General features: G+C 39.3%; 5 protein-coding genes across 6 annotated transcripts; 2 read left to right on the top strand and 3 right to left on the bottom strand.

The window, feature by feature from the left end:
• Nucleotides 1–8,119: 8,119 nt before the first annotated feature.
• Nucleotides 8,120–16,480, bottom strand: LOC105043544 (uncharacterized). Its single transcript, XM_019849682.3, is given in 8 exon segments — nucleotides 8,120–8,590; nucleotides 8,678–8,743; nucleotides 9,120–9,194; nucleotides 9,530–10,189; nucleotides 10,501–10,615; nucleotides 11,830–12,296; nucleotides 16,036–16,142; nucleotides 16,145–16,480. Coding segments are annotated over 8 exon segments (2,028 nt in total). The 5' UTR covers nucleotides 16,362–16,480; the 3' UTR covers nucleotides 8,120–8,269.
• A 16,472-nt stretch (nucleotides 16,481–32,952) lies between these two features.
• On the bottom strand, nucleotides 32,953–35,162 carry LOC105043359 (growth-regulating factor 12). The gene is made up of 3 exons (XM_010920878.4): nucleotides 34,773–35,162; nucleotides 34,406–34,639; nucleotides 32,953–33,800 (listed from the first exon to the last, which is right to left on the bottom strand). Exons 1-3 carry the CDS (start codon nucleotides 34,885–34,887, stop codon nucleotides 33,322–33,324), a joined length of 828 nt encoding a protein of 275 aa, XP_010919180.1. The 5' UTR covers nucleotides 34,888–35,162; the 3' UTR covers nucleotides 32,953–33,321.
• A 13,879-nt stretch (nucleotides 35,163–49,041) lies between these two features.
• Nucleotides 49,042–70,749, bottom strand: LOC105043360 (K(+) efflux antiporter 5). Of its 2 annotated transcripts, XM_010920880.4 has the most exons (19): nucleotides 70,321–70,749; nucleotides 68,681–68,724; nucleotides 64,429–64,533; nucleotides 64,228–64,289; nucleotides 63,984–64,059; nucleotides 63,768–63,842; nucleotides 57,107–57,178; nucleotides 56,895–56,978; nucleotides 56,706–56,774; nucleotides 56,525–56,602; nucleotides 55,761–55,849; nucleotides 55,380–55,476; nucleotides 54,219–54,272; nucleotides 52,322–52,417; nucleotides 50,883–51,071; nucleotides 50,697–50,774; nucleotides 50,138–50,182; nucleotides 49,953–50,048; nucleotides 49,042–49,453 (listed from the first exon to the last, which is right to left on the bottom strand). In XM_010920880.4, exons 1-19 carry the CDS (start codon nucleotides 70,556–70,558, stop codon nucleotides 49,412–49,414), a joined length of 1,689 nt encoding a protein of 562 aa, XP_010919182.1. In that variant the 5' UTR covers nucleotides 70,559–70,749; the 3' UTR covers nucleotides 49,042–49,411. The 2 variants fall into 2 exon arrangements, with proteins under 2 accessions (XP_010919182.1, XP_010919184.1); XM_010920882.4 differs by lacking the exon at nucleotides 70,321–70,749 and having other exon boundaries at nucleotides 49,140–49,453; nucleotides 68,677–68,723.
• Nucleotides 70,750–80,661: 9,912 nt separating this feature from the next.
• Nucleotides 80,662–89,035, top strand: LOC140857271 (uncharacterized). Its single transcript, XM_073256044.1, is given in 4 exon segments — nucleotides 80,662–81,226; nucleotides 82,262–82,972; nucleotides 82,975–83,052; nucleotides 88,845–89,035. Coding segments are annotated over 4 exon segments (1,545 nt in total).
• Nucleotides 89,036–92,092: 3,057 nt separating this feature from the next.
• LOC105043361 (fasciclin-like arabinogalactan protein 10) lies at nucleotides 92,093–94,493 on the top strand. Its single transcript, XM_010920883.4, is given in 4 exon segments — nucleotides 92,093–92,674; nucleotides 92,677–93,063; nucleotides 93,066–93,424; nucleotides 93,427–94,493. Coding segments are annotated over 4 exon segments (1,281 nt in total). The 5' UTR covers nucleotides 92,093–92,379; the 3' UTR covers nucleotides 93,667–94,493.
• The last annotated feature ends 17,631 nt before the right edge of the window (nucleotides 94,494–112,124 follow it).

Here is a 112,124-nt window from a genome sequence, read left to right as displayed (position 1 = left end):
ACAATCTGTTACTATTATCTATATTTGGTTGAAAATTTTGAATGAAAAAAAGTTCACTATTATTAATATGGTTAGCAAGTTGACAACTTTTGTTATTTTGAAAAAAAAAGGTCCATTTTTTTTATAATGTGATGATTTTTAATTAGATGATCCAAAGTCATGTAGTAGAATGATTCTAATCAATAATTTCTCATCACTAAGTCAGACAAGGTTAAAGTAGTGTACATGTGGTAGAGCCTTGAAAAGACTGCTCGACGCTGCATCACTGTGGGGCCACATGGCATAGGGGTGTTGGATGTGTGCCCTAGAAGTCAATTGTTGGCTAACATATTTTATAATTCTAAGATATTAATTTATACTTATAAAATATTTATTATTAATAAAAGATAATTTTTTATTTTCAATCATATTTTATGTGTTCATAATTTATCTAAAAATTAATAGATGCTTTGTATATTCTTAAGATATTAAAAATTTGAGACCTATATTATTAGTGATTAATTTTTAAATACTTTCGATTGTAGAATCATCATGAAAGATCGTGATCAAACTGATTAGATCGGTGCACGGATCACCTTTCTTTCAAACAGATGAGTCTCGAGTCTACAGTGTGGAGACACTGGAGTGAGAGTGCAGATGGTTATTAGAGAACAACTTATACTGAGTGTGACCAACATAAAAAATAATTTGGATGACGACTCACTAGTCAGTGATTTGCTCGATGCTGCAGTTGTGTGAGTGGTCCTTTGATTTACGGTGCATTGGTTATTTACAGTGAGGCTACTGATTTGATTGCACCTAAACTTGAACTCTTAGCCATTTGGATCTTTGTAGTGTATATTGGTTTTAGTGGATTCAGGTTCACTGTTAAGAGTAGGATGTACCTACATAAAATCTATCGATCTTGATAGAAAAAAAAAGTCCTATGCGATTTGCAAGACTGAGTTCAGAAAGTCTTCGATCGAAATAAGTATGAATATTGAAAAGACGTTTTCACAGAATTTACAAGTGAACTCGAGTTGAGCCAATCTGAGATATGACTGATGTTGGATTTGATGAGTTCTCCATGATCTTCGTCGAGTCGGGACTCACGATAAAAGATTGAATCATATGATAACTACACCTATAGATTTACTACTTCTATTCTGCTGGGTTGCAACTACATACTGCTATGCATCACTGGTAGATTGTGGACTTATCAAGTATCATCTTGATGATCGGTGATCCTCGAAGGACAGTTGAAATTATTTCAATCTATCGAAAGAAGTTTCGATGATATTTTGATGGAGATTACAGTATATCTCACTAACAGACAGAATAAAATCTATGAAATCACATATGAAAGATATTTTTATCTGATCAGATAGTTGATTAACGATTATGAATCATTGATGGATATAATTATCAATATGATTGATGATTAATCTTATACAAAAGTTATAATAAAATAATTCATTAAGAGTTAGTGAATTGTAAAAAGATTAGTTAGCAATTGGATTATTAATTGACTTAATTTGATTGAGCAATGAGATTTGAATCCAGTCTAATTGAATAGGATTCAGTTTGATTTGAATTGGATTTATCCCGATTGCAAAGAAGATTAGTTTCTGATTTGATCAGAACTTGGGCTCAATTAATTTCTAATTGGATTCAGATTTTATTAAGAAGATTAGTTTCTATTAGATTATATTTTCTATTCTTCCTAGGTGCAACCAAATCAGATTTGGTTAAGTTTAATTAAAGCATCAAGAGGAGTCCCAATTGATTGGGACTCTCTCCCTAGCGCCATATGAAACCCTAATGCCCCACCTTGCGCACGCCCATAAAAGCCATGCCGTTCCTTCACACAGTTTTATTTTTTGCGTGAGACTTCTTCATGCAAAAGCAGATGTCGTCCCCCTTCTTCTCAATGCCCCTTATGGATAATGAAGATAAGGAAGGTTTGATTTTGAATTGAAACTTTATTCCTTATCTTGAAGAGAGTTGATCTCATCCAAATCTTTTGGATGCCTACCATAAAAAGGAAAGCATTTTGGTGTTGAAATATTATTCCTTTCACCTTGAGAAACTTCTCTACCGAGTAGCCTAGCATGGAAATTTGGGGGGCGTGGGTTTTTTTAAGAGGGCACTTCCTTATTTGGTGTGTAGAAAGCCCTAGGGTTTTTAGGGCTTAAGTTTTAGGTTTGGGAAGAGAAAAAATAGAGAAAAGTGTTTCTCTTATTCATCTTCTTCCTTCACCTCTTCTTCCTCCTTAAAAGCCTTCTTCTTCTCTGGAGATCAATCAGCCATTAGAAGTAGATCTCTGCAAGGGAGTTAGCACCTTGGAGAGATCATCAGACCTCTGATCAGATCAGAGCTTCGTGTGGATACCTGTGGAGGCTGGACATCTATGTGGCTAGAAAAATCTTCAAATCCACGATCATCAGCTGCGGTGTAGATCGACCCACGCTCAGGTGTTGAGATCTGATCTCAGTTTCATCGAAGATGTGATCTACAGCATAGATATGACTATGATTTTAAATTTCAAATTATACATGTTTTGTTATGTCATATAATCCGTACTTAGGTAGTTTTCAGATCCGATCTAATGCATGTTAGATTAAAAAATTTAATCTAGATTTGTTCCACTGCATGTTTGATTGAAAAGTTTTTGAATTACATGCATGAAACTATGATTTCTATCAAAGGGACCTGACTTATTTGGTCTTTCTACCATTGAGGACTCACTAGAAAAAAAATTCTTGGATAGACTTAGTCTACCATCAATGCCATAGACAAAGTCAATGAAAAAATAAGAAAAAAATTATAAAAATATTTTTTTAATTTTAGCTCAATTTTACTTACACCCCAAATTAGTCCTCTAGTTATTGATATACTCCAATATGATCTAATTGTTCATTTATCAATAAATGATGTTATCTTGTTCTCTTAATGGATAGAAATGTCCTTGCTTATGGGTGGGTTTAGAAGAGGAAGAAGAAGATGAGGAGGCGGAAGCCACCATGGAGAGGGATAGCTTATGGGCGGCTTGGAAAAGGAGGAAGGGAGGAGGTGATTATTAGATAGGAGGAGGAGGGAGGAAGAGGATGAGAAGGAAGAGGATGGAGGAAGAGGATGAGAAGGAGAGGAGGAGGAGGAAGGGAGGAGAAGGGGATCAATCAGAGGCGAGGAAAGAGGAAGAAGGGAGGAGGATGAGGAGGAGGAGGGAGGGGAGGCGGTGGAAGAATGGATAAAAATAAAGAAGCTCCCATGGAGGAGGAGAATGAGTGAGGGCAAAAAGGAGGAAGAGAAAAGAGTGATGTCATGAGGAGGAGAATAGGAGAATGAGGGAAGAAGGAGGAGAGAGAGGAGGAGGAAAAGGGGAGGCAATGGAGGAATGAGTCGAGGTGAAGGGAGCTACAATGGCAGAAGAAAAATAGATGAGAAGGAAGAGGAGAAGGAAGGAGGAGGGAGAAAAGGGACGATGGTAAAGGAGGAGGAGGTCAATCGAAGAAGAGAGAGGAGAAGAAGGGGAGGCAGTGGAGGAATGGGCGAAGGTGAAAGAGCCACTATGGAGGAGAAGAAATGGATGAAGATGAAGGAGAGGAGAAAGAAGAAAGGAGGGGAGATGGAAATAAAGATATTTTTATCATTTTATAAAATAATGATATTATATGATACCCATATGATAACATTTCATTAACGGAGATAGACGGCTAGACCACATTAAAATATTTCGATAATTAGAAGGATTAATTTGATACTTTTTAAAGTATAGGGATATAAGTGAAATAGATTAAAATTGAGATGATATTTTTGTAATTTTTTTAAAAAATAATACAAAATATTTTGAGATATGGTTAAGATGGTTGCAGTTGATATCGCATTAGACATGGGCACCAGACCAGGCCGCCCATGACACGGCCTGATTTAGCATGATGCACTTATTACAATAATGGATCGTGCCAGGCACAACACATATAAGAGGGTCAGACTGGGTTGGGAGTTTTGCGGCCCATGGCCCAGGCCCGGCACAGCCCATAAGGGCCTGGGTTGGCATAGCCCGCGGGCCAGGCACAACTCGGCCCACATGCCAATCGGGCCCCCTTAAGATGGGTCGTGCCTTGGCATAGCCCGTAATGATTTTTTTTGAATTTAAAAAATAATTTTTTTATAAATTAAAAAAGATTAGTAAGTAAATATAAAAAAAATGAGGGGATGTTGAATTTTTTTGTAAAAACAAAAAGCCACCTTGTAATGGTGAGGGGTTTAGCATGGACCTTTATCAGTTTATTAATAAAAATCAAAATGATACAAAGGAGGGAGGAGGGCTAGGTCTGACCTCCAGAATGCAATGGAAAAGGAGAAGAAATAGCGGTGACTCACCTCCAAAAAAAAAAAAAGAAATATAAGAATTAAAAATAAATGATAAAAATCTTATCGATCGTCGGCAGCATTTGTATCGTCATCATCGGATGTTGTGTCATATCCACCTTTATCTTAAAATTTTTCTTGGTATCCAACCAATCTTTGAAGCAAAGGAGTATCTCAATTGTGTCACCGATCATCCTACTTCTCTTTTCATCAAGAATACATCGATCCATACTAAAAATAGATTTCGATGCTACTATGAACATCGACACACCTAAGATATCGCGTGCAATGATAAATATAATAGGATATTGATTTTTAACACTCTTCCCCCAAGCTAACACATCAAGACTCTCTATTTGGTTTTCTTCATACGCATATCGAAGATCATTTTGTAAATAAAATTCAAGTCCATTGCTTAAAGATGAAGATGTAGAAAAACTGAAATTATGTGCATATTTTCTACGTGCAATGAATAAAAAAATAGATGATGAATGAGAAGTATTAGAAGAAGAGGAGGAGCTTTATGAAGCTAATGTTGGTAATTTAGTTCACGAATCTTTTCATCATATAAAGCATAAATATCATAAAGAAGTTGGATTACCACAGCTTTAACGGGTGTGGAATCTTTAAGCATATTTTCATTATATGCATCAAGTAAAATTAGCACATCATCCAATTTAATATGTGGATCAAATACAACAGCTAAATTATGCATTAAAATATCATCATATTTATGTTGTGCAAATTGTTGGCTAATGATATATGTTTATTGTAAATATAAATAAAAAATAGATAATAAATACTAGAAAGAACATTAGTGGCATTATAAAAATTAACTAAAAAATCTTTCAAAATTTTGCCTTTGTTCCAATCATTTTTAATCAATATAAGGCCTAATCTATGCTCATTAATATACACACTTAATAAGTTTTTATATGGATATACATCATGTATCATAGTATATATTGAGTTCCAACGAGTAACCACATCAAGTTTAAATTTTTTAAAGTGTTTACCATGATCCACATACAGTTATTTAAATTCTTGAATTCTTGCTCCTGAAATCTGAATAAAAAAAATTATATTTTTAATTTTTATAATAACATCTTGAATTATACCTATGCCAACTTGAATAGAGAGATTTAATATGCAGTAAATTTTCATTTAGAATGGGATGCAATGAGTCCTTGAATAATACGACAACATAATTATTATTAGATATATTGTCAAAACTAATAGACATAATTGTCATTAATGCCATATGAGTATGAATTTGGTAAATAGCATTAGAGATTTGTTGTCCAGAATGTAGAAAATTAAAAGCACAAAAAGCAAGAATATATTTAATTACCAATCATTATTAGTGTAATAACCAGTAATAGCAATAAAATAATTACCATCTATAGATGTTGATCAAACATCAGAAGTTAATGATACTTTTGCATTTAGGACAATGAGAGTTTTTATCAAATTATGTTTCATTGCTAAATAATTAGTAATAGCCACTTTTCTAAATATATGTCTACTAGTTCTTCTATAAGCAGATTGTAGAATCAATTGAACATATTTTTAAAATTTAGAAACTCACATACACTAAAAGACAGTTCATCCTTAATTATTCATTTTAAGGGTGCTTTTCTTTGATTTTGATGGTTATATGCAAAATTACCTACAAGATTATCCTCTTGTGTATTAAGGGTGCTTTGAAGATGAGAATCACTCATCCTATGACTTTTGATGTCTATTCAAATAGTCAGTTCCTCCACTACTAGTACAACTATATAATTTGATATATTTTTTATATTTTATTTTTAAGACTTCATCAACCATAATTTTATAAAAATTAGTCCATACAGCACTAGTCCTCTTATCGAAAGAGGTTTAACCTTCGCTATTAGTTTCAAAGGAATTAGGAACATTAGTTTTTTCCTCCTCAGAAACAGAAGGAATGCTCAAATGATTCTCATCAAAAGATACCATATCTAAATATGATGAATGTAAATATTAAAAACTAACCACAAGGAGAAATTGAGTAAAGATAAAGCAGAGATTTGTGAGCTTGCTCTTGTGCTCCTCAATAAGGATCTCTAATAGATGGACTAATTCTCCTCTTATGTAGCATTTGAATATATAATCAAACTAAAAATTAAATTGCTAATTAAATATTGCTGGAAGAGAGAAGAAGAAATAGTAATAGAGAGAGAGAGGAGAATTAGTTTGGTGTAGTGAAAATGGAAGAGGAGGAGGGTATTTATAAAAATCTAAATTTTTTATTTTTTCAAATTATTCTTAAAACGAGCTGCTGTTGGGGATTAAAAATTGACTATTAGGGGAAGTAGTCGTTACGGGCCGTGTCAGATATTTTTTTAAAAAAAAATTAAAAAAATAAGCCCATGGGCCTAACAGGCCATGCCGGGCATGGCCTACCACCTTAGGACTTTGGGCCGTGTCAGGGCAGAGTTTTGTTTAAACGGATCATACCTCGCACGACAGGCACGGATAATTCCCATGTCGTATTTTTCATTCACCATGAGGCCCATCGCTGTGCCGTGCCAAGCGCGGCCCATTGCCCACATCGCATTTTTTTCATTGACCACGAGGCCCATCGCCTTCTAGCGCATTGCCCATGTCGCATTTTTTCATTCACCGCGAGGCCGATCGCTAGTCAGCCTTGCATTTGCCACCCGCCGTCCCAGTAGCCCACGACAAAAGGTCTCGTGCCCGAGGGATGCATCCCTCATGAAGGTGGTTGGGTGCCTTCTACTATCATAAATAAATCCACCTCGTTAAACGAAAAATGTTCTTGAAATATGTCTTCTAGTGTTTATCTTGCCATCAAAACTTATCATGTATTCTTTTACTGGCTGAAACGAAGACCTACAAGCCTGTGGTGAGAAATTAAACCAGATCGATTAAATTGCTATGATAGGTTTCATGATGAGGGGAAAAATATCCACCTCTCTTATATAATAAAAATTATACCATAGTTGGACTGATCACTTTTGTATTCTCTTCTTCCTGATTATAAACGCATATTCTGCTAAGCATGCTTTTAGATGGTAATTGTTTTAATGGATACTTATATTAGTTGCATTAATAATATGTTATCCAATAAATATATATGATGGCTATTACATAAAAGTCTATGCCCATAATAACAACGATATTTAACCATCATAACAAGCGGTATGTAAATGGACCGGGTTTACTGAATATGATATTATTTTAGATTCATATCTCCAATAGCTAGAAGATATTAGTTCAGATAGTTTATATTCATTAAAATAGTGAATGGTGTAACAATGCCGTTGATTATTGCTAACAATTTTTTTGTAATTGTAATCATCAACAATGATTATTATAACAAAAGAAGAAAACAATTCAAAAATGGGTTTTGCAATCTTATAAATATCATTAGTAGCACCTCCAAGCAATGAAGTTACTATAGTAGGTTAAGCAGTAGGTTCACACATTTTACTTTTGATAAAAGAGAACAAAAACAAAGATTAGGCCATCAAACGTAAAGCAAAAGAGAGACCCCCCTGGACACGGTGTTGTTAGAGAAATAAAAATAAAAATGGCGACTTGTTAAAGCAATAAAAATAAAAATAGCAGCATTATCACACAGGCCCATGTTTATCGAGACTGCCATTATTGCTGCATAAGAAAGCTACGGGAAGTTTTCTTACATAAAAAGCTATGGGTCCTTAAATCCCCTCACCTCTCTTTCATTTTCGCAAACAAAGCATCCAGTTGTTACGAGGTCTCAAAGAAAAGACGCAAACAGCATCCAAATTATTCCATTGATTGATTGATTACATAAACATGGCTAGATGAATAACAGTGAAAACTAGATGTTAATCGACAAGGCGAAACTAGACAGCCATACCAACAAACTATCTAAAATAAAAAAGGTTTAGGTCTGTCCACTCTCCAGCATCTCTCTGTGAACATGCATACATGAGGTGCTGCAATATTTGTAATGATACCTGTGGAATGGAACTTTCCCAGCCAAGGAGGCATTGCAACACGAGCAAGTAATATCGCTCACTCCACTTTTCTTCTCCGAGTGAAGCGGCGGTGCTGCTGTAATGCTGGCTCCGCTTTTGGGATCCGCGCTACTTGGTGCTGCTGCTGCTGTTGTGTTGGCTAGACAAGCATTTAGAGCTGCTATTCTTTTCTCTGCTGCAGCTGCTCTTTTCTCTCTCTCTGCTGCTAGTGCCCTTCTCTGTTCCTCCTGAAAATAACATATTCAAAGCTTAGATTGGTAATTTAGTTGCACACCAAGAAGAGCAGATTCATTATAATTTTATCATGTTACGACCTCCTTAGAAATCATCATGGCCTCATTGGATTGTGGCGGCCGATTAAGGGCTTCCTGTGCCTGCAGCTGCAGTTGCAAAGACAAGAAGCAAACAATCAAACAAGAAATACTAGCAATCACTCACCATGTCATTTTCATTGGCTATAATGAACCATTTTGTTATTGATTATTTATCTCCCTCCAGCGTCGCATCACTTGGGAGTTCAGTCGTGGATGTCTATATGGCATACATCTGTTTGAATTAGCAATCCAAGCCAAAAGGGCACTAAATGGATGTCCATAAGGCATATGCTATAATGAATAAGCAATCCAAGCCCAAAGGACACAACACGAAAATTCTCTTGAAAAATGAGGATATACAAAACATGAAGCAAGATCACCAATAACCACTAAAATGTATCTCCGATTTAGAATGAATTATCTCTATGGAAGTAAAATACACCTTCACTTTTTCTTTTGCCTTCCGCACTTTCTTCAACTCTTTTGCTTTGGCCTTCCTCTTGGCATCCTTCTCTGCCTACATATCCATTGAACTGGATTTAGATTTCTTCATATGGAAATAACAAAAAAAAGGCCTCTCCCAAAATATTTAAGCAATGGTAATATCATCATACATGATACATGATTTGAAGATCATCAAAATAACAGTTGAACATCCTTGCTTAGGAAAGATATGTTAATTATCAGAATGCTATGCAAATTTTAGGAAAATTAAGACGCATCGACCATTTTATTCATTATTCTGCATAGGTTATATGTGAGTATAGGGATGTTGCTGTAGAGAAGATAATTTATTAAGAAAATAGTAGTGTGCAGACTATTTGGTCTACAACAGGGAACCATGAAAAATACTTGTTTTGCTGCCTGAGATTCTTCCATTTCCTTTGTCAATGGACTGGGCACATTTGCAGCTTGCCAGTCCCACTTATCAAGGTTTAAAGCCATGAATCTTCTAAAAGTATTTCTGACTTCCTTCTCTGTTGCCAACATATATGGAGTCCGACCTCTTGCATCTTTATTGCAAGGATCCAAACCTTGTTCAAGAAGCTCCAGGGTTCGTTGAGCATCACCAGATTTTGCTGCCTCATGTAGGGGTGTTGACTCATCTCTATTAGATGGAGGATTCACAATGTCACCTTTAGCTGGCAAATATTCAGCAACCGAACTTGATCCGGAAAAGGTTTCCTTGATTTCCAACTGCTTTCCTGACTGCATTTCATTTGATTGTTGCATGCTGCTGCTATGATCACCCATATATGAAGGTAAGTCTTCCTCTCGACTGGTGTTCTCATTTACCTCATAGGCCATGCATGTCAAATGGTAATATACTCGCTTAGCTTCTTTCAAGGTGGGCCTATGGACTGTCAAAGGGACATGTCGACAGCTCTGAACTCGAAGTTGAGGCTTCTCAACATCAAAAAGCATCTGACGGCTTTTTGATGGAGCATGAACAAAAATGCATTGAGAGGAATCAATGTATGGTTTCCAAGTCACAAGCAATTCTTGAATTTCCTGCAGAACAAAGTTTGCTGTTTAACTCATGGAGCATGTAAAAAGGGGACAAGCACTGTATCAAGACTGTGTTGAAGTTTCTATTATGGTTACAACTTGAATAATAGCAGATACTAAGAATCATGAAGCATTAAATAACTGGATTTTCATTGAGCACAGAAGAATGAACATTAACTAGCAGAAGTAAACTAGTCAGTCACGATTCTGATAAATCATTCCTAATAACTGCATTTTATCAATAGTGCATGATAGATAAAATCGGGATATGGTAAACAAGGATGAGACCTAGAAAATTGATTATGTTATAGCACCTTCTTAAGTGCAGCTTCATTATACCGGCGAAGAGACGAACCAGCTGAATTTGCAGCTTTTCCAGTTGCATCTTTAGCAGATTGCTTCTTGCCAGCTTTTGCCCTAACAACATACCTGCAGATCGATAGCAGAAGCTGAAGGGCAACTCAAAAAACACCAAGTAAATGTGCAGCTTCAAAACAAAAAGAAATCAAAGTGCTAACAACTGCTCAAATAAAGGTTCCAAATTTCAACACTGATCCATATCTGCAAGTATATGCAAGGAGGAATAATTGGTGGACTTCAATAATTGAGTTCGAAAATATAAACAATAAGAACTGTATTTTTGGCAGTTTTGGGACATCCAATCCCATTAATGTATAACCAGACCTGAAGCTTAAATCTAATGTGTCACATATGAAATGATAATAAATGACAGACAACCTAAGAGCATCTAAACAATTTCACCAACATAAAGGCTTTACATTATGAAGATGAAAGCCCAAAAATGTATCAACCAATTCAATTAAAGTTGAACCACCTCTCAAGCTTGGAACAACCGGAAGGGGCAGAAGTCAACAAAGATAACATGATTGGAACTACGTGTTCATCATGCTCTAATTCTGGGTTCATGTTTTCACACAAGGTGAGAACTAAAATGTGATGATGATCACAAAAGAAGTATAGCACCCAACCTTTCAAAGGGAAGCTTCATTAATTAATTTGGATATCTGAAGACAACGATAAGCCCTTCATAGATACCTGTACACGTTGCTTTACTGAAAAAGATCAAAAGTCCTTGACTGACATGTTTTAGTACTAACACTTCTGTTATAGAGTCATGATTTAAACGGTTCGTGTTGATCCAATCTGGTCCATAGAGTTCGATTTCTCATAACAGGCCAACCAGCAAATATCAAGGGCATAACTCTTTTAATTAACAATCTACCGACCAGGATGGTCCACATAATAAAGTAATTGTACAAGATGATATAAATTATATAAGAAAATAACCACACCATATGAATAATTTAAAATCACTTAGATTCATTAGATCTTACTTTAGATAATCTATATCAGACATTGCAGCATAAGAAATATATTATATATCATATATGTAGCAACCTAAGGGCTGGCCCTGGCACAACAGCAAGGTTGCCCCAGTGACCTAGGGTTCCTAACATGGAAATAGTCTTTCCACATAGGGGTAAGGCTGCATGCATCTGACCCTGCCCAAACTCCGCAATGGTGGGAGCCTTTGCACAACAGGGGCACCCTTATTAATTTTCTAAGTAAGCTATACAACAAATCATTTATTTAATTGTGATATCAAGAAGTTTTCCACCAACCTGTGAAATGTTTTATGGGCGATGATAAAGTTCCCATCAAAAACACAACCAGCAAAGTGTCCCCCACTTATTAGCAAAACAATCCTTAAGTGTGTTTTATCTCGAGGTTCACAGACCAAACCTTTCAATTTATCTATTAACTTGTCTTCCTCTATATTTGATGTATATCCAGCACTTCCTGTATGGACTGACTGATTACCCCTGAATTGAAGATCTTCAGATTCATCCAAAAGCAAACATCTCCAAACAGAAACTGTATCTCCTGAATGGAGATGGAAATACAATTTTTGTGCAACTCCTTCTCTTCCTTTTGCTAGCATGCCAGTGTTTGAAATAGACCCCTCTTCAAACTCATCTTCTGATCCCGATATACTAGATACATCAAGGTCTTCAAATAAAGAATCACCATCCAACTCACTAAAGTCCTCTTCCTTGACAGTATTTTTACCAGCTATGCTCAGCTTAACCTACAACAGACAAAAAGAGAAGAAAATAAGTAGACTGTACCAAGAATAAATTAGTTTCTGAAATTTGCCAAAAAGAGAAGAAAAGACAATATATTAAACTGCCAACAAAAATGTATGTATCCATCAATTATATGCTATAGTTTCAAAAAGAAAACAAGCAGAAATGTAGAATAAAGAAACAAAGTTGTCATGTACACATTATTATTCAAAGTAATTCCAAGAAAATAAGAACAATCACCATATAAAGCTTACTGAAAATTTCCAAATGAAAGCATTAATTGATAAATATGCTAGAAGGTCTCCAGCTTTAAAAGAAGAATGCATGTGTTGGACATTCATGAAGAAAACTAGTCAAGAAGTCAAAAGAGCTCCATTATAGTCTCAAAAGAATTACATGGGAGGAATCAGAATCAGACTAGATTGTCTCAAGCAGAGCAAGTTCATATTCAAAGACTTTTATTTAATCTCAGCACCATTGCAGAATAATCAATATGCCCTGCAGGTAAACTAAAAGCACTTGATGATAAAGGCGGCAAAAAATCATAGGCATTGTTGTACATACATAACCACGTTTATCAGAATTAAGAAAACTAGTTCCTGCAAATTTGAAACTAGGATTATCATCAGAAGAAAAATAAGGTTCCTTAGAGGAATGAAGAAAAGAACAAGTCTAACCTGAGACCAAAAGAAAATTCTCAAACAAGATTGTTCACGAAAGAGAAAATAAACAAATAAAGAAGAGGAAATTGATGGATTTCATTAGCTCAGCTAATGACCTAACTTCTTTCATGTTTCTGATTCGACTTTGAGACCATCCTACCATATCTTAGGTCACATAGAGCAAGATTTTAGGAACCGGTACCGAGGTCCGTACCGATTCTTGGTCGGTACGGTATAGTATTGTACCATACCGTACCGACAATAAAAAATTCAAAAAAAATCCCATCCAACGGTTGAAAAAAAAATCCATCCAATAAAAAAAAAAAAAGAAAATCAAGCCGAACCAGTACCCTACTGCACCGCACCAGACCAAACCGTCTGGTGTTGGATGGTTCGGGCCGATACCGTATCGAACCAACTTGTTCGGTCCGATTTAAACCATTTTTTGAAAAACTGACCTGAACTGAACTGATTTTCGGCCGATACAGTATGATATAGGATATATGGCCGGTTTGGACCGATACGGAATAGTATTCATAGAGATTTATCACTTATCCTCTCTTTACTATATAAAGAATTCCACTAAGTGATGGGAAGTTCATCAATCATGCACATAATGAAGATTCGTGCAATACATATCCTATGATCTTATTACTAAGAGTCTAGCGCTAATACCCTCATCCGAACTTGAGCAAACTTTAAACCACAACAACACAGTCAAGTGAAGCCTACAAAGTTAGCTTGGAATCAAATAATAAATATGTCAAATAGAAGATTGTACATTTCTTTATGCCTTAGAAAAGGCACCTGACTCATTTTAACAGAAGAATTGAATGTTATATCATATCTAACATTCTTAAAAAACTTCTAATTTTAGGGGAATTGGGAACCGTGGGGGAAGACTTAAAGAATTAACTATACAGCTACACCAATGCTGAATTAGGTAATTTTGTGTCATTCAACAGCAATCATGGGCTACCACGGCGTGCACATGATACCATCTCATGGCGCTTCTTGAAAATGAACCAACACAGCAAGCACAATAACAAGTGTGAAAAAGATGTAAGATCCATACACTGAGATATGCTAGGACTTCTCAATTTATCCACACTGAAACTTTTTAATCCTGAATGTAGACATGACTTAAACATTAAAATCAAGCATTCCAACAATTCTAAAGAAACATGCTGATTGCCTGTTAAGGCCCAAAAGTGCATCCAATTTCATCAAGAAGCTGACACAATTCTTTGAAGATCAGATGAATATACCTGGAGGCAAGTGAAATGCATAATAGATGTATACAGGCATGTGTAATATCAAGCTTACCTAAATTATATAGTTACCTTATGAATTAGGCCAATATCGGTCATATGATATCAAGCCAACTAATGCCAAAATTAACACTTGTATCATGGCACTGCCTGTGGAACAGTACATACCATATGATCCATTCCAAGTTAGACCAACACTTCCTATCACGTTTAGAAGGTGTTTGCTTGGGAGGAGTTGGGGCTATGAATGGAAATGGGAATGGGTGACTCCCATTCCAACTATTCAGTTGGAGGGAGTCCCACTCCGATTCCAATGCCAGGGTGGAATGGGAATGGCCTAATCCCCCTAAGACCCAATCCTACCTCTGCCTTAAGGATTCAAATCTCCATTCCGATTCCAATTCCAGTCGTGAACTAAACATTTCGAGGGATATGGCCATTCCAATTCCCATTCCAATCCGTTCCGATTTCGATTCCAATTTCAGTCGCAAACTAAACACCCCCCCTACTTCTGGTAAACTGATATCAACATGAGAACCATTCAATTTTAGCCTTCAAATTCTATCAGTGTATCTCAAAATCTAAAAAAAATTGTTGTACTGTTCTCACGCAATAGGCTATTCTCTAACAACACTAGCTTCCCATTAAGGGGCACATCCAAAGACTTGCAGGCTTAAGAGAATCATTTGCCTTCTCCAAAAGATCTTCAGGTGGTTCTGGTTCTTTCCAAAAACCAACAAAACAATCTCATGTACTTGTAACTATTGCCTTCCCTTTTGCAGACACGGGCACCGCTGAGCAAGACTGCAATAACACAGAGGTGAAGCCTAGACAAAACACAGATCGGCGAGAATGCTGATCTGACAGGGTTCCAGCAGAGGAACATAAGAAATGACACACACATAGTCCTTGATCACAGATCAGACACAATTTTGCTGTAGTGTTAGGATTAGAGCTTGGGCAGCATGGCAGCTCGCAGCTGTTCTTAGATACAAACATAGACACGAATATTTCAAGTCTCCTCTGTCTACTTGCGGCAAGAAGCAAGAGGGACAAGTTTATATCAATTTATGCTGCTTTTATACACACACAGATAAATTTGTTTCTGTATACAAGAAACATATATATTCAATTATTTTTATTCATCTTATAATCATTCTTTAACAGAAATGATTTCTAAGCTCTAGGTGCAGTTCTTTTTTCTAGGAACATCTAATAAAGGAAATTGAACAGTTTGTTTCAATGTTATGGTTAACATGAAACTTTAATGTAATGAATATTTTGGACTAAACTATACGCCATGCCGCTATAATCCCATCTAATGACTCCAAGGAACATTCGTCAATATGAATAACCTCAATGCAGCATACGCTTAGTTTTCTTAGTATGTTACAACACAGATATATAACTCCAAGAAACGAACTTCTTCCTAGCAAAACATGTCCATCATCGTAGTAAGCTTTTTATTGTTTCTGTTCTTCAGGAGAATGATCGAAGCCTGCATTACATGTCAATTTCAAGACAAGAGATCAAAATTTCAATAATTATCTCACAATATATGATAAAAAAAAAAATTCGTCATTGATTACACGATCATTCTACCTCCATTTTTTCAATAAAATAGCAAACAGGCTCCACCTAATCTAATCTTTCAACTGCTCATGGTTCCCTCCGTCCTTATCCTTAGTCTTCTTGGGATTTTACGAAAGGAAGGAATCAGGAACAATCAGTCCCCCACTCTCTACCCTATAATTTGAATCGGGGAGGAGGGAGGGACGGGGGGCGAGAGAGAAAGAGAGAGAGCTTACATTGAGGCGGTGGAGGTCGGACTTGAAGTGGGATCGCTGGTCCTGGAGGGAATCGAACTCGGCCTTGCAGGTGTTGCACGTCCACCTCGGCGCCACCTCCTTCCCCCTCTCCCCGCCCCCTTCGAATCGACCTTTTCCTCCCCTTCCTTACCCGCGCTTCTTTCGGTCGGGGAGGCGTCGCCGGGCTCCGGCGGCGGCGACGGTGCGCAAGGTGGGAGGCGAGGAAGGCCGGAGCGGAAGAGACGGCAGAAGTCGAAGAAATCCGGGGCAAGGTCGAAGACGGAGTGGGATTTGGGCTCCGCCCGGTTCCGCTCGGTCGCCGCCATCGAATCCAGGAGCCACGGATTCGGGGACTCTCTTCCGCTTATCAACGGGCGTTCAAAAGACCTTTATATAGTTCCCTGCCGTTGATGGAGAGATGACGGGATACACGGCTAAGAAGAGGAAACGATCGCCGCCCTTGCAAGCAAGCATATAAGCAACGCGATAAAATTAATAGTTGTTTTAAGACATTAATATTAATATTTGATAATTAACAGAAATTATTAAAACTATAACACAGGATTAAAGATCTCGACTGATTTCTGTCTGTTGCCTTGACGTATACGAAAATGTTAGTTACAACAATTTTTATACTTGTTCTTGAGGTTTCTAATTACACAGTGATTTACATATAAAATGTTTGTAGATAATAGCCTTAGTCGACATCTTGGTACAACCACATCTTAATCTTAATCTTATTAATTTAATATTTTAAATTTTAGATTTTAGTTTATACATAATAAAATGAGAACGATGGCATCTTTATGGTTCATGTGCTTATTTTATTTATAATTTTATAATAAATAATAAAATATGCTATTATATAGCTATCATTTTTTTTTAGAGACGAAAGTAATATGAATAATATTCATCTAATCTATTTTTATATTCGAATCAATATAAATATAGATAAAAATTTAAAGATTTGATTAATATTCATAAAAAAATAATGATATAGGTATAGTTAAACAACTATCAGATTTGTATCCAAATATCTGAATCTACTAATAACTTTATATAATTTTTAAGTACTTATTAATTTTTAAAAAATATATATAATCATATAAATATATTATTAATTTGATTTATAATCTATTTAGTAATATATTTGATTTCATAATTGTAAAATTTAATTATCTAACTTATATATATAATCATATCTATATTTTAGTATCCAAATTGTATCCGTATTTGTTTAAAACAGATAGAGATAAAAATTTTATATTTAAATAATATCCATATCATATTTATATTCATCAAATTAAAATAAATATACATATGAATATGTCGGTACCTGATCCGCGGTATCCCATGCGGTTTCAGTCTTATTTTTTTCAAAGATCAACCCAAGACTCAAAGCCAAAGTTATAGTTCTATTGCGGCCAATCTCTTATTGTGTCCGTCACCGGAGAAGAGTACCTGTAAAAGAATTCTCATTGATCGAAATTATGTCCAACGGAGACCCTTCGATGCTTAAATCAGTGGAGAGTAGTGAACAGCAGATGAAAATTTTGAAATAGCAGAATCTCAGTCCAGAATTATTTTATCAATATTATTTATTTATCTCTTTTTTATAGATGATTCAAATATAACCGTCGAGTACGTGGTCCCATTTTTATGGCACTAAATTATCGGACCATAATCATGGAGTTAATAGACTGTTTATGCCCACTAATGACCGTGACATGTAGTTGATAACCATTTATAACGGTTAGATGTGTAGGTTCTGCACATTCTGACCTTATGTGATCGTGAAAAGATAAGCTGACTATATGTCGGTAACCATAATAGGTCGGTAGTCATGGAGATCCGAATGAGCATCGGTTGATAATCTAATATGTCGATGGTCTTCAGTTAGAGATTAACCAAGTTGTTCATTGTTGGTTGATAATAGCCGACTGTCGGTCAGTCAAATGATTGTTAGTCAGAGTATCATGTTCATAAAGCCGATGTGGAGTCGGAGTCAGGGGTTAGTTAAATTGTCTCAATAGTTGCCCCCTACTCCCAAGTCCAAGATAGTTTGACGTGTATATTGTCAAGCGATCTATCACGTTGGATGAAGAAAGTTATCACGTGCTGCCTCGAGCCCCAACTCGACTGCTGGTATTAATGACTTTTTGAAATACGAGAGATTTTCAGCTATTTTATTGTTTCGATAGTTGTAAAATAATCATTGGGCTGTCATTTTGAAAAGATAATTCGGCACTCAAAAAATCTGAACGATTTGATTTTGACTAGTAGATTTTGGCTACGTATCCAAACATCATTGACTTTGAGCTGTTCACCTGGATAACAGTGAGGTAGCATGATCTGGGAGCAGGTGCGTCAAACAGTCCGACCAATAGTCGGTCTTGATGTCGTCACGTGTTGACATCAGGAGGAATCTTGATTTGATTGATTTCACTCGAACCATTGAGGGGTCCTATATATGAAGTCGTTTTCATCCGGACTTTACTTTTGCATTTGTCGCTTCTCTGCAACAGAAGGTTCTGTCGAAAGATTGTCTCAATACTAGGAGTTCCTGGGTCTTGTTTCTCGCACCATCCTTGGCTTCAGGTCGAGTCCTTCTTCCTTCTCTTAGGGTTTTCTCTCCTCTTTTCTAGTTTTTCATTTTTCATGGCTAGTTAAAAAGCTTCTTCTTCTCGAGATAGTCGGTCGGGAAACGACTCTCCTTCAATCCAGAAACGGGAGCTTCTTTCTTATCCAAGCCTAACGTTGAATGGTTTCAAAAATAATACCGTATCCCAGAACAGTATCAACTTTTCGCTCTTGATCTGGACGGTTGGGTGAATTCCCCCCTCTGGGCCAGGTTGCATTTTATGTCAAAGACCTTCGGACCAGTCTTCGATTCTCGATTCTAGAGTTTGTCTGAAATCTTCTTAATTACTATAGCCTGTGTCCTGCTCAGTTGGCTCCAAACTCCGTTTGGTTGATCATCAATTTTGCCTTGTTGTGTCGGCTTATCATGACTGAACCTCGTCCTTCGCTCTTTCGATCTTTCTTCATCATTCGTCCTCATCCGAAGGCCAAGGGTTGGTGGTTCTTCAATCCGAGAAAGGTTTTTCTTTTATCATCGATCTTCCATCGTCCATTCATAGATGAAAGAATCAATTTTTCTGTCTCTTCTTATTTTTTCTAGGGCTTTCCTTCGTGCTGGGGTAATCCAAGAACTGGCCCCAACGAGAATAGTCGGATGGAGATCGATGATCGAAAAGACTTCCTCCGACTGAAAGACATGGCAGTTCCACTGCAACGAGAGCTGATGACCGAACAAGCTCTCTACGATGCCGGGCTTAGTTCGGTCACTTCTTTAGATATAACATAGTCGGTCACTTTTTTTTCTTGTCTATTTCTGAACTTTATACTGATCTCTTTATTCTGGTTGTAGCATGCAGTCAAAGATACGAGTATCGACTGTCGATACCCGCTCGCATGCTATCGAAAAGAAGGTAGCAGCTGAAGCTGGACCCTCTCGACCGTCGAAGAAAAGTCGGGTTGTCACTCCGTCAGTACTGATGAGAAAATCTGACATTCCATCAGAAACAGTTCCTGGGCCAGTCTTAGCATTGTCGGCCCTGACAACGCTACCTGAGGCACCGTCTGCTGAAGATGGGACGATAGGAGATAACGGAGCTGTAGCAGTACCATCGACGGCTCCATCAATAGAGGTTCATATCAGGGCTGGAGCCACGACCAAACCCGAGCAGTCTGCAACTGCGCTAGTCATTCCTCCAGCGGAACATTCTCAGGCGCAGTCAAGCACTGACTTTTCGATGATCTCGAGTGCTTGACCCCCGATTGGGGATCGGGGGAAGGCATTGGTGACTTCGACCGATGACGGATCATCTGCAAGCCTTCCAACACCTTTCGACATCAGGATCTCCGAGGGTGAGTCGACCTTGGCCAATCTGGCATTGGTCAAGTGGCTCATCGAAACTGTCCTTCTCCCGACTAATCGGAAAAAAAGAAAAATCGGACTATTGTCGAAATATTTTCTTCTTTCTACCCGATAATACTCGGGATAAGTTTTTCGACATCTCTTCTATTTTTTTTAAATTTGATCTGATCTGATTTATCTTCTGCTTTCAGTGGACGCACATATGCATGCTCTAGAGAGCGACTATCGAAAGATCGCCGACTTCCATAGGTCTTGAATGGATAAGATGGTGGCTGTCACCATCGAAAAGAATACTGCCATCGAACAACTCTAGGCGACAACCGAACGGGAGAAGAAACTTCAACAGCAGATCTCCCGAATGATGGCCGACCTACAGTCCTCCAAAGTCGAACTTGAGTCGGCTTGCCAAAATATCTCATCCCTTGAGTCACGGATCAAGAGCAAGAAGCACTCCATCCATCGACTTCAGAGAGAGAGGGATGGATGTATTGAAGAATTGGAAGCAGAGCGTGGAAAGCATCGGGCCACCCTGGAAAGGCTAGCACTGCCGATGCTGAGTCAGCCTCCACGAGAGCTGAAGTAGAGTTGGCGAGGGAAGCTCTGAGTCTGACTGTCGAGAACTTCAAAAATTTTAAAGAATTTAAGAAAAAAATTTTCGAAGGTGGATATGCTTCCTACTGCATCGGATACGAGGACGGTCGAGATGTGATTGGAAAATTATATTCAGATTTAGACTTGAGCAGCATCATTCTTTCTGATTCGGAAGATGAAGCTGCTGAAGAGGGCACTGCGCCGACCAAAGATGATGCACCGATTGTATCAGAACCTGCTCCAACTGCCGAAGCTGCGTCAGAGCAAGATGAAGACAATGACTGATGATCGATGTAGCATTTTCTTTTTTTTGTAATCAGATAAATTTTGTAATTAGACCTTGGATCCAATTTTGTAACTTTTCCTTCAATGAATGAAAAAAAAATTTTAAGTACCAACTCTTTCTTTTTGTATACTTTCAATGTCATAGAATTAAGTCGGACAATCGAATACCGATCGGTGAGTCGAGCGTTCAGCAATAACTATAGAATTTGTCCGTTAGTCGAATGTCGATCGACATACCTTACCTTTTAGGTATTTGGATGGACGGTGATAAGCCAAACATCTTTTAACTGATCATAGTCAAGTCGGTATGTCTAGTTATTTTGATAAACGGTAGTAAGTCGAATATCCTTCGACTGACTGTAGTCAAGTTGGTGTATTTTCAATTCGATCGGAGTCATATTGGCATAGTATTCTGCTTAGTTAAAATTAAGTCAACATAAGTAATTATTCGATAAGAATCAATTTTTACAGTAGAAAATCGAGATATAGTCGGTACCAAGATACAGTCGGTGTATCGATTTTTACAGTGAAAATCGAGATTTGTCAATAAAAATCAATCATTCATTCATCGATCTGCTATCATTTTGTAGTTGATCGAAGCTTTCATGAACCTGAAATTTAATGTTTCATTCTAAACATTGTACATATAAACAACTTTATTGATAATACATCTTCAAGTTGTCGGTATTTCAAGTCCATAGAATAATTATTCCATCAAGAGTTTTTGACCGATATGCATCCGATCGAAGTGTCTCGATTATTCTGTAGGATCCTTCCCAATTTGAAGATAATTTTTCTTGATCCAGAGGTCTTGAAACTTCTGCTTTCCTTAAAATCAGATCTCCTGGATGGAAGACCTTCAGCTTAACTTTTATATTATAATATTGGGCTACTTTTTGCCCATATACTACGATCCGAACTTGAACTTGCTGTCAGACTTCTGAAAATAAATCTAGATCGGCTCTCCGACATTCTGAATTGCTCGGCTCATTGTATTGTTCCACCCTTATCGATGGTAATCCGATCTCAAGTGGGATCATCGCTTCTACTCCATAAGCTAAATTGAATGGCGATTCTCCCGTTGGTATATGAGGAATTATTCGGTATGCCCATAGGATCGGATACAGTTCTTCTACTCAGAGGTCTTTAGCTTCATTCAGCTTGGTTTTGAGACCATATAGGATTGTTCAGTTTATTACATCCACCTCATCGTTGGATTGTGAATGGCTGACTGATGTGAGTTTGTGCGTAATATAAAATTTTGTACAAAACTCTTTTAAGTTTTCATTGTCGAATTATCGATAATTGTCAATGATGATGGTGTGTGGTAGACCGAATCTATATATGATTGATTTCTGAATGAAGTCTTCCATCTTACTTTCAGTGATTTATGTCAGAGGTTCAGCTTCCACTCATTTGGTGAAGTAATTAATTGCAACCACTATGAACTTTTTTTGATCAGATGTCGGAGGGAAAAGATCAAGTATGTCAATTTTTCATTGTGCGAAGGGCCATAGTGCAACAATTGACGTCAGTTGACTGGCGGATTGATATTGTATATTTGTATACTTCTGACATAGTTCACATCTTCGGATAAGTTCAGCTGCATCTTTCTTCATGGTGGGTCAATAATATCTTTATCGTAAGACTTTGTAAGCTAGAGATTTGCCTCCGAAGTGATTTTCACAAATCCCTTCGTGAACTTCTCTGAGTGCATAGTCGGCATCTGTTGGTCTCAAACACTTCAGTAAGAGAAGAGAGAACGGCCTTTTATAAAATTGGCCATTCATCAAAATATATTGCGAGGCCATCCATCTGAGTCGTTTGGCTTCTGAAGGGTCTATTGGTAGAGTTCCATCAGTCAAGTACTGGATGATTGGATCCATCCAGCTTGGCTCATCATTAAGTTGCAGCACTTCTTCGACTTTATCAATACTCGGTTGTTTAAGATATTCGATGAATGTTCGACCCAGTGAGTTGAATGAAGTGGTCGCATGTCAGAAAAGTATGTTGACTCGAGCATTTTCTGTTCTTGAGATGTGAGAGATCTTAAAATATTTTAAAGTCGATGCAAGATCTTTCACCTTCTGAAGATACTTCATCATAACGGAGTCTCGAGCTTCAAACTTGCCCTTGACTTGCTCGGTAATCAGCTGTGAGTCGGTGAAGACCTTCAGATTGTCAATGTCAAGCTCCTTGGCAATCTTTAAGCCGGCTAGGAGTGCTTCATACTTGGCTTGATTATTTGAAGCTTTGAAATTGAATCGAAGAGCATATTCTGTTACAATTTTTTTGGAATTGATGAGGATGAGACCAGTTTTACTGCTCTGCGTATTAGATACTCCATCAATATGTAGCACCCATATCGATGTAAAGTCGGGCTCGAGAGCTGCAGCTTGCTTTATTTTGTCGTTGGACTTATCCTCAGGATTATTGTCTGGTATAATACACTCAGCGACAAAGTCGGCCAAAACATATTTCTTCATCGATGGATATGAGCGATATTGGATATCAAACTCACTGAGTTTTATTGCCCACTTTGTCATTCGACTTGAAGTATCAGATCGGTGTAGAATTATTTTCAAAGGCTGATCTGTCAAGACGATAATAGGATGTGCTTGAAAGTATGAGCGAAGCCGTTGTGATGATATGATTAGAGCGTAGATCATTTTTTTCACTCTTTAATATCTTACTTCGGCATTATGAAGCACCTTGCTAGTATAGTAGATTGATCGTTGAATTCAGTTTTCATTCTCTTGGACGAATATCGAACTAGCTGCCTCCGTTGAAGTTGCCAAATAGAGATACAAAATTTTTCCCACCTTCGATTTTGTAAGAAGCGACGGAGATGCAAAATATCTTTTTAGATTTTCGAAAGACTACCAACATTCGTCTGACCATGAGAAATCTTTTGCTTGCCTCAGGGTCTTGAAGAAAGGTAAACATCTTTCTGCAAACCTCGAGATGAATCGATTGAGTGCAGCGATCCTTCCATTAAGTTGTTGTATCTCTTTCTTGGAGCTTGGATGCTTCATATTGATGATAGTCTTTATTTTCTTGAGATTGGTCTCGATTCCTCTTTGTGACATAAGAAATCTAAGGAACTTTTCAGAAGTTACTCCGAATGCACACTTGATCGGATTCAATTTCATCTAATATCGTCGAAGTGTGTCGAAGGCTTCTTCTAAATCCGAAACATGATCAGCAGTTTGAGAACTTTTTACCAGCATATCATTCACGTAGACTTTCATATTTCATTCGATTTGTGTCTTAAATATTTTGTTGACTAGCCGTTGGTAAGTGGCTCTGGTATTTTTTAAACCGAAAGATATTACTTTATAATAGTAGATACCTTTGTCGGTTATGAAGGCTGTGTGTTCCTCATCTTCAGATACCATCTAAATCTAATTATAGCCTGCAAATGCATCCATGAAGCTTAAGAGTCGGTGCTCTGAAGTCGCGTCAACTAGTTGATCAATTTTTTATAAATAAAAATCATCTTTCGGACACACTTCATTTAGATTTGTATAGTCGATGCAGATTCTCTATTTTTCATTGACTTTTCTCACCATCATTATATTGACGAGCTAATTGGGATAATTAGCTTCTCTGATGAAGCCAGCTACGAGGAGCTTGTCGACTTTTTCGTCGATGACCTTCTGCCTTTCAGGAGCAAAAGATATTTTTTTCATCTCACCAACCTAACCTTTGGATCAATATTTAGTCAGTGGATTATTATCTCCAGAGGAATGCTTGACATGTTAGTTGCCGATCAAGTAAAAATATTAGCGTTTGCTCTGAGTAGATTTATTAGTTATTGCCGCTCCAGATCAGGCAACTGCGATCCAATTTGGACCGTCTTCTCAGGATCTTCTTCTTTTAGTGGGATGAAAATTAGTTGCTCGACTGATTCACCCTTTTCTTCATTCTCCTTTTGGTCTAATTTATCAATAGACAAAGAGTCTTCTGGTTGTTTATTCTGTGTGGAGACTAAGAAGCAAAGTCAGATGAGTTGTTGGTTTCCACGCATCTCTCCGACTCTATTTTTTATTGAAAATCAGATCAATAGATAATATGTTGAGACTACTACTCTCAAAGTGTTAAGTTTATATCGTTCGAGTATGGTATTATAAGCCGAGAAAACTCGGACAACCATGAATGTCAATAAAACAATACTCTGTTGTGGATCCGTTCCTGCAGTTAATGGGAGAGTGATTTCTCCTTCCACAATAATTGCATCTCCAGTGAAATCGACTAATGATGTTGAGATTTTTCTCAGTCGATCAGTCGGTAGTCACATTCAGAAGAAAATCGAGCAAAAAAGAACATCTGTTGAGCTTCCATTATCAACTAGATTTTTTTTTACATCATAATTTGCTATCGTCATTGAGACAACGATAGCATCATCATGGAGAGTTTGTATCTTCCGAACACCATCTTTCAAAAAAGTGATTACATTATTGAGTCGTCATTTCTTCACCGATGCTTCTTCAGAAGTTACCCTCCAGTTCTTCGGTCGTCTGGAGATCATGTTGATTACTCCCGTCGTTGGTCGATTGTTAATTATCTCCTCAGCTTGTGGCTGAGGTTGTTGGTCGATGGAAGGTTAAGTCGGATGATCTCGTCAGAACTTTTTGAGGTAGCCTCATCGAATCAGGATCTTGATCTCGTCCCTGAGCTGGATGCACTATTCGATGTTACGACCGTGATCATAATAGAACCGACAATACTTTTTTCTGTCATGGCTCTTTGGTGGCTCTTTCATTGGTAAGGGGTGTCGTAGATACTCCTCTCCTTCGATCTTCATCAGAATTTACGTACGGAGAGTAGAAAGAGGAGTATAGGAGTCATACCTACTATAGCTGTTCGGCTTCGGACTCCGTCATCGAGGTGAAGCTCTTTTATTGATAATTAACCGACTTGATTCGATCGGAGCTTCACTTTTCTTTTATTTTTTCTTCTGACATTTTTCTTTTATCTGGCGTCGGTCAGAAGCAGCTTCATCTGCGCAAATATACTTGTATGTGTGCTCTAAAAGTTCAGCATAGATCCGAGAGAGAGTTTTGTCTAGAGAATATGTGAATCTGGATCTCCTCAGATCCCTCTTCAGGGCCGATATGACCATATCTTCATTGAGGTCCCGGACCTCAAGTGTGACCGCGTTAAATCAAGCCACAAAATCTCTCAACATCTTTGTCTCACCTTGCTTAATAGAGAAGAGACTGTCTGATGTCCGTGGCGACCTTCGGTTAGTACTGAAGTGGGTCATGAAAGAATGCTCGAGCTACTCGAAGGAGTTAATACTCTCCGACTGAAGTCTGAAATACCAGACTCGAGCAGTCTTTCGAATAGTTGTTGCGAAATCGATGCATAAGAGAACATTGGTTGCCCCCTGAATCATCATGGTCGATTGGGTTGGTGGAGCCATCATATGACTTCATCTATGGTATCTTGAACCGAGAGAAAATCGATTCATCCAGGATACGTTGAGAGAGAGGCTGGACAGTGTGGAAGTCGTAGTCGTTGGAGGACTTTCGACCTTTCATCTGAAGTCAGACAAGCTGGCAGTCAATCTCTTTGAACTTGCGTTCGTAGTCGTCAAGTCACCATTGCTGAAAAACTCTAGGAGTAGAACCCCTTGAAGAGCTTGAAGATGGAGAAGCAGAAGGCGCCTGTGGCCTTTTTCCCTTCCTAATACTATGTACATGAGAAGGAGAGGAAGAACACCATGAATGATGGGTGGCACGATGGGAGTGTCGAGAATGCGGTTGTCCATCTCGATGAGAGTGTCAAGACGATCGCTGCTCTGGAGATGAAAGAATGAATGCCGTGGTGGACGGCAGCTGTACCTAGATGGCACTGACTGAGCTACCGATTTCTCCACCGATGGCGGCTGCTGCTGCTGCTGAGTTTGCTGTGGTTGGAGGCTTTGGACCGCCTCCGTTCATACGTTCATTTGCCGCATAAGTGCAGTAATTTATACATCCGTAGTGACTACAGGACGTGAAGAACTGGACTCTGCCACTAGAGATGGAAAAGAAAAATCTTTTCGATGGAAAGATTGCCTCACCGATCCTGTCGAGTGTTGTGCTCTGATTTTTGGCATGATTGCTTGTATCCTTCCCCCTACTTGAAGCGCCAATCTGTTGCGGGCAATCTCCTGTTGCGTCCGTCATGGATAAGAGCATCTACAAAAAAAGTCCTTACTGATCGAAATTGTGTCCGACGAGATCCTCCGATGCTTAAGTCAGTAGAGAGTGATGAACAACATGTGAGAATTTTGAAATGGTAGAGTCTCAGTCCAGAATTATCTTACCAATGCTGTTCATTTACCTCCTTTTTATAGGTGATTCAGATGTAACCGTCGAGCAAATGGTTCGCTTTTTATGGTACTAAATTATCAGACCATAATCATAGAGTTAATGGGCTGTTTATGCCCACTAATGATCATGACATGTAGTTGATAACCGTTTATAACGGTTAGATGTGTAGATTCCGTACATTCCGATCTTATGTGATCGTGGGAAGATAAACTGACTATATATCGATAATAGTAGTAGGTCGGTAGTTGTGGAGATCCGAATGAGTATCGATCGATAACTCTGATATGCCGATGATCTTCGATCGGAGATTAATCAAGTTATTCATTGTTGGTTGATAATAGTCGATTGTCGATCGGTCAACTGATTGTTAGTCAGAGTATTGTGTTCATAAGGCCAATGTAGAGTCGGAGTTGGAGGTTGGTTGAATTATCCCAACAAGTTTTATTATAGTTACAAAGAAACCAAACTACACCTAGAATCTTTGGCTTTTTTTATTTAAGTAGAAGAAGAAAACAAAAAGAAATAGGAAAGATCATCAATCTAATCCTGATGCCGCTTGAAACTCTCTTTCCAACTCTGCGGACACCTAAAAAAATTCAACGCTTGGAGGCCTGCTAGATTCCGACATTAAGATGAAATTGCTTCTTTTAGTTGATCTCATGGAGCATTCATACAAATTTGATATAAATATAATAAGAAAATAAAAAAAATAATTTGAAAAAAAATGTTGGAGCTGCATTCACCCTGGTCCACAATTTCTCTAGAAATAATTAGCGACATAAAAAGCAATTCGATCTATGGTACTATTCGCCTTGTGTTTAATATCCAAAGAGACATATCTAGTTTGCTTCGCAAATATTTTTCAGGTTGCATTTGGTAGCGAACAATATGTCCAGTTTACTGGCAATTTAAAGTAAGCCTACTGGATTACTGCATTTGATATACTTTTTGAATATCAATCCAAATTATCTTGAAAATCTACATCGACTTCCATAAGGTAATCTCAATCGTCTTGGAGAGAGGTCGCTATTCAGATTATCATTTTTTTGACAATGTTGTACTAAAAATGTTAGATAAAATTATCTTTTAAAAAAATCACACAAGATCCATTCCCCTCACCCCCCATCCCCTCCCCCAGCACCACCTGCGGCCACTCCATCTCCCTCCATCTATCCGCGGCTCCTCCGCCCCCCCTCCATCTGCTCATAGCTCTTCCATCTCCTCTTCCTGCGAACTGTGGCTCCTCCGCCCCTGCCTACCTGCAACTCTTCCGCACTCATCCCCCACCACTTCCCCACAGCTCCTTCATGCTCATCCCCACCACCCCCACAGGTCCTCTATGCATGCGCACCCTCTTCCTCCTCTCTCTGTGCCTGCAGTTCCCCACACACTTTGGCCTGCACCCCCACGGCTCCTTTGTGCTTGTCTCCACGGCTCCTCTGTGTATGTCTGCCACCCTCATCGTCCGCGTGGTTTTCTATATCCCCTAGCCCGCAGCTTCTCCGCGCCACCACCATACCCACACCACTTCCATTGCTTTTTATTAGGGAGAAAGAAGAGCACTAAGGTAGAATTATTAGAAGTATTTTGAGAAATTGATTTCACATTATCGGTAATCTAATTGTCATACCAAACACATCAATCAAGATTTTCAGTAATTTTACTGCAATATTATCTACGTGTATAAAATACAGTAATTAACATTACTGACAATATAATAATGATAATATATCTTACATGCAATCTATATTATCTTTTAATACTAATTTTGAGCCTACGTATTGCGTGCAGGTCCTATGTCATATAATGGATTATATTTTAAAATATATATATATATAAATAGTAAAATAATGTTCATCCAAATTTTTGATGTCTATTCATATTCTCAACTACATATATGAATGGATTTTTATTGCAAGAGGATAATAATATTAAATTTTAAAAATATCATTTAAATCATATAAGTGAGTTTTAATAACATCATACTTTAATTTAATGTTTGAAGAATTTAGAATTATTTGATATGAGAGTCTAAAAATGTTGTTGATTTTGATGTAAATGATATTTATAGATGATAATATATTGCTTATATGAATAACCTAAATAGTTAATACATCTTCTTTTTATATATATATATATATATATATATATATATATATATATATATATATATATTAGATAGAGTCCAAGAGATTTAAACTTTGAGTTCTGCTCCCATACAACATGGCAACACGGCAGCCTAGGTGGAAATTACGAGCTCGACGAAGGTCAGCCAAGTGCCTGTGCTATGGCTATCAATACAGTGAATGAACTCCAAGGCATGCTATAGCACCAAAGGGGTCCTTGACCCCGTTAGTGAGCCGTCATCCTCATCGTTTTATCTTCCTCGGCATCATCACACATGCCACATCATACCAAACGAGATCATTTCACGTGCCATGTCATCGGGTTATGTATTGCACGTGTAGCTTGCTAAGAGAGTCACTTTGTCTTCGGCAAGGGCAAAACCCATCTGGCATCCTACATCATATTATTCACGATTAATATTCTTTCGAGTGGGAGAGTGTATACCCTCCATATTTCATTAGGTAGATCAAATCGTCGCAAATTCACAAGAGATTTGGAGGCTCATGTATTTGAGACTCTGAGTGGACCTCAATTATGTCTATGATCCACTGGTGTTCTCGTAGCAGGGCATTTTGTGGATCTTACGCGGCCCATATATGCGTAGGATTGGTGTTGCGTTGCGTTCGTGCGTTGCACGGCTGGTCGTAGCCTCATAGGCCGAGATATCTTTGTAATTAGAGTTGACCATTCCCGGCCCAGCCCGAGACTTGGCAGGCTTCAATAAAAATGGGTCCGTCGGGGTAGGCCTGGGCAAAGAAACAGGCCCAATCTGAAAATTAACCCATTCCTGCCGGAGATAATTATAGACATTAATTATATTAACTAATTACATATTATAATAGTACAATCTTATGCTATTTGTTAATGAATATATCAATATTGGCTTTATTGGATGGGAAGGATATTGACCTTTTAGAATTGGACAGGGCCTGGCCGAAAAATAAAGGCCCCATGTCTGAACTGGAAATGGGCCTGGACATATACATCGGGCTTGATTTTTACTGTAAAGTCCGGCCCGAGCACGATCAGTCTCGATGTTTGATTAGCCGGTAATGAAGTAACAGGACTGGTAGTTTGGACATCCTAATAAGCTCTTAATAATCTGGTGAGGATCCGCTGTTTCCACTCAGACAGGAAAAAGACGGAGCCGCACAGATGGAATCCGTTCGTCGATTGAGCGTTGCGGATCCCACCGCCCAGCATCGAAACGATACACAAAGAGAAACGGGAGCTTAACGACGTTTTGAAGAAAAATAAAATAATAAAGAAAAGGCGGAGCAGAGGGGAGTCTCTTCTTCTCATTCTCCGAATCCGGCCACGAGACCACTGTCGTCGCCGTGACGGGAGGCAGCCACCGTGAAGCCTGAATCTGCTTACCTCTGCATCCCAAAACCTTGATCCTTGCCTCTCCAACACACACTTCGACTTCCACTCCCCTCCCCGAACAACCGGTTCCCCTGCGCCTTTATCGACGCCCTCCGCCGTCCCCATCGTCCAAATCTCTGACCCCTCTCCCGTGCTCCCACCTCTTCCGCCCGACTGTATCTTCCCCCGCATCTCCGACTCTGGCCCATCTGTCGCTCTAGTCCCGCCCTTGCTGCCGTCGACAACCGCTGGCCTGCCGGCCCCGGGTGTTCGGCTGGTACGTTTCTTTGGGAACAACGATCGATGTTCGGACTGCGCTCTGTGAAATCCAAAGCAAGTCAGCAGTTGGCGTCTGCGGTGGCGGGGTCACGACGGTGGCTAGTGGTGGCATCGCCGCCGGGTTTGGTTGGAAAAGAGCTGAGGAGGAGGAGATGGACACCCTCGCCTTTTTTTTAATTTTTTCATTTGTTCTTTGAAGCGGCGTTAAACTTCCGTTTCTTTTCACGTCTCAGCGCTCAACCATCGGCCTCCATCAATTGTATCAGACATGCTCAACCAATTAACCACGGTCTGTTTCCTGTTTGAAGGGAGACCGCTGAGCCGCACCCGAATGAATAGCTTTTTTTTTTTGTGGGGGCGGGGGGGGGGGGTTTGTGTGTACATGGACGGAGGAAAAGCCCAAAAACAAGTTAAACCTCATTAGAAATCTACGCCGAACGCATCATCTGCCAATATAGTCGAACGGTGTCCCCTCTGCAATCAAAGACACATTCCTCTCTGGAGCTTGAGCGGCAGCCCAATCATCTGCTTGGTCGCCCTCTCGAAAAGTATGGTTTGCTTTGAGGAGAACATAGTTTTCTTCCATTGTAATATGGCCATCAACAGAGAACTGCATTGCAAATTGAGAGAGTCGATCCAATTTATAACCTTTGTAAAATCTCTTTCCATCCAAACCTTTTGTGCTTTGAATTGAAGAACCATATCATGAAGACCACCCCAAGCTCCGACGAGCTCCACAAATAGGACTGTACCAGAGATGAATTGCAGCCTAACAGCCCACGCTTGCTGGTCCCTTGCAACATGTACAGCAGCTACTTTCTCATCAGAAACAGATCCATTGAAATCGAGCCTCAAAGCACGAAGAGAGAAAACCATCGAACTAATATCAAAGCCGAATGTGAGGATGGGATTGTGAAAGCTTCCCCAGATCCTTGACGGTGCTGTGAGCTCTACTGAAGATGCAGATATGATGATATCATTATAGTAACAAAGAGTTTTCGTTAAGATAACGGTGCATGCAACTATAGACCATGTCCTCTTCTCCACCAAGGCAATAGCCATTATATCGCCTAACGCCAAAGTCAATCATCCCCATCGAGAGCTGACAACATTGTTGAATCCGTATTGTCTCCAATGCGTGTAACGTGTCTTTGGCAAGCTCAGGCCAGCTTTCCCTCTGGGTCGCATTAGACGCATCCTGCATGCTATGTGACAGCTAATGCAAGTGGAACCGACTCTATATCACATACATCTAAATAGTTGATAATGACTCGTAGCCTCCCAATATATACCAGCAGGCTAAAACTATTACGGGGATCTTTAACTGCTTTACCTGGATCTCAATCTACGTACAATTCGTGGAGAGGACCATAATGGAAAACATCAAACCAGAACAATTACGGACATGTTACCACCATGTTCAAATACCAAATAACTGAATATCGAAATATTTTCAAATGAGGATTACCCTGACAATATGTTTTATTCAATGAACGGAATCTAAGAGGATCAAACGCGATACCTCCAAGGTAGCTAGGCGTAGGTACTCATGCACTAGTGTTTCACGGTTGGCACGCGTCATCTTCCTTCCTCCGTATATTAATTGTACGATCCATCCTTCTAAATCGGTGGATTCCAGTGATCGAATGCCCTAAGGCACACGTCTACCAGATGCCTCCAAATTCCCAGCTAGCTTCTAGACCAGGAAGGCCATGGGAATTGCGAGGCTCGAAGCTTTCAAGGACAGCCCCATTCCTGTCCACCGTCTACAAGGCATCCAGCACGGCAAACTGCATGCTTTGCCCTCACTCCATCCCACCACAAGCCAACAACAACTCGGTAAAAAAGGAACTACTTTTAATCTCCCCCGACATGGAATCTCTCAAACAACAAGAGCATCTTTACCACGCAATATCATACTAATCCTTCAAATTAAACTCATAAACGACAACGATGCCCCAATAATCATTCCACCTGTTTGTTTACTCTGCCATTCACCACACCACATTGGTATCATATACGTATTCACGCCTATTACCAGACATACGTATTCAGGCCGCGATGAAAAAGCTGCACCACATTTGCCTGCTAGCTAATTGAGTTCAATGAGTTGAGGCAAGATAAGAGAGAGATTGGAAGCTTCAAAATAAACCCACCACCTCATTTTGAACTCACTTCACACCACTCTTTGGCATAGTAAAGAAAGAACAAAAGATGAAGAGGCTCATGGGAGGTGGGTAGGGTTCTCTCCCAAAAGACACCAGCATACCTTGATGTTCTCCAACACTCACATCTAGACAAAATACAAAAAAGATAAAGATACAAAAAAAAAAAAAGAAAAAAAAGACAAACGAGGGACAGAGAGAGTCTAAACTCTCAAGAAGGTCCGGTTTTACAAGCGGTGCCGCACTGTAGGACGCTGGTGGGCGAGAAGCCAAGCCTTGGAGGCGACACATTGGTGCTGCCGCCGCCGCTGCTGCTGCTGGAGTTGGTGGTGGGCATCAGCTGGAGACCACCGCCAGATGGGATGGCAATAGAGAGATGGGTTGCGGTGTTACGATTAATATTATTGTTGGCTTCGACTTGGAGGGTGGCGGCGGCAGCCGTGGTGATGGCGGTGACCGTGGCCGTGGCCGTGGAGGTGGCGGAGGCGGGGGCGCTTGTTGCACCAGATCCTGCTTCCACAGGCTTTCTTGAACGGTTGCGGCCACGGTGCATGTGGCGCTCGCAGTACTTCTGGTCGGGGACGACGTCCCGGGAGCACCGCCACTTCTTACCGTCGGTTCTCCGGCAACGCCCGGGCTCCGGTTCCATGCTATTCCTGTAGTCCAAGCACAAGCTACCGTACCCCATGACTGTTGTTCAACCAACCCAAAAAAAAAATATATTTTAGATCACACACTGCGCCAGAAAAATTACAGTATTCTTATCCAACCCTTACAGAAAGGAAGTACAAACGAAGTAGATCATGAACATGGTAACTCCATAACCCATCCAAAGCCCCAAGGAGTTGATGAAAACAGTTCGATGTTCAAGGTATAGATCGGATCCTCTGTGGCGCATCTTTTGTACCGCATGCACGGATCGCCGTCGAGTCATCCATCTCATAAACGAACTTATCAAACCAGCTTTAATGATGAATCATTTGCAAAGCATCGGAATAATGAATATAATACTCCCCTTTGTTTTGGTATGGAGAAGATTGTTACCCCATCGGCACTTAATTAAGACCAAGAAAAGGGCTGCAACTGAAGGAAATTAAATGACGAAGATGAATGAACACTAATACGAGTCCTATGCCCTTTTTTTTTTCCCCACGAACGATGTTCCAAAACAAGGTCGAACACAGAATCAAATGCGCACCAAATGAAGCGAAGCAAACCAAAGAAGCCAACAATGAAAGAAAAGACAAAAAAAAATGGGGGTGAGAGAGAGAGAAGAGGGATGGAAGAGTTCTTACAAGAAGGGTAGTGGTGGGGGCCGTAGGAGGCGGCGGCGACGCTCTTCCAGATGGGGAGGACGAGGTGGAGAGGGACAGGGACGCCCGCCACCATGTACTTGTAGATGAGCGCCTGGTGCTCCAGCTCTTGCAGCTGCAGAAACGTGAAGGCCGGCCTGCTGTAACCACCCCCAACCCCCAACCCCAATCCCAGCCCCAGCACCAGCGGCGACGGAGCCGCCATCGTTACCAACTCTACATCCATCACAAAACCCAACCCATAATCTCACCATCAACTCAAACCAGCAATACCATAAAGAGAAGAGACGGAGATAGCGGTAAAGAAAGAGAGTGGAATGTAATGATTAAAAAGGGTGCAAAGTAGTACCTGAGGCATCTGATGAAAGGCGAGGGACTTTGGAGGACGGTGGGAGTGGGCTCTGCTGCTGTTGGTGGTGTTGTTGCTGTTCTTGGGTTGGTGGTGGGTTCTGCTCCTCGGCCATTCTCTGAACATCTACACGCGCTAAAAGGGATGGTTTTAAGATGACAAGGCAGACCCAGCTGAGACGCTCAGATCGGAGAGCAGAGAGAAAGAGAGAATCTCAGGAGCGCGTCACTCAGAGAGGAAGTATCCGATCCGCTGCTTCCTCTCTTCCCTACTCTTCTCTACTCCGAAAATCCAAAGCCAAAAATACTTCTTCTCGGCCCAAAACCAGAATCGCTTTTGGTGACAAGACCCGAGAGGGGCTCGTCTGAGATTTGTGGGGATGGATGGTTGTCAGATATGGCGTGGAGACTCCAGGGAGGGGTTTATATAACGCCGTTATAAGTGGAACGTTTTGCTCGCCCCGGGACCGTTAAGATTCTGTTACGGCAGTCAGAAAAGTTTGTTACAAATATTATTTTTTCTGAAAACATTACTGAGGAACGAGGTTTACCCTTTACCTCACAGATCACGAGACAAGGGGTGCGATACATGTGTGCTCTTGTACGTATCAGGTAAACCACACCGTTTACAAGGTCCACAGTCTACATCCAAGTGAAGACCCCTGTTATATGGATGGCAAAATTTGAGATGTTTTCGATCTTTTTTATATCCAAGATGTTTTAAATGGCAAGCCACAATGGGGTACATAAACGAACTAGACCATGCCCAATTAAAACATATCTACACTAAAATGGTATATAGACATGTATAATAGGTGCACAGCTTTTCATTTGCTGCCCACCTTAATTTATGTCTAGGATAATTATAATGAGATTTGTTATTGTAGTAATTTACATCACATGTCAGTTTAGAACCCAAATTCCCTCCCGCTTTTTTCACAAATTAAGAAACAAGTTTAAGGTTATTAAGATCTTTACGTATTTGCAAGATTGAGCAGACTAGACCCTTTCTACAAAAAGGGGTGTGGAAGTGTGAATAATTCTTTTACTAGCCGTTATATATGACGGCAAGAATATGCGTCTTTAGACGAAATCAACGACCGTTATAACGTCTGTAGCGATTCAAATGAGAGGAGGAGGGTGGAGGGAGAGGGAAGGCGGTAGAGTGGCATGTGGGTACGGTGTGAGCAGCCAAAGTCGTCTGACAAGTGTCAGCCTTTCTGTCTCTGTCCTCGCTGCTACTGCTGTTGCCTGAAAGAAATTCGTATTCTATTACGATTACACGTCAGGCGCTCCCCCCCTTGAGTTGGGAGCCCAAAACTGAGCCGTCCCCCCAGCCCATCCGTTGCCGCCCACCTTTCCACACCCCGTGTCTCTCTGCATCACTTTAACTATCCAGGTCCACCACGAATCATACCCGTCCCCGTTAGTGCATTTACTCAATTCGCGTTCAGTCTTCCACAGGAATTGGTTAATAAAATAGCTCACCAAGGCATTTTTTTTTTTATAAAAAAAAAAAAAGGAAGCACACAAAATCCACCTTCTATTCCGATTTTCCTCGCAGCACGCCCCGAGAAAGATACACGGACGGTACCATCGGCGATGTGTGAAGCCTCCGCCGTAGGTGGGCCCGGGTTGGTGGGGTCCAGCTATAAGGACGATGGGTCACGTGAAAGGACCCAACGGTAGCCCACAGCTGGAGGAATGGTGGGGGGGATTGCGAAGACAAAAGAAAACCGTGGGCCCCGTTTACCTCTCTCTCTCTGTCTCTCTCTCTCTGACACCTGCCAGCTGCTACCCATGGTAATAATAGTACTCAAAGTAAAAGCATAAAGCCACCGGCCACGCACCCACCAGACCAGGACTGTTGCTCTCGGCTATCCTCGCAGCAGTGTGCCCAAAAGACTTCCATGCCAAGAAAGATGTATGGTCTGCGATGCATCAGGCACACAACTAACGGCAGCTTATTGGAATGCGTATAGCTTTTTCTTACCCACGAGATGAGGTAAACCCGACGATAAACTATGTACGCTATAAGTAAATGAAGCACACCAAGCCTACCGTATATTTTTTGATTCTTTTAGTTGCTGATCGATCGAGGAGTTACCTGGCGCCGGGTCCTCTTTCAGATTGTTTTGTTTTTACTTTTTTTTTAATGGTTTTTAAGAGTTTCCTATTTGATCGCGGGAAACACAAGGTCTAATTAGAACGGTCGCTGGCTCAAACCTTTATCGGTTTTAGTATTATATATTATTTTTTTCACTTTTATTCAACTATTATTTTAATATATATATATATATATATATATATATATATATATATATATATATATATTATATGATAAGATCTTATTTGGTAAAGTTTTTAGAGCATTAGAAAATATTTTTTAACCTTTTAAAAATATTTTTAGATGATACAATATTGTTTGACAAAAAAATATGGAACCTCTTTTGATTTTGCCAAAAAAGTTGAAAAAATTTATTCAAGATCTATTTTAAAGTTTCTTCCAAATGTTGAAAAAATTTTTTAGTATTAATGAAATTTTTATAATGACTAAAATACCCATAAATAAATTTCATAATTACATCATATATAAATCATATCATATTATTATTTTAAAAATATATTATATTATATTGTACCACATCATACTTATCATATTATGTTGTCATACTATACTATATAACATTATATTGCATTATATTTACAATAATTCCTTTATAGTGTAATATCATATTCATTATATTGCAAAATTATATTACACTATATTATAATAATATTATATTTCAATAAATATTATGTCACAATATATTATACTATAATAATATTAAACTATATGACAATAATATATAAATATTTTTAATATTATAGTATATTACATTCTATTATATAATACCATACAGTAGTACTCTTTAGTGTCATTTTATTATATTAAAAGTATTTTTTATTTTGATTATAAATCATATATTAAAGTTCTATGGTACTTTATAAATATAATTAGTAAATAATAAATAATTTTTTATAAAACCTCTACTTTTTAGAAGCTTTATTTTTTAAAATTCTACTACCAACAACAATCTAGCTAGCACGTAAATCCAAAATAAAAACACATACTAAATAAAATTTTATTTATTATTTAAAATAATTAATTATATTATATAGGAGCCCTATTTATTATCTAAAATAAAAAATATATTAATAATATCATCAATATAGACGTCCACATGACAAGTGGAGATCTTAGCATAAGTTGAGCCTTAATTTTAGCTATGTATGATAGATAATAGTTAGGGATCCTAATTTACTAGAATTTTAAATTTAGACTAACCATCCTTTATAATCATATAATGGTGTTAGAATGGACTTGGTCTTAGTACTGCATCAATACATCTATTATTATTGTTGGTGCAAAAATCCGCTTGCATCGGAGAAGCTGGAGTCGAGGGAGTCGCAGTCGCCGTCGGGACCTGCAAAAGAAGTCTAAACCGGAGGTAGGGTTGCTCCGGCAAGACCCTCCGACGCTCAAGTCAGTTCTCTACCTCAACACGAATGGAGTGCTCGAACGAAAATTTTAGCAGAGTTTTGGGATAGAATTTTGAGCTTATAGAATAACGTATCTGGGGTCCCTTTTTATAGGCAGGGGGAGCAACGGATTGATAGCGATTGTTCGTAACCGCCTCGTCGTGGGCCGCACGGGGCCAGGAGGAATTTATCATGAGGAGTAATGGGATGGAGTCGTGGCTGTCACCATGGCTCGCCACGTGGAATCAGTTGCGGGGAGTGGAGCGGCGTTCGTTGTCGCGACTTGCCAGGGAGTAGTGGAGCCGTGCAGCATCCACCGCAGGGAGTGGAGCAGATTCGCGGCCATTACTACGGCTTGCCGCATGGAGTCTGTCGTGGGGAGTGGTGGAGCCGCGCAGAATCCGTCGCAGAAAGTGGAGCAGAGTCACGGCCGTTGCTGTGGCCTGCTAGAGGGTCCAGGCCTGTCGGCCGAAGTCCGACTGGAGTGTCTGGCGGAGAGAGGTGGCTAGTTACCCGTCTGAAAGGAGCTCGGAGTTCGGCTCTCGTAGGAGTCCGGACGAAGTCTTCCTTCAGTTGAAGTCGGGGACGAGGTCCGGCTCCCGCGGGAGTCCGGACGGAGTCTTCCCGCAACTGGAGTCGAAGACGAGATCTGGCTCCTGTAGGAGCCCGGGCGAAATCTACCTGCAATCAAAGTCAGGGGCGAAATCCGGCTCCCTTAGGATTCCGGACGAAGTTTACCAGCAGTCGAGGTCGAGGATGGAGCCCGGCTCCTGTAGGAGTTCGGACGAAGTTTACCTGCAGTAGGAGTCGGGGATGAAGTCCGGGTCCCGCGGGAGTCCGGACGGAGTCTTCCCGCAGCTGGGGTCGGAGACGAGATCTGGCTCCCGTAGGAGCCCGAGCGAAGTCTACCTGCAATCAAAGTCAGGGGCGAAGTCCGGCTCCCTTAGGATTCCGGATGAAGTTTACCAGCAGTCGAGGTCGAGGACGGAGACCGGCTCCTGTAGGAGTCCGGACGAAGTTCACCCGCAGTAGGAGTCGGGGATGAAGTCCGGCTCCCGTAGGAGTCCGAACGAAGTTCACCTGCAGTGGAAGTCGGGGACGAAGTCCGGCTCCCGTGGGAGCCCGGATGAAATCTGATAGTTATAGGAATCTGCCGTTGATGAAGTCCGGGGTAGTTCGGATTGGAGTTGAACCTGATTGGAAGAAGTCTGGAAGGGATTCAGGGAACAGCTGATAGTCGTAGAAGGTCGGCTGACGGGGGAGCTCAGTGAGCACTTGGGGCGGCTTGATAGATGACTGGGGGAACTCATGTCGAAGGAGCTCGGGTGGTGCAGTGGGAGTTCGTCCGTCGGAGGAATTCAGTCAGTACTGTGAAAATCCTGCTGTTTGGAGAAGTCCGGAGAGGTACCATCTGCAGTCGAAAGCCGGAGGAGTCCTGGGAGGGTCAATCATGTCAAGAACTTCGGTTGAGGGTATTTTATACCCAACACCAGTCCTCCTACTTTCGAGTTCGAATTTCGAATGAAGGAAGTACAGAGAGATTTTCACAACCGAAGTTGCTCCCTTGATGTCCGCGCGCAATCGTCCTCAGATATTTTGGCATTCAATGCGCGTGCGCTGAAGTCTTTTCAAATCGAGACGATCCGAAGATGCTCGTTTGGAACCTGCAGCGGAACGGTGCTCAAGGCGTGGTGCAATAAAGGCTCTGTCAGCCGTCTGCCACTTTTTAACCGCCCGCTGTGGTGAGTGGGACACGCGGCGAAAAGAGACCGATCAGAGGAGATTCGCAATTATCATTATGCCGGATCTCGGGGTCTATTTAAACCCGCACTCCTCCTCCAAGAGTCCCACTCTATCCGACAGTCTCGTTCTGGTGCCCTTCTTCTCTCTGAGAACTCCGATTTTTCTCAGCGCCCTTTCCAGCCTTAGGCATTCCTCGAGCCGTCCTCATTTTCGCACCTTCGCACCTCCCGAATCGCTTAGGTTAGTCTTGGAACTCCTTCCTCTTTTTGTTCTTCCTTTTGCCGTTCGATCTTTCTTCCTCTTGCTCTGCACGTCAGTCCCCCGAGACCTTGTCTGCGATTTTTCCCAATTTTTAGGGATTTCTCCTCTGTAAGTGGTCTCCGTGTGATTCTAGATGTCTTCCAGGGCTTCTTCTTCTAGCGGCTCTAGGAGTTCGTCCGTTTCGGTCTCCCAGAGTCCTCAGGAGGTAGATGAACCGATAGCTAGAGCTGAACCTCGTCCGGTTTTTGCACCGAACGTCATTCCTTATTCTCTGACTTCGGACGAACTCCAATTGATAAGAGTTCAGTATGGGGTTTCTCCGGAGTACGAACTGAAACTTCCTGACCCGTCCGACCGGGCTAGTGCCCCTCCCTCCGGCTGTTTCTGCCTGTATCAGGAGGCCTTCCGTGCTGGACTTCGGCTTCCTTTCCCGCCTTTTGTCATTGCTCTTTTTCAGTTTCTGGACATTTCTTTAGCTTCGGTTGCACCGAACTCCTTTAGGTTTTTGATAGGGTTCCTCTCTCTTTGTCATATAGTCGAAGTCCAGCCCACCCTTTCCTTGTTTAGATACTTCTACACCTTCAAGCATCATCCCACGGCAAAGGACTGGTGGTACTTCTCCCCACAGTTCGGTAGAAAGGGGTTGCTGAAAGGTGCCCCATCTTCTATCCATAACTGGAAGGGAAAGTTTCTTTATGTTCGATGCCCGACCTTGAGGCTAGGGTTGCCCCCTTGGGGCTCCCCGAGGGACTCCGTCCGTCGGGCCCCCAACCTGGGGGAGGACGATCTTCAAGCCTCCCAGAAACTCCTCCAATATCCAACTCCTTCTCTTCCCAACCTCCTGAAGGAGCAGTTTCTGTTCAACATCGGCTTGAGCCCCCTGGATCCCATCAGTATTTCATCTCCCCTTTTCTTTTCTTCTTTTCCTTTCCTTCCCTCTCTCTCCCCTACTTCTCTTCTTTTCTCCTTTTTCACCCCCTCTTTCTCTTTTTCTCTTTTTTTTTTTGTAGGCATGGACGCCGAAGAAGCACATATGCTTGCCAGGGGCCTGAAGGCTCTCAAAAGAAAGGACGCCGCGGCCTCCGGGCTGGCGAAGAAGACCAGAGTGGAGGAGATGGGTTCGACCGTGCCCGCCCAAGCGACCTCAGCCGCCGACGTCCTTGCAGACACGGAGCTTCCAGCCACCCGGGCTTCCTCGAGGGGTTTGAGTTCTCCTACCGAGGTCTCCGCTTCGGAGCCCCGCCCTGAGGAGGTGCCAGGGGGTGAGAGGAGGAAGAGGAGGAAGACCTTGGCCCGCAGGGTCGGCAGTCGCTAGGCTGCCACCGAAGAATCTCTCGGCTCTGAAGAGGAGCAGGGGGATAATCCCTTTAGTGACAAGGACCTAATAAAAAAGCTGGTTGACGGGTGCTCACTGTCCGAAGTCATCCAGAGGATCGTCCGCGTCGATCCTGCACAACGAGTCTGGGACTCACTGGGGGCCTTCCTCGAGGTAAGCAGATTCATCTTCCTTTCTTCCTTTCGCTTCTTCATTTAATTAACTTCTCAGCTTCCATTCTGACCCTCCGATCATCCTTGCAGCTCGAACACCAACTCCTCGCCAACATCGAGACGACAAATAAGGCAGTGGAGGGTCAGCAGGCCGAGGCTGCCCGCCTTAAGGAAATGGCCCTCGAGGCGGCCGGTCTCCGAGAAGCGCTTGAGAGAGAGAGACAGACCTCGGTGGAACAGAAGGCCGCCCTGGAGGAGATGGTGAGGAGGGCGGAGGCCGAGGTTGCCAATATGGCGGAGCAGATCCCGACCCTGGTCTCGGAGGCCAGGGGTCAAGCGGTGGAGGAGTTCAAGGCTTCCATCGAAATGAAGAAGTTGAAGGTTAAGTTCGGTCAAGCCGCATTCAACAAAGGATTCGAGCTCTGCCAGGAGAAGATGGTCAAAAAATTTCCCGAGCTCGACCTCAGCTTCTTGGACGAGGCGTCCGAGGATGAAGCCGGACCCTCCACCACTGTCGCAGCCACTACGGACCACCTCCCAGAGGTGCCGAGTCCCCCCATTGGTCCAGAGGTCCGAGACCTCTAACCTTGTATTCTTCCTTTATTACAATTTTTCTTCTTTCTTTTGTCTTCAAGAAACGTTTAGTCAATAAAATTGGTCGCCTCCTTATGGGGGACTTTTCTTCTCTTCTTTTTCTTTCTTTCTTTCTTCTTCTTTGTAATGAGCTGCGTCTTAACGCGTTGACCTCCCGATGGCAGTACCCTGCCGATGCACTCCCCTTGCCACAGGGAATTCCACTGAGGTCCACAATCCGATATCTGAGAAAGAAAGTTCGTCATTTGACAGGAAGGTCGAAGGAGACGGAGGACGAACTTTCTAGACTGAGGGAAAGTCACTCAGAGGCTACTGCGGAGGCCGCGCACTTCCAGAACCTCCATGTGAGAGGAATCATGGATTACAGTCGGAGGAAGGCGAACTTTGAGAAGGACCTCGAGGAACACCGGAAGCACGCCAGCGACCGATCCTGAGTTCAGGCCTCCAAGATCAGCTCTCTCGAAGCGGAGTTGGCGGCTGCACGGGAGAAGATCGGCCAGCTGGAGGGGGGCTCGTCTTGGCTCGCAACCAGGCCGAACGCGAACAAGACTGGTCGAAGAAATTCTCCGACCTTCAGCAACAGCTTCAAGATGCCGAGTCGAACTATAATGCATACCGGGCCGGCTGGTGCAAGCAGGTGGATGACTACAGGAGGAAGCTCCAAGCGTCGATCGACGAAGTTGCCCGCCTTCGAAGGCAGTTATCTGAAGGAGCCCAGCTCGTTTCAGCTCGGGACTCTGATGAACTTCGATCCCTGAGGGAAACCACGGGAGAGCTATCCGTCGCCCTCGGGAGGGGAAGGCCGAGCTGCAGCGGTTGAAGATCCAGCTGGCATATGAGCAGCAGGCGGTCAAGGATGCGGAGGCGGAGTCCGAAGTCCTGAGGAAGAGACTTCGGGAGTCGGAGGGCGAAAGTCGGCGATTCCACCGGATATTCCAGGACATGCTGCTGAAAAAGAGAGAGCTAGAAGAACAAGTTGAAAATTTGAAGCAGTCCCTGATAAGGAGTGAAGTAAATAATTCGAGGTCGGAAGGAGCAGAGCTTCCCTAGGGCTCTTTTTGCCTTCCGTCTTCTCATGTATATATTTTTTCTTTTGTTGTTTTGTCTTGTTCTTGTTGTTTTGCTTTTCTTCCTTTAGCCTGCTGGACTTTGTAGTGTATATTTTGTGAATGAAATGAAAAGAAGATTTTGTGTTACCTCATCCACGTGTTGCATTAAATTATCGTCCGTCGAACTTCTTTTGTCTCTTGACTTGTTCGACGTCGACGTAGTTTGAAGATTCCCAGCCGTTATCGTGTTGTTTTACTTTTTTTGTCGCCTTTCTTTCTCTTCCCCCCCTTCTTTTTTTTTTTTGCCTTCAGGTTTTTGTTATGCGTGGTTAGCTAATGAAATAACAAGAAAATTTTGCATTACCTTGTTCAATCTTGTATTAGGCCGTCGTTCACCGAACTTCTTTTGTCTTTCGACTTGTTCGGTGTCGGTGTCGTTTGGAGGTGCCCAGTTGTCGCCTTGATTTGCTTTTCTTGTCGTCCATGGCCGTAGGCTCGAGCTCATGGTCTGAACTTTGCATTACCTTGAAGGAGTCATTATTTTCTTGACCCGTGTCGAGAGCCTTCTTAGAGACCGGGGATGTTCGGTAGGAACTCCCGTCTTTGTTGAGACGAAGTTCCCTATGTCTTTGGTGTAGTTTATTTTTCATCTATTGCTGATGTAGTTTATCGCTTTCTTTTTTAATTTTTCTCCTCTTTTCTGAGTGAGGATCCTCCCCTTGCTTTTCGCGGGGTCGCGTAGAGATGTAGAGGTGCCATTGAGGGGACTTTTCCCTTTATCCGATCATGTTGGGCGACCGAATTTTTGTCATCGTCAGGATGAGGTTCTCCTTCTGTTCTTGACGTAGTCGATCTCAGCTCAGGTTAGGACGAGGTTTTCCTCCTGTTCCTAACGGGGCTGTGGGGGCACATAAGGGTCGTTGCAACGGCCTCTCCCTCCATCCGGTCTAAAAGAATCGGGCCTTCGACTTTGCTCATGTCAGGACGAGATTCTCCTCCTGTTCCCAACATGGCTGTGGGGGCACATAAGGACGCTGTAAGACCTCTCCCCCCATCCAGTCTAAAAGAATCGGGCCTTTGACTTTGCTCATGTTAGGACGAGGTTCTCCTCCTGTTCCTAACATGGCTGTGGGGGCACATTAGGGCTTATAGGGCCTCTCCCTCCATCCGATCTAAAAGAATCGGACCTTTGACTTTGCTCATGTTAGGACGAGGTTCTCCTCCTGTTCCTAACATGGCTGTGGGGGCACATAAGGACGTTGTAGGGCCTCTCCCCCCATCCGGTCTAAAAGAATCGGACCTTTGACTTGGCTCATGTTAGGACGAGGTTCTCCTCCCGTTCCTAACATGGCCATGGGGGCACCTAAGGGCCGTTGTATGGGCCTCTCCCCCAATCCGATCTTAGATTAATCGGGCTTTCATTTTGCTCATGTTAGGACGAGGTTCTCCTCCTGTTCCTAACATGACCTTGTTTTGATTGTTTGAAGGGGTTATCCCCTGTCGTAATAAGTCCATGCCAAAAGAAAAAGACATGCAAAGTCGAAAGAAATTTTGATTCAAAGCAAAGTCGTTAGTAGTACATTTACAGATTTTTCGAGTCCCATGGTCGTGGAAGGTCTGCTCCTCCTTGAGGCCCTCCGGTGATGGAGTTGATGATCCCGATCGGAGGCCGATCTCCGGCCTGCTCTTCCCTCCTCGGCGGTTCAGGTTGCGGCAGGGCCCTTGGCCGATCCTCTCTGCCTTCAGGTCGGCATCGAATGAACCTGTCGAGCCGACCTCATCTGATGAGCTCCTCAATTTCGTCCCGGAGCTGAATGCACTCCTCTATATCGTGGCCATGGTCACGATGGTAGAGGCAGAACTTGTTAGGATTGCGCTTCCCAGGATGTGTGCGCATCCTTTCCGATCTTGGCAGCTGCTCCCTGATCTCCATCAGCACTTGGGTTTTCGATGCATTGAGAGGGGCATAGTTGCGGAACCTTCCTAGTGGAGAACCCCGCCGAACTCTGCGGTTCGGACTTCTCTGTTTGCATACCCGGGGAGGAGTATGGACAAGCTTGTGCCCGGGAGGAGTTCGAGAACGTGGCCGAGCTTCTCTCGGCCCTTTTTCGACTGCGGGCTTACTCGAGTCTCCCGCCTGCCGCTCTCTCGCGATCTCCTCATCCTTCATTTTAAAGGCTTCTTCCGCTCGAGCGTACCCTTCGGCCCGAGCCAATAGGTCAGCAAAATCCCTGAGGTACTTCTTCTCCAGGGAGAACAAAAGGTCATTCTTCTGAAGGCCGCCCTTCAGAGCGGCCATCGCTACCGACTGGTCCAAGTTCCGGACCTCCAGCGCGGCGACATTGAAACGGTTGATGTAGGCCCGAATGGACTCCCCCTCCCTCTGCTTGATGTTGATGAGGGACTTCGAACCCTTCCAGGAGCGCCGGCTGTTGACAAAATGGACCATAAATTGGTGGCTCATCTGATCGAAGAAAAAGATGGTACCCGACTTCAGCACCGAGTACCAGTTTCTCGTCGCTTCCTTCAAGGTGGATGGGAAGGATCGGCATAGAATGGCGTCGGGTGTGCCATGAAGCAGCATCATCGTCTGAAAGACCTCCAGGTGGTCAACCGGGTCCGAAGTCCCGTCGTAGCTTTCAAATTGAGAGAGTTTGAAGTTTGGCGGGATCGGTTCCTGCATGATCATTTGAGAAAAGAGAGGGTCAGTACAAATATCCTCACCATAAGCGGGGAGAGCGTGGCGGAGTTCTTCGATCCGCCAGTTCATCTCCTGGAGCCTCCGATCCAAGAAATCCTCTCGACTACGGATCTCGAGGGTCCTCTGGCAGAATGAGGGTAGAGATCTTTCAGGGATGGAATCGTGATCCGACTGAGGGCTCTCCACCCTCGGATTCATCTTTCCGGGAAAGACGGGGCGGCTGGCCCAAGTGGCCCGCCCTACCGCCGGATTCTGGTGTTCCGGCGACACTCCTTCCAGGCGCACTGATGCCTGCGGCTGCTGCTGCTGCTGTATGGCCTGCACAGCTTCAGTGAGGTCTCTGATCTGCTGCGTCAGCAGGTCGAATTGCTCCGCACCAACCGCCGTCGCCGGAGGAGGAGGAGGCTGGAAAACTGGAGGTGAGGTCGGAGCCTGAGATCTGGCTACGGAGGCCGTGGATCGTCGTGTGGACGCTTTGCGGGGAGGCATCGGGCAAAGACCTAGTGGAGGAAGGAGGAGAAAATGCCAGAAAAGATGATCGGAGGCGGTCCCGTTGAGCGCTCCTTTAAGAACAAGGGTACTGCGAAGACACAACCCCTTCCTCTAGCGCCAATCCTGTTGGTGCAAAAATCCGCTTGCACCGGAGAAGCTGGAGTCGAGGGAGTCGCGGTCGCCACCGGGACCTGCAAAAGAAGTCTAAACCGGAGGTGGGGTTGCTCCGGCAAGACCCTCCGACGCTCAAGTCAATTCTCTGCCTCAACACGAATGGAGTGCTCGAACGAAAATTTTAGCAGAGTTTTGGGATAGAATTTTGAGCTTATAGAATAACGTATCTGGGGTCCCTTTTTATAGGCAGGGGGAGCAACGGATTGATAGCGATTGTTCGTAACCGCCTCGTCATGGGCCGCACGGGGCCAGGAGGAACTTATCATGAGTAATGGGATGGAGTCGTGGCTGTCACCATGGCTCGCCACGTGGAATCAGTTGCGGGGAGTGGAGCGGCGTTCGTTGTCACGACTTGCCAGGGAGTAGTGGAGCCGTGCAGCATCTGCCGCAGAGAGTGGAGCAGATTCGTGGCCATTACTGCGGCCTGCCGCGTGGAGTCTGTCGTGAGGGGTGGTGGAGCCGCGCGGAATCCGTCGCAGGAAGTGGAGCAGAGTCGCGGCCGTTGCTGTGGCCTGCTAGAGGGTCCAGGCCTATCGGCCGAAGTCCGACTGGAGTGTCTGACGGAGAGAGGTGGCTAGTTACCCGTCTGAGAGGAGCTCGGAGTTCGGCTCTCATAGGAGTCCGGACGAAGTCTTCCTTCAGTTGAAGTCGGGGATGAGGTCTGGCTCCCGCAGGAGTCCGGACGGAGTCTTCCCGCAACTGGAGTCGGAGACGAGATCTGGCTCCCGTAGGAGTCCGGACGAAGTCTACCTGCAATCAAAGTCAGGGGCGAAGTCCGGCTCCCTTAGGATTCCGGACGAAATTTACCAGCAGTCGAGGTCGAGGACGGAGCTCGGCTCCCGTAGGAGTTCGGACGAAGTTCACCCGCAGTAGGAGTCGGAGACAAAGTCCGGCTTCCGCGGGAGTCCGGACGGAGTCTTCCCGCAGCTGGGGTCGGAGATGAGATCTGGCTCCCGTAGGAGCCCGGGCGAAGTCTACCTGCAATCAAAGTCAGGGACGAAGTCCGGCTCCCTTAGGATTCCGGACGAAGTTTACCAGCAGTCGAGGTCGAAGACGGAACCCGGCTCCCGTAGGAGTCCGGACGAAGTTCACCCGCAGTAGGAGTCGGGGACGAAGTCCGGCTCCCGTAGGAGTCCGGACGAAGTTCACCTGCAATGGAAGTCGAGGATGAAGTCCGGCTCTCGTGGGAGCCCGGATGAAATCTGGTAGTTGTAGGAATCTGCTGTTGACGAAGTCCGGTGTAGTTCGGATTGGAGTTGAATCTAGCTGGAAGAAGTCTGGAAGGGATTCGGGGAACAGCTGATAGTCGTAGAAGGTCGGCTGACGGCGGAGCTCAGTGAGCACTTGGGACGGCTTAATAGATGACTGGAGAAACTCATGTCGAAGGAGCTCGGGTGGTGCAGTGGGAGTTCGTCCGTCGAAAAAATTCAGTCAGTACTGTGAAAATCCGGCTGTTTGGAGAAGTCCGGAAAGATACCATCTGCAGTCGAAAGCCGGGGGAGTCCTGGGAGGGTCAATCCTGTCAAGAACTTCGGCTGAGAGTATTTTATTCCTAACAATTATTATTCTAATTAAACTGACTGAAGCATACTAACAAGCACAACATGACTGGGATATAGTACATCTAACAACAAGTCATTTTATTTTTAATAAAAAATTTATATAAATAATAATAATAGTATATATTCGGAAAAGGATTCAAATTTTTGAACTTGTGGTTGATAGCCGCATGGAGAAACTAACGTGGAGCAAGGAAAGGTAGGCTGAGAAAATATGCTTGATACCAGATTATTGAGGGCAGAAATGCGGATGATTGAACATGTCTCAGGCATAAACACAGTAAAGAAGTTGGCGATATCTAGTAGAAATGATGACGACTGATACTTTAAAATACATTATTAACATTTTTTAGGTCTATACCTGCAGAAGCAATGATTTGCATAATACAAATAAAAAAGGAGTTAGATTTTGTATTTTACACCAAATATTTGATAAATTAATTTATAGATTTCAAAGTAAATTGCGGATCATGCAAACTACTGATCCATAACATCAAAGGTGAGATTTATTAAATACCTCACAAACGAATGAAGGTGAGATTTATTAAATTGTTGTCTGAATACGACATTCAAGATTAACAGGAAGAAGACTCATAAAACGAGCTTCCACTACTACATCAACTGAGGCTTCGCTCTTTTATTAAATTGTTGTCTGAAAATGACATTCAAGATCATCACTCGTTCATCTCATGCCAAGAACACCATGAGTTTGATGGCTTGATATACCATGTTCCCTCACAATGGACAAAAACCCATATTTCCCTTGTAAATGCCTCCCGAACCAATTTAAACAAAATTTCAAACTATTACTTTACTACAAGAGTTTTATATTGTCAAATCCATTTGGCATATTTACAATTCAAACATGTCGCAGCTAATTCTAGTTTACAATTGCCATGCTTAGATTCATCAGGCGCTTGGACCTTCAATACCTATCACTTGAAAGAATTTCCTAGAATCCACGAGGAAGTCAATATTCCTGGTGTGTGAAATTGCTGCTTGGAGAATCAGATATTCATAAGGGCTTCAATTGAATCAGAGATGCATGAAGCTGATATCAGACTGCTCTGTCGTACGCTTCAAGCATGGTGGCTTTATCCTGAAAATACAAGGAAGAAAAAAAAGGCAACTTTAGAAACGAATGGCTGTTAGGCAAATACATAAGTTGTTTCAGCATCTCAGCCACAACAAAGCGTTTTAAAACAGGCTCCTAAAAGAAGAAAACCGGTAGTATTCTACGAAAACATGATACTACATAGTTCAATATTTCAATGCTTTCAGGAGTTCAATTCCAAACACATAACATACTAGATAGCATCAAATTTAAAAGCAGCATGAAAAAACAAATATATGGACAATGATAAAATTCATGGTCATTGTCATTGTGCACTTCCTACTAGACCATCTAGAAAACCAGGAAATATTGTGGAATTATCAAATCTTGAACTTCTCGAGTTTCCCAAGAAGGTAATGTAAACAGCCTAGTTTTGGTTTTAGAACAGCAACTTAAGTTTATTGGCCACAAAATAACACAGACAAGCATGTGAATACATCCACACCTTAATAATCAAAGTATAACAGAAAGCAAGCAAACACACCTCATTCTGCATGTTGCTCTCTGCAGGAAACCAGTGCATGAGAATGCCGAGATGCATTATAGCAGGTATCAGTTTGAACATTAGAGGAGTGGTTACCTAGAGCAAATGGAAAACAGAAAATAAACATAAACCTTCAGAACAAACGATGCTGGTCAAATAGGGGTGTTGATGTGCAAAAAACATACCAAACTAAGAGCTGTCGTTCCCAGAAGCAAAAGATACATTTTCCCCTGTATAACAGAAATTACAGTAGAATACGAGTCTTAGAGACCTAACAAGGACCAGCTAGAAAACATGCATAAGAGGAAAATGGTAAAAGCTTAAATAAACGAGGAATTAACATATCAAATCAAGGCTAATATCAAAGTGCCATGGGAAGAGATGTGTGCATAAATGTTGTAAAGATCACATATAACCCTGTATAAACAGATAATTACAGCAGCCCAAACATACTGCCACATATAATGTATATCATGTATTGCAGTGTGAAGATAATAAAATTTGAAGGAACAAAACCAGACCAGGATTAAGGCTGTATTTGGAGGTCTATAATTTCACAATCATGATTTTATTATATTTCATGTTTAAAATATTAAATTCTAAATCTTGATATATGTCAAAAGGTGACCAGTTTTAAAAAAAATATCAAGTTGAAAAGGAGAAAAATCAGATGATAGCACAACTCAATAAGTAAAACATAGTATCTTGTAGATTCAGTAATCATTTGAAGGTGAGAAAAGTTACCTCGACAAGATGAAGATTTGAGGCACGACTCAAGAGAACAAATGCAAATTCACCAATTTGAGCTAACGACAAACCCACCTTTGAGATCGAACAAAGTGAAAGTGAAGGGCCAAAACAGAATGCTCAATCATTATAGGATCAGCAATTATTCAGTTCAATCAAAAAGGTGCTGTCAGTGATACTCACAAGAAATGATGTTCTGGTGTTGTATCCAAAGGCTTTGATCACCATAGTTACCACAACTGTTTTAATTACCACAACCAAGATGACAGATGCAAGCAATATATCAACATGGTTCCACAGAAAGTGTACATGTATGAGCATGCCAATGCTAGCAAGGAAGAGCGCTGCAAAGAGGTTACGGATTGCTTCCACCTTCAATGCAGAAAAGCAGTAAAAATTAAATCAATGATAATGTATTGTGCACCTAGAATGGATATAATAAAATGTTCAACTTTAAAGCATACAGTCCACTTACCCCCCACCCCAAAAAAAACAGAAAAAAAAAAAGGAATATAGGTGGAAATATGAACTGCTGCTGCCAATCAGCCCTAAATATGACCTAATCAATTCACTTTAACTAAGCTCGAAAATTCATCTCTAATAATATGTTTATGACCAGCATGCCAATTATACTTGTCTGAGTTGAATAAAGAAAATTGAGCAATGCCAGAGTTGACTCCTACTACTTTTCAAGAACAAAGGTCAAAAAATACTGCATACTAAACAATTCAAATTAGACAGGAGCTGACAAATTTCTTAACAAAGACAAATAGTCTAGGCCAGTATTATAACCAATATCATATTGTAGACACTGAATTTCATTATAAAGATTTCTTTAACAACCCCATGGAAAAGCCCTCTTCTTCTCTCATGAGTATGATCAAGGAGCATGTGTAAATTATTGATGAAATAGAAACCCTAGTTGGGCTATATTACCATGTGAATTAATGATGTCAAGACTGCGACATCCTCTTGTCATGAGGTTGAGGTTGTTTTACTCTTAGGGGAGCTCAACAAGTGGTATTTCTACATTTCTTTTAGTATTCCTAGTCCTTTAGTTTATTTGAAGAAGATTATCTGGATTTAACAATAAGGTGCATAATGAGAATACAAAGCAATTATTTCTTAGTGTTGATTCCTCAGGTGGGCTGGGTGTTGCTTAAAGAAGGTGCTTTTGTAACCTTTAAAGCAAAAAAAGTACTTTCTTACCAAAAAAAAAAAGCTTGTAATATTATCCCATAAGTGCTTCGACAAGAAAGTCAAAAACGTGCTTTTAGTCAAAGCTAGAAAACCTAGCTTTTTGCTTACTTGTAAGAACCTTTTAATAAGCAGAAACAAAAACCAACAGACCCTTACAGTTCCATTTCTTGGTCCTTGACAAGTAAACAAAAGAAAAGATAAGAATGAGGAATTATTTAATTATGGCCCCAACTGTGGATGTGCTCCCATACAACTAATAAATATAAGTAAATTAAAGATGTGTAGAATGAAAGAAAGAAATTTCAAGTCAAGGGAAATCTTAAAAAAGATGAATAACAAATATCAAATGGTAATAAATAAGTAAAAGAATCTTAAAGTAAGATCAAATCTGAATGGTATGGTTTTACAAACGAGAAGCTCACCTGTTCCAAAGTATGCTGTGCAAAGTCAGTGGTGGATACCATGACTCCGGCAACAAATGAACCCAACTCAAGACTGAGGCCTAACTTATCACTGCACTGAGGAGAATTTACCATGCAGAATACATTAGCAGGTAATAATCATAACAACTATTAGGCATTAAAAAAACAATTAGGACATGTAAAATCGATTATGTTGACAGATGATAAATCAACTAGCTCTGCATTACAAAAGGTAGGAAAGGAAGGTATATTATCTTGCTCTCTGGAAATCCTTCAGCTTAATAGGACTCTTTGACAAGACAAAGTAATGACTATATTGATCAAAGAGCTGATGTTGACTTTTTTATGTTCAGGAGATTACTATTCTCTAGGTTCATTTTGGGTTATGCTCGTAGCAAGAAAGCTTGGAGCAAATATTGGCTAGTATTTAAAGCATAAACAGGATATACAACTAGTGTATGTTCAGTTTGGAGGACATAAACTAGCATGAAGATTAACAAATCATTATCTTCTTGCTATACGTTGTGGATTTCATGTTCCTGAAGTCTTTGTAAAGATTTTGCATGATGGTGCCTCAGGTTTAAGGTCTAAGCGTACCAAGATTTGATGGATGATATCAGTTAACGACTATCAGGTTTATATTCTAAAACTGAAAAAATAAAATGTGTAGTTTGTTAAACAGGAGAACAAAAGGACGAAGTGTGAGATTTGGGGGGAAAAATAGATACTTGAGACTAAAAGCACAATAATGTGGTGGAAGGAACAGGTGTAAATACAAGACTATTTGTTAGGAATAGTAAGGTTCCAGCAAAATCTAAAACAAGAAAAAAAAAATATTTGGAGTAACATATAAAAATTGACAAACCATTCACCATCAAAAAATGTAGGATCATCACCATGGGCCTGAAGCAGTCTATAACCTCAAAAGGAAATAGTACGGGCAGCATGAGATGAGAGATAAGCACATATCTCTTCACAGCAATGCAACCAATGGCAAAAAGGCAAGCCACTATACTAAATCAATACTCCACAGTCTTTTTGTCACCCTCTTCTCAAGCATCATGCATCTGCCTTCTCTCTCCTCTCTCCACTCTCATGAATCTGAATCAACTGATCTCATCTAACACATCTCACATGAAATGATTGGTTTGACAACCGAACCATTGAGCCACTGACATGAAATTTAATTTACATGTCAAATATTAGAATCGGCAATGACTTCATTGGTGTTTTCTGTTTCAATTGCCCTCTAGTGCTAACTGCTGAAGATGCAAGCAGGTTTAATAAAACCATATGTGATCTGAAGCACAAACCAAACCTTAGTGTTGGTTTAAGTCCCATTCACAGACGTTGTTTTCTAAAAAGCAGACTACAGCATATGGTACATAATTTTTTGTTCATCTCTACAAATTTGTTAGAGATAAAGCATTATAGAAAATTGATGTTGCTTAGCATGAAAATGTTTAGTATCAAATTTTGAAACTTGTCCATGTCAGTACAGTAAATATAATCTGTTTATCATGTTGCATCATGGAAAATAAATAGATTTAACAACAACACAATTTAATTCTATTCAAGCACTCAGTCAGTGTGCTTCTGACAAGTGGAATCATGTTAAGATGAAGCTTGAATCAGGAAGCTTTGGCGAATTACTTTAGCCACGGGGGCGGGGGCGGGGGTGGTTGGTTGGAGGTTGGCTTTTTTTTTTTTTTTTCAAGGGACTGAACAGTCCCAACCGCCTTTAGAAGGCTACTTTTACCAGCAATCATCTACAGATCTGGCTTAATGCTAGACAAAAACTAGTAACAGAAGCATACAATTTGCAGCATGATATCCAATGATGATTATATACTAATATTTGCAGCCTGATGATAAGAAACATTTAGTGCTTACTTACCCAAGCTAGTAATAAGCAAAAAGCGACTGAGGCTAACTGATAGAGCTCATTTGTCTGCAAAATTAGCAGAATATTAACTGAACAGATATAATTGTAAAGCTGAATTTAAAAAGCTCAAAAAGCATGGAAGAATGCCCGTGTTATATTTAAAGAATTCAATTAAGAAAGAATTTTTACACAGAACTCTGTCAGAAGTGTTGCATTGATAAACAATAAAACACAAAAATGAAGATAATATAAAAACCAGGAATGCTTGAAAGTCAATCTGGTTGGTGAGCCATCTAAACAGCTCACAGAAGTTGCATGGGGATCAAAGAAGCTTTACTGAACCATACTGTGTTTCTTTCTTAGATTTACCAGGATGGGAACCAAAGAATCCAATACGTTGCTAAACAAGCCAAACAATTGACTGCAGTTGAATAGATAGCATAGAATCTCCATTGCACCATCCATCCTATGTTCATTATTAGAGCTCACAGATCCTCATGTACAGAATATACTTTGGTCAACTTCAATTTGATCCTAAGTAGCCTTCCACTAGTTTTGATGCTTCCAAGTTGTACTATAAGGCCCAATTCCTAAACAGCCCAGTTAATCTTTGAGCAGAAATACACACAAGGAAAGATCCTGCAAACAATGCATGGACAAGTTGTTCTAACAAATTTCCAGTATGCTTGCCAACAAATATCATGCAGACTTGTTGAGGCAATATATGTCTCCAAATTACAAGAAATATTTTACAACGGGGATCTTCCAGCAATGTAAAAAAAAAAAAAAAAAAAAAAAAAAAAAAAAAAAAAAAACAATGTACAGGCCTAATAAGCACTGCAGCACCATGATGTGCAGAAGCTTACCAGAAAACCACAACATACTGATAAATTAAAATACAGGGGGTAAATACAATGATATATTATGTAGCATGGTATTCTTCAGGTTCTATTCAGGACCAAAACAGTTCTGTCTAGACTATTCACCTATACTCGCATGAAATAGCATGTAGTTTCTCAAAGAAGAAACAGAAATGCAATATTAGCATTTTGCTAAAATAAGTAACATAGACATGCATGAGTTCCATCAACTTTTTCACTTACACATCTTAAGCAGGTATTCTACTTCCAAACCCACCAAACAATTTGAATTCATGAATAGGTAATCACTCACTTGAGATGACAACTGAATCATAAGCTTCAAGAAGCGAGGAACAAAAGACCAAGACAATATGGAGGCAGCAGTCATGAATATGGACAACACCAGCAACCTGCATGTGAATGAAGTCTTCAGTACTTCATCATAGAGTGTAATTAATTGATTACCACTAACATCAGCTAAAATGAGAATGTTCACAAATCCCACGTCTGAAGTATTATCACTGCAGAAATTAATCTTAGATATGGAATGATTTATTCGATGAAATATCTAGAGAGTTTTTCTTAACATTAATTGCCAAATTACGGAAGATAATTACATATTGCAATCATTTTTTTCTAGGAACCATTAGGATCAAAGTAGAATATATCAGGTCACCAGAATGAATCCTCTTACATCTTTGACACTGACATTATTCCTCTGAAAAGGCCACTGTTACCACCCAAAACTGGAAGAAGCGCAAAGAGTAAACCCACTGCACAGTCCTGAAAATAAACCATAAGCATGGAGATGTGCATTAGAATCAAGGTTTCAGGTATCCATGCTGGTGATAGTGCTGGTCATAGAGCACAACATGTGCCAGTTCCGTGCCAATACATGTAGCGAGCAGTTTTACAACAATTTTTTTCTTAAAAAAAGACTTGCTTATAACTAAGAATTTTCGAAAAAGTGATTTAATGGCTTGTCACCCCCGTGCAAGTGCTATTATTGACTGGCGTGGATCAGCATGGGCCAGCACTTAAAACCTTGCTTACAATTAAGCTTTTGAGCTTTCAATTCATGATGTGATTCTTTATATTTTGAGAACCATTATTTTTGTTATCTAACAGCTTTGAGAGTACCACCAAGATTCATCAGTGCAGGGCATTTGGTGGTAGCTCATGTCTACCCAGCTAATAACTTAAAAAAAAAACACAGTCAAATAATTGCAAGCATATAAAGAATCCACTAATCATATGATCAAATGATTGGAACCATATGACTGACAAACTTCTTCAGAGACCCATTATCAAAGTTATTGATCAAAATTTTTGCTTAGATTTCGGGAACAGATGGAAATAATTGTAGTAGATAGCTAGGGAAAACAGCATTGATGTAAATGAAGGGTGAAATTCCATTAGTAATATTGTTTGGCAGCAAGATGGCTGGCAAAACCAAACCTGAAGAATAAGAGTCGCAATTGTAACTTGACCATGAAGAGCATTTGTGCTATTTTTTTCCACTAAAAACTTTGAAACCTGGTCATATAAAACAAGTGCAGTGTATTAGAACTAACAGGCATAGGTCAGACTATAGTAAACTGTACTATGAAATTATTTAGGGTAGACTTGAAATTATCACCACTGCAGTAGATGACATTGATAGGAAGGAACCAACAAAAATGCCCTCAGATAATTTTGCTCCACATATCTGAAGGCAGAAAACAATTTAAAGCTTTTAGGGAAAACAGGTATCTATCAAATGAACATAATGGTAATCTTGAACGTTAGTCAGCAATTGGATTCATAGAAACTATTCATCATGTCATACCATCGCAGTTAGGCCACATAGGAACATAAAAATAATTATTTGAAGTAGCCCTCCCAGAACGGCAACAGTCCCAACAACTTTTAACTGACAGTGAGTAAAACTAGAATAAGTGTTCTGGTGAAATGCAATTGAATGCATTAACTTCCAGCTTAGAAAAGATTCACTGCCAATCATGTTCAAATTACAGAGGGTTTCAGTTCAATATGAATTACTTTTGTCAAGGAAAACTCGAGGCCCAATGCGAAAAGGAGAAAGACCACACCAAACTGTGCAACAGTTTCAACCTGAAATGCAAAGAGCTATTATCAAAAGATGACACTAAATACAATGATGGTAGACGTTACTTCAGTGCAAAATTGCTGGATAGAAGTACATATAGAAAAGTTAAGAAAGTTCATTTCACAATATTTTAGTAGTAAAGCAGATGTCACTGGCATGAAACAGACAACATTCAAACATGCCAAAAGAATGGAGAGAACTACATTTTCAAGATAATATAAGTATTATTCAGGTTTTGGAGCTGTCATCTTTCACTTCAGCAACATTAACCCATAGCAGTAAGATAATCAATTTTCTTATACATATAAAATACTGGTACAAACAACTACAATTCAAATTTTATTCATTTTGACTGTTTCTATTCAGTTTTTCGCAAAAGAAGTGGTCACCCCAATAGAGCTTACCTTTACTTAATTCATCTCTCCTACAAGCTTTATCTCAAAGCCACAATGAAAATGATGGCACATAAACACCAAACACATTATATTATAGAACAATTTTCATCCTCAAAGGGGTTCTCATATGCTGATTTCTGCATGTAAGCAACATGTGGTGGACGAATATCAGACAAATATCTACCTTGGGATCTCAGTTTACAATCCATTATCACTGCTTCATGACTCGCCATGGTAACAGATCACCTGTAAAGCGATTTGCAATCATTTGTGACCTTTCTTGAGATTCTTTTGTCCCTTAATGAAATACAAATGATTTATTGCAGATATACAGTCTTTCCACTTTTCTTCTCTTTCGTTGTGTGTGATCAGCATCATCACATCTTAGCAAGTTCAAGAACTCTTCAAATTAGGTCAATAAACAAGAAGAGAAGGGGTTAACAACCCATAAATGGGTCAGATAGTGGAAGCTTGTAAAGACTGAAAATTTTCCCCTTTGGCCTCGAGAGTGAAGTCATAATATGCTCTCTATAAGTAACATTACTTATTAAGCTTCGTGCAAGCAGATTATGAACTGCGATATTTCAGCAGGCAGGAAAGTGGTTATAGCAGCTATTCTCCACAAGATTTCTGCATGAATGGAGTCAAAGCTGATGCCAGATCAGATTGCCTATGAAATCTGTCTAAAAGAATGACAAAAAATATAATTGCAACAGTTAGGAGTTGTCCTTTAGGCCTAGAGGACAGCAGAAAAATGAATTTTAAACCCTTTTTTTTTTAATACACAATTTTCTACCCTCTTTAGATTACTATTATATGCAGGAATAACACAAATAAGCTCCAATAATCAGTTCTCACAGCATTAAAGAAGACATAGGGTTCACTTGCATGATGTATTAAACTGACACAGATAAGAGCAGAGCCTGTGTATCTTAATTTCAAAGATTTTTCAAATTTGACAAGGAAGATATGCCTATTACTGAACATTACTCATCTCTGGTAAGGTTTCCTGAGGACTTGTAAAAATCTGCCACTTATGAGTGAAACTTGGACAAATAGGAAGCAAAGAGAAGAATTTATGGTTGCTAAGGTTTTTCTCATGTCTTAAACCTGAATACGGAGTGTTCAAGCCTATTTTTGACTAGCAACGAGGTGACTTCTCTATATGAGATATACTCCAGAGTTCAAAGGGTTCCACCTGCTGGACTTACACAAATTTATATGAATAAGAGGACAGCCCTTGATACTACAAAGAAGTAGGAATGGTAGAGGTTTCTAGTCGTGGTCCTACTGAGGGTGGACATGGATAAGAAGAATCGAAAGACAAATGCATTATCAACGAGTCAATTATGCAATTGAAATTTTTTCAGAGTTTGGGCCTTCACAGGAACAAACATACACTAAACAAACATATTCACTAGATCACAGAATTGGCAAACAGTACACCACCTGTCTCCCACACTCCAGCTCATTCATCAACATAGGATACAATTAACTAGCCAAGAAATGAGTATATCATGCTCAAAGCAATCCTGAAAAGACTAACTTCTGACTACATCATCTTCATGAGCCACAATTGCATTCTGAGAAACCCACTGTCTGTTCTCTAGATACTCAATCCCAGGATCTAGATAATCCATATCATCAGCAGATGGTTCAACTTCAAAGTTGCAGGTGTTGGAGGAACTCACCTTCATTCCAATTAGCCTATTCTTCATTTCTATATATTTCTAAGTTTCATAAGAGTTTTTCCATTAGATAAATTAACTTCTTATATACTACTTATCTAGCATTCCATGAAGAAAGCACAACGTTGTTGGTATCATTACCTCATGGAGACATTGTCAATTTACTTTTCTTTCACTAAACGACAATTGAATAAGATATATTCCCACATTTATCATGCAAGATCTTAACATATGATCCATTTATAATTAAGACAATGAAAATTGATACATCAGACATGTTTAATTTCTAAATACTGCAACAGAGTATAAAAAAACGAAAAAAAATGTTCAATTCTCAATGTTACATAGGTAGCTCCATTAATTTTCGCTTGTTACCATTGTAGTAACCAACAATTTATTCCATGAATTCAAGCTAGGGTACACTGATCAAGTGATTTCATGTTCTGAGGGACAATACACGCCAAGTTTTTTTTTTTTTGATACTTCATGGCTACATCCATCTTTTCACAAGGCTCTCTCATTACATGAGTATCACTCACTTATGTTGAAAGTGATTATAAATGCCCTGATAGGAATGTACAAAAAAGAATAAAAGACAAAAATCATGAAATAGAACACTTGATAAAGATAATTGGCACCTCAGTTGCCAAAATCAGGAGCAGGTGTGCGTAAATAAGGAATTAGGTGCATTTTTCTATGGAGTTTCCAAAGTGGATACATATGCCTAGATAGAAGTTTCCTGCAACTAAAATTGACACTAAAGGAGATTCAGATAGCATAAATATATCAGCTAACAGATACAATCTTTTGCAACTTGGATCACAAATTAGTCTTTTCACAAATTTCCATAAGTGGAATCTTGACACAATTCCATACATACACAACGATGAGGTTAGAAAACAAACTCTTATACCTTTCCAACACTAAGAAATTTAGGTATTTAACCATAACTCCAAAAAGTTGGTGCTGACCAATTCTCTGGTCCAGTGTTAGCCAAACCATGTTGAATCGGCCAATTCGGGGCATATTGAATTGGACCAATTGGCTGCCAGCATGATTCAATATAACAGTTTGGAAACTTCAGTTAACCAAAACCTCGCCCTTACCCCAACGGCCCAGCCCCAGCGTTCAGTTCGTTGCTTCATCACTCCCTCACCCTTGAAACCCTAAGGGCATCCATCCCCGCCCGCCTCACCAACACCACCGAGGTCTCCTAGGTAAGTCCCTCTCTCCCCCTCGATGACGACGACGGCCTCATCCTCTCCCTCCCTCTCCTCCCTCCTCTCTCTCTCTCCCTCCCTCCACCCCCCTTCAATGAAAACAGTCTCTCCCTCTCTCTCGACCTCTATCTCTCCCCCTTCCTCTCCCTCCATCTCTTTTTCTCTCTCCCTTCTCCCTCTCCCCCTCCCTCTCTAGCTCTTCCTATTTTGGTATGTCTTGGAACGGTACTATACAGCCCCATACCTGCCGAACTGGTCATCCACCAATATGACCTCCAATACTAGTTCAGCAAACCTTACTTTGAACATCCGCAGAGAAACAAGGAAATGAAAGGTGTAACAATTTGAATGCAAAGGATGCATTTGAGGTGGTAACATAAAAACAAGAATAGTTCATGATGGGCGTGAAAGAAGTTATTGTTACTAGAGAATGCCTATGGGTTTACAAAACTTCTTCATTAATGGGAAAAGAGAGAAGATTCCCCACTTTACCATATTTGTAATTCTAAAGTAGCCTATAGATTGAGGAGCTCCAATTAGAAAACGGCAAAGATCCCACTTTTCAAACTGCTGTTAGGCTATTTAAAGATAATAGCCGATTGATGTTCCCACCATCAATGCCACATAGATGTTTGTTTGTCCTGGGGTCTATTTCATAGGAAACTCTAACCAATATCTGTCCAGAAAATGAATGCCTAATTGGCTTATCAACTACATTCACCATTGCTAGTTCACAAAAGTGACTTTAGAGTGCTTCTGGATTAGTTTACATGTGTAGTGATAATTCTCTTTAGATGCCTTTTGAAAACACTGAAATAAGTAAAAAAAGAGATAATCAATGGCATCTGCTCAGATTTATCTATAATAAGGCCTCTCTCATCAACCTTTATCTCACACTTAAGTCCTCAATTCCTTAATAATTGATCACAGAATACCTCCTTTATAGCATCTTATAATCATTGCATGACTTAGGTTGCTTTTCATAACTTGATTTAATTATTTAACATGAACACAAGCATCCAAAAATAGTTATGACCTGAAATTGAACTTTGCTATTTGTGTAACGAGACCTTTTCACTTTGCAACAGTTCTATTAAAATCAGCCTCCAAACCAAGACTAAAAATCAGTTGGCAACCAGCATATTACCTTAACATTTGATGACTGCAAAGGAATATGAAATACAAAAAGTAATATGGCTCTTGCTTCCATATTTTCATTTTTCACTTTTTTTAAAAGTTCTTTGAATGCTTTAATCTGACTGTTGATTTAACAATGCATAAGAGACTTATTTTTGAGTTTCACAGGTCTATAGCCGATTAGCAAATGCTTATCTAATACCACAAGTCTATGGCACCTTTCTTTTTTTACATCTTTTGCTTTGTTCATTTTTCCTACTTTTCCAAGGAAAAAAGAAAAGGACAAGCTGTTATTGGCTGAGCACCAACTTTTCTGCCCATTGTATCTTCCCAAACCCACAAGGAACACCATCACATCTTTCAATCACTTCTTTAGTCCCCTACCCCAACACTCTCCATAAAGCTATATCAAGAAAAGGTAAACAGATCAAAATATCAGATTCTCTTTTTGACCAAAATGCAGCTTACAGAACCCATAAGAATCCAAGAGAAATGACTAGGAAATAGAGCATAGTGGAATTTGTTTCTTGGGTGCGCATCCAATTTGTTGAAGATCCTAATCAAGTAACGGGTAAGAACCAAGAATTATAACAGCACAAAACAGGCCCACATAAGGGCCTAGTCTAGCTCCCACAATTTTCACCCCCTCATGCCTTGTTATGTTCAAGAGAACATTATGATCATGGCTCTGCAAAAACCTCAGCTAGCAAAGGTTACAGAGAAGTGGAACAGCATCTCCCCTCTGCCCCAGGGTATGGGAGGGAGGGAGGGAGGGTGAGAGAGAGAGAGAGAGAGAGAGAGAGAGAGAGAGAGAGAGGTGTAACAGTGACAGTCGCAGGAGCATGGTGGCGGTAGCAGTGGCCAGGAAAACAACTAAAACAATTTAAGATGGATAACAATTCCATGAATCCACAGAGGAAGCAATGCTGAAGTATTTAAGATAGAACCCAAGATCGAGAAGGATTTCTTTCCTTCTTTTGCTTCATCAAGTTAACTAAGAAAAGTCCTGAAATTCAGATAAACTCTAAGAGCCTTTCTTTAAACCAGTACCACCAGTAACCTGCCCAAATCTGGACCAACTATTTTAAATGCATGGGTACCAAAGCAAACCAAAACAATATATGAAGCGATAGGTACAAACTGGGGATTAATAAATAGAGATGGTTCAGTGTTGTTTCTGATTTACATAACAATGGTCCACTTCAATGGCTCAAAGCCCTGAAGCAGGGACTAGACAAGATGATCCACATCAGCAATATTAGTTACAAGGATGTTCTGAATCATTTTTAGAATCCCGAATATGTTTTTGATTCTGGAAACAAGTGTTTTCAGAGAAAAAATATATTCTTCCACGCCCCCACCACCCCCCCCCCCCCAAAAAAAAAAAAGAAAAAATGAAGGCTGACATTAAGCTGCTTGCGTTATACTCACTCTGATCAGTTTCATCAATCAGGCAGCAGCAAAATAATTTCTTGAATGCATCAACCATGCAAACTTCTGGATGTCATATCAATTGCATAACATGTGTATACATATGCAATGGTGTGTGAGGAAATTTTGAAAAACCAGCCTCACAATGTTGGATAGGCATGAGTACATTGGGATTGGTTATTGTTTTGAATGTGTTTTGGTAGGGGAGAGGAGGAGGAAGAGCGGTGTGGGTGTTGGCAGCCAGGGCAGTGCAGGGCAGAAAACAGGATAAAGTACCTTGCAAATATTTTTAGATATGCAATATAAATAGCTCATATAACAAAGCTGCACAAAATTAAAAAGATTGAGACACGTTTTTATATAATTGATATGTAAAGATAAGCATGTAAGCACACCAACCACAGGAGCATATGAACATCTAACCATAAAATAAATGTAAAAGATTGTGCCCTTTATGTATCTGTAAAGATAGACTCAATTACCATGCTGCTTTTTTTTAATTATTTTCAATGTTTTACAACATCCAGAGGATGATTTAAACAGATTTATGACTAGAAAATTTGGAACGATTGCTACATTAGACCTGGTTAAGGCACAGAGTAGTGAAGATGAGGAACACAGTATTTGTGCAAGGATGAAAGCTTAAAAGCATGCAGTTGAAGCAGCAACAGAAAAAACAAACTTCATCAAAAAGAACTAAGAGTTAAATGGTTAAAATATTACCTGCACCATTTCACTAATGAAGTTCAGGCCACCTGGACCAATTAGAGATCCCGCAAGAAGATAACCAACAATGACCTTGCAATCATAATTATAAAGTTCATACTAAACCTTTAAAGAAGCACTATGAAAATAGCAGAATCATTATTGAAATAAGTTCCCAGCATAAGTCAGCAATGAGATATAATCATGATTCAAGGATATCATATGAGTACTTACTGGCTGTCCCAAGCAGGAAAAGGTAATGCCACCAATGGTAGCTGAAACAATCACAACCACTAGATCTGAAATCAACCTGCAAGTATGCATTGTCACAAAACAGGGCTTAAATCACTGGTAGAAATGTTCAATAACATCACCCAAGAAAGCATCATCACCAATATCTTATTAGGAAAACACAGTAAGATATATGCTAGATATATAAATCAGATTGAGGCCATGCTATAAAATTAATCATATCGACCTTAAATCTACTTGAAGCACTGGATATTTTGATTTTCGATTCGACATCACAAATACATTGTCCTGCCACAAAATGAAAAAGCAAACTAAGGCAAAAATTCTTCAGAAAATTCAGAAGTAACTCTGAAGCAAGACATCTTGAGAATAAAATTATCAATGAAATGTGTTTAGCTACAGTCAGCTAAATAAGAAATCAACAGACCTTTCTGTCTATCAAGGTTGTCATGTCATCAGAACCCTCATTTTCCAGAGTATCATTTTTCTTTGCCTTGTCATGAGTGATAATAGCTACAGTCTCCAAAACAGCCTGAAAAGCACAAAATGTTAATGCATGGCCCAATCGGTAATATCAGAAATCAAGCCACAGCCTGGTCCGAAAATTGAACATAGTGAGAAGATAGTGGTATACAAGGTTCATAGTGCAACCAACATAACATTGCAGATACACGAGGTAGTTGGCTAGGCCACGATTTGTGCAAACATGTAATATATTTTCTTAAAATAATTTGCAGATGACCGAAAATTGAGAAATTACAAGTGTTGTTTATGGAGGGAGAAGATTAAATGAAAAGGAGATCTTTTGCCTACACCCCGCCACCCTAATGCATATTTGCAAGTAAAGCCAGAGGGTGTTGAAGAGAATAGAGCACAAGCTTATTTGGCTTAAGTTGAGAATATGCGTAATGGGGTTCAATATTTATAGAGGCATAAGATAGGGTGTACCATGCAAAAAGAGAAAAAAAAAATCAGGAAAGTAGTAGAAAAAATCGAGGCCATTGAGAGCTAAGGTTAGGTATAAGTGAACTAAATGCATGGAAAATCCCTTTATTTGAAACTAGTTGATATCTTCTTCAAGAAAATTATTTGTATAGGATGATGTTCATGAAATCACAAGAAATATAACCATAAAATCTCACATACACATGCTTAATAAGGATGCCATACTCCTACCAAGAAATGACATACTCATTACAGACCATGTAATATCAGTTTCAAACATTCACTCCAACCAAGAGCTACACTCTCCATCTGCTGGCTTTACCATACACATTTTCTCAATACCCATTAAAAATTGATGTGGTTTCTTTTTCTCTACCCTTCCATGTATATACGCATTTCTGCGACATTTTCCTTACAAAGGCGCCATCTTGTCATTGTTCATAGTGACTTAAAATGCAAAACCAGTTCTCCACCCATTTTTGATTCTTGCACTACCTATGGCTTGTCTAGTGCATCCATTTGACTACTCTCTTCCAATTTTGTATACCAATCTCAGCAATGCTACTCTTGTTAATTATGCTCGTAGGGTTTCCCCCTTTTAACCTCATACGATCATGCAACACTTCAAAGCATGTGTCTGCTTCATCCACCTAGTTCTTATTGAATTGGTCCAAGCAAGTGTTCTTTGAAAAATTAGCTTCTACAAGGACTTTGAGGATAGATAATAGCATCTTTATAACCTTTTTCTCCATGATTTCAGCTTGCAGCAAGATGACACATGTATAAGCACTCCACTAGTAAATTAAATTGAATAATTTATTGCGACCTAATGTCTGAAAAGTAAACTTAAGATAGATATATATATATATATATATATTATATATATATATTATATATATATATTCATTCGAAACTTCGGTTATCATCTTCTTCCCCTTGAAAATAATGAACTACCATAGCTACCTTCAAGAAAAGCAAATGATACCAAATGATAAACCATTTCTTGTCCTAATAAGAACTCAATTCCCAATCAACAGTATTTTAACCAAACAAAAAGAGAAAATAAGAGATAATAGCCGGAAGAAATATTCAACCATTTCAAGGGGATCAAGACCTCCCAAAGCATGTAGGAAATCTTATTAAAGTAATTGCTCGAAATTGTCACCTCTAGGGCAGTATATATTCACAGAATTTACCATTGCTTGTCCTACAATAATTAGAAAAAGAAAGAGATAATAAGAGATAATAGCAGGAAGAAGTACTCAACCATTTCAAGGGGATCAAGACCTCCAAAGGCATGGAGGCAATTTTATTAAAATGACTGCTTGAAAATGTGGCCTCTACATATTCATAGGGTTCGCCCTTACTTGTCTTACAATAATTAGAAAAAGCAAACTAGGAAACATGAGGTAGTCAATCACCAATGTACTAGGACTCCTAAACTAGACTCCTACACCGAATTAACCCTAAATTAGGGTATCATTACTGGGAATGTATCATTCCTTCCCCTTTCAAGACAACCTAGTCTTCATGGTCAAACTTTGCTCACTGCAACACATTGACCATTAGCATCAAACCTATTCTTCAGCAGTCTTGCAACTAAAACTGTCACTATTATTGTTCTCTCATGATGAATTTTGTAACGATGCCCGCTTACAAAATCTGCCAATCAAAAATTCAAACACCATAGAAGTTTGGACAAGCTGAGCAAGTTTACCATTCATATTGTCATAGTCAGGGAACTCAGCTGGAATCATTAGGCCTTTAACAAACTCTTTTCCCATTGGAGCAGCACGATGAGACTCATACCTTTGTACTTGTGAATTGTGATATCTCTCTAGAAAAATTACCAATGTTGGTTTGGATTCCCTTTTGCACACGAGATAATGACTTTATGATTGCTAAATGATTTGACATCTATACTTTCTATTAAGATTTGCCATCTCAGTATCGGACCCTATACCGGTATCATGCTGGTAAAGTGATAATGTGTCGAGTATAGGGTCGGTTCGACACACCGAGACTTGGGACACCTCCTATACCAAGTCTTCGTTCTGTTACAATATGGTACACATGGTACAAGGCCGTACAATACAGTGAACCTTGCTTTCTGTATCAAAGCTTGGATCTTGCAAATTTTCCATTTTTTGTTCAATTGGCTTTATCACAATGGTGACCAACATTGTAGTTGAGTCACAAAGATCTTACTAAGGTTAGTCAAAGGCTTGAGTTATTGAGCTTGAAGAGTTGATAGAAAGAAGTACTCGAATTGACTAAGCCTTTGCTAAAATTTTGCTTCCAGCCCTGCTTAAAGTGTATTCTCAAGTTGCAACTCTGGATCATCAATTATTTACCCAAAAAAATCACTGGAAACATGATGTAGCACAAGATTGGTGCTCTAATACCAAGATGATAGACAAAACCTCCAAAAGCCACTAGGTTAATTTTATTATATTCACCACTTGAATATATGGCCTCTAGGGCACTACATAATTATAGGTTTTGCTATTGCTTGTCCTCTAATCATTTGAAAAAGGGAACTGGAAAACATAAGGTAGCCAATCCCTGATGGATCTGGACTCCAAAACTGAACTCCTAATCTGAATCAACCCTAATCATAGTAATGCAAGCAAGATGCTGCATTAATTAAAGGAAACAATGCCAAGCCCATATCATCAACTTATAGTAGCAGCCATATCCAAAAAAAAAAAAAAGACTCATACCTGTTACAACCATCATAAAATGAAGACACATAAATTGCACTTCGACTTTCTCATATACCATGGGTTGGAACTTGAAATTCATGGATCACCCTAATCCTTGATAGGAAATTTGTAAAAAAATAGATCAAGTGGATTTTATACACTGGTTTTTGATGTTAAGAAAGTGTCCCTTGAGATATAAGGATCTGCTGGACTATTTCGTATTTCTTCCTCAGACTAAAAATTTATAAAGACTGCACAAAAGCATTGATCAACAAGAAGGATTTTGAAGTTTTATGATTCCTTGCACAATTTGAATAACTAATCAATCTGTAAAAATCATGGAAAATATAACATTGTAAAGTACATGTAATACCAACATGGAGCCACCGATGGATATGACTATTCCTTAAATTTCGTAAGTGCTAGCACAAAGTAGGTCATAGGGAGAGACAAGCAATTCTAAGCAAAAATGAAAGATTATTGTTTGGTCAATTCTAGCACTTGCAAGGTACCATTAACAATTTTCTGAGGCATATTCTGAAAGAGAAAACAAGATGGACATTTTCTTCATGAAACATAGTTACACAAAGAATAGTGAAAGAAAGTGTGTGGCCACAATTAATGCAGTATTATAGAGCACCAATGTGCCGGTGGATACCCTTTACAACTACAATTTTTTAACATAGTTTTATGTGAAAGTATTGATTGGACATGCCTTTGTCTTTTTCAAGTGTACTTTTGCTTTCCATTCTGCAGATGAAATTCATTAATTTCCATCTTTTCCACATATATGAACAACAGTTTAGATTAATATGGTTAGACCAAGTGATACCAGAAATGAATTGATCATTGCAGTCCTCAAGATCATGATGCAATATCCTTTCAATCTTTGATCTTTTAGAATTACATCATGCTAGAATGTCTTGAGATCATGAAGAACTAGAAATAACTTACCTTTCTACATAAGAAAGCTTTGGCAACAAAAAAAATACAAGTCAATAGAGGGGATAAGGGGAAAGTCACACCTACTTGATTTTCTGCAACACTGTTATTGAAGCTGCTTTTATCAGTTCCTGAAAAATATTTGAGAATCAGCTCATCGGCAGTACAAAATGCATAACAAGAAGCGATATAACAAAAAAAACATGATCTAAGTATAAACTGCAGTTCATAGATATGGTGATATGATAAAGACAGGATATGGTAGTGATAAGGTCAAGCTAAAATGCATCAGCATAATGTTATGAGTTCAATGATGCAAGATAGAGTAGCGGAGTATATCATGTATCACGAGTACAAGCACGGTCTAAAAATACCGTCTCATACAAAAGTGAAGAAAATTACCCGAGGTTTGCTTTCTCACAAAAGTTCATTTTCTTTCACTTGTAGTAACAATCAATTTAGAATACAAGACCAGTAGATCCACATAGAGACACTCTAAAAAATCAAGTTACTTTAAGTGGGCTTCTAAATCCCAGTGTTTGGTATTGCTTCTGCTTTTTTTAAGAGTCTTTCTCGAAAACACCTTTTCAGTTGAGTTCTTAAATAGGAAAGGCCTTTTTGTATACCCGTCATTTCATAATCAAGTAATGTAACCACACTTATTCAGATTTAAACAAAGTTTCTATAGTTGACAAGAAATAAATTTCATATGGAAGAATAATTATTGGTAGATAACAGCTCTGAGCACTGAAAATATAATTTAGCTCGAGTTAAAAAATTTATATTCAAAATAGTGTTCTTATGTTAAGACTTAAGAGTTAAGAGTCTCTTCTTCTAAATAACTATATGCAAGGTTTTAAACCCCATAGGACGGCTGTGTCTCGGCTTCTTCATGGAATGAGATGTCCCATTATCCCACCTTGTCCAAGGTGGCAGTCCCAAACAGGAGTCCAATAGGTGCCCCCTATCTCTCTCCCCTTATGTTTTCCTTTCCTTTCTTTCCTTTCCTTTTCTTTTTCTTTCCCCTTCTTTCCTTTCCTTTCCTTTCTTTTTGTTCTTTCTTTCTTGTTCTTCTTTCTTTCCTCCCTTTTTACTCCCTTTTTCCTTATCTTCCTGCCTTTCCTTTTTCTTCTTTCTTTTTCTTATCCCTTCTACGTTTGTTTCTTTTTTCCTTCCTCAGTTTTCTTTCTCTTTCCTTTCTTCCTTCTTCCTTCCTTTCATTTTTTTCTTCTCCCTTCCATTCTTTCTTTTTTTTTTTTTTTTCCTTTCACTTTCCGTTCTTTTTTTTTTCCTCTATTGCTTGACAGCGGAGGTCAAAATACAGACCAACCAACTTTGCAGAATTTCTCAACACAAAGAACAAAAATCTATGCTTCCAGAAAGTAACACAAATGAGAAAGTACTCAAAAAGCAGGCAGTTAACAATCTGAAAAATGTGAACCTAGAAGCCTGGTGAAACTAGTTTCTGATACCGGGGCCTCATATTCATATGCTAAATTTCAATTCCGAAATCCATCTTTCCCCTAACCACCTACTAATCCTCTTGAAGCAAATGTTTCTTCCATATAAAACCAATCAAGAACAAGAACAAGTCCCCTTATTTTCAAACCTATGTCCAAAGATCACATAAAACCCTAGTTTCGGAATCTTGAAGCCATCAACAAAGACTAAAGGCCACATTCAGAGGTTCTTGATGAAAATGAGAAAAATTATTTAAATCCCCCTACCTTCGGACGCATCATCAGTGTCCGAGAACTCCTTATCGAGCACGCGATCGAAAATATCGGCGAAGCTTCCCTTCCCGGAGCTGTTGTGCGACGCCCCCTTGGCGAGCTCTCCGTAGAATTTCTCTCTGGTTTCCTTGTCCGGCCTCGCGGCGACGCGAACCCTCACGCATAACGAGATCAAGGCAATGAAGACGAGCAATCTGAGAACTCCGTGGGCCAGATCCATCCCGGCGGCCATCGGATCAAAAACGGGAGCTACCGACGGCGATCGGCAGAGGAGAGCAAGAGGATCTGGGGATCGGAGGGATGCATTGGGAGGAGAGAAGTAAGGAAGGAGGGTTTGGAGTTGGACAAGGGACGGAGGAGAGGAGAGGAGCCCGCGACGGCTTTTTGGTGCGTAGGAGAACGCTGGAGGCTCCAACGCCTTCTTGCCATCGGTAGGTAAGACGTTGGTCGAATGCTTCCGCGGGGTCCACCAGATTCACGGTGATGGTGTTCCAGGATGGCCCCGTGTGCTGCGCCGAGAGATTATTGCCTGGACCACGCCCAGGTAGACCAGCGTACATCTCAGAGCACGTACACGGTGGATAATGCGCAATCGGGAATTCGTGAAATATAAGGGTTAATGTGGCGTGGGATTTGGATGGTGGGCGTGGTCCACCCAAACATTGCTGCGCGGGGTACGTTCGTCGGTGGGTGCGCCCGGATGAAAGGGACCCGGGAAACAGACAAGCCTAGGGCCTTGGGCTGCAAGTTTGTAAGGGTTGGGTCGGGGCAAAGGTTGACCCGGGTTTTAATAAAAATGTGATTTTTTTTTTTGGATAGATCAGAATGGGATTAGAGGTCCGTATTTAGACCTAGATCTGAACCCACTTGGTGGATCAGGTCCATCAGGATGAGTTCCAAGCCGAATCTCAATTTAGGAAGCTAGATGCAGAATCTTGAGCTAATTTTAATTTTGTGTTGATTAGGATCTAGTTGGATTAAAACTTGAATTCTTGAGACCTATAGAGATTTTCTTTTTGAGAAACAATGAAATGAGGATTTTGGTAAGCATTTATTTCATCTAGGTCAGAATGATTGTTGACCTCATCTTAATTTTTTTTTAAAAAAAAGAACTTTATATATTATTTCCTCTATCACAACAAAATAATGCATTTTTGCAAGAATTTTTTTAATATTTAGTGTAATTCAAAGCAATCTCTATGATCTAAGGAGATGCACTCAAATCTTTTGAATTGTGATTTTCTGTTTTATTGGAGTGCCAAGACGCAGGTGTTATTGTGCAAAAACTAATGGGAATTCAAAAGATTGTGTGAGTGTGCGTGCTTTCTTGTATCTGTTTTCAGGTGGAATACGATTGAAATTTCAATTTTAAATTTTGAATCCCAAAATGCTTGTTATTCTTGGAATTTGTACTAAGAAGGGGTCATTTACCAATAAACTAAAGTCTGATTGGCTATAATATGTCCTTTTTATTGTTTGTACTTATGCAATTAATGAGAGCATGTATGTTATATATTTCACCAATACTTGTGTTTGGCAAGTGCATGACCCAATTTACAACTCATCTAGGATGTGCACCAAAAGAAGTTTCTACGTGAATGCAGTTTTTTATTTCATTCTATTTTTTCTTCTACAGGAAACTAAGGCTCCTTTGTTTGACTACGTTCTGCCTGAGAAATGAGTTTTCATCCTAAATATGATACATGCATCAGCCCAAGAAATGGAGCTTTTGAGCATGATAGATATGAAAATAAGATAGAGATGCCTTCGAGACATCATGCACTACAGAAGGGATAGGGAGTAGAAGAAAACTTCTATCAAGTACATATAACCTGCAATTTCATCAAAATATTCTTTACAAGTGAGGCTTAAAAAATAATAATTTTAGTAATTTTAGTCTTATGATTTAATATTTATAACCACATGTCTATATGTCGACATGCTATTGAGCAGATAAAGTTCAAGATGTCAAACTATATAATACATCAGACCACCATACCTGCCATTCCAAGAAGGTCCCATGCGCGTGACTTAATAAAGTTCATAGCATAAATTATATTTATATATATATATATATACCTGCCATTCCAAGAAGGTCCCATGTGCGTGACTTAATAAAGTTCATAGCATAAATTATATATATATATATAATATATATTATATATATATATATTTGCATGCGCATTCTAAATTGATTGATTTTGACTATTATACAACTGCACCCTCTATATATAGATTGCGCTAATATTTTTCACTATAAATTCAGGCATGACTTTGTAGAATCAAGTTCCTTCTATGATACATCAAGAATATGTTGAAGTGATTACGATATTTCTTAGAGTTGGGCCGAGTAAAACCAGAATGGCAGGTATGGTGGTCTGATGTATTATATAGTGGTAATAATACAAAAAATATAAGTAATAAATTTTAGAATCACCTTTCAATACATGAGTAAATTATTTTTATATCTAAATATTATCAAAAAAATATTTATTTAAAAAATATAAATTTTTAAATAAATTTTTTATCTGCAGGGACCGAGTTTCAAGAGATTGGAGGTTGCGCCCGAAGTGTCTAGCAATTATCTATTCCTCTGCGGCTATCCTACCAAAGCAATCATACAATCTGGCCCGCGACTTTGCACTGTCATAAACCTATTTATGTTGACCCTCATCCGGTTTGCCTCCTAGATTTTCGTAGTTTGCCTGCCTCTGGAAGGCAGTAACTGTATCAGTTACCAGAAAGAAAAAAGAAAAAAAAAAAAAAAAAAAGAAGAAAAAGAAAACAACCGGGTTATATGCTACTAACATCTTCGTATGCCCCTTTTTCTCCAAAGGAATAAAGGATAGCGCAAAGGACTTCACTGTGTACTGCCGCGCCTGCATCACATTATACACAAGTCTAGTTCATTTTGTTTTTTTCACAACCCAAAAATAGCTATAAACCAGATTTTTTCTGATTTGTAAGTAGGATTTTGATTTCTTTGAACACGGACTATAGAGGAGTCCAGTTCCTTTTAGAAAAAAATACATTTGTATCTTTATATAACAATTTAAGATCCATAGAGCTCCTCATCAAATTATGAATATGTTACGGTCAATCTTCTGTTGCGCTCGTTGTTGGAGAAAAATATCTACAAAAAAAATCCATTCTGATTGAAATTATGCTCGGCGAAAATCCTTCGATGCTTAAGTCAGTGGAGAGTAATGAACAGCAGATAAAAATTTTTAGAGAGGCAGAGTCTCAGCTCAGAAGTCTCTTACCAAATACTGTTCATTTACCTCTTTTTATAAACGAATTGTTGGTAACCATTTGTAACAGTTAAATATATGGGTCCTGCTTATTTCGGCTACGTGATCGTGAGATAGGCGGTTATATCCACCACTGATCATATTGTGGTCATTATATACTTTTTATGCTAGCGGTTTCTGATATATTGACTCTATGTCGGGAGTCCGAATATATCGACTGTATGTCGATAATTGTAGAAACCCGAATAACCATCAATCGATAACTCTGATATGTTGATAGTCACTTACCAATATATCGATGGTCATCAGTTTGAAGTCGGTTAAGTCGTCATAGTTGAAATGTTTGCCAAGAAGATTGAGAATAGCCGACTGTTGGTCGGCTTACCAATTAATAGTCAGTGGTCTGTGTCTATCAGACCGATTAAAAGTCGGGTGATGTCGTAATTGAGGTGGAACTTATTCTATGATGTAGTTTTGATGGTTCATCATCTATAATCGGTAGATATCTGATCGACCGACTGTGAATCAGAGGAGTCAACTGAATTACCCTAATAGTTGCCCCTACTCCGAAGTCCAAAGTAGCCTGACATATAGATCATCACGTGGTCTGATACGTTGGACGAAGAGAGTTGTCATGTGCTATTTAGAGCTCCGATTCGACTGCAGATATTAATAATTTTTTTGAAAAATAAAAAGTCTCCAGCCATTTTGTTGTTTCGATAATCGTGAGATCATCATTGGGGTGTCGGTTCGAGAAGATGGTTGGGCATCCAGAGAATCCGATCGATTTGATTTTGACTAGTCGATTTCGGTCACGTATCCAAATGTCATTGACTCTGAGCCATTTATACGGATAAAGGTGAGGTGGCATGATCAGGTGATGGTGTGTCGAACCGTCTGATCGATAGTCGGTTTAGATGTAGCCACATGTTGAAATCTGGAGCAGCCTTGATTTGAATAATTTCATCATGACTGCTGACTGATTCTATATATATAATATCGCTTTCATTTAGACTTTCTACTGCACTCTGAGAATCCGAAGGTTCTTATTGTAGGTGCTGTGATTTCTGTCAAGTTTTGAGTCGAGAGTCAGGATTTTCAGGTTTTTCTTTAGCTTTCAGGTTAGATCTTTTCTTCTTTGCTCTTCCTTCTATATTTTGGATTTTTCACCATTTTCAATGGCTAGTAGTAGTAGGAAGGGAAAGATTAGGGTAGAGGATAGACCTTCAAGTAGAGCACCTGCCCCTCAGCCTTCTTAGAGTCGACGACCGACTGGTTTGGTTGGTGATTCTATCTCGGGCCCGACGATAGAGGTTTCCTCTCTGATTGAGCCCATGTTGCTCGTCTCCAATAGCAAAACTGCATCTTGGAACAGTTTCAATTGTTCTCACCTGGTCCGGACGGTCGAATGATCTCTCCTCCTCCAAATCAGGTCACTTTTTATGTTGAGAACCTTCAGACTCGGCTTCGATTCCAGATTTTATTCGAAATATTTTTTATTTTTACCGACTCTGTCTGGCCCAACTTATGCCGAATTCCATTCGACTTCTTATCACTTTCGCTTTATTGTGTCGTATGATCCTGATTGAATCTAAACCTTTAGTTTTTTGTACTTTCTTTATTCTTCATCTTCATCCAAAGGCTGAAGGCTGGTGGTTTTTAGTCCAAGGAAAAGTTTGTCCTTCATTTTCGATCTTCCATCTTCCATTCATGATTAGAAGACAGTTTTTGTATGTTTTCTCTTTTTCATCTTGAAATTTTCCTTCCATTTGGGGGAACTCGAGGACTAGCCTGAATGAAAATAGTCGGATTGATGAGGTCGATCGGGAAGACTTTCTGCGACTGAAAGACATGGAAGTCCCCTCGCAATAGGAGCTGTTGATAGAGCAGTCTTTCTACGATGCTGGACTTAGTTTGACGCTCGTTGTAGGTATAATATAGTTGATTCTTCATTTTCATCTTCACTTTTTTATTTTTTATTTTTGAATTGTAGCTGAATCTTTTTGCTTCATGATTGCATTTATGCATCCGATAGTATGAATCTCGATTGTCGACGTTCGCCAACATGCTGTTAAGAAGAGAGCAGCGATCGACGTCGGTCCATCTTGAACGACAAAGAAGAGTCGGATCGGTTTGGAGTCGGTACTGGCAAGGGAGACAGACATTCCATCAGTGGTGGCTCCCGATGTCGAGCCGATCATTACATTGTTGGCTCTAACAGCGCTTCCTCCCATCGATGTACCACCAGTTGGAGAAGAACCAACAAGAGATGGCAATGTCGCGGCCATTATGTCAACAGCAGCCGAGACGACGTCAATCTTAGTTCCATCAGTGGCGGGTCAGGTCGAGTCTGCAATCGTGGTTGAACCAAAACCATCTACTGTCATTTCGACCATTCATCCAGTGCCTTCAATTAGGCAGATGCGATCTCAAGCACCATCAAGTTCTGACTTCATGGTGGCTTCGAGCGAACGGTCGCCAATCGGAGAGCGGGGAAAGGCACAGGCTGTCTTTGCCGACGATGGATCGTCGACAGGTCTTCCCACTCTTTTTGACATCCGAATTTCTATCGGTGAGTCAGCCTTGATCAATCTGATGTTGGCTAAGTGGTTCATTAAGGCTGCTCTTCTCCCGACTGATAGGGAGAATAGAAAAGATTGGACAGTGTCTGAGATGTTTTCTTCTTTTTACCTGATAATATTCGACGTTAGTTGACGATACTTGTCTCTTTCTTTCTTTTTTTTTTTACTTGATCTGGTTTGTTTTCTTTCCTTTTCAGTTGGCACATGACATGCATGCACTGGAGAGCGGATATCAAAAAATTGTCGAGTTTCATTGAGCATGGATGGATAAGACTACAGCCACAAATGTCGAGAAAGCTGCCACCATTGAACGACTCTAGGCAGCAACTGAATGAGAGAGGGCAGCAGTGGAGCAAGAGAAGGAACTTTAGGAGGAGCTCTCTCGTGCAAAGGCCGAATTAGAGTCGGCTCAGCAGAATGTCAAGTCCCTAGAGTCCCGGATTAAGGACAAAAAACACACGATCAATCGACTCCAAAGGGAATGTGATGGCTGCATTGAAGAGCTGGAGAAAGAACAAAGATGATATCGGGCCACTAAGAAGAAGTTGGCATTGATCGATGCAGAGTCGGCTTCCACAAAAGAGAAAGCTGAATCGATGAAAGACGCTTTGAGTCAGGCCATCGAGGACTTTAGAGAATCACAAGACTACAAAAATGAAGTCCTCGAGGGCGGATACATCTCTTACTGCATCAGATATGAAGACGACAGGGATGCAGTCAAAAGACTGTATCCAGACTTAGACCTGACCAGCATTGTTGCTCCTGGTTCGGGAGAAAAGACTGTCGAAGAAACTGTGCCGATCGAAGAAGCTGCACTGATAGGTGTATAAATTTATCCATAGAAATATTAATTTATGGATCAAATTATCTTTATTCTTTTAAAATTGATACTTTTTCGTATATTTTACAGAAAAGAGCTACACCAACATGAAGAGCCCGATCTGCAGGCTTAGAGGGATCAAACGAGACTAAAAATGGAGTTAAAATGGATTTAAATTCAAAGCCGAAAGATAATCCGATCTAATATGCAAGTTGGTGGTCCACCATGGACCACTTGGTCCATAAGAAAGTTGATAAGCCGTGAAATGCTACAGTAATTTTCACATGGCTCAGGCTCTGACGGGATGTATGGGATTCAAATCAAAATAGGACATCTGAGGGGTTTGTGAAACAAACAGTTTGGATTCAAATGGGCTTAAGAGGAGATTTTGGGTGAGCTTTGGCACGCGAGCATGAGATAAAACTTGGACTTGGCATGTACACGGAAGCTAACCTTGATGGTGCAAGAATACAGAAGCAATTCAAATTCAGCAACAGGAGTTTGATGGATGTGAGCAATACGGGGAGGCGGCATACACGGATTTTAGATTTGATTTCGTTTGGGTCAGTAACTGCAACAAAGAGAGAGATTTTTAAAATTTTAAAATAAAACAACCACTTCTATTTTTTCTATTTAACTAACTGCCTATCCATCCATCCATACTTTCCAAATTAAATCCTAACCATTCATCTATCCTCTCTTTTTAGTCCCACATCAAAAAAATATAAAATCCTCCTCTCTGCCTACATCTATAAATAAAGCCTGATACCTCCATTCATAATATATCTCTCTCCACTCTATAATTTTTATAGGGGAGTCTGTGTGACAGACAGATATACCCACTTTTAAAATTTTTTAGCCACCTTATTTTCACTTTCTTCCATCCTTCCAACACACGAGAAGGAGAGTCAGCCAGGGGAAGGTTGATCCCAAGCCGGAGAAGGACAGAAGTCTGATTCTGTAAGAGATTTTATTTTCTGTTCAAACTCCAAGCCTTGTTAATGGCTTAGGAGTTGAAAATTTTTGTATCAGAATTTTTATTCAAAAATAAATTAGTTATTTTCTTTCTATTTAATTTTTATAATTTTAATTTCTGCAATAGATAGTTTAAATTTCTGTATCTTTTAATTCTGTAATTTTTAATTTCTGCAAGTTCAATTCCAGCAAGTAGAATTAGTCGTTATTTTATTTTTGACTTCAAATCAACTATGTCTGGCTAAGTAATCTCTCTGGAGTTTGTGATGAAGCTAGATCATGAATAGAAGTCTACTCTATTCAATTTCTCTTTTCGAGCTTTTAAATTTTTAGAATCCTTCTCCCTTCATCTCTCTCGTCAAGAGACTTGATGGGCTATCGTTGGATCAGAATCCCTTCATAGTCTATGCTTGATTTGGTATAAGAGGAGATGATTGATAAAAAGATCATAATTTTCTAAATCATTTCTTCTCTTTTCATATGAAAATCTTGATGGGTTATAGTTGGGCCAGAATCCCTTCATAGCCTATACTTGGATAACACAAGAGAAGTGAAGAAAGAAAGGGTCTCTTAATTAGGATGAGAATAAAATATTTGATGGATCATAGTTGAGTTAAATCTCTTCATGATCCATGCTTGTTCATATTTTATACCTTGATCAAGGAACATTATAAGAGAAATCATAGGAAGACTCTCTAATTCATTGATCTAGTGGATTCAAGAGCCCTAAATCTTTTAGATAATTTATCTTTATAATTAATTAGTTTATTACTTTGGTAGTTCATAATTCAACAAACAATCTATTTCCTTTTTCTCTAAAGCTCACCTGAGCAAGCATTTAAATACAATTCAAAATTCAATTCCTTGTAGGATCGACTCGTACTCGTCGGATGTGCTACATTGCACACCATGCGCTTGCGGTAAATTTAAGACATATCAAGTTTTTGGCACCGTTGCCAGAGAATTGGCGTATTTAAATTGTATTTCAAATTCTTGTTCTTTGTACTTTTAGTTTTAGTTCTAGTAATTTTTTTCTATCTTTTGAGTTTAATCAAAATCTGTCCTGACATAAGGTTGCCCTGACGTACTGAAAGTTACGTTGTATGGTTGTCCTAAGACATATTTTGATTTACAAAAAAGAAAAATTGTTATCTTTAATTTTTAGATTTTTCTTTTAAGTACTGCTTATTTGCTTAGTTAATTTTTCACTTTTAGATTAGAATTATCTCATTATATTTAGATTGCATAAATCTCATTTTCTTATTAACTGATTTAATTTTTTTTATTTCTTTCATAACTCATTAATTCAAAAAAAAAAATTTAACATTTACTTTAGTTCTGTAATTAGATTAACATAAAAAAAAAACTAATCGCATAAAATTTAATTAATATAAAGAAATAACTAAACTTTAAAAATCTTTCACTTTATTTGGTCACCTTGCTTTCTTTGCATTGCATTTTCATAATATATCTTAAGGGCATCAACCATTAATCAGATAAGGTGGGGATTTGATCACCCTTTCTTAGCCCATAAATCACCTCCTTGCATCTACATAACCTAATCCTTAAATAAAATTAATTAGATGTCAGCCTTAGAAACATTCAAGCTCATTAGGACAAGAAAACCTAAGAGTTGAACCGGGTTCAAGTGGATTAGCCTGTCAGTGTCTAGGAAAGTGGTTCAGGAACTACGTTCCGAAGAAATATGGTTATCTAATTAGGTCCGTTGCGAAAGCACGGAAAACCTCCCACTAATCTTACACTTACCTGACTGATTCGATTAGCCAATTTCAAACTTGGAGTGCTCGAAGGCGACCTTGACAGTTAGGAGCTGTCTAGAATTAGGAAAACCTTAGTTAGTACTCTTTTTTTTTTCTTTTCTCTTCTTTTGATTGAAAACTTGATTGAAAAAAAAAAATAAATAAAAAAAATAGAAAAAAAAGTACTTTCTTCACTTCCTTCGTGGAAAAGGGTATCGGGTCGACTAGTAAGAATTAATTGGATTCCTATTTTAAACCCAACAACTTCTACAATGGGAGAACCTAATCAACCCTAAATCCTTAAAGATTTATGTTATCCAGTCGGTTCCGTCCAACCTTCTTGCATCAAGTTGCCCCAATCCACTGCAAACAACTTTGAAATTAAACCTCAAATTATTAATATGCTTTCAAAATTCACGGGAATAGAAGATGCATACATATTCATTAGAGAGTTTGAAGAGGTTTGTGCAACCATGAGGCTGCAACAACTGTCAGAGGACGAGGTTAAACTAAGACTGATAAATTTTGCCCTTAAAGATAATGCTAAAAAGTGGCTCTATAGTCTTCCAAACCAATCTGTCACAACTTGGGAGGGTTTTGTAAGAGTATTCCTAAAGAAGTTATTCCCCCATCACAAAACAGCTAGGATTAGGAATGAGATAAACCAATTTTACCAACTAGCTGGAGAATCATTCTGGAAATACTTCGATCGCTTTAAGAACCTCTTGACCCAATGCCCACACCATGGAATAGAAATCTGGAGGCTATGCCAGATAATTTATGAAGGGCTAGATTCAAATTCTAGAACTATGCTAGAGTCCATGTGCCAAGGTCAATTCATGTACAAAGAACCCACTGAAGCTTGACAATTTCTAGAAGACCTAGCTGAGAAAAATTTACAATGGGAAACAACTAGGGAACCTGAGAAACCAACACCTTCAAGAGGAATGCATCAAATTCAAACTTTCCTAGCTGCAGAGGCCAAAATAGCAACATTAACACGTAGGTTAGAGGCCTTAGAGCTACAAAGACCAGCCAGTGTGAACCAAGTTTCTGCACCCATATGCAATGCATGTAGTGCACCCGATCATGTTCTTGAGGAATGTCCCTTCCTGATAAATCCAATAGAAAATGGATGTGCACAGGTAAATGCCACATACCAGAAATCAGTGAACAATCCCTATGCACCCACATATAACCCAGGTTGGAGGAATCATCCAAACTTTTCTTGGTCACAAAACCCAAATGTAGATGGTCCTAGCTACAGCCAGCAAAATCCAAGGCCTAACCCTGTGATAAACAATCCACCAGGCTTTAATAATAATGAAAAGAAACTTAATTCTTTAGAGAAAAGTTTAGAAGTCCTGGCCAAATCTAATACTGACATCAATGCCACACTGAGCAATTTCATGCAAACCATGGGTCAACTCATAAACACTAACTCCCAAGCCATTGTCCGTTTGGAAATGCAAGTAGGTCAGTTAGCTTCTGCTATGAGCGAGCGAGAACTAGGTAAGCTACCAAGCCAATCTGAACCTAACCCGAGAAACCAAAATGGTCCACGACCCCAACAAGGGAACCAAGTCAGTCATGTGAATGCTATTCACATCTTAAGATCTGAAAACTAAGTGGACAATAAGGTAGGTACATCTGATGATACAGAAAATTCAATTGAGTCACCTTATGAAAAATCTACCTTACAAACTCAAGCTCCTGAAATTGATAGTACACCAAGCCCAAAATCCAAAATTCCTAAAGCTCCTTTTCCAAATCGACTAAGATCCAATAAAAAATCGAAATATTTGGATAAAATTTTAGAAGTGTTTAAGCAAGTCCAAGTAAATATCCCTCTTTTATACATGATTAAACAAGTTCCAACCTATGCTAAATTTCTAAAAGACCTTTGTACCAAGAAAAGAGCCACCAATGTACCTAAGAGAGTATTTTTGGCAGCAAGTGTGAGCTCATACTTATCTAGTCATGTGCCAATAAAATATAAAGATCCAGGATCTCTAATAATTTCATGTGATATTGGAGAAACCCATATTGAGAAAGTCTTGCTGGATTTAGGAGCTAGTGTAAATATTCTTCCATTTTCAATTTATAAGCAATTAGGATTGAAAAAACTTCTACCGACAAAAATCATATTACAATTATCAGATAGATCTCTTAATATCCCTAAAGAAATAGTAGAAGATGTTTTAATCAAGATTGGTAATTTGATCTTCCCTGTAGACTTTATCATTTTAGAGACCGAACCAGTTGCAAACCCCAAGGGTCATATCCCAGTTATTTTAGGAAGATCATTCTTAGCTACTGTAAATGCTGAAATTAACTGTCGGAATGGACTTATGAAGCTATCTTTTGGAAATATGACAATTAAGCTAAATATATTCAACCTAGAATAAGAATCCTCCCAGCATGCTGATGTAAATGTAATTCAAGAGAAAATTTATGAACTCATTGATATTAGCGATGAAGAAGTCGATTTCGAGTCTAATTTCTGGCCAATCAATGAATCTGAAGAAATCAATAAAATTCTTATAGATAATAGGAATAGCCAGAGACAAGAGCCTTCCATTGAACCAATCACAAAAATAATTAGTCCATCATCCAAACCATCAATAGAGAAGACGACCAAATTAGAATTGAAATCCCTCCCCAAACACCTTAAATATGCATATTTAGGTTTAGAAGAAACCTTGCCTGTAATTATCGCATCTGACCTAAATTCTAAACAAGAAGAGGAGTTGCTAAAAATTCTGAAAAAGAATCGTGAAGCAATAGGCTGGACCATGGCTGATATTAAGGGAATAAGCCCTTCCATAGTTCAACACAGGATTCACCTAGAGGAAGAAGCCAAACCAACTAGAGATGCTCAGAGAAGACTTAACCCAGCCATGAAGGATGTAATCAAAAAGAAAATTCTAAAGTTACTTGATAATGGAATCATCTACCCCATCTCTGATAGCTCGTGGGTAAGTCCTGTACAAATGGTACCTAAAAAGTCTGGGGTAACAGTGGTTCAGAATGAAGCAAACGAACTTATTCCAACTAGGACACAAACGGGATGGAGGGTCTGTATAGACTATAGAAAATTGAATGCTGCAACAAGAAAAGATCATTTTCCATTACCGTTTATTGATCAAATGATAGAAAAATTAGCCGGACAAGAGTTCTACTGTTTTCTCGATGGATATTCTGGTTATAATCAGATCCCTATAGCCTCCGAAGATCAGGAAAAGACTACATTCACTTGTCATTTGAAACCTTTGCTTATAGGCATATGCCTTTTGGATTATGTAATGCGCCGGCACCATTTCAGAGATGCATGATCAGTATTTTTTTGGATATGGTTGAACAATTTTTGAAAATTTTTATGGATGACTTTTCTATCTTTGGTCCGACTTTTTTCAAATGCTTAGATCATCTGAGATTAGTTCTAGAAAGATGTAAGGAGAAGCACTTAGTTCTTAACTGGAAAAAGTGCCAATTCATGGTTAGAGAAGGGATAGTTCTTGGCCATGTAGTTTCGAAAAAAGGAATTGAAGTGGACAAAGCCAAAGTAGATCTTATTGCAAGTCTTCCACCATCCAAATCTGTCAAAAAAATCCGTTCATTTCTAGGACATGCTGGATTTTATAGAAGATTCATTGTCAATTTTAGCAAAGTGGCTCGCCTATTAACTAATCTCTTAGCAAAAGAAATCAAATTTGAGTTCACTCATGAATGCCTAGAGTCTTTTGAATTTCTTAAAAAGGCACTCATTTCAGCTCCTATCATTCACCCTCCTGTCTGATCTGAACCTTTTGAACTGATGTGTGATGCGTCTGATCATACTGTGGGTGCTGTTTTAGGTCAAAGAATTAATAAGCTTCCTAGAGTTATTTACTATGCGAGCAAAATCTTAAATGATGCGTAGCTTAATTATACTACCACTGAAAAGGAGTTCCTGACCATTGTCTTTGCCCTAGAAAAATTTAGGTCTTATTTAGTTGGGTCTCACACCATTGTCTATACTGATAACTCAGTCATTAGATATCTCCTAGTAAAGAAAGACGCCAAGGCACGCTTGATACGATGGATCTTACTCCTTCAAGAATTTGACTTAGAAATTAGAGACAAAAAAGGTACGAAAAATGCAGTAGCGGATCACTTTTCCCGAATCATAGTCGCACCATCTAGTGAATCACCTATCAATGAATTTTTTCCTGATGAACAGCTCATGTCTGTGTCCACTGAACCATGGTATGCCGATATTGTCAACTATTTAGCCGTTGGTAAAGTTCCTTCTCATTGGACTACTCAAGATAGATACAAATTCTTTGTCCAAGTGAAGTATTTCATTTGGGATGATCCATATCTCTTTAAGCAGTGTCCTGATCAAATAATTAGAAGGTGTGTCCCGGACAATGAGGTTAGAAGTATTTTATCATTTTATCATGACCAAGCATGTGGTGGTCACTTTGCGTCCAAGAAAACAGCTGCTAAAGTTCTTCAATGTGGATTTTATTGGTCCAATCTATTTAAGGATGCATACGAGTACTGTAGAAGTTGTGCTCGATGCCAACACCTTAGTCATTTGACTTAGATTGCCTTTTACGTGAAAAATTGAGATGTAGTCGGTACAATCTGACCGACTATTTATCGATCTGACGTTATTTTTGTAAATAACTTGTAGATAACTGAACATTTCAAGAAGATCCAGAATTTTGATGTTTTATTCCAAATATGTCGTACATGTGAACAACTTTATTGATAGTATATTTTCAAATTATCGATATTTTAAGTCTGAGAAATAGTCGCTCTATCCAGAGTTTCTAGTCGATATGCATCCAGACGAAGTGTTTCGGTCACCTTGGAAGGTCCTTCCTAGTTTGGAGATAATTTCTCCTGGTATAGAGGTTTTGAAACTTCTGCCTTTCTTAAGATCAGGTCTCCTGGACGGAAGACTTTCGGTTTGATTTTTGCATTGTAATACTGGGCTACTCTCTGCCGACATGCGGTCATCCAAACTTGAGCTTGTTGTCAAACTTCTAAAAGTAAGTCTAGATCGGCTCTCTGACATTCAGAATTACTCGACTCATTATATTGTTCGACTCTTACTGATGGCAATCTGATTTTGAGTGGGATTACTACCTCTGTTCCGTAGGCCAAGTTGAATGACGATTCTTCCATCGATATGCGAGGAGTTGTTTGACATGCCCATAAGATCAGATGTAATTCTTCCATCAAGAAGTCTTTAGTTTCATTCAATCTAGTCTTGAGACCATGTAGAATTATTCGATTTATCACTTTCACTTCACCATTAGATTATGGATGGCCGACTGAGATGAGCTTGTACGTAATATGAAATTTCACACAAAACTCTTTGAAATTCTGATTATCAAATTGTTAACCATTGTCGGTAATAATAATATGTGGTAAATCGAATCTATATATGATTGATTTCTAAATGAAGTCTTCCATCTTACTTTCAGTGATCTGTGCCAAGGGTTCAGCTTCTCTCATTTGGTGAAGTAATCAATGGTAACAATTATAAATTTTCTCTGACCAGACAGCGGAGAAAAGAGATCAAGTATGTCGATTCTCTATTGCACGAAGGGCCATGATATAATAATTAATATCAGCTGGCTGGTCGGTTGATGTTGTATGTTGGCATACGTCTGATATGGTTCACATTTTCGGACAAGTTCAGCTGCATCTTTTTTCATAGTGGGCCAATAATATCTTTGTCGCAAGATTTTATAAGCCAATAATTTATCCTCCAAGTGATTTTCATAAATTTCTTCATGAACTTCTCGGAGTGCATAGTCAGCATCTGTAGATCTCAGACACTTCAGTAAGGGAAGAGAGAATGATCTCTTATAGAGTTGTCCATTCATCAAAATATATTATAAGGCTATCCATCTTAGTCATTTGGCCTCTGAAAGATCTGCAGGTAGAGTTTCATCAGTCAAATATTGGATGATTGGGTCCATCCAACTTGGTTTGTCATTGATTTGTAACACTTTCTCAACTTTGTCGATACTCAATTGTTCAAGATATTCAATGAACGTTCGATCGAATAAGCTGAATGAAGTAGTTGCGAGTCGAGAAAGTACATCAGCTCGAGTATTTTCTGCTCTTAGGATGTGAAAGATCTCAAAATATTTTAAGATTGAAGTAAGATCTTTCACTTTCTGAAGGTACTTCATTATAATGGGATCTCGAGTTTCAAACTCGCCCTTGACTTGTCGGTGATCAGTTGTGAGTCAGTGAAGATCTTCAAATTTTCTATGTCCAGTTCTTTGGTACTTTTCAAGCCGACTAAAAGAGTTTCATACTCGACTTGGTTATTTGAGGCTTTAAAATTGAATCGACGGATATATTCAGTCACGATCCCTTCAAAATTGATGAGGATAAGATCGACTCCACTATCTTGTGCGTTAGATGCTCCATCGACATGTAGCACCTACACTGATGCTAAGTTGGCCTCAGAAATTTCAATTTGCTTCGATTTGTCATCAAGTTCATCCTCAGGATTATCATTGAACACAGTACACTCGACGATAAAGTCGATCAAAACTTATACTTTCATTAACGGTCGTGGACGATATTGAATATCAAACTCACTGAGTTTTATTGTCCATCTCGCCATTCGATCAGAAGTATCAGATCGGTATAATATTATTTTCAACAACTGATCTGTCAAGATAACTATCAGATGTGTCTGAAAGTACGATCGAAGTCGTTCTGATGATATGATGAGAGCATAGATCATCTTTTTCATTTTTGAGTATCGTACTTCAATATTGTAAAGTACTTTGCTGGTGTAATAAATTGACTGTTGAATTTGATTTTTGTCCTCCTAGATAAGTACTGAACTAACCGCCTCGATCGAGATCGCTAGATAGAGATACAATATTTCTTCCACCTTTGATTTTGTGAATAGTAGTGGAGATGTCAAATATTTTTTAAATATTCAAAAGATTGCCGGCACTCATCTGACCACAAAAAATCTTTTGTTTGTCGCAAGATCTTGAAGAAAGGTCGACATCTTTCTGCCAACCTTGAAATGAATCGATTGAGTGCGACGTTCCTTTTATTGAGTTGTTATATCTCTTTCTTCGAGCTCAGATGCTTCATATTAATGATAGCTTTTATTTTCTCAGGATTAGCTTCGATTCTTCATTGCAATATAAGAAATCCAAAAATTTTTTCGATAATTACTCTGAATGCACACTTAGTTGGATTCAATTTTATTTGATATTATTGAAATGTGTCGAAGACTTCTTCTAAGTCCAGAATATGATTGAAAGTTTTGAAGCTTTTCATCAGCATATCATCAACGTAGACCTCCATATTGTGTCCAATTTATGTTTTGAACAGTCTGTTGACTAGCCGTTGGTAAGTAGCTCCGACATTCTTAAAACTGAATGGCATCATTTTGTAGCAGTAGATACCTTTGTCGGTTATAAAGACAGTATGCTCCTCATCTATGGGTGCCATCCAAAATTTTGTTATAGCTCACGAAGGCGTCTATAAAGCTCAAAAATTAATATCCCGAAGTTGCATCAACTAGTTAATCGATCTTTGATAAAGAAAAGATGTCCTTCGGACAAGCTTCATTTAAATTAGTGTAGTCAATACAGATTCTCTATTTTTTATTAATTTTTTTCACCATCATTATATTAGCGATCCAATCTGGATAATTAGCTTTTCTAATGAAGCCAGCCGCGAGAAGCTTGTCAACTTCTTTATCGATGACCTTCTGCCTTTCAGGAGAAAAAAGTCTTTTCTTCTGCCTCACCGGTCTAACTTTGGGTCAATGTTCAACTGGTAAGTTATTACTTTTGGAGGAATCTCTGGCATATCGATTGTCAATTAAGCAAAAATATCGGTATTTGCCCTTAGCAGATTCACTAGTTGTTTTCATTCCGGATCAGATAATTGCGATCCAATTTAGATCGATTTTTTAGGATTATCTTCTCTTAATGGGATAGAAATCAATTGTTCAGCTGGTTTATCTCTTTTTTCATTTTCTCTTTGATCCAGTTTATCAATCGACAAAGAGTCTTTAAGTTGACTATTCTTTGCAGAGACCATAAAGCAATATCTAGTAAGTTACTGATCTCTGCATATTTTTTCAACTTTATTTTTTATCGAAAATCAGATCAATAAATGATATATTGATACTATCGCTCTCAAGACATTGAGTTCTGATTGTCTAAGTATGGCATTCTAAGTCGAAGGAACTCGGACGATCGTGAATGTTAAGAAAACGGTACTTTATTATGGATCAGTTTCTGTAGTTAGTGGGAGAGTAATTTTTTCTTCCACTGTCACTGTATCTCCAATGAAATCGACTAATGTCATTGAGATTCTTCTGAGTCGATCAATCAGTAATCACATTCAGAAGAAAGTCGAGTAAAAAAGAACATTAGTGGAACTTCTATTATCAAATAAGATTCTTTTTACATCATAATTTACTATCGTCGTCGAGACGACGACAGCATCAGTATGGAGAGTCTGTATTCTCCGAATATCATCTTTTAAAAAAGATATTACATTGTCTAGTCATCATTTTTTTGTCGACTCTTTTTCGAAAGTTGCCTCCTAATCCTTCGGTCATCCAAAAATCATGTTGATCACTCCTGTCATTGATCGATTGTTGATCGTTTTCTCAAGTTGTGGCTGAGGCTGTCGGTCGGTGGGAGGTTGAGTCGAACGATCCCATCGAAATCTTCGAGATAGCCACATCAAATTAGGACCTCTATCTCGTCCCTGAGCTGAATACATTGTTCGGTATCATGACCGTGATCACGATGAAACCGACAATACTTCTCGTCGCGACTCCTCGATGGTGCTTTCATCGATGGGGGATGTCAAAGATACTCTTCTCCCTCGACTCCATCAGGATCTGCGCATGGAGAGCAGAAAGAGGAGTATAGGAGTCATACCTGCTGTCATAATTGTTAGGCTTTGGACTCTGTCGGTGGGGTGAAGCTCCTTTATTAATTATTGATCGATTTGGTTCGGCCAGAACTCCGCCTTTCTTTTGCTTCTTTTTCTAACTTTTTTCTTCTGTCTGACGTCGGTCAGAAGCACTTTCATCTGTGCGAATATACTTATATGCGCACTTCAAAAGTTCAGCGGAAGTTTGAGGAAGAGTTTTATCCAGAGATAAGTAAACCTGGATCCCTTCAGATCTCTCTTCATGGTCGAGATGGCCATATCTTCATTGAGGTCTCTGACCTCAAATGTGGCCACGTTAAAGCGAGCCATGAAATCTCTCAATGTCTTTGTCTCACCTTGCTTGATGGAGAAGAGAATATCTGATGTCTGCGGCACCTTTCAGCTAGTGCTAAAATAGACCACGAACGAATGTTCCAGCTACTCGAAAGAACTTATGCTCCTCAACTGGAGCCCAAAATACCAAGCTCAAACAGCCTTTCGATTGGTTGCTGGAAAGCCAATGCATAGAAGGATGTCGGTTACCTCCTGGATCATCATGAGAGCCTTGTAGCTCTCTAGATGATCAATTTGATCAGTGGAGCTATCATATGGCTCCATCTACAGTATCTTGAATTGAGACGGGATCGGCTTATCCAAGATACGCTGAGAGAGAGATTGAGCAATGTGAAAATCGAGATCGTTGGAGGACTTTCGACCTTCCATTTTTAATTGGATAAGTTGACGGTTGATCTCCTTGAATTTGCACTCGTAGTCATCGAGCCGCCATTGCTAAAAAAATTCTAAGGTAGAATTCCCTGAAGAACTTGAGGATGGAGAAGTAGAAGGTGCTTACGGCCTCTTCCCCCTCTTGATGCTATGTACACGGGAAGGAGAGGGAGATCGCCGTGAATGGTGAGTAGCATGATGAGAATGCCGAGAGAGTGGTGGCTCGACACGATGAGAATGTCGAGATGGTCATCATTCTGGGGATGGAGAGAGATCGCCGTGGAGAACGGTGGCTGTGCCTGGATGGCACTGAATACACCACCGGCTCCTCCGTTAGCAGTTGCTGCTGCTGTGTTTGTTATTGTTGGAGGCTGTGTACCATCTCTATTAGTACATTCATTTGCTATATTAAAGCAACAATTTGTGCGTTCGTAGTGACTACAACATGTGAAGAACTGGGCTCTGTAATTGGAGGTGGAGGAGGGAGGTCTTTCTGATGGGAAGATTGTCTTACAGATCCTATAGAGTTGTTTTGAATTCTGATTTTTATCATAATTTCTTGTTATTCCCCTCTATCTGGCGCACCAATCTGTTGTGGTTAATCTCCTGTTGCGCCCGTTACCGGAGAAGAACACGTGCAAAAGAAATCCATACTGACCGAAATTATATCCGACGGGGATACTCCAATGCTTAAGTCAGTGAAAAGTGATGAACAGCAGATAAAAATTTTTAGAGAGATAGAGTCTCAACTTAGAAGTCTCTTACCAAATACTGTTCATTTATCTCTTTTTATAGACGAGTTGTTGGTAACCATTTGTAACTGTTAGACACGTGGATTTTACTTATTTCGACACTATGTGATTATGGGATAGACGGTTATACCCATCACTGATCATGTTGTGGCCATTATACACTTTTTGCGCTAGCAGTTCCTGGTATATCGACTTGGGAGTCTGAATGTGTCGACTGTATGTCAGCAATTGTAGAAGTCCGAATGACTATCAATCGATAACTCTGATATGCCGATGGTCATTTATCGATATGCCGATGGTCATCAGTTTAAAGTTGGTTAAGTCGTCATAGTTAAAATGTTTGCCAGAGAGGTTGAGAATAGCCGACTGTTGGTCGGCCTACCGATTGATAGTCGGTGGTCTGTGCTTATCAGATCGATTAAAAATCAGATGATGTCGTAATTGAGGTGGAACTTATTCTGTGATGTAGTCTTGATGGTTTGTCGTCCATAAGATATCTAATCAGCCGATTGTGAATCGAGATTGTCAACTGAATTATCCTAACAGAATCAACCACCAAATGTTACTGCTAGATCTCGGACTAAAGTTGAGGCCGGTTCTACTAAGGTAGATTAAGGTTGACTATACTGAAGTGCCCTGGAGGAAGATTGGACCTCCATAAGAAAGTCTTTAGCTGAATTTGTTTTTGATGGACACCTTCAAATGCACAAATCAACCAAGAGATAATGAGTAGTAGAAGGGGCTTGAGAGCATGCGCAAGATCCTCCATTTCCTGTACATATATAGAGAGAGGCAGAAGGATGATTCTATAAGGAGCAGCGATCATATATATCCATGAAGATTACACCCTATGTGATATACATGGCCAGATGAGCTGTCATTCGACGGTCTCATATGTCTCATTTGTGCCATTGCAATTTGGTATCATTTCCGGATGTAACCACCGCTAGAAATGTTGATCTCATCTGATCACGATTTTACCTCATCTATGGTCGAGATCAATAGATCAGTAACATCCGAGGTGCTTCCTCCTTGACTTGGATGCGGTCAGCATCAGATCACTCATTTGATTTTAAAAGATCTGAAAGGTATAAGCAGAGAAAGTATACAAACATGGTTTGCTCTTCAAAATCCGCGGCACGACAGGCCTGTGCCGGGCTGGACGACCACCCCACCGCACTTCCTACTTTCCACGGAGCCAATCAACTGAATCAAGTACATCCATGTTCTGTTTGTTCTTCTAAACTATAACATTGAAATGAAAAGTGCTGCTTTGGAAGCCACCTTCTCGAACGGTCCACTTGTCACGCTCACCTTTCCCTCCTCCTCCCATGATTCTCCATATTTTCGCTTCGTATCACATATACGTTAACAGGATACAAGAAAAAGACATGGACCCACTCACCCAACCAAAAACAATTAAAAATTAAAAGAAAAAACATGGCAAAGTAGGAATAAGATTCTTGCCTATTACCCATTGCTGAAAAAAAGTCTAATTTGTGTTGCAGAACTTATCCCTAGGATTTCTAATAGAAACTGCTAAATAATCGAAACCTTCAGAATTTAGCCACCACAAAAATGTGTCCGTCGTTACTCTTATCGTATGCAGTTATATATGCTCAACTACAAAAATTATGTAAACCTGCACTCTACCTCCCCCTCGCCCATCCAGTGCATTACCGACTCGATGGGAGGTGACCATACCCGGGAGTTCCCCAGAAAAAAGGGAAAAGAAAGCAGCCGTGACCAATCGTCCTCCCACCATCGACGTACAGCGAGGCTTTAGCAGGAAGTTCCATACGGGAACTTTACCGAAAAAGGATGTTCTATGCGGGAAACCATCAGCCGTCTGATTGGCGTACGAGGAGAGCGATTCAAGCACCCGCATACAAATCCACGTACCGAGTCTTGAAAGTACTAGCATCCACCCCCAACGGCTCGATCCCCTATACCTACGCCGGCCTCCTCCCCTTTCGGCAACGGCACATGCAAACATCTCGCAGCGCCCTTCCTCTCCCCCGTCTTTCTAAACCTCCTCTCAAACCCTGGTTATCTAGTAACCAGGGTTACTTTAACCCCACTCCTGCCTTTTATTCTGCCTAGTATTCTCTCTCCCTTCCTCACTGCCTCCCACCAACTGCCCAGCTCCATAGTCGTATCAGGGAGCTAGAGAGTGAGGGTGTGGTAGAGAAGAAAGAAGAGCATCAGTAGTATCAGCAGACACTAGCTAAGACGCATAAGAGTCCCCCAATGGCTTATCTCCTGCTACCTTTGCTGTTCGCCTTCATGGTTTCGTTGGCCGCGGGCGATGGGCACAACATAACGGCGATCTTGGATGGGTTTCCGGAGTACTCGCTGTACAACAGCTACCTGAGCCAGACGAAGGTGTGCGATGAGATCAACTCCCGGGAGACGGTGACATGCCTTGTCCTCCCCAACGCCGCCATGTCCGCCCTCGCGGCCAAGCAGTCCCTGGCCGGCATCAAGAACGCCCTCCGTCTCCTCACCCTCCTCGACTACTTCGACCCCCAGAAGCTCCACGACCTTCCCACGGCTCTGCCCTCACCACCACCCTCTACCAGACCACCGGCGACGCCACCGGCAACTCCGGCTTCGTCAACATCACCAACCTCCGCGGCGGCCGCGTCGCCTTCGCCGCCGCCACCCCCGGCTCCAAGTTCGACTCCTCCTATACGAAATCCGTCCGCCAGGTCCCCTACAACCTCTCCGTCCTCGAGATCTCTGCACCCATCGTCTTCCCGGGTCTCCTCGACGCCCCCTCGGCTGCTGCCTCCAACCTCACCGCCCTCCTCGAGAAGGCTGGCTGCAAGACCTTCGCCTCCCTCGTGGTCTCCTCCGGCGTCCTCAAGATCTTCCAGTCCGCCATGGACAAAGGCCTCACCCTCTTCGCCCCCAACGACGAGGCCTTTAAAGCCCCGGAGTCCCCGATCTCAGCTCCCTCTCCAGCGCCGAGCTCGTCACCCTCCTCCAGTACCACGCCCTCCCCACCTACACCCCTAAGGCCTCCCTCAAGATCGCTAAGGGCCGGATCGCCACCATGGCATCCAGCGGCGCCGGCAAGTACGACTTCTCCGTCGTCTCCCGTGGCGACGACGTCTCCCTCGACACCGGCGTCGACACCTCCCGCGTCGCCAGCACCGTCCTCGACGACACCCCCGTCTGCGTCCTCACCGTAGACAACCTCCTCCTCCCTTCCGAGCTCTTCGGCGGCGCGCCGGCGCCAGCACCGGGACCCGTGGCGCTGACGCCATCCTCGGCACCCGCCTCTGCCCTGGCCCGGTCAAGGAGGCTCCCGCACCCGCCCCGAAGGCCAAGGCGCCCTCGCCGATGCCTCTGTCCCCGCCGGCCCCGCCGACGTCCGCCCCCGGGGCGTCGCCGGTGGGATCTCCGGAGTCTGCCGCGGACAAGGCGGCGGACGAGAAGTCTGGTGCTGCGAGGCCACTTGGAACCCTAGCGGTGTCGGTCTCCGCGTTGTTGGCGCTGGCTTCCTTCTTGGGAGCAGCTTATAGCATCTGATTGGAGTCTCAAGTGGTTTTAAGCGAGTGAAGGACCGTCACATCCGTTCAACACCGCTTGCTTTCTTTGTTTTCTCTCTGGTTGGTTAGTTGATTTTTTTTTTTTTCTTTTTGTTAGTTGAGAGATGATGGTGATGCTGGTTTTGTTTCGGACTTGGTATGGCACATGGATTTGGTCTTTTATATTTCTTTGTTCTTCTTTTATATTTTTGATTTCTTATTCTGGGAGCTAAGTTCGTGGCTAGCTGAAAGAAACCTTTTCTTCTTCTAGCTCTTGTCACTCGTGTTTACTGGGTTTCCATGGAGATGTGGCAGAAGCGAACGGCTGTATGATTATTATGCTGTTCCTTATTATTTTTTTCCTTCTTCCGGAGGGGGAAAAAAAAAAAAAAAGGCTTCTAGAGGGGTGTAAATTTTTTAATTTTGTTTTTTATATATATTTTTGAAGAAATAAAAACAGTTAGAAGCTTTGGAATGGATGGGTAGACGGAATTTGGGAGTGTAGGTGGCAGCAATGGCGTGACCAGACGGGGGGCCATTTGTGTGTGCCTTGGACGGTGGGGTGGGCCCACAAGTACTCCACGCTTCTCTGACGGGTCTCTTCAGCTCCCTTTTTAAGGTGGTTTTGGGGAAGGTGGGGCGGCGGGAACACGCGCGGCGCGTCGCGGGGCTGAGGAGGCGCTTCGTTTTTATTTAATCCTCGTATCTTCCGGGCCTCACGCTGTCATTTGCTTATTCGGTTATTCCTTGCAGTGCTAACATTAAATAATTTTAGCTTTTCAAGTACACTGTTTTGACAGCATTTAACTCAGCTTGTTATCATTATTTTTATGGTTTGATGATGAACTAAGAAGTCTGGCATGTTTTGTTAATTATTTGATGGTAGTGGCCGGCCCGTTGATTCGGTGGAAGCTCCACTCTGTTGGGTTTTTTTTTTTTTTTTTTTTTTGTGTTGTACATCGGACTATTTAAGTTAAACAAGAATAGATACATCTGAGTTTTAAAATAAAATATTCGAAAACTAGACAGGATCTCCTGGCCCATGACTAAATGGCAGAGCAGCAAATAGCGCTCCTGGTTCTTAATATTCAACGATGGTACCAGATTGTTTATTGTATGATGGCCGTTTGACTGGCTGTCGTCAAAGTCAAAAAGGTGGAAGAATAGTTTCTGGCTGTTGAATCCTTATCGTAGGTGTATTTTTTTTTTTGGGTATAAATATCCTTGTCGTAGTTTGATGAGGAAAATGGATTTCTGATTCAAGTTTGGATCTATTAAAATGAATGAGCTTTAAACTTCCTCCGAACTTGATTAGTAGTTGGATTTGAGTTCAAATTTTGTTTTTTTTTTTTTTTTGGTGCGTTAATTCACATGATTTTAGTGGCTTACTGGTCAATCATTAACAAATTTTTCAATATTGAAAGAGCTCTTATCACAGTAATCTATATAACGAAGCTGTTGTAAAGCTGTTGGAGAGTGTGCTAGAAAGCAAGCGCCGTGTCGAAGTGAATGATTGATTTAGTTAAAAAATTCTGGACACTTTTGAAATAAATTTTAATTTTTATTTACATTTAATTAGACTGAATATAATTAAAATCTAAGTTCCAGTAATTAGTATTTCAGAGTTGAAATAGTTAAGGAAAAATATGCAAAAAGAATATATGTACGTAGCACATATGTATGAATATAAAAACAAACAATACTAGTCATATAGCCAATTCTATTTATATTTTTATATTTATGTATAATGTATATTGTTGGGATATACCGATGGGTCCTGATGCCGATTCACCGACGGATCTCGATGTCGATCCATCTCCGATGCCGATTCACCAACCCCGACTCACTTATGGGTTTCGATGCCGATCCATCCTCGAGGATGGACCGACCGACTTTGTCCGTCTGACGACGGACAACACCAACGGCCCTTCTGGATGCCGAACGAGCGGCATGGGCTGCAGTCCAGTCAAGGACATGTCGTGCAACCGTCAGGGGGCGTTGTCCTGCCAGGAACTTGGGACGCTGTCCCACCAAGGACGAGAATTAATTTCTAGGACCTGTCAGCTTGACAACGACATGACAATCCCCGATGATTTAACAACTCTTCAGTTGTCTACATCACCGACGGCGGGACCATACCACCTCCTACTATAAAACGAGGTAAGACAGCAGCTTATGGGGGGTTCCTTTCTCTCTCTCCACCGTTGAGTCCTCTGATTCCTCTCTACTGTTGCCTAGTCTCCTCTCTGACCTGACCGTCGGAGGATCTCCGCCGGTGGCATCTCCGATCAGTGTGGACTTTTTTTTGCAGGTACTCGTTCCTGACGATCATACGACGAGGGAATTGACCGCAATATATATAAAATTTATGTATATGCATTCGGATTATTAGGCTTTGGAGTTCGAGTCCGATAAAAAGTTGGATCTTATATACACGATCAGAATTTGGTCCAATAAAATTACCAGAAACCTAATTCGAATCCATATTTAAGTACTTTAAAATAATCAGATCTAGTTATCAATTTATTTGGTATTATTTGCACCTTTTCTTATGTAAGTTAGGCATTCTATTGATTTTTTAACCCTCCAATCTTCCTGTCTTCCACCAGGGTGACATGTTGTTTGTATGCCTACGTATCTGGCCAACTCCCGTCAGTTGTTGTTAGGTGGGTTAGTTTGTTTCATGTCGAGATTGGACGCTAGCAAAAGGGTTATTTCACTCTTTAACTATTAAGCTGGCGATGACTGTAGATTGTCTCACCCAGAAATATGACTTAAAGCATAAGCCAAATCTGCTTGTACCTTATTACACTGTTCATTTAGATAAATTATATCCTAGGACTCGTTTGGTTCATTTGAATTAGACGGATGAAAATATGATTCCTAGGAAGCAGAAAAATCCTTTCTATTTGATTAGAGTTTTCAAAGGAGAGAAATTGAAAAAAAAAGTTTTTTATGGTATTACAATCCCTATGTTTCGTGAGAAAGAAAAATCTATGAGGAAGATGGGTTTTTGAAATTCTATGGGAATTCGAGATATTTTTTTCTCAGAGAATACCATTTAAATACTATCCTTTTATAGAAATATAATATAATATAATATAAATATAATTTTAATAGTTATATTAATATAATATTATATCAAAATACATAAAATGTTATATTAATACAATATTAATATATTATATTTTATATTAATATAATATTATGTTAATGATTATACCAATACAAATATAATAAATTAATACTCATATTGCTATTAACATTAATATTATAGTATAATATATTAATATTATTATAGTAGTTATATAATATTTATATTAATAAATATTTTATTAAAATATTAACATTATATTAATGTTATATTAAAATAATCATTTATATATTAATATTATATTAATAAAATTATTAATAGAATATTTATATATTTATATTATATTAATATAATAAATTATTATGATATAATGTTATATTATATTATATTTATATAAATATTGTATTAATATTTATATAAAGTTTGAGAGCAAAAATATACGGTGTTATATCTATAAAGGATATAATAATTTTTTACATAATTTTTCTAGAAAAATGAATGCTTAATCAGATATAAGTTATTTTAAAATAAATTATTTTTTTTATGACCAATCAAAATACTAATTTTTTTTTTTTATGTATCATATTTTTAGACATTAGGCAAATAATATCCCGCTAGATCATCCCAGCAGCGGCACCAGCTCCACCCTCTCTCTTGAGCCCAATGGAGGGAAAAAATTTGGACCACTACTTCTGCCTTTGCCTTCGATCCAGGAGCCCACCGCCTCATACCTCCAAATAGATACGGCCAAGTGAGGTGGCTAGAATTTCCATATGGCAGAATATTATTTTCCTGATATACCACTGAGCTGGTACACTATACGCGGTATAATTTTTTGACGGCGTATCTGCCCAATAAAAGGATAAGGGAATGAATGAAAATTTAAAATTAATCGAATGGGGTAAGACTGCATTGATCGAGATCGTCGATCCATTGGCTATGGAAAAGAATTACTAGCTAGACGCACCAAACTGGATATATGTTTCCTTTCTCTCCGATTCTAGTTAAAAATCCAAGCTTATTCTTTGTCAATTAAGATATAAGGAACAATTATTTATTCTGCGCATACAGTGGCAATCACATTCTTCATGTATCTAAAAATATTGATATAGTCTTATTTAAGTTTAGGGCATAATTAGAGCATTAGCCAAAAGTTTATGTATAAAAAAGAATAATGAAGAATAAAATTATTGGTATAATCCTATGTATTTTCATATTTGCAAAAGAGGTGCCATTCTTATTTGGTTATGATTATATCTAGAAAAATCGAATAGTCCGTGAGTTTGTCATTCTGGTGCACCCTGTGCAAGAACTTCTTTAACATCTGCAGATTTTTGTGTCGACCGTGCATTTGCTAGAGCTGTCTTCCCAATAATATCCGTCGTAGATACCCTCATGCATCCATAATTTCTCATAAAAACATTGTCATCTAAGCAAGGGTGAGGATTTAGAAATCCAGAGGTCCCAAAAGCATGCTCAAGGGCACGGTAAAGACATGCTTAAATTCACAAACAATGAATGAAAAGCAGTCTAATATCATATTAGGAGCATTGAATACTTCATACAGATTTTTGTTCCGTTGGTAGTTTAATCCATTGAAACACCAACCTTTAGGAACTAGCTCTCTAGGAACTAATTTAGCCTAGCCTTGGACAAGGCTTAACCTGAAACTAGCTCGAACATGCATGATTTGGAGTCAGTCTGAACTTAGGCTCCTCGTTGGATTAGAAATAGAGGGAGTAAGAAGCACAACAAAGTGATCTTTCCAGCTACCATGGATTCGAGAGACTCATGATTTGATCGGCCTACTTGGTTGGAACAGAATAAAAAAGTGCTATAAGTACTGCTATCAATCATCTGCTAATGATAACCGCTCAGTTCAATCATGATGTAACAGTCGAAGATTGGTGCCAAACATGGTAAGATTAGGGATGTTAATGTTCAAGCCTTGTCTACACTCAATCAATCTCTGGTGAACAGTGATCTTTAACGTTTTTATTTTTTTAAGCATCGCACGTTCACTCTTCCCATCTTATTGCAGCCATATGCTCGTTTCTTCTTGGTAAAAAGGCATATAGGTGCTTAATCTTACTCGAAGTTTCCATCTCGGCTAAGGTATCAGTTTGCCTGAGTATGACCTATTGAGTATTAAGATGCATATATTGACTCCAGGTCTTTGTTTGTGGGGATCGATGTTTTGACATGCGCCAATATATCAATTAAGAGATTTCCTAATCATTTTTTTTACAATATTGAATAAATTTTGCTGAGAGAAAAGAACAAATTTAAATTAACTTTTAGTTATGAAACATTTAGACTAATCTCTTAAAAGGAATCTCTTGGATCCTGTCAGAGCTCTCAAAATACCCTGCTTTCCAGTTTTTCCAATTTTCATATTGGCCAACCTCTATGCTCACCATCCCCAAAGTTGGCGGAGATTTTGCGGTCTAAAAACTTTGCCACTAATCCTTTATTTGTTAAGAGCCCCGTTTAAATTTGTGCTTGAGAGCAGAAGGGCCCCTCAGAGCAGGATTGCACCTTCTTCTAGAGATGCCAACCTGACATTTTATCAGCTAATCCACTTGTAAGCATTCGCCATGACAGCCAGACCTTGCACAACCTTATCGGATGGATTTTGGGCTCCCATGATTAGAGCCAACTTAGGCCACTCAGTCTACTTGAGAGCTCATCAATTATCATTCCAAAGCCTCGTGAGAGTGGATACGTCCCATGTAGATTACTTATGACCACCGCTCTTGTGGGCCTTGCTAGAAGAAGGCCGTGTTGGATGTAAACTCATAGCGGGGCCACTGTGGGTTGGAGGCCTTTTTATTGTCTGATGCTGCTTATAGACAAAACACGAGATGATTCTCGGAAAAATCACTCAAAATAAGTCACTCTAACTGCTTTTGCTCTTGGACTTATCCATCCACTCATGAAGCCTTAGCTGTCTTGAGAGGGCGTGGACTATTCTGTCTCTTCTTTTCTACTAAAACCATCTGCAATGGTGACATACCTAATTTAAGGTGGGCCACAAGAAGGCATCATGAGACCGGCATGCTTTCTATGCTAGGTTTTAGGTCTCCACAAACAAAAATGGCTTTAAACAAACTCTGGAGAGTCCGATGCTACGTTGATAGAGCCTTATATTCAGTTGGTCCGTCAATGGGCTGGGCCAGCCTGATGGTTGCATAAATACAGAAAAAAGACCCAGGCCCAAAAAGTTTAATTCCTAAGGTCCAATTGAGCCTGTAATGAGCCGGATCTGACCGGGGCCTGGCATTCGCAAAAGGGGTGGGGGCAGGCCTCGCACCTTAGGCCAGGTTCATATGATGGGCTGGATTTGGCCCTCGGGATATAAAGTAGTGCTAACCAGCACACAGGTCAGACCTGCCGAGCGACACATGGACTTGGCACGTATGATGAGGGGATTGGTGTGGTCGTCGTGGTACATGGTGGGTTTGTGTGCTTAGGGGCCGCTTTGGGCCAATTTGTAGGTCAATAACGCCACCAATTAGCAACCCGCCCTGGTAAGCACCGCTATCAGTCTTGGAGATGGGCGACGTGGTGGCTATCCCGGTACATGCAGTTCTTTGGGGTGCAAAGCAGGCATCGCAGAGGTTCCGGATTCCAGACACATGACCCAAGCGTCCACCAATGTAGACTAGAGTGTCATAGCATTTACGAATACGGTTTTCCTCTCGCCTTTTCCTTGGATGTCCAGGTTCCTCTATCGAAAAGCAAGGAAAGAGCAAAGATGGTCAATGCTCTCCACCGCCTTTCACCATCCGCATTGCTTCATTATGTGGCACAATTCACGGTTGAAATACAAAACTCGCATCGAGAATACAAAACCAGCTGAATGACATTTCCAGGTACATAATCTGAGTTAGCAACCGGTCAACAAATCCATCGTCCTCCCAAATCCCGAAGAAAAGCTGGTGTTTCTCCCAGAAACCCCTTCAAAAAGAAGTGGCTCCACTTCATCTCATCTCCCATATACCAAGACCACCGATCGGCTGCCCCGCGCCCGAAAGACCAGAAGAGAGGAGCGAGCAAATAATTCGGTAAAGAGATGGCGTCTTCGATGGTGACTAGCTTTTCCAACGCCGCCACCATGGAATGGCTAAACAAAAGGCGGATCCTGGTGATCTGTCTTTCGAGCTGCACAATCACGATAAGAGCAGAAGGGGGCATCAATCCGGATATCCGAAAGGCTGGGGAGAAGAATGGTTTGAAGAAATTCTTGGATAGATAATCTACCATGCATGCTACAAATAAAACCAATAAAAAAAAAAAAAAAAAGGCCACATCGGAATTTTCTTTCAAACATCTTTTTACCGTTTTCATAAATTTTCTTGTTATAAGTTATCCATATTGCTTTCCTCCCGGTGAATGAGGTCTGTATAATCGTGTGTATATTCGTAGTCTCAATAAGCTAGGAATGACCGTTTGAGAAGAGCTGCATGTCGATTATGTCGTATAATCTTTATCCTGTTAGCTTAAGATTTTTGGGTCAATTGCATTTCAGTCATTGTAATTTTTTTTTTTTTTTGATAAGTAGGTAAGGTTGGAATAGATCGGCTATCCATCTTTATTAAAAAATATGTATATATTTATAAAGAGCTAACTGTCTTTAAAATTACACACCGCTGAAAAAAAAAATATTGGAACAATCTAAATAGAAAAGAAAAATATCATCCTAAAGTATAGAAAATAATATTTTACCAGACTACAGATATAAATGATTAGTAGTAAAAGCTGACACAGATTTCTTTAATAGAGAAAACCAATAAAGAGACTCATAGTTGTATTGTAAGATGAATCATTGATTTTAAACTTTGCCCTAAGTTAGCATGCCCCTTCGATGTTTTCACCGAATAGAGATGCCCCACTATAGAACTTTTGCAGAATTTTTTGAAGCATCACATAGAATTCATAGTAGTTCTTGGTTCGGATTGCACGGGAGGCAATATATGAAATGTCGATACTTTCCGTTGTAGTTTAAATGTTTGATTTTAATTGATTAGTCAATAATTTATTTCTTAAATGGTGATCTCTGCCTTTAAAGCAACGTAATTAACATTTTGGTGATAGATGGCAACAAGATGGTGGTAAATATTTGCCCCCCATTATTTCCTTAGAAAGAAACCAGATTTGCATTGATATGAAAGATCAAGAAGCCATTTAATCCAAAAAAATGGAAAGAAAGATCAAGAAGCCACTCTCATAGGTACAAGTCTGGAGTCGGGGAAGAGCCAAAGTTTAAGGATTCAAAATAATTGTTAATTATTTTTACCGAATTTGGTACACATTAGACAGTAACAAAAACAGAAATACGTAAAATTTAATATACTCTTATATTTCTTCTTGTAAAGAAAGCATATGAGGAACAAGGTGCACAAAAATTTGCAAAACCACACTAACCACCACAACTAGCTTTCGTTTACTAATTGAGTGATTTGCAAGCCGTTTCTGTTTCTAGAACAAACTTAATGAATAGTTCCTAAGTATTGAATAATTATTGGCTAATTCAATTCCCAAGAATAATTCATAAAATCATTTGACCAAGAGAAAACTCATAAATAAGTCACAAAGTGGCTGATACTTCAGATAAAATTGCTATTTCCAAGAAAGCAATATCAGGAAGAAACTTAATCAAACTAACATGGAACCATCTAACTAGCAGACATGCCTGAGATTCAGGAGACATGCTTTGGACCACCCATTTAATTTTGTGGGCACAAAAATTTATCGGATCCCACTAATACTGGCTTGGCAATGGAGCACAGCTCCAAGCGTATGTTTATCATATCAAATTCCCGTAAATTTTATTGTCATGCCACATGGCAGGGAACTTTTTGTGTGCATGAAATGATTGCCCGCGTGACATTACTCAAGAAGATTCGAGTTTTCTTGATGGTAGTCTCTTTCTAGTGAATGTGCTGCAGAAGGCTTCTAGTCCAACTAATGGGTTCTTAGAAGTGCTTAAACTTTTTGAGTAGACTTAGAATTGTTTACTGTCTCCACCTGTGGTGCAATTGCTTCACCAAATGCTCCATCTTCTGAAGAAGAAAGTATGCAGTGTCCTTGCCCTTTTGTAGACTTTATTGACATATGTAGATGCGTTTGGTTCGTGATAGTATGAAATTGGAATTAGAATAAATTGAAATAAGAATCAAAATGGTCATATTCCTCTAAACGTTTGATTCGTAAATGGAATCAGAATTGAAATGGATTTTAAATATTATGGAAGAATAGAGATTGGATTTTAGAGGATTGGAGCATTTTCATTCTCTTCTGAAATTGGAACAGCACTTGCCCCACTAAAAGTTGGAATGAAAGTTGCTCATTCCCATTTTTATTGCAGAGCCTAATTTCCTCCAACTAAAAATGCTAATTACTTTTAACTTAATTACCTTGATTGGACATGGGTAGATATCATTTTACTAGAAGATTGTGTAATACCTTTGGAAACAAAGTCTAAGAAGAAGATTTAAATTTAAGTTTATGATCAATCAATTTTAAAAGTAGATCATAACTAGTTGCGTAGTTGTGGCATGAGCAACTTGGCATCACCAAGGGAGTAGAGTGTTGAAAATGAATTAATGCCATGATGTTGTCAAAAAGAACTTTAATGAAATGAAGATTAATACATAATTTTTTTTAAAAAAAAAAAGATAAGCAAAACTTGTTTGATTTGTTTTTCAAGAGCTCATTTAAATTTGGAACCGTTTGATATAGATTCCCTATATATGCTTAGCAAGCATATCGGAAACATGTACATATGTTTGAGGAGAGACGTGACATCCTATAAAATTGTAGCCAATATCAAATGTTCGGAAGTAGAACGGATGACCACGGTCTTCCGTATTCAGAACCATGCATGCTTTCCTTGGTAAGTTGAATACAGCATGAAGTATCTTGAATAGTAATTATGAATGTCTCATGATAATCTTTACTTTGCAAACGATTACTAGACGAACTATTAAATTTAATTTTTATGATGGGTCTGTTCATGATTACAAAACGTTATTAGAAGACATTCTTCATTTGCCGTTTTCAGATAAATATTGAGAGTTGGAAGGTGATGAACATCATACAATCTCATGTGATAAAAAATCCCTTCTTTATTCTTCCGAAAAACCTTCCAACAAAATTCAATACATGTAATCAATTATGTGATGAAAATCACTAAATCACCCTTTGATTCTCTCGACAAATCATACAACTATATTTAGGAGATATGACTACTACGGTATGACATATACAATCAACACATAGGGATATTAACCTCATATATATATATATATATATATATATATATATATATAATGAAGATAAAGTTTTAAGTCATAAATTTTCGCCAAAGAGGCTGCATGGAGCCCGGCATGTCATTCGGACGATGCCCACTGGTTGCCCAATGCTTTGGATATCTTGGGTGCTCCCTTTGTTTTTTTCCGAAAATTTTGGCCGGTAGCAGCGAAGAGGAGAACGATGGCAAAATCAAAAAAAAAATTTAAAAAATAAAAAAAATTTTTGTGATTGATTTTTGACAAAGTCGGTGGCCGGCGGCGAGATCTTGGACCAGGGGAGAAAGAGAAGAGAGAGAGGAAGAAGGAGAGGGGCTTATCTCGAGCTCCGGTAGTGTCTCCATTTCCAATTTTCGGTGAGCACGGGTCTAAAAAAATCGGTAAAACGAGAAAGAAAGAGGGAGGAAGAAGAGAGGAGGCCGGGCTCTGGGATCCTTTGGAAGGAGGGGAGAAGGGGATTTATAGGGAATCCTTGGAGTCCTAGAACTCTTATCTGATCAGGATTCATCGGAGAAGAAGACTCCCTTTGGGAGTCTCCTTCCGTTTCTCCTCTTTTTTTTTTTTTATGGGCCGTGGCTGATTCTGGGCCCGATTTTGGGCCGGGGTGTTACATTCTCCCCCCTTCAAATAATTTCGTCCTCGAAATTAAGTTATGTTGTTTGAGATATATTTCAAAGTATACATTCTTCATGTCATTCTCAAGCTTACAATAATGTCTTTTATTTTTCATGATTTTGTTATAACAAAATTATTTGAAATCTCAAACTCATCCCTTCTTATTGATTTCTCAACTTTTTGAAGAACTGTAATATTTTGGACTTGTATTAATATATCATCATTATTTGTCTAATACATTCCACTCAACTTCATAATTATCTCAGACTACCCTTGATAGAAAAATAAATAAAGGTCAAACATCGATCACTCTTCACAATCATCGATTTCTTTCTTCTCTTGACCTTCCAACAATTTTTATATGTAGACTCTCATCTTAAGAAAACCTCAATCTTCTATATCAGTCTAAGTAACAATATTAAATTTTAAAAAAATATGAGATCTATATCAGGATATTCTAAGTTTGAACTAATATCAGAACTATCAAGCTATTAATAAACTTGAGATATCTAAAATTTCTTGGCATTATCTATAATGAAGCAAACTACTGACAAAATTATCCGGCTACGATCAGATTAGATCAAAATTTATAGTATTCCTTCATTATCAATAAAATCCTTCCTTATTTGCAACTAATATATTTCATCATAATATCTTTTGATTTAAAAGATTAATATTTCTAATCAATTTAGTCCACCATGCTTTTGCTGCACACTCTGATCTTAATTTATCAAATTATATAAGTCTAGCAAAGATAAAATATCCTTGCATGTTAGATCAATCAAAGGTAGATCCAACCTTCAAATTTTATATAAGACTTAGGACAAAAATTTTAAGTTTCTTTATCTTTACTACCTTTGGGTATAGTATATCAAAATTAAATCTTGATCCACTTCCTATGTTTGAAATCATTGCATAAGTTTCATCACTCTTCAAGAATCCAAATATCTAAAATTAATCAAAGTTTACCTTAGATTTACCTTACAATCATTTAGATAATTTCTAAATCAATCTTCCTTTTTAAAAGAATTAATCCTAACTTGACGAACTAGAAGAACTCAAGCCAACATCCTTAAGTAGAATCAACTTGATTATTTCTTATAGAGCTCCCTTCATCACAACCCTTAATATAAATCAATAAATCCATACAAAATCTTGTCCCTTGTATAAGTCATTCAAAATTTAATACTAACAAAATGTCTTGGTTCAATCCAAACTTTGACTTGAATAATTACTACACTTCACCATCTTCAACAATCACAAAAAAATTAAAAAAATCTAATCCAAAGATAGTAATACGAATTATTAAAGATTTTTTTATACCTTGTATATCATATTCTGATAAAATAATTTTTTTTTCTTTAATTTAACAATAATATTAAAATACTTTTGATCCACTTAAAAAAATAAACTATTGACTTGAAATTCAATGTAACTTGAAAGATCAAGAAATCATATTCAGAATATGATATTTTGAGTAACCAAAGATTTCACCAAGATGTGTATCTCATATTCTCATAATAAAAATTCAAGTATATTTTTCATCTAAGATTGAGTTTCATATATGATCCTCTTATGGGTTCAGTGTTCAGAAATATTTCTCTCTCATATGATGAAATTTCTTCTTAGACCATATCCTAACTTCCTCCTGATAAATTTAAAATTTGTAATGCTCAGATAATTAACATCAAAATCAGAAAAGTTATCATGATCTCCATCCATATAAGTTTAGCATTCCAAAATCATCATATCAATACCTCCCGCTTCCTTTCAGGGTCAACTCTTCTTATATTCAGGCCACCCTACTAATTGAAATCCAAGATATAACTCGTCAATTCTATTATTGATATCATATGCCACTTATGCATAAATTTCATCTTAATATCTATTGATTCGAAATCTAAATATTGAATCTTCTCTTTTATATCTATCATGTTCCTCATGATCATAACCTAAGTTTAAATATCACTAAAGTCATAATTTCAAATAATTATAATCTTAAGCTTAAATACCACTTAAATCATATTCTCTAATGATCATAACCTAAATTGTAATATTATTCTATTACATCCTTAATGATTATAACCTCAGACTCTAATATTATCTATCATACTCTATTGATTATAATTCCAAAATTTTGATATCACTTATATGACAATCCCTAGTGACTTTAAACCTGGGCTCTAGTACTGTTCTGTCATATCCTAATCACATGTATCATTGGCTCCAAATAAACGTAACCTAAGCTCTAAGCTCAGATGCCACTTTGTCACATCCTACTGATCTTACATAAGATTTTAATATCTCTTTATAATCTCTAGTGATCTTAAACCTATGCTTTGATATTATTCTATCACATCCTAATCATTTATATCGTAATCTCCAATGATCATAACCTAAGCTCTGTTATTACTCTGTAATATTTAAATCACTTATATTATAATCCTTAATGATATTTAAATCACTTATATTATAATCCTTAATGATATTTAAATCACTTATATTATAATCCTTAATGATCATAACTTGAGCTCTGATACTACTTTGTCACATCCTATTGATCTTACATAAAGTTTTAATATCTCTTCATAATCTCTGATGATCTTAAACCTAAGCTCTGATACCATTCTGTCACGCCCTGAACCCAACACCTGGGTCAGATACGTGATGGCTGCACACTTCTTAGAGCAAGCCCTAAAGAATATGCAAGGCCAAATTAAATCATTACAACCTTATCAACCATAATAATTTATTTCAACAATAATTCATAAAATCTTGCATAATTATAATTTAAATTTCTTCAATTCTCTGATCAGATACTATAACACTTTTATCTATCCTTCTGCTCACCCGTAAATCCAGGCCATAGCCAATCATAAGCATCCTGTAACTCTGAGAAGAAAAGAAAGATGAAAGGGTGTGAGCTTTACAGCCCAGTAAGAATTCCCATATCACACCAATATAATAATATAATCTGAAAATAAAGATAAGCAATAACACATAAAAGTTGATGTTCACTGTCCCGAAAACTGCAAACATTTATAGATTATCTGTTTTATCAAAAAAGATGCATCATCATATGTTAAATAAGTGAAACAATTTTTTTCAACGATTGTTTCATGTCTTATCTTTCTATTTTCTTCTATTATCACATCATCTTTAATCCTTTCTTTTTGGCTTTAGCTTTAGCTTTGGCTTTGTCTTTGGCTTTGGACTACCAGGATCATGCGACGATCTTTTATTCGGATCAATTTCTGTGATCTTCCTCAGATCAAAATATTCATGATCTTTCTCGGATCAAAGTGGCCATGATCTTTCTCGGATCAAATATTCATGATCTTTCTCGGATCAGATTCTTCCACACATAAGTCTGTGGGGGCTGTCCCAGACATAAGCTCCTAGCAGGCTATTCTACATGACAAGATCAGTCCAAACCATATTTCTCTTTCTTTTTATTTTTCATGAAACTATAATATTTAACTTCATTAATCAATTCATCTTTTACAGTGTAATAAATATGTCATACACATAATCATGCCATCAATCGCTGATACATATGTATTGATATAGCATACTCATGCTCAAAATCACATAAATAAATAACAGTATCTCAGATATAACAAATTCATCGATCTCAAATCTAACGATGCAAAATTAAGGAGATAAAACCAACGGTAAAATAACATATATAATGATGATCATGTACAGAGATTCTTACCTTTACCGGTGACTGATCCAACCACAGAAATCAATGTTCTTCTTTGATTTATGAATTTCTTTAACAAAATATTTCACTCGATATCACGTACAGACAATCGTATCTCTTCATAACCCTGATCAAATATAAAAATTATATATAGAAAAAATTACCGATAAGCGATCCTAATAACACAGATCGAGGACCTCTCTTCGGATTAACCAAAATTAAGACTTATCTATGTATCAGGATCCTCCACTGACCTATAAGACTTCTAGAGAGAGAAATTCATGAAGAGAGAGAAAATTCTAGAGAGAGAAAGTAGAGAGAAAGTGGAGAGAGAAATTTTCGTATCTTTTCGATGAGGCAGTCATGATCGAGATCATCAGAGGTCCTATCAGGGTGACTCAATATGAATCAAGTGTTACAAATTTCGAATAGGATCGGACTAGGATCAGATCTACTGCATGAATTTCGAAGCAATCTCGGATTATCTTATTTTCATCTCAAGTTTATTCTACGGTCTGTGATGAAATCAAAGAATGAGAAAGGCTCTAGAGAGATAAAATTCATAAAGAGAGAGAAAAGTCTAGAGAGAGAATTTAGAGAGAGAAAATGTAAAGAGAGAAGGTAGAGAGAGGAGAGAGGAAAGAGAGAGAAAGGAGGGAGAGGAAAATTCTCTCTCTTCTTCTTTTTTTTTTATATTTTTGTTTTGTTTTTATTTTTTTTTTATTTTCTTTTCCTTTTTCTCTTTTTCCTTTTCTTTTTCTTTTTCTTTTTCTTTTTCTTTTCTATTTTTCTATTTTTTTTTCTTTTCTTTTCTTTTCTTCTTCTTTTCTTCCCGCGGCCTCCCTTGGCTGAAACAGGGGAAGACCGTGAGGTCCCCCCCCTCGATGGCTCGGGCTCCGACGGCTTGGTCGGAGATCCGACAACGGCCGGCGATGGGGTTCGGCCGGCGGTGGCCGGCAGCGGATGGCCGGCAGCGAAGAGAAGAACGGCGGCAAAATCAAGGGAAAATTCAGAAAACAGAGGATTTCTTTTGCGATTGATTTTCGACAAAGTCGGTGGCCGGCGGCGAGGCCTTGGGCCAGGGGAGAAAGGGAAGAGGGAGAGGAAGAAGGGGAGGGGCTTACCTCGAGCTCCGGCAGTGTCTCCGTTTCCAATTTTCGGTGAGCACGGGTCTAAGAAAATCGGTAAAACGAGAAAGAAAGAGGGAGGAAGAAGAGAGGAGGCTGGGCTCTGGGATCCTTTAGAGAGAGGGGAGAAGGAGATTTATAGGGAATCCTTGGAGTCCTAGAACTCTTCTCCGATCGGGATTCATTGGAGAAGAAGACTCCCTTCGGAAGTCTCCTTCCGTTTCCTCTCTTTTTTTTTTTTTTTTTATGGGCCATAGCTGATTCTGGACATGATTTTGGGCTGGGGTGTTACACTTTCGACATCATCGCCAAATACTACCAACGTACAGCAAAGACACCTCCCAGTGGCTTAGAACTCAGAAGGTGAGGGCCGAGGACGGCATAAGGTACTTCTTGATAGGGAGCGGCAACACATGGAGTATCATAGGCAATTGCCGAGATGGCTAAACAGAACAGCATGGTTCGGACACGGCCCGGCCACTTCTGTATGGAAGCGAGCTTCAACTTTTCTCAAAAGAATAAAAATTCAATATGGAAGCAGTGGCAGAAGAATTGAACTCTTATTGTCCCAACCAATGTGGGATCACTTCTCAATCTTGCATGAGCTTTGTTCTAGACAAATACTCCAAGATGGTGTTCCGTCACTCAAATGGGATCACCATGGTAATCTAAAATTATCGATGATTTGAATCCTAAGATAATTTGATCTCTCTATATTTAATAGACCATGGTTCAATAATTAAAAATCTCTGGATATCTACGAGTACTTATTTGGTATTCTATAAGAATTCAAAATCATTGGCTATATAATACAAAAACTATCCCTCATATATTCTATAAAAATATATTTATTAATAATATAAAATATATTACAAAAAAATATGAATATATTTATTAATATATTAATTATCAATATATTCTATAAAAATATATTTATTAGCCCTACAAATTATTAATCCCATAAAAAGATATTAATTGTTATTATAAAATTAATATTTTTATTTATACTTATAATATGCTACTTATTAATGCTTTATTTTGATTAGAAAATAAGATAAATAGAAGTAATATATTAAATAATTTTATTTATATAAATATAAAGTATAATAAAATATTTCTATTCTAATTTAGAATTATCATTTAACATGATAATATATAATATTAATATAATATAATATCATATATATATATATGAAATTAATATAATATATTAATAGTACATTGATATATCAATTTTTTTTAAACGATACTAAAAAATATTTTTATCTTTAAATTTCAGCCCAAAATCACTGCTTGAGGTGATCTTGGATTCTCGACTTCGAGAATAGATATCCCATCATTATGTTAGGCAGTAATTTAAGAAATAAAAATAAATTAAGATTACTGTCATGTAGGATTATTATGATGCAATCAAATATGATAATCTCATCACTTCTATCCACAATATCTTTAATTTTAAATTAATCATCCCATACTAAATACCTCCTGAGCTATATGTAAATATAGCTATCTATAAATAGTGATGCTCCTATTAGCCTGACACTAGACATTGGATCAAGTATACAGTGCTCGTGAATCCATAAGATGCCCCAGGTTGTGGAATGCATCATAACTAATTACACTTGCATATGGCTGTTGCCAAAAAGGCCCTGTTTTTCTGATTTGAAACGACTCTAGGTAGGGTACGATGACTGGTGGTTGAGGGGTAAGGCTTTTTTTTTTTTTTTTTAAGGTTTGCATTGTGGCGTAGGAGAACTGGTTGCAAGTTATGACTCATCCATCACACAAATTGCTAGGCCCTACCATATCTTACACGTGATGCCCACTTGCGTTGGTAAGCTGGTGCAATTGATTTGTTGCTTATTAGCTTATAATTGCTGATGTGGTGCCCTTCTCATTTGTGACTCAACATCATTTAAAATATAAAAAAGGAACAGCGTGGCAGTTTTCTTTCACAAAATTGCCTTGGCTTGTTGGAGTGCTATCATGGAGCTGGAAAACGGAAGAATGGGAGGCCGATGGTGAAAACATTGGTTGATTTTATCTTGATTTTGAAAAAAAAATTATTATATTATTTCTAATATTGAGATCTACAAATTACATAGTTGGATCTTTAAAAAGCCTTTTCTATTGAATATTTCAAGCATCTATAGTTGGTGGAATCCATCTTTCGTTTGGTTGTTTATTATTAAAATCCATCTTAATAATGTTTATGCAGCTTCTAACCAAAATATAAAGGATCTATTGTAATCTTATTATTACAAATAAAAAAAATTTTGGTCGAACTAGATCCTATGATTTTTTCTTTTTGGATAAGTAGTGGTTTTTTTTTTTTCACACTGAAGAATTTTCCATGCTAATAATTATGCCATCTCTTATTTATGGTTTATTGGATCGTTTTGCTTATTAATTGCTTGCATAGATTTTTTGCTAAATCACTTATAATGATACTTTATTTAATTGTACAAAAATAAAGAACCTAAATTAATACGAAAAGCCTACTATTAAAATATAAATGCAAGATATATGATATTTACGATGTCTAGTTCTCATTATACTTATATATAACCATAATATCTTCTAAGCAAGAAAATATATCTTACA

The sequence above is a fragment of the Elaeis guineensis genome, chromosome 4 (genome assembly GCF_000442705.2).
Source record: "Elaeis guineensis isolate ETL-2024a chromosome 4, EG11, whole genome shotgun sequence".
Taxonomy (NCBI): domain Eukaryota; kingdom Viridiplantae; phylum Streptophyta; class Magnoliopsida; order Arecales; family Arecaceae; genus Elaeis; species Elaeis guineensis.
The sequence above is the reverse complement of the archived record's forward strand: the minus strand, read 5'-3'. Positions and strand labels throughout refer to the sequence as shown.

What these genes read in the sequence shown, in the direction of transcription:
- LOC105043360 (XM_010920880.4), bottom strand. Translation starts at nt 70,558, where the DNA reads ATGGCCGCCGGGATGGATCTGGCCCACGGAGTTCTCAGATTGCTCGTC. An exon ending in TCGAGTTTTCCTTGACAAAA is followed by an intron (nt 56,979 to 57,106) that starts GTAATTCATATT and finishes ACTCACTGTCAG; the next exon opens with TTAAAAGTTGTTGGGACTGT. An exon ending in TGATTCAGTTGTCATCTCAA is followed by an intron (nt 54,273 to 55,379) that starts GTGAGTGATTAC and finishes CTAATTTTGCAG; the next exon opens with ACAAATGAGCTCTATCAGTT.
- LOC105043359 (XM_010920878.4), bottom strand. Translation starts at nt 34,887, where the DNA reads ATGGCCGAGGAGCAGAACCCACCACCAACCCAAGAACAGCAACAACAC. An exon ending in CCTTTCATCAGATGCCTCAG is followed by an intron (nt 34,640 to 34,772) that starts GTACTACTTTGC and finishes TGATGGATGTAG; the next exon opens with AGTTGGTAACGATGGCGGCT. An exon ending in CCCCCACCACTACCCTTCTT is followed by an intron (nt 33,801 to 34,405) that starts GTAAGAACTCTT and finishes GTTGAACAACAG; the next exon opens with TCATGGGGTACGGTAGCTTG.